Source organism: Etheostoma spectabile, chromosome 18 (genome assembly GCF_008692095.1).
Source record: "Etheostoma spectabile isolate EspeVRDwgs_2016 chromosome 18, UIUC_Espe_1.0, whole genome shotgun sequence".
NCBI lineage: Eukaryota > Metazoa > Chordata > Actinopteri > Perciformes > Percidae > Etheostoma > Etheostoma spectabile.
Window position 1 is genome coordinate 18,931,546 of NC_045750.1, and position 144,179 is coordinate 19,075,724.

Here is a 144,179-nt window from a genome sequence, read left to right on the forward strand (position 1 = left end):
GAAAGGAGCTCTGGAGTTAAAACAGACTCTGATCAAAAGTCCCATTGGACACATGAACATTTAACCAAGTCTCAAAGGTTACAGCACTTTGGAGGTGCTCCTTGTTTTTCAGAGGAGTTATTTCCACCACCGGGAATCCTCCTGGCACAGGCTTCTGTGTGTGCGTGTGTGTGTGTGTGTGTGTGTGTGTGTGTGTGTGTGTGGTGTGTGTGTGTGTGTGTGTGCGTGCGTGCGTGTGTGTGCGTGCTTGCGTGTCTGTGTGTGTACGTTTGCTTGTGTGTGCCAGAGCATCCCTTTGCCCTTTTCCTGAAGAAAACCAAAAATATCTGAACCAAGTTGTGACATTTCCTCCTCCGCTCATTCCCTCAAAACCAACAGCCATCTACCACCGTGCGCCTATTGGCTGTCAGTCTCCATGACGTTCCCTACCCCGCGCTCCGATTGGACAATCCCTCCGCCTGTCCCGCTGACTGACACCCCTGGAGCACCAGTCTCCTCCCCGCGGCAGCAGACGCTATTTGAGTGGGGAGCAGCGGATTGTTGAACATAGAGCCGCTTTCGTGTCGTCAATGGGAAGCACGCGCGACGCTGGCAAAGCGAGTTACGGGTCGAGATTGCAATCCGCGGCTGCACCATGCTCTCCAGGTCCATCCCGTGTCTGTGGATTACATTTTGCCTTCACTTATGCTGTCATGTAGATAGCGGAGAAGCACAGAATGCGAAGGAAGGTAAGTTCGTAAAGTTTGGACTCTCTTCTATGCCATCGTATTTGGAACAACATCCTCCACAATTAATAGAGAGCTTTCCAAATACAGCAGACAGTTTCTCGTTTTCTCTTCTGTTTTGTCTTTGAATCCAAAGCGCTGTTTGAATGACTGATCGCTGGGAGATGTGTGCGTGCAGCGCAGCGAGATGCGGCCGGTGTGCGGGGATGACAGCGCTGTCTGCCGGGCTTTTAGCGAGAGATCTATCGCTGTTTTTACGCACGGCTGTTAAACGCCGTAGAACACGGATTACAGGCAGGAGCTAATGTTTTTATGTTCCTCCGGCTCCAGTGCGTTATCGGCACAACTATCCTGCTTCTTATGGATTAACAATATATCAAACTAACGTTAGGTTGACTAATGTCCGCGGATCGATCTCCCCAGCCGTCTCGGCTCCCTGTAAGTGAGTGAGCCGTCTATGTATGCGCAGTTTCGGAAGGTTATATTTCCTTCCAAAGTGGCCTCGGCTCTCAGTCTGCTCATGTTTATTACGGGAAAATATGTCAGTTTGATGCGGAGCCGTGCTCTGCCTTCAAACGCTCAAATTGGTCAAATTGAGTCCAGGCTATAAAAGACGAAAATAAGAGGGGCTTTAAACATCTCCAACCGAGTCAAAATTGGCACTTTTAATTGATTGGATGTTGGTTAAATTACTGGAATTATGCTGTGCGTAAAAACTGAAAATCACCGGCATGTCTTGATTTTCTCCTTCGTTAAAACTACAGCGTAATAACCCAGCGCGGTCTGGATGTTTAAATTCTTATATGTGCGGGATTCCTCAGACAGTCTCCTGTAAAATATAACCAGAGCATTTTTTTTTACGGCAATGCGTCCTGGCTGCTGCCCGTCTCACGACGGAACTCTCTTTTGGTATTAAATAGTGTTCAATTTAAACAAGTTCACTGTTTTGTTTTTTGTTTTTTTGTTTTTTTTATGAAAACAGCCGTGGTGCCGCTTTACGCTCTCGCACGCTTCCGGAACATAAAACCAAGTTGATTTGGCATATCTCCCTTCATGGATTAAAACGGCAGACAAGGCGCGTGTTAGACGGCTTCACTGTAGTTCAATAAAGAGAAAAAATAATCCTGATTTTGAGCGCATGTAGCCTACTGTACTTGAAACAGCACCCGCTGCAACAACTTCCACTCCGACAATGACTTTTAATAAACGGATGCGCAACATAAACTCACATTTAATAGAATACATGCGTTCAAATCTCATGCGTCATGATTTCCAAGACATTTTAATATGCGTGTCTGTTAAAGGCTGTTTTCTTCTTCATGCACGCTGACAGTGTGTTTATTTGCCCCTTAGAAATTTCCCCCACGAGGACCTGTGTACTGCGGTGTATATATTCTATGATTGAATGTTTTAGCTGCTGCTGCTTGAAATGAGGTCACGGGCATATGTCCTATAGATATCAATGTGTGGCTATTAGTAATGCCCAGGTCTGTGCCCCTGTGAGATTTAACCACTTGCCTCTCGGTTTTCCTGTCCTAGTGGTTCTGCTGGACTCCAAGGCACAGCAGACAGAACTGGAGTGGATCTCCTATCCTCCCAATGGGGTAAGTCTGCAAAATGTCTGCATCGCACGCACGGATGTACTCCATATCTCCCAGCTTTCTCTGATGTCCCACATCTGTGATATGGATAGTAATATTTAGAGGAGGCATGTATTGAAACATACATCCAAAATGAAAGCCGAAGAATGTAAGAAGGCTCTTTGTGCTGCTAAACTCTCCTGGCTTTTGACATTCGGAGCTCAAAAGGCCTGAAACCAACCCGCTTTCAATTTACCAGTCGGATTAAAAGCAGGCCGCCAGAAACTTTTTAAATAAATAATGTGAGCAGAAGCAGATAAACTGAGCACAATCATTCTATAAAGATGTTGCGATAAAAATACAATGCAACTGCTAATCTCCCTTTATTCACTACATATGATTGTGTACAGTAAAGTCTAAAAGGACTGTATTTCATTTATATCTTTGTCTTATTTGTCACATTCTATCTCGGTTTGATGGCTTTGGAATTCCACATGGTGACGTCTCTAATCAGGGTCCCCCCCCCCCAGTGTATTGCAAGGCCTAAATTGACTCCCATCAGGCCTAAGCCACTGGGAATAACTTTTTCATGTCTTTTTTTTTAAACTACAGTTACAGAGTGGGGGAGCTCAGACGTAGTCATATTTCAAATCTCCAGTTAGCATTTAGCATTGACTTAACGTAGGGCCCTATGGAGTCTGTCTTATAGCTTTTTTTAAATTGTCAATTTTGCGATTCCATCCATGATTCTGTTACCCCAGAAACCATTAATGCTGCTGTCAGTCTCTGACTGGCCCCAGATTGGCTCTCGTCAAAAAAAAGACACTTGCCACCAGGCTAAACAACCTTTCTGGGAAAAACCCTGCTAATGTATTTGTCCATGGTCTGTCTTCTTGTTTCAGTGGGAAGAGATCAGCGGCTTGGATGAGAACTACACTCCCATTCGCACATACCAGGTTTGCCAAGTCATGGAGCCCAATCAGAATAACTGGCTTCGGACTAACTGGATAGAGAAGGGCAATGCCCAGAGAATTTTTGTGGAACTGAAGTTCACCTTGAGGGATTGTAACAGCCTACCCGGAGTGGTGGGCACGTGCAAGGAGACATTCAACCTTTATTACCAGGAAACCGATTCGGAGGTTGGCAGGAGTCTGCGGGAGAACCAGTATGTGAAAATTGACACGATCGCCGCGGACGAAAGCTTCACCCAGGGCGACCTGGGCGAGAGGAAGATGAAGCTGAATACAGAAGTGCGCATCATCGGCCCCCTGTCTCGACGGGGCTTCTACCTGGCCTTCCAGGACGTTGGGGCGTGCATCGCCCTGGTCTCTGTCAAAGTCTATTACAAGAAGTGTTGGTCTATCATCGAGAACCTGGCCACGTTCCCGGACACGGTGACGGGATCAGAGTTCTCCTCGCTGGTGGAGGTCGAGGGCATGTGCGTGAGCGACGCCGAGGAGGAGGCCGACAACTCTCCCAAGATGCACTGCAGCGCCGAAGGGGAATGGCTCGTGCCCATTGGGAAATGTATATGCAAAGCTGGATTTCATCAGAAAGGAGACGCATGTGAACGTGAGTACTTTTTTACTGCCACAAAACTCATTTTAAGGAGCGATTTCATTTAGTAATTAGAATTCACAGTTTTTATTCTTAAATTATTTTTTAGCGATCCGTCAGGGGCATCCTGCAACGTGAGGTGTGCCAAGAGAAAAACACAATAAACTGGGGAGTATTTGTGATTTGATTATGCAAAGCAGGTAAATGATAATTTTAGCCTAGGCATCGCTGGCTGAATACTTCTGTTGGCAAATGGGATAAAAGCAGCTGATTTGACAGCAGTAAAGATGGATAAAGTGTTGAGGCCAAACATGCTCAGTGTAATAATTGAAATCTGTGGCTCTTTATAGCCATGATTCTGTTGACACGGGGATTAAATAATAACTCCGCTGATTCTGTCTTTCTTACTGGCAACGAGCCAAGACAATCACTAGCAGAATACCCAGGTCTAGAGGCAGTCCAACCAGTCTCTCAGTATCGTTCTTGCCAGGCCTAATGACCCTGACAGAGGGGGGAAACAAATAGCCGTCGTACCAGGGCATTTAGGCCTCAGGATATTTATGAAGGAGCCTAACAGGAAGGGCAAATAGCCTCGCCGTGGCTCGTTTTTTGTTTTTGTTTTTTCTTAGATTATTTTTTGGGGACTTTTTTCCCTTTTATTATAGTGCATAGACACCAAAGAGGGAGAGAGACGGGGAGATGATACCCAGCAAAGGGCCACAAGTCGAACTTGCAGGACTCATCCAGCATGGGGCGCACGCTCTTACTGGGTGAGCCAGATGCCTCACCCAGTAAGAGCCTTGTTGTGGTGCCGGATCGTGCTGCTACAATTAACAATAACAGGCATTCTGTATCTCTGAATGCTCTGAGGATTATTTTCATTGGGCACCTGACTCTGACTAACGATGGATTGAAAGGGGGCGACTTAGGTCATACAACTGAAGTGGCCTGACTTGTGAGCTAAGGTTTTTTTTTTTTTAGGGTAACCTCAATCTAAGCAGCTTATGAGGAGCAGCAGCCAGTAATAATTAAATGGAATGTGTCTAAGAACAAATTAGTGTCCCTGGCAGACAAGCTTTTATGCCACGCTGTCATCCATTAGGGAACCCACTGAGGGAGGTGTGTTAATGAAATGTATTAGCCCATGTAATTTAGAGCAGCGCAGCCCGCCTCAAGTTGTGCTATGTCTCTAATGTTAGCGGGCTATCGCTGATTCAAGCCCACAGAGCTTCTCTTTATTGTTCCTGTTGTTTTAATATGCATAAGTGTAAGATCCAGTTGTGCTCTTAGGTGAAAAAAAAAGCCCAGAATTTATTTCCTCAGGGAGAGTGATTGCAGGATTATAACCAACAGCTCCGACTTGTCAAAGTCATTTCAGCTACCTTTTCTTATTATGTCTTGGTGCAAAGCCCTCGGAACGGAGGACTGTTGCATCTCTCTATTAATGAATGTGTTCACATTTCAACTGAAACAAATAACTAGATGTAGACAGCCGTGTGGTGAACCCACCCTCAAGTTGTTTAAAGTTGGAGGAAGAAGGCTGCTTCGAGTGTATGTGGATCAAATTCCAGTCTTGACACTGCACCTTTATGAGCTTTATCTCCACTGAGGCATGCAAAGCCTTTGTATTAAGGGGTAGTTAATCTAAATAAAATGAGAATCACAGTGCACCATCAGCACTTCTTTCAGCAGCTCCACTGACATTAAATTGTCCATTCAGTAGTTTCCCCGAGCACAATCTAAACGCTGTTCACAGTGTTTTCTATCAGCTGAACAGCAGAGCAATAAGTCCAAGTGGCTGTGACCGTTAAAAATGTGAAACCCTGGCATTTGGACCTCAGACTAGCTTGTGTTAGTAGTTTGAAAGTACATCTTTATAATGGTGCCTCGGAGTGATGCTGCACCTGTAGTGTATAGGTTCGGGATTCTTCAAACTAACTCGTTCGTGGGAACCTGTGTCCGAACATATCTAAGGGCAAAAGCGTTTGGAATGGGCAAACTGGAGGACGGAGTGAAAAACCTGCTGTCATCCAAAGTGGGGAGATGAATTGCCACAAATTGGGGTAACAGCGCACACTTTTATTCTTGGTGTTTCTACATAAAATGTTATAAGCCAACTTGAGACATTGGTTCAAACCCATCCTACTTTCACATATCCGCCAATTGCTGCATACAATGGGTGGAATTGTGTGACTGTCGGTTTGAGAAAGTTCCAAAGGTTATGGCAAACCCCCTGAGTACGTCATTGGAGAGCAGGTTTCAGATGCTGCTGGCACATTTAAGCACTTTTGCATTGAGCTGTTCAAACAAATTTGCTGTCGACTTGATCTACATGCTCTCATGGAACTATTTTGGAAATCAAATGGACTTGTCAGACTCAGCCTCCCAAATTCCAACACTAGAGAGGTGTGGCGCCAGGGAGTTTCAGATGCCGTTGAATCTTTTGAAGCATGCTGATGCCTTGAGACAGTCCTTCACTGTTTTTTTCCAGTATCTGTAGTGTGGTATGATTACAACATGGCCGCCGAGTAAAATATTCAGCCGGAGGGCGGGTGCAGGTGGAGAGAGCAAGTTGAGCTGTCAGTCATGTCACTTAAGGAGCCTCCTCTGTGGCTGCAAAGGCCTCCCCCGAAACGTGTTGTGATCCACTCATTCATCACCGTCAGCGAAGAGGGACCCCTTGTCTTTCAGCCCTACGCCCCCCCCCCCGGTCTCTGTCTCTCTTTAACTCTTTGTGTGGCAATCTTTGGCAGTAAATGTCACTCTTCTTCTCCGCCTGCTGCGTTCACTGCTCTCAGTGTAATGGGTGTTGAAAAAGGCCAGTTGAAGTGTCCCCGCAGCCTGCGCAGGGCTTCATTTTGCGAAGAAGTGCGTGTTGGGAAAATAGCCTCCCATTCATCCTCTGGTCTTGTTTAGCGCTGGCTACTGGTGGCAGTGGAGCCACCGAGTCGTTTAGACAGAGAGAGGGCCCTTGTGGGAGGACATTGGCGTCTTTGTTTTGCTCAATCCCGGGAATGTATGTTGTCCGATTTTGACACATCACATCATTGTGGTACTAAGTAACCAGTGGCTGAGAAATGATTAACTGTTGACCCTCGTCCAGAAAAGGGAGAGGCTTCTATCTGGCTGGAAAACAGATAAAACGGGCTCTATCTCACTGCTATCGCTGCATGCTAACAAGAGAATTAAAGAGAGGATACGGCATCCTGTAGACGCTGGCACCATCCATCTTGACTGTCAGGGAGTTGGACAGAAGTTAGTTGGAGACTGATTGATGATTGAGCCCCCCCCCCTGAGGGAAGGGACTGAGCAGTTGGGGGCTGACCATGACAGCTAACGTGTATGGAAGCCAGCAGGCAGCCAGGGCAGCAAGGCCCAGCTCCAGGCCCTGCAGAAAAAGCTGCATTTAGCATTTCAAATGAAGCCAGGAAGCCAGGAGTCAGCAGGTCCTCATACATCTTGATGCTCCCCTGATTGATAAGGTGTGAATTTAATTCACCAAATGGATGTCTTTTTACAAACTGCTCCAGAGCTTAATTATGCAAATGACAGGTGTGCTCCGAATCCACAAGAGACCCAAATGGGCCTAAATTACTCAGGATTGAAATAAATTGGTGATGGATGGGACTCATCCTGTCACTGCCAGTGTCTGCTTCCTGTGAATAGTAGCATTCTTCCACAGCCCAGGGCTTTTCCCCTGCGTTGTCTCAGGCCTGGCAGGTAGCAGGAAGATGCACAGATGTGCTATTCTCTGCTTAGGATGCTAATACCAATACAGATGTCAGTGCCCTAGAACTGATCACTTAGAGGAGGACTCTGAGATGTGAGATTTGGAGAATTGTTTAGATCAATCCTTTAAGTCATACAGTATATCAAGTAAAATGCAAACACCCTATGGTTACTTTTTCTGTTATGTTGGATTTGCTGTTTTTCTCTGTTGTATACCATCATGAATTGAATATGTTTTTTTTAGACTGTTCAGAAAAAAAACTAGTCATCTACTTGGGTTCTGGTGATGGGTATTTATTATTATTATTTTCTGACATTTCACAGACTTAACAGTTAAAAAAACACAATAATCGTGCAGCTTCAGTTTGACACCGATGTCATTATTGATCAATACATCAATACTGTTGTCTTGATGAATCAACAAATCTGTCCCAAAAGTAGCTTGAACTGTCTTTATCTTAGTGATTTCCTACATTGTCCCTGTGCTCTATATGCTGTATGAGTGGACAAAACAAAGTACTCGTGATTGTAATTGCAAGTTTCTGCAGCAGAGAGAACAATAGTTTTTCAATTACAATAAAGGGAGATGTCGATATGATCAGAAGATATCACAGTGCACTACTTCTGGTCTGATGTAATCTTTTCTCATTACTAAAATCTAAACCACAGTAACTTCCTCAGAACGTTACGGGAAGAGCCGAGTGTTTCAAATCATGATTTGGGCGAGCTGTAATGAAAATGATTTATTTTACTTTCCCATCATAGTGCCCTCTTTTAAATATACACTTCCAAATTAGAAGTAAAGGAAAGAACAAGGCACTTGCGGTGCTTTCTGTAGGATCCGGCTCCCCTGTCAACGTGTCAGATGAAATACAAATGGCTCATTTTACATGCGAAACAGAAAAACTAATTTCCATTCACAAAGTCATTTGCCTTGGTAAACACTCGTCTCACAGTTCCATTCTTATCAACCGCACCAAGGCATATGCTGAAACAAAAGCCCAGTCCCAACTTATTATGGACTTCAACTGGTTTCCAGGTTTATAGATATCTCACTGAGGTAAAGATGGATCTAAAAACACAGGATCTAGGCAGCGAGAAGTGACGTTGCTGGTATCTGGTCACTGCTAATTGGATTGTCTCTCACCTCTGCTGATAAGCTACTGACTCATGCATACATGAATATCAAACAGCCGATGGAACACCTCGGCCCACTCGACTTTGTCGGTGTACAAACCCTGTTGAGGAAACACTATTAGAGCATCCAAAACAAATCTCATGCGAGTATTTCCCAAGTACTAGTAACCTTTTGGTTTGTTTAATTTCAATTAATTGGACCTTTTTATTTGCCAGGGACAGTACATATTAACCCTCTTGTTGTCCTTGGGTCAAATTTGACCCCTTTTTAAAAATGTCTACATCAGAAATATGGCATTCGTTTTAACCATTTTGCCACAAAAAAGGATGGATTCCATGCAATGCTCTTTGCAAATACAACTGATCACTTTCATTGAATTTTGGGTGAGAATTCAAATGGTTTCAAATCAGTATCCTGACCAAAGTCATCCACTCAACATACGTTCCTCTGATCTTAATTATAAGTCAAAATCATTCATAACCTCTGCTTTATTAACTCCAATATTAGGTGTAATTCTATACAAATGAGGGTTAATGACCGTTGTTTCCAAAAAGTAGTGTAAAACGAGTAGTAGTAAGGTGGTGTTAGTGAAATAAAAAAAAATAATGCATTGAAAATGTCAATTGTCGAAAAAAGGGTAACAAAAAAAAAGTGTTAATTATTTTGGACCCTGGAGGACAACACAAGGGTTAATAAACATTTCCGTGAATATGCCAGAATTAGCCGAAAGGTTAGATGTCGTCTGCAGTCCCTGGCCATATCATACAATAGGCTCCCTTAAAAGCAACGATTGGCATCCTAACATGAGTATAACAGTAAATACAAATATGAATACATATGCATTGTGCACTAGATCAAATCACAATACATTATTGTCTTGTATACAACAACTAAAATCAAATTTCATTGTAGTTTAAAAAAAGAAAAAAACACCATCAACAACATAATAAATAAATCTTTAGCCTATCAACCAGACATACAGCATTAATAAACAAATTAAAAATAGAGCAACATTGACATCTTTGGCTTGTGACTAGTTTTTTTTTTTGCATGAGACTTAAATGAGTGATATGATGGGGATTCTCTTATTGATTGTGGATCTGTATTCCACTGATGTGCTGCCCTGAAGGAAAAGACAGCCTGGCTGAATGCAGTATTTCTCAGTGGGAGAGTGCAGTCCCCCCCTAGTTGTACCTCTAGTCAAGTCTAATCAAAAAATTGCTGCAAGATAAAAATCAATATGGATTACTTTTGGTACTGAAAAAAATTTGGAATTTCTTTTGTGCAAGATTTGTAATATGGAGCAAATGTTTTTGAGGATTTCTAAGCATATTTATTGACGTTTACTGACAATTACAGAGTTGTTTGTGCTGATGTCAGAAGTATATATGTGCGTGTTCTTCTTGGACATAGTTATTTCTCTAAAAAGAAAGGGTGTTATTTTAGATGCAAATTGTCCCAACCACTAAATGCTATTTATGTCAGCATGACAAAAACAGGGGAGTGATGACTAATCAGTATCCAGGACTTGGAATCTGACCTGCTCCTGTCCAAAATAAGGCCCCTACGCTGCGTCACATGAATAGGCCGAGTCCGAGTAAACAGTCCTCATTCTCACACAAACAAAGGCACATGGCCGGCTATACTGGTATAAGACTTTGTTGACCCCTGTGCAACTTTGCCTCAGATAGTGTTATTTCCAAGGTGATGCAGGGGTCTGCATGTGACCATGCATAAGGTCAGGGAATATTAACTTCATTTACACATGGCTGCAGACCAGCACAGCACCACAATGGAGGCCTGCCTGTTGTGTTTAGTAACATGAGCGCCCCGGCTGACAGGACACTGTCAAGAAGGAAGATGGATGATTGCAGCAGTTGACCCTTGATCGCCAGAAGAGTCACCTCTCCGGCCCCCTCTCCCTGCATGACAAAAGATCCCCCCCACCGGTGCAGCGGCCCTCATCTCCACTTGCACTAACAGGTTCAGACATCTCCATCGATCCTCGCTTCCATACCTCTCGTAATTCTAAGCTGTTGCCCTTTTTAGCTATCCAAACTGTGGCAAAGATGTCTTTTTTGTAATTGCTTGCCTGCTGACTGCTTGAGAGGGATGTGATCAGACAAGCGAACTCCATGTCAGAAGACAATGTCTCTGGTGTTCTGTGTTGGGTCTCCGTGGCATTAAGGTGAAAGTGATATGTGGCTGGGCTCGGGGTCTGGCAGCAGGGATGGCCCTGTTGTCAGTGGAGCTGCTCCTCTGGGATGCTTCAGACCACTGGCTCTTTACTTCAATCTTCCTTTAAGAGGAGAATCAATAACTTGTTACATAACTTCACATTTTTTTTCTCAAAGCAGAGGAAGCAGAACTTAAAATGTGCAGAGGAGGATGCTGGAAATTCTGCTGTTTCTTCCAGAGATGTCTGTGTTCAAATGAAGACAACTTGGCAAAACAGGAGGTATCCAATGTTTGCGTAACCAGAGTGGGCTAATACTTACTTTAGGGCTCATCTAATTATGATTTTAATCATGTAATCATCTGCCAGTGATTTTTCTACACCATTTGGTCTATAAAATGTCAGATTATAGAAACAAATGCCTATTACAAGTTCCCAGATCATAATGGAAATTACTCATTGTCCAGCCACTCATGTAGAATATCTGCATAGCTTGACACTACTAAAGGTTAATTACTTTTTAACATTTGGATGAATAGACCCTTTAAGAGCAGTCCAGATCTCATGGGCATCTGAGTCCAAGCTGGTGTCTTTGTGTGTCCACACAGCACAGGCCAAAGCAGAGAACAGCAGACAGTTTGGCATTGTTCCATTCCTTTCTGTTGCAGATCTAGGGATAGAGGGGGGGGGATTGCGATGGACGGGGGCTGGGTCAGTAGGGTTGGTAGGCTTTGGCAAAATTCAGAGCTAATGCTCAGTTGCTGACTGGGGACATTTCCAGTGGCGATTTGGCCGGGGCTGCAGGGGGCTCTGGATGGGCCAGACCTTTGGACCCGCTGCTTTCATCCCCTGAATGCAGAGTCCTCCCCTCATCGGCGTTGTCTTTTTAGCACAGCTGACCACTTCACCCATTAAAGGTAGCCGCCTGGATGGCCCTAAGGGCCCTCTCGGCTGTTTTCATGTGAGTTAAATGAACTAAACAAAAGGAGATTAGAAAGGGACATTTTCCATGTCACCGAGAATCCATTTCAAAAAGCTCACTGCGCATGATAGCTTAGAGAAGCAGAGAGCGCTTAGGAGGACTCGGCTTACAGCTCATGCTCAGGCCCAGTGAGAGGTTAAACATCCACTGATGTAATGGCTTTAATCTTAAAAAATGTCCTCTATTTCCCACCTCCGAATCCATGTAGTAAATCAGCAGGAGAGCTGAAAGAGAAAACAGGTGTCCCTGTTTGTTGTTTGCATTTTGAATTTCTGTCAGCAGCAACTCTCATGCACATGAAGCAGTTGTCTTTTGTAAGATCATGTGACTTCCTCCTTTATATTTCACTCAAAACCTTTTGTAGCTGCCTTTCTTTGATAGTCCAAGTCCAAGATGTATCCTCAAAATTAAACTGTAAATAAGATTGACATTATTTGATTATCACAAGAAAAAGACCAAAACCAACTATGGCATGTCTCTCAATACTTTCTGACAGTGAGAAAATACCAAAAGTGGAAGAAGTATTCAGATCCTTTACTTCAGTAAAACTACTAATACCACACTGGAAAGATACTCAGTTACAACTAAAAGTCCTGCATTGAAAATGTTCAGTAAAAGTGTGTAAGTATGTAAAGTGCTTTACATAAAAAAACGATTAAAATAAAATAGTAAAAGTTACAGTACAGGACAAGAAAATAAAAATCAAAGAGCAGTTAAAAACAGTCAAAATAAAATACAAAAATAAAAGTTACATTGCAGTATGAGAAAGTACACATTAAAGAACAGTTAAAACAGTTACACATATAAAAGCAGATAAAATAGCAGCTTTTAGGTTGCTAGTATGGGACAGTGCACAAGCTTGTGTATCTAGTTAAAGTAACATTGTAGAAAGTGTAAAGGATCCAACCAGTTGTGTGTTTAATGGTCTCATCATCTCAGCTGGACTAGTAGGCCGTTATATTGTTGCTAGGTTACTTTAGAATAAACATCAGACGTCATAAAAAACTACATGTGTTGTGTGTGCAGATATCTTAATGTGTAAAGTAACTAGTAACTAAAGCTGTCAGATGAATGTAGTGGAGTAACTAAAGTAACTAGTAATTAAAGCTGTCAGATGAATGTAGCGGAGTATCTAAAGTAACTAGTAACTAAGCTGTCAGATGAATATATTGGAGTACTAAAGTAACTAGTAACCTAAAATGGTCAGATGAATGTATGGTGGAGTACTAAAGTAACTAGTAACTAAGCTGTCAGATGAATATATTGGAGTACTAAAGTAACTAGTAACTAAAGCTGTCAGATGAATTTGGAGTAACTAAAGTAACTAGTAACTAAGCTGTCAGATGAAGTTATGGAGTAACTAAAGTAACTAGTAACTAAAGCTGTCAGATGAATATATTGGAGTAACTAAAGTAACTAGTAACTAATACTGTCAGATAAATGTGGTGGAGTAACTATAGTAACTAGTAACTAAAGCTGTCAGATGAATATATTGGAGTAACTAAAGTAACTAGTAACTAAAGCTGTAACAGATGAATGTAGTGGAGTAAAAAGTATAATATTTCTCACTGAAATGTAGCAGAGTAGAAGTAAAAAGTGGCATGAAAAGAAAAGATTCAAGTAAAATAAAAGTACCTTAACATCTGGACTGAAGTACAGTACTGGAGTAATTGTACTTATTTACATTCTAGCATTGGAAAACCCTTTGTTTTGACTGACTCCTTGAATATATATACTGTATATAACGGCAAGTGGCTGTATTCTTGACTTGGACCTGAGGAAGTGTTAGTTTGCATTTTCATTCCAAACTGTCCCACTTTAAAGTTAAACTTTGGAGTGGCTGTAGCATGACTTAGCACCATAGCAGGAGCATTAGCTTATATTTGAGTATAACTTAATCAGTGTGTGGCTTTGATCTGTGCTTTGAACGACCGAGCAGCACCCTTCCTTCAGCGTTCCCCGCTCAGAGGGCAAAGCTGCACGCCCTCCAACACGCTGTAAGGGAATGCTAATCTTCTCTTTGTTTCCCATGGAAAGCTACTTATCTCAGCTAAGCACAGGTACCTCGGATGAATGGGTTGCTTGTCTGTATGTGTGTAGTGTAGCAGCCAGCCAGATACAGCCATTCCAAGTATTTGTGGGTTGAAGGGAGGAGCCGGCACAATATGATATTAGATACTTTATCTGTTTAAATTAATGTCCTTTTTTATCCGACTTATTTTTTGGCTTTAATGTGGCAATGTCCGAGGTTCCCTTATTCCTTCGAAGTGGGACGCGCTGGTGTTCGAAATGAACTTGTTTGGAAAGAAGGTTGACATTGAAACTCTATCTCTGTCCCGTGAAGAGGTTTTCAGCACAGCTTCAGTTCTTTTTCTTTGTGTGATCTGCCACTGTTTCCCAGAGCTGGATAGGCGCCTCGCCTCTCACAGGTGGGAGATTAACATGTCTGCCGGCGACAAACCCAGCTGCCGAGCATCTCTTTCTTTATAGAGCAGCAACGGGGCCCGCAGGAAACACTTGCTGCTTCCTTTGTTGCACCTGTGATCAGACTAATACCAATGTTTGAGTATGAAAAATTCAAAAGTGTAAACCACAAGAATGCTGAAGCATATTATAATACTCTGAACACAGTTAATACGATGCAAAGGTACAAACAAAATGTCAGCCAGCACTGCAGCATCTTAATAAATAACTTGTCTTCCTGCAAGGTGCATTTGATTTCTACAAAAACCTTTTCTAGCAACAAAAGGTCCACACATCACCCACAAGATAAGATCAATTGAGCTGTCCTTTGGCTTTTCAAGTGGAAGAAATACACTCTGCTCTGATTTTTTTTCTCCCCAGGTCTGCCTGCCTGTGTTGCTCTGACATTACTCACAAGATGTACTGCCTGTTACATTGTAGGGGAAAACACTACCGAGTTTAGTCCATAAAAGAGATGCAGTCATAGTCTAGCATGCATAAAATGCCAGTAAACAGAGCCTGATGAATGTCCACTTCAAAGCCTACTATTTATTGAGGCAAAGAACATAAGTCACATCTAATCAGAGCAACTCACATTGGCCTCAGGCTACATTAATGCATAAGAAATAAGCTCTGTGTGAGCTATTGACATCCTTCTCTATAGTTGTAATGCACGGTCATGGTCCTAATCGCATGCCCTGAAAGTAAAACCGAAAAACATGAAGCAAGGAGTTGGGTTTTTAGAATAGCATTTCATGGCTGTCTGAACATCCAGTTTGGCACGGGGCATTTTGAAATTGCTGAGAGAGAATGTTTATGACAGTATTAACAATGGATTGCAGTGTAATATAAGCAATCCCATACGTTTTAGGTAGAAAAAGGCTCGTTGACGCAGTGGGCGTGGCCTCAAGTATATTACAATGAAAAGTAACAAAAACACGTCAAAGTCAAATCTCGAAACTAAAGTGTATAATGTCTGTTTACCCTCTGTTGGAGCCACCAAAGTATTTCTTGCAGACTTCTCGTGAGGCAGCAATAATCCACAGGTATTTTCCCCCCGTCGTCTCTCGGTACCTGCAGTAACAGTTTGGTTTTTTGGCTGTATATCCCGGGACACCGGGCTCCATGTCAGTGATGGATGGTTCAATTTCCCTCCACAAGTTTTAACTCAACAAGCTATGCGGCACCGCTATGCGTAGTTGTAGTTCCATTAGCGGCACTAATGTACACGGCTAAAAAAAAAATTACAACAGCCATAATTCCAGTCGACTACAGACACAACAGTGCAGTCCGTGGGCAACATTAAAAAACAATTCCGGGTCGACTTCGCCCTGTGTAGGTTGAGTCCTCCAGGGGCCCGGGTTTGAATCTGGACTGCGGCCCTTTGCTCCATGTCATCCCCCATCTCCATCCCACCTTTCCTGTCCATCCACTGTCACTCTGAAATAAAAAAATAAAAAAATGGTTTTAAAACGATCAGTATTTAATGTTTTATTATGCTATAACTAATCAAAACTCAGGTTTAATCTAACTTTCGAACAACTTCGAGATGTCTGGTCATCCTAATTTGGCTTCAGTGTGCATATCACATATCATATAGAGTGTGGTCTAGACCTACTCTACATTTAATGTAAGTTGTCTCAGGACAGTTTACAGATAATTTTAGCTCACGCTTTTATCCAAAGGGACAATTGCTATATACAGAGGTTGCACGCCTCTGGAGCAGATAGGGGTTAAGTGTCTTGCTCAGGGACACATTTGTTGATGTATTGCAGTGGGAATCGAACCCAGGTCTCCCACAGCAAAGGCATGTGTTGTATCGCCACTATGAATTACATTCAATTTAACTGAATTCCCAAATTAGCACAAACTAGTTGACACAGTGACTTTCGGCTCCACTGGAGGTCTGAGTGCCCGGGGAAGTTGGTGGTCGGTAATTCAGCCCTGCGTCTGAGAAGCTTGCCAAATTTTGTTAATCTGCATGTTGTCCTTGGGCCAATTTTGACCCATTTCCAATGTTTTTTTATATAAGAAATATGGGACTTTAAAATAAGCAGCGAAAATGTGTGGGAAAAAAAAGTGACAAATCGTCAAACAATGATGGGAAAAAAAGACAAATAAGTGACATTTTTGGGGGGGAATAAGCAACCAAAAACGTCTTGATAAAGCTATAAAAACTCTGTGAAGAGACAACAAAAGTGTGTTTGTTTTTTGCTGTTGACGGGAAGACGAGACGGGTTAAATGAAAAAAAATAATACATTTTGTCAATTTAAATAGGCTAAAGTAAAGGCTCACCGACAGCTTTATCTCACCAAGTGGAAATTGCTCAGCTAGAAAGAATTGTCATAAGGTATCTCCAAATCAGTGCTAAAACTCTCTGTAGTCAGCACCAGAATATTGTTAAAACAGATATGGAAACACAGTTCTGTTCAGAGGTATGCAGAAAGGCCGGCTCAGTATTAGATGTCAGAATCATGGATACAAAGGAAAAGACAGTGGGAGGAAACCTACTGGTATTAACCACAGGCGACAGGCTCCCATCGTACTGGGCCTTTGTTTACAGTTGATATTTAGAAAGACGTTTCCCTATCGGAGCGGCAGCAGCCATGGCGAGCACTTTATGGAAAGCAATGGCTTTTTTTTCAAATAAGAAAATAAACTATTTTCTTTATCACGCTTGACCCGTTCCACCTGGCATTCATCAGCGGCGGGGGCTGGCATGTTGGTCCTGTCGGCTGCTCTCCTCCCTCTGCCTCTTTTATCACTCTAATGGGGTGCTATCTCCAGGCTGCTCTCTCCGGGTCTCCGCCACCCCGCTTGGCTCCCTTCCGCACGCGTTCTTTCCACATCCATCCTGACACACGGGCGGATTTAACACATAATCAGGTCTGGACGGGAGGACAGCTGGAGGGGGGCCGGGGGGGGGGACACACGGAGACAAACTGACTGACTGACAGGACTCATCATGCTGGGTCTATGGAGACAGAAGGGCCCACACTAGTCACTCACACCCTGGCTCTTCTGGTCTGCACAAAAAAAAGTGAAGGAATCTCCCACAATCCCAAAGTGCAGCTCACTCTGAGCCAGCAATATTGAGACACATGGGGAGAAACTCAATATCCCAGCTGCCCTGTTTGAACCAGCTGACCAGCTCTTTGCTCAGTAATAATAAGGGTTGTGACCGTGATTGGATTTGTGGGTTGTAAGCATACAAGGAAGATCAGTTTCCAAGTTTCTCAAGACAGGATGCCGGCACCAATGCAGTACTGATTTGATACTTTACTTTTCCACATTCACACAGCCACAAGTCCAAAAATGTACATTTTTCATCTGCTCATGAGGGTCCGCTTCAATATCTTTGCAGCCCAAAATATATACGACCACATAGTTCATATGCGTCAGCTCTACCCATGCAGCCTGTTCTCATGAACCATGTGTTTTGAAAAGCTACGAAAAATACTATAATTTGTCTGATTTTCACATTCTTTTTTGCTGTGTGCACTATGTGGAAGGCTGCTGTTAGGTCGGGGTAGATGGATGGGCGGTAACACACAGGACTTTCAAGCCAGAAAGCGGAGAGCTCTTCCCGAGGAAAACAAAACACTATCACCCAGGAAATGTGTGTTCCTCGGGAGTGTTTTAATCCAAACCTCGACCAATTTTCCTAAACTGCCTAGTCTAAGTGCCTAATCTTAACTGTTGTAGCGGCATAACGCTCACTTTTTGATGACTAAACATAACCGGAAGCTCACGGTGCTCTGTATCCGGCTCACAGTCACCTATTTTCGGGTAACTGAGCCACCAACTACCTCTGGCCTGACACCACCAGGCAGAGCACCATGTCCAGAGTCACAAAGAGCTGTAGAGCTTCTTACTTCTCGTACAATAGCCTACGTTTTAGAGAGAATAAGTCTTCATACATAATCCTACAAGTGCGTTATGCAGACACTCTAAGTGTATTAACTGCTTGGTCAGAATCTGATTCTTTATCGGATTTGATCAGGTTCGATACTTGACTGTTTTTGGATTATTGATGCCAACGACGTAGTTCTGTTTGCATTGACTTTACTAACCAGTCCCAGCAAGTACATACAAAAGCCAGAAGTCGACACACAGAAAATGAAAAAGGGCAAATGTGGAATCCGATCTGTCTGTCGGCAAAAGGCACAAGATTAAGTGCCATGGCGTCCCCCCCCCCCCCTCCCCGCAACCCACACACACACACACGCCGACAAGAGAAATAATTATTTTCTATTTTGGCCAGGAAGAGATATGTCAGGCTGTCGCATACGGAGTCCCTCTCTGTCCGTCACCCAGAGTGTCATGACACTGCCAAAGCGTGAGACAAATTGGATGAAATTCAAGAATGTTAAGAAGCTCAGCTCAGAAGGGAAAAGAAATAAACCCAGAACTTAGAAAAATAGAGAAATCTGTTTCCCCCCACTTTTTTTGTGTGTATGCGTGTCTGTATAAGATAAGGAGAGTTTGTTTTATTCTCCGGGACAGTGTGTACTGTGATTGAGACACTATAGTCACAGGAGCGTTTGATTATCTCGATCCCACTACTCTGAGGATCTATCCTTTTCTCCGGCTTCTCTTCCTCTCTCTTTTTAAAACTGCTGACTGCAGCCCCCCCCCCCCCCCCCCCCCCCAAACAACCTCCCCCCCACACAACACTGAATGAAAGTGCTTGACCATTGGAAGAGAAATTACAGATGCTGGGTCTGTAGCCTGCCGAGGAGCTGGGTGGAATGTAGGACTTGCACTTTTTCCCCCCGTCTGGCTAACCTCAACCCTCTTCTCTGAGGACTGACTCATTTCTCAGCGTTGTCAATAAGCCGGCTTGTGTTGTGTCTGCCGTGGAGCTTATTTAATGCGCTTGTTTCAACAAGCACAAACCATTAGCCTTCCTTTGTCTACGCCACAAAGGGACCAGACTTACAGAAATTGGCTTAGGTGTAATTTATGGAGGGATGTGGGGGTGTTTTTGCCACCTTTTTTCACATTTCTTTTTGAACAACTTTTTCAGTTTTTGGGTTACACATAACATTTCTTTTAGTAAGTGTCATTCGGTTTTGTCATGACAAGTTACAATTAGGTCAGGGTTCATGTGTCATGACTGTGTCATGTCACTCTTACGTAGATACCTTCAAGTAAAGTCTTACCAGAATTTGTCTCTTTTTATTGAGTTTTAGTCCGACAATCTTTCCAATGATTTTGTCGCTTTTCTCAATACATGCAGAGTTCAATGTTCAATGTTGAATGAAGTTACACCCTTGGAAATGGGGCCTTTTTTTTTTTACTTACGAGTCACTCACATCCATCCTTACAGATGTAATTACACATCCAGTGAAGTAGGGAAGAGTCCGGGGTTTTGTACAGTGTTTTAACATGTTTGTGAGTCAGTGTTCTGCCAGTAAGGTGTCAATCATGTTGTCAGTTTAGAATGAAACTTGTTGTAATTGCTTTTGTAGATATTTTCCACTCAGAAGGAAAGTGTTGCTAAGGGGAAAGTTGACAAAGAGCCTCTCACTCACTATCATCCCAGCTTGGTGTCTCAGACTCAGGGTGTCTCTTTGGCCTCTGGTGATGGGGAGGGAAAGTGGCCAGCAGCGAGTCAGTCTGCGCTGTGGGACAGGAATGCTGGGCCGGGACGGCTGTGTTTGTACTTGTCACTCAATGCACTGCCAGTGGTGGGGAGAGCTGCAGAAGCACTTAGTTGCCTGTGTCATACAGGCATTGGATTTTTGAGGCCTCATTTGCCGCCTTGTTGCTTCTGTAAACATTTCCGGGTGCCAAACCCAGTCGGACGCACTGATAATCACATATGTTTTCGCTGGCAAAAGAATGGAAAATGAACTAAGTTCCTCTGGTGAGCTTAACTTAAAGGGCAAGTCCAGTTTATTAAAAAAAGGGCTTTTTTTTGCAGTTTGGAAAATTCAGTGTTACCATAATGGTAAGATATGGAAGTCGTTTCTTAGGTTGGGAAACATGGCAACAAGTCTCACGGGGCGAGAAACAGGCCCTGAACAAATATTACAAAATTATATAAATATCACAATTTTTTTTACATAAGTGTTGTTTATTTAAATGCTAACGTTAGCTAAGGTCTTAAGAGGTATGGTAATTGTTGATTTTGTTTAGGTATGCCAAATTGTAATTATATAAGATGCCTACGATTTGAGACAAAAATTAAGTGGCACTGAAACCATGCAGGAACTTCTAGTGCACCTTTTAATTTGTAGCTAAATCTGGTAAAAAGCATATCTTGGTGTGGAGAGTAAGGTTTTGGTACATGTTCCCTGACAAAAAAACTGCAAATATTTACTCAATAATGGTTTTCTAGAACTTAATTTAGATGTTTTCAGGAGGTGGTTTTTAAAACATTGAATGGAGAATATTGCTGTTTTACACATAGCCATCAGAGCTTGATACAGGAAACTGGCTCAGTGAACAAAGACCTACAGTACATAATGTCTTCTTAACAAAAGCCTTTACCAGCTGGAGTTTAAACACACTGTGGAGAGCTTTGCTGTTTAGTGGGTGATGAATGATCTGTATCCGTGTTTTACAGCTTTTAAATTTAGGGGAAAGAGCACTGGTACACGGTACCAGCCGGTCCCCCGAGCCTGGCTACTGGAACTGGTATAAAGACAGAAAAAAATCTGTCTTTGAGAGATGTTCCGATATCTTTCGTTCTCTCCTGATACCGATTCAGATACCTGATCTAGCGTATCGGCCCATACAAATACTGATCCGATACCAGTGTGTTCAAAAATACATATCTTTCATCATGTTTAAACAGCTGTATACTACTATCCCTGTATGGATGTGATAGGATGTTACATTGTTTTTAAACTCTTTGTGGAACACGAACAACGTACATGTTGTTACATATGTGCCTGCACATTGTGTCAATGACAACAACATTGAATTAAACAGAAAATGCTCTGTATTTTGACTGGAGCTCCACGCAACATTTCTGTTTTTAATTTCGGGACAAAGTTTAGGTAATGAGCTCCCAGAACAGATTTTACAGATTTATTTCTTTGAATGTATCTATCTCTAGCTATGGAAATAGGAGATAAGTAAATGATCCAGTAAAGCCTTATCCCTCCTGTCCATGTCGTCTTAATATGGCCTGTGTATGCTGTATGTCAGAGAGGTAGACGTGATGGGAGATGGCCTCCACCCCTGCAGGTTTCCCCCGTCCCCCCTGCCCTCCGCACACGGGCCACCCAGCAGATGAGCTCTCAGAAAACCCAAAGGCAAACAGACGCGCTGCCTTATCAGAGTGTTTAAACAGCGCAGCGTGGTGGAAGAAAAGCATGGTCTTAAGCAGGATGGAGACACCCTTCAACCTTCGGGAGAAGCCCTTCAGTGTCATTATCCACGTCCATGGGGGGGGAGTGTTTACACGGCGTATCAGATACTCGGCTTTTCTTTGCTCTTTGTCGAGTGTTACCGCTCATCAAAAGTGAACGTACAGTAAAAAGCAGCCAAATGTGACGAGTCAGCGCTTGTGGACTCGGTGTACATGTTTTAGCCTGGTCAGCATTGGAGACCCGCCGCTCACTCGCAGCCTCCTCGCGCCTCTGTTTTCAATTACCGGCTCGGAAAAGGTAAAGAAAGATTAGAGATTAAATCGTGTCTCAGGTCTATTTTTTCACGAGGTTGTGGCAGCTCGATAAATGGAGAATGACAGGGCTTTCATGTAGCTGAAATAGGGATACCCTGAGCCCCAGCCTCCTCTTAATGCCTCTATCCTTCCCATTCCGGACCTGTCACAGGAGGTGGTGGCCAATACAAGGAAAAGGAAATAAAGAAATAGCAGAACCCACATCTGTAATGGGGGAGACCTCGTATGACAGCCATTGCTCATTTCCCCCGGTGGCTCATGAAAAATGCATTTTTTTGGTATAATATGATAGTTTGTATGCAGAGCTATTCACAGCAGTATAGATTTCTTGCAGATTTAAGACATCATGCGGCCTGGATTGCAGTTTTCACCAGGCTTAGTTCTGCTTTGCTCTCTCAGCCGGTCACTGTGGATTAGCCCACTCCGAGGCCCACACCTCCATTTGACTCTTTACTGGAGTTTAAATATTAACATGACACATGCATGGGATTCACAGTGAGGTATTTGCATTGGTGTCTTTGCCATTACTGGGAATCATTTCAGGGTTTTTCTAGACTCAGAGGACCCTATCGTGCACCCAGCGCAGCGCAAAACACAAGTGTCTTTGCTAGTTTAAGACTAATGCAGTCGTTTAAATAGCAAATGCACCGGTGCCCAACTGTGCGCCCATGGGCGTGCTGGTCTTACAGGGAGGTGTGTTCAGGTGCATTCTGGGCGTGGTGGTCTTACAGGAAGGTGTGTTCAGGGGCATCCTTGGCATATTGCAATCTTGAGGCAGTGGGAAGTGATCGCGCCATTGACCAACAAAACGGGGGGGGGGGGGGGGGGGGGGATTGGTTTGGTTCAATGAGTCTGTGTTGCCTCATTTGGCAGAAAGCTATGCATACTCCTCTAATTTCCAACAATTTGATACACAAAAAACTGCTGGAGTAAAAAAAAAAAAATTAACAAAAGTGGTTAAAACAAGTAGAATTGATATTTAATTGTTAATACTTTTTATTGATTTAATTACAATTCACACTCTCACAACACACAGGCCCACACACGTGCTCAGGGCCTATATATGCACAAAGTTGAGAGATGTCCGAGTGAGTGGGCTACCAGTGCTGGACCAGTGTCCTGAGCTGTTGGGGGGGGGTACAGTGCCTTGCTTAAGAGCATCTTGGCAGTGGACCAGGAGGTGGCCTGCTCTTCAGCTACCGATCCACACTCCGTAATTTAGTCCGTACGGGGACTTGAACCGGGGACTTGAACCGGCGTCCCTCCGCTTCCCCACTGTCACTGCCAACCTATTGACTACTACCTCGAAAAAATCACTGAGAGCGTCTGGTACACCCTGACTGCTGCTTGTTCAATGGTTGTTTGGTAAAAATAAACACATTCAGAGAGGATTTGAATTTTTATTCTTAATTTCATTTTGGCACTGGTGATTTTTCTTTGGCTCTGGCTTAAACCTCTTGGCGATCTGGGGGCTGGCAAAAATTCCTCAATGCAGGAAAACCCCTTCATTTGTAAATTTAGAAAAATGTTGTCTGGCTGAGTAGTTTGGGCGTAAGAGTTATTTGTTAAAACTCAGCACACAGACAGCGATGAGCCGTCTTTCCCATGGGTCTAATCAGGCGTGTTTACCGCATTCGGTCAAAGGTAAAATGTTGAAATGATCCGTGTGCTTGTGCTCGATACGTCTGCTTATCTCTTTGCTCCACTGGAGAATGTTTCCTCTCAGAGATAAGACTGGTTATAAACACGTCGGACCTCTTTACGGCCCCGAAGATTCATCAGAATAAAAATAGCCTGGTTATTTACCTCCAGGAGTGACAGGCTGCAGTTTGGCCCGGGCAAATGCCTCGACGTGAGATTTGTAGTGCTGTCAAACAATTCAAATATTCAATCGCATTAATGTCATAGTTAACTCGCAATTAATCACAATTAATGGCACAATTTTTATCTATTCTAAATGTCCCTTGATTTCTTTTTGTCCCATTATTTTTTTTTTTTTTCATTTTAATGCTCTTATCAACATGGAACAGTGGATTGGATCGCTTTGTGCAAATGTTTTTTTATTGAAAACAACATTAGCATATAGTCTACTGTAGTGTTCAATTTCACACTAACCGGGAGTGTTTCACCGGGGGTGAACAATCTCTCACACGATGTAACACTGTCCATCAATAAAATGGTGAAAATAATACTTTGATGAGGGGGGATTGGCATCAGCTGTGTGCTTGGCCATCAAGTGGTATTTCAGACTAGACGTGCTGCGATGATTGCTCAGTTCACAACAACAACACACACAAATCACTTTGGTCTTGTTAATGGAACATTTGGCAACTTCAAAAAGGAAACTTTCCATTCAGAATCTTATTGGCGTCCATTTCGGAGCGGGCCTGTTGTCTAGTTTCCTGTGTAGCTAGATACGGTGTGGTGTTGTAGTTTTTCGAACGTTACTAGTTGTTGCAACAGCATGGGGAAAAAACTACAAAGTTTGCTAGGCTAAAAAGAACATTAATGTTGCAATAAAAACATTGACGCTGTAAAAATGGGTTTGCTTTAACATCGTTAATAACTCATTTAACTGACAGCATTAGAGATTTGTGATGCATTTTCAGGGGTTCCGCAGGGTCTTAAAAAATCCTAGGTGTCCTAGGTCTTCTACTATTTGAGATTGTCCTACGTCCATGCAACGCCACCTCTAATACTCTCTTTCTTGTTTTTCCGTGGTGTGACTGATATTTCGATTGCGTCAAATGCACAACTCTTTGTTCTGTCATGCCCTCTAGATGATGGGAATCCAGGCTTGAACTGATGACTGTCATATCACCTGGAGGGCTTTTTGAGATTTGTAATGACTGCTGAGATCATCAGAGAATATAATGCTGTGTGAACCTGGCTTATGTCATTTCAATCAGGAGAGACAGGTTTGCAGATATGCAAATAAGATTTATTGTACAGTTCAAAAACACGTAAAAGTCTTTGGTGATTAGACTCTTTTGCTATATGAAAATTGTGTATACATGTAGTATATGGGGTAGAAAACCATCAGGCCCCCCGATGAAATCTAGACATCGATGGTGGCGATGAAGGAGCCCAAAGACCAGACCGAAGGAGGCTCCGGACCGGTCAGCTGGAGTAGATGACTGGAGGTGGAAGGGGAGCACTATTTGCCTCCAAATATAGCACCGGGAGAAACAATTATTTAAAGCAGGGTTGTGACTCTGTGATTGGCCCTTGCCATTTGTGTAACCATCCTGATTGGTTTAGCAGGAAGGTGAATTCCTCCAACAGCTGATTGGAGTTAAGTAGAGCATTGATTAAGAGTGAGGCCTTCCTGAAAGGATTTACGCTGAGATACATTTCAATCAGGAGAGACTAGTTGCAGATATGCAAGTTATACACAGTACGATGAAATATACATTTATTAGGATAACAGCTGAATTAATTTAGGAGTGCATCCATTAATAGTTAGGTCTTACTGAAAGAATTTACTCTGAGCTACATGTATACTACTGTGAGAATATCAGGTATATCGCTTGACTTTCTGGTGAAAAGTAGGGTGAAATGTTTTGATACCAGCATGACTGTATTAACACATTACTGACAGCTTAGGTACTGCATAGTACATGTCTTGTAACAATTTATGGGATGTTTATCAAAAACTGTAAGGAGCCTATGTTGAAATGAATATTGGCAGATTCATTGTTTTCTGTCCTTGCCACCAGACAGCCCTGGTTTATGAAAACTGTGGTGAACATTTTACTTTTTATGATGATTAATGAGGTAGCTAAATCGTAGCTTTATTTTTGGTAAAGACTTGAATATTTTTACCTAATGTAATGTAATAATACATAACAATAACGGATCAATCATCCGAGTCATCAGGAAAGGGAAAATCACTTTGTCAATTAATTATTTAAATACTCTCAAATCTAAATCTTTCTTTATTTTTCAAAAACATTATGACAAATTTTAAAACTGATCACATCACTTATTTAGGCAAATGTCAATATGCTGATTTGTGGGGGTAACTGATAAATGATATAAGATCCCCACATAGTGCTGTATGTGCAAACAGGGTTTATGATTTAGTTTGTGTCTTTGTCCTCCTCTCTTTGTTCAATTCAACAACTTTATTAATTCTACAAGGGGTAAAAGCTACAGACAACACACACACATACCATACATACATAACAGCACACAGGTCTACATATAGGCCTACACCCTAGAGAGTAGATACATAATAATCAAAAAACTGATTTTATCCATTTAAAAGTTGAATTGCAGAATGGATAAAAGCGTTAGAGTGGTGTTTAGTGTTAAAAGCAGGTCAAACCTAACAATGTCTTGATGGAAATTTCCTCTGAAGAAGACAAAATGCTTGTGGCTTTGTTTTTACTATATTCATATGTCCTGGCCTTATTCTGTTGTTTTCTTGTCGTCCCTCTGCAGCGTGCGGTCGAGGTTTCTACAAGTCTTCCTCCCAGGACCTCCAGTGCTCTCGCTGCCCGGCGCACAGCTTGAACGACCGCGAGGGCTCCTGGCGCTGTGACTGCGAGGACGGCTACTACCGAGCCCTTTCCGACCCTCCGTCTGTGGCCTGCACAAGTAAGTCTGCCATGCCGTTGCTAGGTAAACACTGCGCACAGAACTCAATGGGATCTGAAATTAAACCGCCACACGTGAGAGGGGAAGAAGCCCATTGCAAAGCCTCGGCAGACCTGTTCAGTCAGTGGTCTCATGAAAGCCCCAGATGTGTTCCATAGCGGTTCCTCTCTGCCTCGCAGCGTGTCATTATAATTATGTTTGCAGGCTTGCATGTCTGTTTTCTGTCTTAGCTGCTTGCTAATGATGAGAGGAGCAATTTGCCATTTCCCGTCTGAAAGATTGCAATTGCAGTCGGCAGGGGCAGCCCAGGCAGCACCCTGCGTCTTCATTTGTCCTGGCCAGTGTAACCATTATGTGACAGCCATTGATGGCTTATTTATCCAATCGTGGGGGGGGGGGGGGGGGGTATCAGTCTGAAGGGCGGGGCTGTTTTAGCTCCTAATCCATTCCCAAACAAGTTTATTTCAAGGTGCTCCTGGATGTTTTTTTTCCTTTTTTTTTTTTTTTTTTTTTTACCCGTTGCTTCCAGCTACTGTGCACGGGAAGTGTCCCACCCCAGCAGGGCCATGTTAGCACGCTGCTTTTTATCACTGGAGGTAAACAGCAGCCCTTAACATAATCTCTTCACCTTATCTGTGTGGCTTCATTCTACTGATAATGTATCACAAGACTCTCGGATAGGACCGCAGACTTCTGGCTGCTGACCACCCTCGGCATGCTTTTTTTAACATATCTATTTAGATAGAGTATAAAGAAAAATCTACATTTAATATTATGGTAATTCATTTTGTACCATTTCCTGTTAAAAACAAGAACAATTATGGTATGGCGTGCCTGGTTCACATCCTGAACAGTGCCGCTTTTTCCTTTTCCCTGAACACCCAAAGTAGGCCAAGATAGAATCTGTATTGTGTGTGTGTGTGTCTGTGTGTGTGTGTGTGTGTGTGTGTGTGTGTGTGTGTGTGTGGTGTGTGTGTGTGTGGAACGCTGCGGTGGCTTGTCTATGCATTAAATCAGAGAAACAAAGAGAGAACTAGATAGGAGTTTGGATTTAATGTTGTAAATATCCTATAAAAATGAGTCTTTGTCATGCCAAGGCGTCTGTAAAGCAGCTCTGCCTCTGCCAGCCCCAAAACAACAACAACACATTGCTGTTGTACACTGCACAAGTGTGGTGATGTCACCAAAAGTGTTCTCCAATCATTCATTATTTGACACAAGCCTCGGAAGGTTTTCTCAGAGCCTTTCATTCCACTTTTGTGGGAAAATAATGTTTCTGCCACGTGTACAGTAGGTGTATTATATAAGTAAAAATATTTCATCAGTATAAACATATTTTATTTAAAACAGTGGGTTAGATTGTGGGTTGCAAGAAAAGAAAATCATAACTTGGAAAAGAAAGTTTTACCTCTTTGATTGTTAACGAGCTATTGTTTCCCACAAGCATTATTTATCATTACAATAGCAACCATCTATTCTGCATTTTAGCTGGTTGTTTTCCTCTCCTTGCTTTGAACATTTGGAAGTAATGGGCTCAGTATTTACAGTATGTCCGTCTCAGACTGCTCCCTCTGTCCATGAGCTAGTGGACTGGCCAGAGAGTCAGCCATTTCCTTTTTTCCTTTAGCTGCCGTTGGCTGGATTTACACCCCTCCATAAAGCTGCACAATTCACTTTCTGAGCTTTATCACATACTGTGTACTTGTTGTAATCATGTTTTGAGCATATAGCGTGTCCACTCAGGAAAACAGATGTTCTTTAAATGCTGGTATTCCGACCAAAATCACATTTTAGTAGAGTTCATGCACACAAATGTGCCACAATATAGTGTGCAGCGGAAATAAAGAGTGGGCTGTGGTGTGACAGCTCAGGCTACAGCACCAACAACACATAAATGAAGTAATGAATCCTTTACTGCTGGTTGGGGATCAATAGTTTTTTGCCCTGGGCCCCCTTAGTCTGAGAATCCGGTCACGGCCATTTCCTGTTTGCACAAACCAGCTGAACTCTGGGTAGACATGTTGTTAATATGGTACCACTCAACCTTATTTGCTCTGGTATGACCAGTAGCTAATGGTGGCCATTGGTTGCTAATGTTAGCCAACTTTCCACGGATGCATTGTATATCTGTATTGCTATGTAACTTAGCATAGGGGTTTATCTCAAAGAAGAAAGAAGAAGTAAACATTACTGGACCTCTGTAGTGAACATGTTTGTTTGCTTCTTGTGGTGAGATTCCTTGTGCTCTGAGTCATGCCTCCTAATGATGGTGCCTTTTAACAACTGACTCTCCAAGTGTCATTATCGCATAACTGTTACTTGTGGCTGCAGCGGCTGCTGTTGAGAAGAGAGTTACATATGGCCCTTTCACACATGAACTGCAATGTGCACTGTAGGTGAGAATTCAAATGTCCTAATCAGTTGGAGTGGACAACCAGTCTTTACCCTGCTAGCTCTCGTGTACAAAGTCTGTGCAATGTCTGAATGACTGAATAGAGTAGGTCATTGGAGAATTCTTAGCTAGCAGTGGCGTGTAGATGATGTTTCTGAAACAAACACAAGAAAGTATGAAAATGTCTAACTGTAGAAGCCATGACATTTGCAAACGTCTGTTGTTAAAGCAACACTAGATAACTTTTTGTAACTTAAAATAATGTTGGTTTCAGTGGTTCATCAACTGGTAACTGGGTGAACAGCACTCTTGTATTCCCTTTGCATCTCTCTACCGGCTATGACAGCACTATGCAAGTTTGCCAGACTTGGTAGCAGGTCTGTAGCTGCAATGAGACATAATGGGACCATTCCACTTCCATCCTGTGGGGGGACCGAAGTGGGAAAAGTTCTCTAGTGTTGCTTTATAGGCCAAAGCTGAAATCAAAGAACGGCAAAAAAACCTCATTTTTAAGCAAATCACAAACTGGCTACGTGATCACGGTATACTTTTTGCGTCATGTCCGGCCTCCTGCACGCTCTACCCAGGCGCCATCCCTCGCCTAAACCAAACAGAGGATTCCCAGTACGTGAGAATGCGTCTGACATGTTTGCTGCCTCATGAAGAGGTAAGAACCGGAGAAAGTTCCCACTTCTTTGCAGTGTCCTCTGGCTGTTCCCCTCTGGGTAATCACCTTGGCCAAGTAGTGTAGTAATTACTGAAGTTGCCTAATGCAGACTTTCCATTATTCATTTTCATTAACTTGGGGTCTACACTTGATGACCCCATACCATTATATGTAAATATATATTTTTTTAACTTGTATGAATAGCTTTGCCCTCCTCCTCCTTCACCCGGCACAATTTCTGCACGGCTTTCTGTACGTGCATTTCCTCATTCATCGCTGGATTAAGTCACTGTGACCAATAGTAACTGTGATTTCCTTTTTCAAGCCTTATCCTGACCAGGAGTGAATAGTAATTGAAAATGAATTTGCACTGCCTGAACAAATAGCTTGATTGACAGATTTTTTTAAATAGGGGTTTGTAAAGCTACCATATCTTAGGCCTTAGCAAAACAGTGAGATGGATCTCTGGCACACAGAGATTAAGAATGTGTCTATGAGGATTTGAGAGGAAATGAGATGACGATGTAATGTGGGGACATGAAAAGCCAAATCCACTCTGAATAAAGATGAGGGAAGAAGTTCCAAAAACATAACTCCAGATACATTGTGTCCCATGTGGTATGTGTTAAGAGGGGGCAAAAGGCAAAAAAAAAGCTTTTGTTTTTTTAATGTTTGTCCATGCCATTCATATGCAAAGTTGTGAGAAAATGAGATGTATGGGGACAGCAATGGGGAGGCATTTCCTCCTGAGGCAAGACACAGACAGGAGTTGTTGACGGGTTGGGGAGTGGGCTTCAATCATGCAACAGCTGTGAGGGGTGCTGGTGCAAGCTAGGGGCTGAAAAGAGCAGTTGTGAGCAGTCGTCTACTCCTCCCAGCCCCCGCTGCGACCCTTTAAAATGTGCCACCTCAACAAGTTGACGTCCGTCAGAGGGTCCAATCAGCCTGGGGTTGCTAGGGGACTGTAGAATGTTGGGGCTAGTGTTGCAATGATCTATGCTCCCAGATTTTAGCAGTTACTTTGGTCAGGGCTAGATGAACCAACAAGGAGGCACTGGGCTAAAAATCACCCTCCCCGTCCCACTTTCTTTGGTAATATTTTGACTGGAAGCATCTTAATTTAGGAATATGTAGATTAAAAGCCTTTCATCAACTTCAGTTTTTAAGATGCAAAATCTCAATTTTGACATAAGTCCCTTTTACAAGACAGGACTAGGTAAAAGTGTAGAAGGAATGGTTAAGTAATAGTAACAGGTATGGGTATAATGCAGAACAAATGCCCTAACCATTTCAGTTAATGTTCTACTTTAATGAAGCAAAGAAATGAGGAAATGTATCAAATAACCAAAAATTACTTGGCAAACCGCACCAACTATACATACTCCTCCAGTGTGAACTAATGTCTCCTGTAGTCAGGACAGGTAGCTTAGCAGTCTGAGCTAATGTCTCCTGTAGTCAGGACAGGTAGCTTAGCAGTCTGAACTAATGTCTCCTGTAGTAAGGACAGGTAGCTTAGCAGTCTGACCTAATGTCTCCTGAAGTCAGGTAACTTAGCAGTCTGAGGTAATGTCTCCTGTAGTCAGGACAGGTAGCTTAGCAGTCTGAGCTAATGTCTCCTGTAGTCAGGACAGGTAGCTTAGCACTCGGAACTAATGTCTCCTGTAGTCAGGACAGGTAGCTTAGCAGTCTGAGCTAATGTCTCCTGTAGTCAGGCCAGGTAGCTTAGCAGTCTGAGCTAATTTCTCCTGTAGTCAGGACAGGTTAGCAGTGTGAACTAATGTCTCCTGTAGTCAGGACAGGTAGCTTAGCAGTCTGAACTAATGTCTCCTGTAGTGTCTGCGATGCTGAAGAGCAGCAAACTGTAGAAGCGTGCAGTGTTTCTATCACAGAAATAGACGGCGGTCAAGCTCGCCGTCCATCACTTATATCTCTGTAGTCAACAACAAGTAGCTAAAATTAGAGACAGATGCCGGAAGAGCGAAGTCTTGGTGACCAGAGCAGAGCAAAGTCTCGGGGACCAAAGAAGACGTAGTAACGTCTCTGCGAAACAGTGTCTGATAATTTTAATGAAATGAGCTGGTTTGATCACTAGACCAGAACACAGGAACTTCTTCCTCTATTTACTTTCTAGCTACCCAAGTTTACTATCTCCAACTGATTCGGACCAAGGCAAACAGACTATAGGTGTGAAAACGCCCTAAAAGTAACTAGCACCAGGATGATCATTCCATGATGCTTCTTGGCATCAAAACTAAATTGTGTATTTTTATTCTTTGCATACATTCCTCAGTAGTTCAGGATGAGTGAAATCTCCCAGTTCTTACTTCATGCGGCAGAGGTGCACAACAAAAACGTTTGTTGTTTTAACAAAGTCTTCGATGCTTTCCAGTTTTGTATTCCTGTCCATGTGCCATCATGCTCTCACTAGAGGCTGTAACGGCATTCTAGCGTGCGGCACACATTTTGTGCGAGTTGCAAATCTATTATTGAATTCAGTGTGGTACTGAAGAAGTGTAGAAATTTAGTTTATTACAACAGTGGCCGGAGGCTCTTCAGCTTAATGAACTCTTCTTCTCCTCTTCTGCATGGTTTCCCTCAAACTGGGTCTGCTGCAGCCACATCATTAGAGGCTAGGTCATGGGGTCATAACACACATTTGTAGAGTGAGGATTACCTCATAGGCGATTTGAATTGCACTCACCCCTGCCGCCCCTCTCCCCACTACTCCCCAATTAGAGCAGAGCCGGCTAATAGGCTGTGGAGGGTTAAGGCAGTCCCGAGCAACTCTCAAGGCCGATAAGCGCCGGATTCCTCTGTCCTAAGCTTGGATTTACTCAGGTCTGGAGTTGCGATGGGCTTTGAAACCTGACCTAAAAACGATCCACTACTATACTTTGTTTCCTACATTGTAGCTTATTAGATGTAGTGGATACGTATTTACAGCTGAAGACCTTTTTCTCACAATTTTTACAAAAACCAATATAGATTTCAAGCAAGTCCTAAAAATTAAGGAACAATATGTTTTTCTAAGACTCAGCAACGTAGGCAATAGATACAAATATCCTAGCTAGGATAAAATAATAAAATAAGCTAAAACCTATAATTTATAGAGCAGAGTTTTAAAAAAAAAACTGTTAATTCTGCAACATCACCCATTGCTGCTTTAGCTACAACCACACTGTGCATGCACATATTTATGCACAAAAACAAAAAACGATAATAGGTCCACACACGCTCACCAATGCTTGGTCACAGTGGCAGCCTTAGAGGGAAGCCAGCAAGTGATTGAGACATTTCAGGCTGTGGGGGCACTGGCAGGCTAATCCGTGAAATGAAACTTGACTGGAAGGAGGGGTGAGAGGAGAGAACACGAAAAGATAAGACAGAGTGGGGCACTGAGAGACAGGGAAAGGAGTTAAAAGAAGAGGGAGAGCGACAAGCCCTTGAGCTGTAAGGATGAGCAGCAAACAGACAGCGGAGGGCTCAGACTGCATCGCAAATCCGTGCTGTCGGTGATGTGGGACAGAGAAGAGGGGTCCAGTATGCTTTAAAAAAACCTGGGTAGTATGATGTATGTCTCTCCACGTCTAAAGGGAAAAGTTTTCCCATAACTTCTCACGCACACACTACTTTTGCTTTTCCAAGCCCCCAAAACAGACACCGCCGCCCCCGTTTTGCTTTGAATACTCCTTGCTTTGTAGTTTGGATGGCATTGTTGTTGTCGCCAGTATTCTCTGAATTGTGAATTTATACATAATATCAGACAATCCGCTTCCTGTTTACATCCATGCGCATGCCCAGTGTCCGCAAATGGTCAAGAAGATTAGTTGTGCTGCTGGTGCTCAAACGCTTGTGCGGACGGAGATCGGTTTTGTCTCAAAATGCCCCCTAAAAATGAAAATGCCTTTATTTCTTCCCTAGCACTCTCTTTGTAATCTAAAAAAATAAATTCTTTCAGACAGTCTCTCCTCGAAAGCTTTTATGATGCCGCACATGTGGCTTTGCACATACAAAACATGACAAATGATAAAGAGTGCTTGAGAGAGAAGTTTAAACCCGCCAACTGACATCTCTGCACACATTGGATTGTCTCTTCCAAAAAGTTCCAACACTTGTGGAAAGGGAGTTTCAGATGTTGCATGATGTTTGAAGAGGCCTTTAAGGGGGAAAAGGGAAAAGCTTGGAGGCTATTGTGCATCTAGTGTGTCTGAAATACAACACATAATACACAGGTCACACAGATCCAGGGTCAGTCCTAATCTAATTTCCTCTCACTTATTGTTGCCAAGAAATCAGAGCTTTGATTATAGTGTAGATGTTGCCTCCAAGGCTTGTCTCTGTCTTTGTAGTCTTGACGTGACAAAAATACACTTTCAGACAGTCTGTCCTTGAAAGCTTTCGTGGCGCTGCACATGTGGCGTTGCACGTACAGAACATGACAAATGATGAAGAGAGCTTGAGAGAGAAGTTAAAACCGTGCCGACTTTCTGCACACATTGGATAGCCTCTTACAAAACGTTACAACAAAACCAAGCCTCTAAAGGGAGTTTCAGATGTTACATGATGTTTGAAGAGGCCTTTAGGAGGAAAGTGTGCAGCTAGTGTGTCTGAAATACAATACAAAATACAAAGATCACACAGATCCAGGGTCAGCCTAATCTAATTTCCTCTCACCTCTTGTTGCCAAGAAATCCACATTTTGATCTGTGGCACCTGAGAGCCAAATGAGTGTAGCAGGGGCAAAATAAGATGTTATCATCGCTTAGCGTGGCCATGGAAATGCTAGAATAAAAGACCCCTCAGATTTGGACTGGGAGTTTGGAGGTGTGTGTGTGTGTGTGCACGTGTGTCGTGGCACCTTGTCTTTGTCTGCAAAGCAGATGGAGTGCGCGGGTCGAGTGTCAGTGCCAAGGCTGAAGTCGAGTGGCGCTATCAGCAGTCACTCCTCTCCACTTCACCTGCCACAGGTGGCTCTTTCATCTTCCCAGTCCACAGTCTCTTATCTTACCCGATAATCATGAATATGGATGTCTCCGTTGAGCCGTTGGTTCCAATGGCTGGAACAGGAAAAAAAAACAAAGTGCTGTAATTAATGAGCCTGAATATTGCAATAGCAGTTTTTGCTTTATGCCTATGCATGACCTATTTTGTTAGTTAATGTGACAAATGTAATGAGTGGAGAGGTCCCTCCCAAACATTCCCTCTGAAGAATATTTCCTGAGAAAATAGAACGGTTGAAATTTCCCAGAGAAGTAAATGAAGATGTTCAGAAAACATTCATAAACAAATAATATGAGCCATATAATCTTTACTGCGTTAGTAGGATGGGGGCGGGGGGACTTTATTTATATCAACATCTGGGCCATAAAAGCCACCAGCATGGAATTTGAAAGATGAAAGCAGCAATTTGTTATTCATTGTTTTTACGAGATGAGTTAATCTCATCGCCATTACGTGAACATTTACAGTCAAATGCTCTGTGGTCCTTTTGATGCACGGAGGTGGCTGTTATTGTATGTCAAGTGAAACTGTATACGGCAGTTACAGAGCGGTGATAATCCAGGTTTAAATCGTGTTCATAAATTCTGTGGCGAGTCAGTCTTTGAGTCTTTTTTTGGAGGACATTAACTTTAAGTGTCCTGCTGTCTATATGATTTACCTCTTTAAGGCAGCCCAGTAAAGCCATCATGTTCAGCTGGGATAGATTTTTGGAGAACAGGAGGACTTAGAGAGGGACTGTCTGTGGCGTCTGATTTCTCCATGTAACCATGTCTCAATCATTTTCCATAACAGCTGCAGATTTGATGCTGTTAACAATCGGCATGTAAACAAAGCCCTCTGTCCATCTGGAGGAATCAGCAGTGATGATTGGATGCATGAGTACATTGTAAAAAAAGGTCAGAGTTTTTCACAAGTAATATATGAGGCACCAGGCTGCACCTCTCAGCTCTATGGAGCTTTTTAACATTGCTTTGCTCTAATCGTCAACCTCCAGCAGCATCAGGCAGCTTTTAAACTCACTCTCCACTGACGGCCCAGCTCCAAACAGACAGTCAACGTTACTGACTGACTGGTGAACTTTGTGGAACATTTAGCAGCTGAAGAGACAGAGATTTTTCAGAAGTGGGTGGAGACCAAAAGAGATCTTCAGGAGAGTGAATACTGGACACAGAACATGCAACAAGTTAAAGAGTGCATATCACACTTCTTTTCAGTGTCATATTTGAACTCTTGGGGTCACATAGAATAAGTTTACATGTTTGATGTTCAAAAAACATATTATGTTTCTCATACTGCCCATTGCTGCAGCTCGTCTGTCTGAATAACTCTGTTTGAGCTTTTAGCCCGCCTTCCTTAAAAGCCCAGTCTGCTCTGATTGGTCAGCAGGCTCACTCTGTTGTGATTGGTCAACCTAATTCAAACAATTCACTGGGCGGGCTGTCCTTGCTCAGGCAGCACCTATGGGCAGCGCATATGCAAAACTGGGCTTGCTTTCTCAATTAGTGACATCACTGATGGATGAATTTCAATGCTCATAAATTCTAGAATGTTTCAAAATGTGGTAACTAGAGAATTTAACTGGACCTGACTGAAATGGAAAGCCCCTTACACTGTCAATCTCATAATCTATTTAATTATATAGACTAAGTGTAATGTTAACTAGGGTTACGTGCAGCGCTGCTTTTGTTGTTGTTACGTCCATTTTGAACCATCAGAGCGGCAGTGCAGGTATTTAAAGGAGAATTCAACTTGTAGCTCTGTTTTTTTTTAATTTATACTGCTGTCAGTAGCGAGACAAATGAAAACAATCGGTGCTGCCTACACCATGTTATAACCTGCTAGATTTTGCACCCAACCAGTGCCTGTGAATTTGACTGCAGTAGATGTGACAGAAAGGCATAAAAGTTGTGTTGATCGACTAATGTGGACTTCACCAGAAAACAGGAAATAAACAGAGGTACAGTATGTGCAGTAGCTGAATTAACACACTTGTATGCCTTTCTGTCACATCTACTGCAGTCACATTCACTGTGTTCTCTTGGAAGGAATAACTGCACATGGCTAAGCACTGGTAATGACAATTTGAACATGTTTAGAGGCTAAAAAGAAGTTTAAAACTTGCCCTGTTTAAGCCTGTTGGGTGCTAACTCTAGAAGAAGGATAACTCAGTGTAGACTGCACCGATTGTTTTCATTTGTCTCGCTACTGACAGCACTCCACATCATGAACTCAACTGCAATTCCCCTTTAAGTGGCTCTGAAATGCACTACAACCTGCGTTGCTATTCGGTCCGGCAGATACCAGTTGTCTAGGCACCGGTGACATATTAGCACTCAACCCTAGTAAAGAATGGCGATGGAGCGATGACGGGAAACAGAATATTGTGTGTGTGTGTGTGTGTGTGTGTGTGTGTGTGTGAGTGTGCAAGAACTCTACTATGAAATGATTCCCCCTTTGAAACTCTGGGCTTGACTCCTTCATTTCACAGCCTTTTAACACTGACCTTGGTGCCTGCCAGAGCTGACTTCTTCTTTTCACTGTACCTGTACTATACTATTTTTTTTCCTTCTTGATCTGAGTCTTATTATAATTGCATGTCAGTATTTGGCTCTGGGGCTGGAGCTGGCATGTCCTGTAGTGTGCTTTCTCTCTCTCTCTCTCTCTTTGTCCCAGAGAACAGTGAAAGCACCGATTCAGTCGATGCACACTGTTGGCTGTCACTTTCTTTGGCACTCAAGTTATTTAATTCTGGCTTCCTCCCTGTCCACCTCTGACAGGACCTCCCTCTGCGCCACAGAACCTGGTCTACAACATCAACCAGACCAGCGTTAGCTTGGAGTGGGGCCCGCCGGCGGACACAGGCGGCCGCAACGACGTCACCTACAGGGTCATATGCCGGCGCTGCAGCTGGGATCCCGAGGAGTGTGTTCCCTGTGGGCCCAATGTGGGATACTCCCCCGCACAGTCAGGATTAGTGGACACGTATGTGACCGTCATGGACCTGCTCGCTCACGCCAACTACACTTTTGAGGTGGAGGCTGTCAACGGGGTGTCGGACCTGAGCCGCACGCAAAGGCTGTTTGCGGCGGTTAGCATCGCTACTGGCCAAGCTGGTAAGAACTCTTCCATCAAACCAATCAGCACATTGTGTCTTTGTTTGTTTAAAGCTTTCGCAGGTTTTTATATGAATGAACATCGGTTACATTCAAGCCATCGCCAATTGAGTTGTTACAAAGCTGGTTAAGACTATCAGCTCCACACAACTCTCTCTGGATTTCTCAGTATGGCTATGTTCAGAAGGGCGTCTGGCAACTTTAGATAGATAATCACCTCTTCTGAAGGGTCCATGAGGTTTTTTTAATCCTCCTTGTCCTCCTTGGTTACTAACAACTGTGTGGAGGGGGTGGGAGGAGGCTTGTGTCACGTGGATGCCCCAACATGGTTCAGTTGCCATAACGTAGGATTCCTCATGGGGGAGACATAAACAACGCACTATAGCTTTAATCCAGTGGTACCCAAATGGGGGGGGGTGGATCCTGGGGACCCCCAGCGGTCCTTGAGGGAAACACTGGTCCCCAATAAAAAGAGGAATCATTTACTTTCACTATTACTTTATCCATAAGTAACAAATTGACAGAATCTATGGCCATTTTCGGCCTATGTTTTATTGGTTTCTGTCAGAAAACATCTAAAAGCAAGAAATCCTACACTCTAAGAAATATCTGTGTATTTACAGTAGTATGTCTATATATGTTAACAGAAACTGTATATAGAACGTGGTTGACAGTTTTTTTGAAATGCCTAATTTGTGCTCCGACAACTTTTGTTGGCCAAGGAGGTTGGTTTTCACGATGTGGAAGTCACTTCCTACGACATTTTTGTTGTTTTCTCAAATTTGAGTCGCTTTTTCCAACATTTTTGGCGTTTTTTCAACTTTTTGTGGTTTTTGTTAATCTTTGTGTCACTTTTCCCGATGTTTATGTTGCTTTTTTTGACAGTTTCTTTTCAAACGCTCTGTATTTAAACTGTAGGTGCACATCATTTTCCGTTTTTAAATGATGTTACAAAAGCCTGGGTAATGAAGATTTATTTCTGATCTGTTTTGTCAGTTTCTAGGGCTTTGATGTGGAAACCACTGGTTAAATCCATACACAAACAGAAGTGTAAACGCTTACCAGTGATACAGCCAAAGACACTAAAATGTTGTTCTTCACCAAATTTTTAAACCCCATTAAAGTCTTATTCAAATTTTGTTTTGCTAATGGATCAAACATACAATCCGCCAAGCTAGGCTAACCATGTCCTGACTTACAAAGTATTTTACACAGCCATTAGATTGATTTGGATCTTTTTCTCAGAAAGAAAAGTGAAAAACAACTATTGATTGTTAGGGTGAAGTTGTCTGGCTAACACAAGTCTATGCACACTCCACCCTTTGCTCCAGCTGAGAGATCATTATAGCGATTGACAATTTCATTTTTGAAAACCACTGATATGCTAAGTACGATGATGGTTCCACATTAGCATTAATGACCACAGCCTGCTATGATCCATAACATATCCAGTATGCATATTACCCAGATTAATTTAATGTGTATATCAGCACTGCAGTGGCCAACATTATCAGCTTAGCGATGGTGCAGACTCCCACTGGTGACTAAAGAGCCAGCGCTGTATTTGCATCTCAGTCCCAAGGGAATCTACCGTAATTAAAATGCTGTATTTTGCGGTGACAAACTCTAAAGCCTTTTTTTAATTCACTATTTCTATGGATCCACCCAACAAGATTCCTCTTTCATGCTTAAGCATCCATGAAACACAGTTGGCCCAGAAGAGTGTTGTGACTATGGTGATTAAAAGAATGCAGCACAGAGAGCACTGGAGCTTCAGCTGGATATACAACCTCCACCTCTCTGCCACTTACATTCATGTCATTACCACCTGCCACTCTTCTCTTTTTTTTCTTCTTTCATTTACCAATTATCAGCCTGTTTGGATTTTTACAATTCCGGTTGCAGATATTTGGCAATTTGCAGATTATCTATTCAATTTCAATTCAATTTTATTTATAGTATCAATTCATAACAAGAGTTATCTCAAGACACTATACAGATAGACCACACTCCAGAATTTACAAGGACCCAACAGTTCTAGTAGTCTCCTCCAGAGCAAGCAACAGTGCGACAGTAGCGAGGAAAAACTTCCTTTTAGGCAGAAACCTCGGTCAGACCCAGGCTCTTGGTTTATCTGTACGTGCATTTTATTTGCCTGATGATAAAGGATAAAGTTAATGAATTAAAAAATAAAAGTGGTCTTTGGCTCGGCTACAGCTCTTTGTTTCAGTCAAAACTTCAGTAGTTACAGTATATAGTGATTTGAATTAGACGTTTACTGTAGTTAAATTTGTATTTTGTGTTTTTTTTTAAATATTTTATGCGGGGCAAACTTTTATCAGTTTTTTTTTCACGGTGGCTTTGTAAGTGTTGAGTTTGTAACATACCAAATCTTAATTTTGACTAAAAGATTTTCCCTGTTTACTGTAAATGTATATCCGTTTCAAATATTGGTTATCGGTTTTATTACCTACTAATTACTGGTATCGGCCCTGAAATACCAGTATCGGTCGACACCTACCAAAAACACTTTTATTACACAGTAAATATCTCAGTTTAATAGATGTTTGTATATGGGCGAAATAGAAAGAAAGAGGCATTTAGTTGAATGGATGTGTGTGGGATGTAATGTTGGGGGATGATGTATTTGGCGGCGCTCGGTTCGTGATAGAGACACGCGCTGGAATGTGGCGAGGGGTTGTCCGGCCAAGGACAACGAGGACGGTGGGAGGAGGACAACCTGCGGGAAAGAGCCAGAAAAAAACAATTAACACATGCTCTTTTACAGTCACTCATAATTACACGTGGCATACTGACAACAGACAATTACTCAGGTAACCTGGCGGAATATTTATCCGTTGGCTATGGTGAAAGAGAGTGGCGTGCTTGGCCAAGCCGGTGTCATGTTTATGATTTTGAGTAAGTGGCGCCATTTAAAGCGCTGTAACACTATAATCAGTGTAATTGGGAAGCATGGAGCAGGTCGCTAATCATTTTATTCATCAATTCCCAGTGTGATCAATTTCTTTTAAAAAATAATTCAAAATGCCTTAAGTATGTTATGGTATTAGTGTGGACTAGACTCTGACACACTTTTTCAGCCATGATACAATACTAAAACTCCTCTTTGAAACCCAGACTAATCATATTCCTTCTGGGTTAGCAGCTCTTTAAGACAAGGCAGTCCACTCCATCTGTTCAGCGGCAGGACACCCAGGCCCAACCCGAACCCTAACCCTGTGGGACAGAATAATACCTCTATTAATAAAGGCTAAAATCACAGAAGATGGCACTCAAAAGAATTAGCCGGTTCAGCTGCTGGAACTGCAGTCAAAAGTCTGCAGGTTTTGGCTGAACTGTGAGGCAATAGTCAGCATTAGGGTGATATTGATGGCCGTGTGATGGCTCTCTCTTGTTTCCCGTCTTGAGCAGACATTAGTTGCACACTGCAGGGCTCCCTGTCCTGCTCTCTGGACCCTCACTGCGTCCAGTGCTCTCTGGGCTGTAATCGAATGCTTCAGCGCTTTTGAATTGGAACTTCGGAGCGTCCTAAAAACAATCTGTCCTTCCCGAGTGAGCATGCAGGACCACTCATTAGAGAGTGACTGCATTGTTAAAGCTTTTATGGCTCATCATTCAGAATTGATTAACCTTTGCGTGGCGAGGCGCTGGAGCCCCACCGCACTGAAAGAACCATAAAAAAAGACGAGCCCTTTCCTCCATCCCTACCCATCGCTACCTCCTGCATGGTAATCAGCACAAACGTAAGCTTGTAGCATGGGACTGGGGGAACGAATACGCATTATGTGAATGCAGATACTGATCCATCTGATAAGGAATTCACACCTCACGTAATTGCAACAAAAGACATGTCTGGAGCCAGGCCGGTGCTACGCAAAGTGCTGCGAGCTTATTGTTCACCCAAAACCTAATTACCTCTCGGCTCCGTCTTAAACAAGTTTAAGTAGAGGCTGCGAGCTCACAAGCTTGATTTCTCCAGCTCCGGTCTTGTAGCTGCAAAGAAATTCGTCATGTTGAGCTTCGCCGCCGCCTTCGCCACCACTGCATGCCGCAAGTTAAGAGTATATTTCAATCAGCACGCCATTGTGAGTCCACAGTGCCACAGAGCCGCCCTCGGAGGCCCTTCATGCCTTAGCTTTCCTCAAGCGCACTTGTGAACAAGGCCTTTTGTTCTTCTGACACACTTGTGAGTGGGTACTGCTTATAGAATAACCATTAACATTTATTCAAGCGAATGTTTACATCCTTAAGCCAGAAAAATCCAATATGAAATTATGTGAAAGGCTACAGGATTGTGTGTGTGTGTGTGTGTGGTGTGTGTGTGTGTGTGTGTGTGTGTGTGTGTGTGTGTGTGTTATAACTATCTTGTTAAACTATATTCGTGCGGTCCAACAACCGGGAATACAGTATACTTGGGGGGGCCGGACAGCTTTGTCTGGACAAGACAACCCACTGGACCCCACAACTTTAAAGGGCTGTTTTTCGGGTTTAGACGTGGTTTTAGGATTAAGTTTAGAATTAGGTTAGGGTGAGGGTAATGGTTAAGGTTAGGCATTTAGTTGTAATGGTTAAGGTCAGGGTAAGGGGCTAGGGAAGGCATTATGTCAATGAAGGGTCCCCACAAAGATAGTGAGACGCACTGTGTGTGTGGTGTGTGTGTGTGTGGTGTGTGTGTGTGGGGTGTGTTGTGTGCACGTTCAGCCAGTTAAAAGGGGATTAGGTGCAAGAGGTAGAGACTCTACAATGAGTTAGCCTGTGGAAATTGATTTTAACGTTGACTGCTTGTGCTAGTCAGCAGCAAAGAGCCTGTTACTCTCAGACAGCAACTTTTAACTCAACAATACTTGAGCTTTGTTGATCCACAGGCTCCATGAATGAGTCACAGACTATGGGTGTTGCTTAACCAGTGCATTATTTAGACTGTGGCGAGTTGGACTAGACATGCCTCAGAATGCCATGGCCGTCATTACAAAAACACTAGATGAGAGAAAGACATAATTTCAAAAGGTAGACCTATTTTTGTGTAAAGCCCTTTTCAGACATGGAATATGAAACATTGCTTACTAGATCTATACAGTATGTTTAGCCCTCTAAGGTTTAAGGGCATTTTTTACATTTCTTTTAAAATTCACATTCTAAGGATGCTTGCATTTAACTGATCCCTGTGTCTTCATATATTAAATGTTCACAACAAACTGAGCTTTCTGTAAAGTGAGGCCCAGACAAGTTCCAGAGCAGAGTGTAAAGAGATCATTTGACGCAAAATGTTAATCTTTGTTTTTTGAAATTCCTGACATCTCTTGAGAAAACATACCTACACTCAATTATGTTTGTGCTTGTATATAATATAATAATAAAATAGCAAATAAATGTCTAAGGATAATAAAGGATATTTGAGTGTGGTCACACATCGCTTGGACTGGTGCGCCTTTTGTCCTCAGAGGACAAAAGGCTCCTTTTTGTCTTTCAGATAAAGCCATGCGTCCATTACGTAGATTAAGACAGGACATGTAGGAAAAAAAGTTAATGCTGGCACAATTAATATTTGGCACTTACTACACAAGAGGGAGCATTGAAGAGTGGGTCATGATCTCTCACAGGCTACTGGATTTTAAAATGCATGAGAGCAACTTAACACCCTTTTTTGACTTGAACCAGCCCTCTTGTGTGCAATGCACCCACCACTGGAGCGACCACCCACCCCCACCCCCCGTGGCACCTCGCATATGGTTAGGTCGCTTCCGTGTTAACTGTAAAAGTTAATGTTATTCAGGCATAAAACCAGCATGTAATATATCCATTTGCATACCGAGTGAAAGGTTTGGGACCAGATTGTCTCTGAATGCAAAGAGTGCCATAGCTGTCATTCCAAAAACCATACATGATAAGATTCAATTCCAAATTTGAAATCCGGCTCTGGGTCAGATAGTTTCACACTTCTTTTTAACTTCAAATATTACAAAACCAGCACACAGAGTTATGGTTTGTGTTCTTTTCGGGCCATTCTTTGCATCATTTGTTGTGCAACGCTGTGTGAATGTGAGATGATGTTCTAGTCCCCCCCCCTCAAGTTCAAACCTAATTAAACATTCAAAGAGTCAACAGGCCATTCCCTTTAGTGCAATCTCTCAGTGCAAAAGGGTAATAAAAAACTCGCATTGAGGCACACAAGAATATGCTAAGCATTTCACTTTGATCTGCAAAGCCTCTGTGCCCCTGCATTGCGTGAGAAGCAAATATTCCCGTTTTGTTTGGCTGCTTCAGTCAAAGTCTGTCCTCCAGCAGTTTAGAGTCTGGAGTCCGAAAGATAGATCGCAGGTTGTTTTTTTGTTCCATGATATGATCATTATTTACCTCTAAAAGTAGAGCAATGATCGTTCAAATAATACATGTTGATGGGTGTGAATTGACACCTCAGCTCCTCAGCAGTAATGTATTTGGCCACTTTATTAACTCTTGAAAAATGTCTGTGTAATAACAGTTGTTTGACTGTATATTTAAACAGAAATTGTCAATAGAACGTGAGTCCCAGTTGTACTTCTGTTTTTTTTCTGAATTTCATAATTTGTTCTCCGACAACGTTTGTCCGCCATGAAGAGGTTTGGGAGATTAAAGAAGTTTTTGTCCTTTTTTTTTGTTCAACCTTTGTGACATTTCTTTTGACCTTTTTGTCATGTCCTTTTTTAAATTTTCTTCTTTTTAACCGAAGTTATACACAATTCAGGTTTTTAAATTAATTTAAAAAATGTAATTAAGGGGCAAAGCCAGGGTAATGAGCTGCCTAAACCTTTTCTGTTATTTTACAGATGTAGTCCTTAGAATAAACTTTATCATCTCTGTGTGGATACTGTTGCGTGCATTTGTGAACGTAACACTTTGGGAACAATAAGGCCATTGATTTATCTCTCTCTGTGTTCTGATCTGCCACGGTGGCCTTAAACAGAAGGATTGATTGATTCGGAGCAGTCCCCAGTGACCAGTGCCAGCCAGTGTCATTTTCTAGTTAAGCGGATCCTCTTTTGTAGCATTTGTACCCGGTTTTACGTTACCTGGGAGCCCATTCTTCTCCTCTGCAGCCCCCCCAGCCCCCCCGCTCCACATGCTCTCAGTAATTTGATGAGAGCTGGGCAGAGCAGTGAGATTCAACAGCTGCAATAAAACGGTGGTGGTCTCAGAGCAGCAGCACGGAGCACTTAACCTGTAGCTTTTCTGTAAATGCCTCCTGATTTGTCTGTCACCCAATCCGTCAGCAATGAATAATTTTCATGGAAGGTGCACTTTAATTACTTTCCCATTTAAATGGCATTATCGTGGCCTATCTAGGTAATTAATCTCACCAAGTATCCTGTTTCAGCCCTTTATTGCTGGCAGACGAGCTCCCTAAATCCCCCCCGAATCTGCCGTGCTTGAAGGAGCCCTCCCTCGTAGAAGCTGGCGTTGCCTCTTTCCCCTTCACTTGGTCCCCGTCGCAGCCATTGGACTGTCCTTTCTCTCTGTGCAGGAAGCCTGTGAGAGCAACGGGCTGCGTCACTGCCTCGGAAAAGAACACGGGCAGACCCATGCATGCAGGGCTGCATTCACGCCCGGTGCGGCTTTAGAGGACTGATAACTGCGGGTAGATCATACTTTATGTTGACATTCAGCATGAATTCTTCTTCTTGTCAACAAATGGGAGGAAGAGACTCAATGAGTGTCTCCCACTAATAAGTGTATCAAAGCCTGACACAGCGTATTCCTCTGTGCCAAAGAGCTCAGTTAATCACAACTATTAAAACACATCAATTGCTTTTGGTGTCCTGTTCCTTCATTACCTTGAACACACACACACACACACACACACACACACACACACACACCACACACACACTCACAGACACACACACAGGCACACACACAGACACACACACAGGCACTCACACAGGCACTCACACACGAGCAAACACACACATAGAAACACACATGCGCATGCACACACAAGCACATATACATGCCACACACCACACATATATGCACGCACACACATACACACACCACACCCACGCGTACATGCACACACGCACACACATGCCATACACAGGCACATACACACACACACACACACACACACACACACACACTGCTGTAATCAGTCAAAATCAACACTTTTATTTTACTTATGGTGTACCTCGATAAATATACTTCTAATATACTAAAATATAATGTTGTTATTGTAATTTAAGTAACTCTTAATTAATGTTCTGTTTTGACTCCTTATATTCTGGGGATTATTTTAATTTATTTCCTCTCCAACCCCATTTGTCTGGCTTTGGATGCCGTGTTATTCATTTGGAACATTTGCAGAGAGCCACATTATTTCCCTCTGAAAGCTGTCTGAGAAGTTGCAACATTCTGATGCGTCGGCCTTTTTTCAACTTTGGAAGTTGAAAAGGGAGCGCTGATTCCCGTTTAGCTCCATCCTATGGACTGTGTTCCCCCAGAGCACACACGGACACGTTGTTTTTTTTTGGCAGTCAATCCGCTGTTTACCTTCCACACAGCAGACCCTCCGCTTTATGGAATCACTTCTTTCTCTCACACAGACGTCAGCCGCTCCCATTCATCAGCCCAGACATTTGACAACTCTTTTGGTTGTTGTTGCAGAAGGTCATCACTAAACAAGTTTCCCAGAGCATTGTTGCACTTATCAACATTTTGGGGGACATCAAGTGTGTGTGTGTGTGTGTGTGTGTGTGTGTGTGTGTGTGTGTGTGTGTGTGTGTGTGTGTGGTGTGTGTGTGTGTGTGTGTGTGTGTGTGTGCGCGTGTGTGCGCGTGTGTGCGTGTGTACAATACATTTTGGTATGCCTAGTTAAACCTAACCAAAAAAACTAAATGTTTGTGTTGGAGTGTGTAACATTCCAAAATCTTAATTTGGATTTAAAGATTTTCATTTTCTCTGTATATGCATATCAGTTCCAAATATTGGTTATCAACTTCATTAACTATTTTTTTTTTGTGATCAAATTTGTATTATACAATTAAATAATACACTGCGACATAGGAGCGCATCCCAGGACCAAATAGAATAAATGAATAAAAACACAGAGGGGGAGACCCAACAAAAACACAACAGCAGGAACGGAGCTCGCAGCTAACCCTAACCCCAACAAGGTTGACCCCTAATTTTTATATAATTTTAATTATTTTTAACATAATCGCCGTTTCTTTCTTTCACCACAAATAATTGCTAGCATTAGTATCACTGATGATGTAATTGTTAATTTTGTTTAGATGTGCCAAATTGTAATAATGTAAGTGATTGTTGGTCGGACTATGTATTTTTATTATTATTTCAATAATTAGTTGGTGGCACTTGACCATATACACGTTCACAGCAACAAAAAGAGGGGTGGTTTACTTCATAGGCTGTGTACCTGTGTTATTATATTATCTGGGTCACATGACAGTGATAGAACCAAAATATGACACTTTAAATTGTTTAAAAAAGTAAAAAATAAATCCTTTTTTTTTTTACATTCATTGAAAGAGACAATTCTATTGTTCATCCCATTTTTGTCTGAGACAATTAACTGTACAGCAACATTGAATTATTACAGCTCTACACGTATAGGTAACAGTACATGAGCAGATGGAGGCTGCCTCCAGGGCGCCACCGCAGGGTGACGCATCACAACCACGGAGCGTCCGCTCAGTGAAGTGACAGACCCGAGGGGTAGTTGATGAGAATTGTCACTGTCAACAGAAATGGAACTCTAATATACATTCCATCTCAGGTTTTTTGGACATGTATTAATGTCTCTCAGTGAGTGCCTCTAATGAAGGTAGTCAGTGCGGTGCGGCAGATGAAGCGTGGAACAAATAACAGAGCATGTGACCTGAGAACAAAAGAGATGAAGAGATACATATTTAGCGGCGTTATGAAGAACTCGGAGCACAAAGCAACGCGCCCCATTATTCATCATCTCTCTGTACGTGTTGAGGTTTTTTTTTCAGTGTGAGCGTGTGAAAATCCATTTCTAGAAACAGATAAAAAATATCAAAGGAGTTTGGAAGCCAGTTGATGAAAATATTTTATTGAGAATCAGACAAACGCCTCGGGAGCAAAGGCAAACACAAAAAAAAACTAGTGGCAACTATTGTCTATATAACCTTATAGCAACACTATGTAACTTTAGAAAGGAAAAAAAAAACAAGAAAAAAGTTTTCTTTTTAGGCATAAGAGCTCCTGCACGCTGCCTGCGTGGCGTCAGCGTGGCGTTTATGTCGGTTGCGTGGTTGCTGCGTGGTGTTTTCTTTGTCTTTGCACACCACAAAGGTGACAACGACAAGCCTTGTCTGTACACATGTATCTTTTCTTTGGAGAGAGTTGTGGAAATGCACTGCACTCCAGCAGTAGTATACTTCATGTTAAACATAAATAAACACTGATTTGATAACAGCAACAGCAACGTCGGCAGTATTGAGGCTACAGAAGATCAGAAATAGTACAATATGCATGAATAGACAGTCTCTAAAATGCTGACATGTTTTAAAGAGTCAATATAAAGTTGGTGCAAAGTGTGGTCTAGATGATGATGTAGGTCGGTAATATTGCAATATACGCGAATTGACAGAATATATCTATAAATGCTGAGATGTAGTAAAGCGAGTCAATATACAGTTAATGCAGATTGTTGTGTGCAAAAATTCAGTGACAGCAAATTTTTGGAGGAATGACAGTAGAGCATACCAGGGCGGATGTATAGTGCAAAGAGTGTGCAAACAGACTATATCAGCAATACAGGAGAAGAGGTGCAATGTGCTAATTCTGGTATCCCGTGGCGGCAGACATTTTGTCATGGGAGGCCACCACTACAAAATCAACATAGTTATCAGTATTCTGATAAAACGCAACAAATTCCTTGTTTAATTAAAACATGAAACAATATTTTATTGAATGGAACAAAAAAGGCACCAATGCAAAAGGGAACGATAGCTTCTTTTTAACCTTCATGTTGTCCTTGGGTTAAATTAAGCCGTTTTCATATCAATATTCTTTTTAACTGCCCAAATGTAATTACCCAAAATAACATGATTGATTCCACACAACACTCTTTGGCAAGTAAAAATCTGTATTTTCATTAATTTTGGGGTGTCTTTTTCAATTTTATAGCATTTGAAAAAAAAAAAAAATGAAGTGGTTTTTAAATACTATTAAGTAAAAGTTGACATATTCCAGTCTGTAATTATCCATCACCATACTTTCCTATAATTTTAGTCTAAATAATTTCTAATTTCTGCTTTTCTAACTCAAATATTAGGTATACTTTCCCATAAATGAGGTTTAGTGACCATAAATTCCAAAAATAACAGTAAACTAAAGTTAATATGTTAGTATTTTGTAGTCTTGAAAACGTCATAAAAATGACAAACTTTGAAAAAAAGAAAACAATTAAAAAAACATTGATAAAAAGCATCAATAAAAGTGTTAATTTTCCATTTTGACAGGAAGACAACACAGTTTTATAATGATACACTCTTTAAACAAAAAAAAAAAAAAAAAAAAAAAAAAAACTGACTGGAACACTGCAGTCTTTTATGCAGGTTGACATTGCCATGACGATAAAAACATTTATTGTGCAGCGCTAAATGTTACGCAGTGTTTTAGCATGGCACAGGTTAGCATTTCAGTGGTTTCATTACAAGAAAAAAGTCAAACCAGAAATACAGACACCACAACTGAACTTCAGCAGTCAAATAACTGAAAAGTTGTTACTGAAACGTGAATGTCAGCATCCGTATTTAAAGTCGCCCTGTGTGTTTTCGAGCATTGAGCAGTCAGAGGAGGCTGCTGCTTGTGGCCGTGGAATGCAGCAGCTCTCCGTTGGCAGCCCACGGCTGACTGTAAGGCCCCAGTTAACACCCAAATACTTTCTTTCCTTCTCCCTCTTTATCTACTCACTCGCTTGCTCTCCCTCTCCGCTCTCATATACATTCAAACACACACGCACATATACCACACACGCTGTGTCAGCATGCACCTGTGACTCCCAGAGCCTCTCTTTATATGGAACACATGCTCGGGAATGTCACGGCCCTGGCAGCGAATGGCTCCGGCACTTTGCAATAGAGCCATTCGAGTGTTTCATTTCCTGCCCAAGGAGTTAAAAGAACTTCCAAGGGTAATAAAAAAGCAGGGTTGTATGCCGTGGATGCCCAATAGCATTGAATTCCCCCTACTGGACAAAACACACTCGCACACACTCACACACACACAAACACACAAAAAAGTAATCCCCAGTCAATAGCTAAACTTTGATTGTTGTTTCCTGTGGGTGATGGTATTTGGTGAGGCGGTGCAGGGGGATTGTTTGTAGCCCAGAGAGTGTTAGCATGTCAGCTAGAGAGAGAACATTTCATCCATCAAACACACACACAGGAAAACTGCAACATCTGCCGGAGTATGCATCTATCATCAAAAGAAATTATGTAGGGAAAGAACATGTGCAAATCCTTGATCCTATTCATCATATGTTGTTATGTGAAGGATGGATAAAACCGTAAAGCCACAGCACACTACCTGGGCAGCAGCAACCATCACACACACACACACACACACAACACACACACACACACACACACACACACACACACACACACACACACACACACACACACACACACACACTAATACACCTACACCGTTAGCAACTAGCTGCTGAAGAAAGTGGAACACCTAGCAGTTGAAAAACCAGGTACATCTGTTGTTTGTTGGGTTTGTTGCATGTTGTCGGGCCTTGTGCCTGTCTGTTTGTTAGTCTGTGTATGTTGCTTTTATGTGCTGTCTGTATTTAGTCATGCTATCGTATTTTACTTTTTTTAGGTTGCCATTTTAAAATTTGCTCGGGACATTAGAAGAAAATTAGCTGGCTGAGCTAACTCTAGCTCATTTGTAGTTGTCTGCTGTCAAATTAAAGAAAATGAAAAGAATTGGTGGAGACCCTGTAACAACACATTATGTAATAAAAACATCAGAATGCAATGCATTTATACTTCATCGTGTAATAACACCCTCATTATGTAATAATCTGCCACATTTTGCAATACAAATCCTCAAAACAATATGTAATAAATTTAGTGGCGTGTATTGAGCATGAAAGGTTACTAATCTACTGAAGAAATATATTTTTAAAAGAATTTTGAGTCCCTGTTGTTCACGCAACAATCCATTAAATGTGCATGAAAATGTTATAAAAGATAAATGAAGACATCCATTTTGGTTGGTTATAACATAATGCATGATATTACATTTTTCGTAAAAAAAAAAAAAGTGCAAGGCCTGCATTTTTTATTTTTCATTTTTGATTACAAAATGCGGGTGGTTTAACATAATGAGGTGAATATTTATGACATTTTGACCTTTTATTACATAATGCGTTGTTGTTACATGATATGTAGAATTCAGAAAAGGACGATTTTAGCCAACCATGTGTTATTCATTCCTGAAGATAGTAAAGAGTGCACACAAATAAGCGTGTCATTGAAATGATATTGGCTTTTTAAAGAATATGATATCACTGAGAACATGTAAGAATGAGCAAAAAGCAGATGCAGGTTACGTTCCTGCGTCTGATTGGCTCCTCCCCCTCTTAAAGAGCATTCCGTTAAGTGCTGTAAGTAGGAGTAGGCTTGCTGCTTGATTAATGTCTTATCCTTCATATTTTGTGTACTTTGTACTCAGGAGTTAGCTTTCAAAGCACTCTTGAAGGTCAGAGTTATCACAGCTTTGGGGGGATGGACCCATTTTTAATGTTGGACGATTTGTGTTCATTTCCAGCACTTTGACTGAACGTGACCTGGATTATGTCTGCTTCAAGAATCCAAGAGTATTTTTCTCTTCCTTTCCGAGTCTATAGAATGGTTCGTAGTTGTAGAATTGGTAGAGGTTGTTTTTTTTGCGTTGTATAACACAGCTGTGCATTGCGGTTGCACGGTGTGTGGGGGATTTTCTTTGGGTCTGTGAGCATTACTCACTGGTGCTTTGTGAGACGAAATCCAGGGAGATTGACAGCTTGGCTCTTTTTTTTCCGTCTTTCATTGTCTCATCAGCATACTGTCTCCTGCAGTGTGAAAAACTAATTATGTCTTCAACCCCCTGCTTCACCCCCCCCCCTCCTCTTTTATTCCGATCATCACACTTGGAAATCATAATGAGTTTGTGGCAGACCATTTTGGCTTTGGTGAAAGGAAATGGGGGAAAGAATCCAGAATGTCCATTTGCCTCCACTTAAACAGGCCGCTGGCAATTATGGACAACCTTAAGGGCCTGACCAATACTTACTTAAGTCTTGCCAACCTGCTAGCTTCCTTGGCTGTACATCTACTGATTTAGTCTATATCCACGACGTTTCATTTTGAGGATTGTTCAGGTACCGCGTGAAATTCCGCCAGATGTTCCCGAATTTTCGGCCGGATGTCTTCCTCTGTCTCTGTGTTGGCGTTATAACTTCCGGTGGATTTCTGAGGACTATGGTTATCTCTGCAGGGTAAATCCAGACAGCTAGCTAGACTATCTGTCCAATCTGAGTTTTCTGTTGACGACTAAAACAACTTTTGAACGTACGCATGTTCCACCAAAACAAGTTCTTTGCTGAGACTATTTTGCAGAGGCACCGTGGCTCTGTCCGGCACTCAACACCACCCAAGAAGATTGTGATTGGTTTAAAGAAATGCCAATAAACCGGAGTTTGAGACTATTACTGCTTTAAACCAGCGCTTACACAAACCTAATTGTTATCTAACAACAATTAGCAACAGCCAACAGCCATCTGGTATGCATGCTTTTAATTATTTGGTATATAACAATAGTGAAAAGATTGTGTCAGCAAAGGATCAGAAAGGGCGTTGGTATTGGCTGTGGAGCAGATGGGCTTCACATCTGGGCTGGAGGAAGTTAGTGAGGGCATGAGGGATGCTGTGACAAGGGAACACAGCCGAGAGCTTCTGCACAGTCACCGGGCCCCTTTGTATCAGACGGTCACCATCCCCCCCGTCTGTCCTCTCTGCTCGTTTTGCTGCATCCCTGGGCAGCTGGGACAAAGATCCAGGGAGGTGTTTGGCTCTGACTGATGCCCGGCGAGTCCTGCTGGGAGAAAATGATTGGCCATTTAACCTTGTGATTTCAAAGACTGTTGATGAAATGCAAGAGTACAGCACATGTCAGATCAATTACCTTAAGAGAAACAGTACATATTGGGAAAAATACGTGTTTTTAGAAAACATGATATTTGTTTGTATTGCTTAGAGAAGAAACATGTAACCTTGGCTACTTTTCCAATTTGACATCTGTGCAGTTTGTGATGTTATGGGTTGCTTTGTGAGTTAATATTAATATTAATATTAAGAGCACACGATTTCCCCTTACCTGCCTTAGTCTACTTTCACCTTACTCTAGCAAACAACTACATTTCCCAGAATATCATTGAAATCTATCATCTTTTATGTACACAGTCTTGTTCCTTGACTCATTTTTTGTTGTTGTTGCCGTTTTCGCAATCTTTTCTTTGCGCCGAGTCACGATACAGCTCGTTTCAGGCTTAAAAACATTTTCTGAAACATCAACGGAGAAAATGAATAGGGAAAATCACTTATGAGGCCAAAATTGAAAACGAAAACATGGGAGGTAACTGTTGAACTCCATACCATTGTGTTGCATTGTTATCTATTAAGGTCATTAGTAAAAATATATATACAAAGGGGACGATATCTGTATTGTTGTATTTTGTTATTGGCAGAGGCTTCTTGTCTTACCTTCAGGCCATGGCATCATCCAAATGTGTCCATGGGATCGAGCAGTGGTAGAGTGTAACCAAGTACATTTCCTCCAGTACAGTACTTAAGGGTGGATTCTTTAGTATTGAGTTCTTTTACTTTTAATACTTTAAGTAGATTTTCTTGTTGATACTTGCAGACTTTTACTTGAGTAACATTTTCAATGCAGGACTTTTACTTGGATTAAATTTGCAGTGTGGTATTAGTACTTAAGTAAAGGATCTGAATACTTCCGTCATAAAGGAGCTGCAGGGGCACAGGTCGGTGCTCTGTTCAAGAGTGGATGGAAGGGAAACACATTCTCAGCTGTTCCAAAAAATGCACAAAATTATATTATAAAATATGCTGACTTTACATTAATGCTGGCTTTTATTTTCACCAATTTTCTTTGTGGAAGCGAGCAACCAGTGACTAGTGCATGTTGTCGACGGTTGAGACTGAGGGGAGCCGTTTGTCTCTGAGAGCTGTGTGCGGAAACGTATCCTCCAAAGAAAGATTACATCGAAATGAATCTTGGAAGAGCTCGCATCCTTAGAGACCCAGCTAATTAAATTTGTAAATTCCTCCCAAATCATCCCCCTATCACACTGGTGACTCGCCATCCAATGCCAAAAAGTATGTCACAATGTATTAAGACTGGTTTACTTTGGCAAGTAGACGTTAAGAAGAGAGATGCAGTCAAAGGCCTGCAGTGGAGCCCTGTGTTTTCAGCAGGTTTGGATGTTTGTAAAAATAAACTCCTCTAGTGCTCAGAAAGAGAGATAATCACTTATTAATGTTATGACATTACTTGATTTTGTCTACTATGCAAAATTCAATTACGTGTAGCTTGCGAGATTCTGTGACTTAATGCATTGATTGGCTGTATTTCAGCTGAATGGGCTTGTTAATCTGACATATTACAGATAACATCCCCAGGCTTTCTGGCTGGAATTAAATCGCAGTTGATATCACAAGATGGATTTACTCTGGAAGGCCGAGTGTGTAGCGTCCGACATCCACTGGAGGCGAGTGCATACTGTAAAGTCCCTGCCCCACCCCACCACACACACACACACACACACACACACACACACACACACACACTGAAAGAAGCATATGCATGGCTTGCTGCACGAAGGGAAGACTTCGCTGCCAGCTTGGTTTTTTGTTATTTTGTCACCTCAGGATAAGTGAAGATAGCTTGCTTTAAATTGTGTGAACATGTTTGACATTTGCATTAGAATAACTCACTGCCTTCCAATTAACTGATGACAAAGTGGATTGGAGATACGCTAAGTAAACACACCGGACGTCTGACACAAAGAGGCAAAAGCCAGTGTCTGTCATTGTTCCCGGGGTAATTGGGATGGGGTTTGGAGAGAAGCTCAGCACCCTGAAAACCTCTTGCCCAGGCCCTCCCACCGAGTCTTAAGCCTTGTCTCCCTAGCCGCCTATCAGACAGAAATCACCAATTACAGTAGTGGCAAATCCTGCAACAAATACACAAAAGCTGGCAATGATGTGAGACCTTGCCGGCCTTAATCAGGATGTCGGGCTTCATCTCTCAATTTGTGAGCCCTTTGTTACTCGCTTTGGTACGCAACTTTAAGCTGCTTTGGCCCAATTTCACATGGGGCTGTTATCCTATTTGGACTTTGTTAGGAGAGAAACCGTCTGCGTATTCTCACCGCCATTAACTCGTAAGAATCATGTGAAACTTTGACAAATTTGTGTCTTGTCCTTTCAAAACTCATTTTTCCACAAATTGCAAGTTTTGTCAGATGACAGTAAAAAAGCTGTCAACGTATTAAGATGAAATTATTTTGGAAAAGTAAGGTCAGGGTGGTTTAGTGAGGTCAGGGTCAATAAGATACACTGTGGTTTGTTCTACATTCCATATAACACAAGTCTGTGTTTGTTTTTCTGTGTGTGTGTGTGTGTGTGTGTGTGTGTGTGTTGTGTTGTGTGTGTGTATTTTGATTGGGGTATTTTGTTTACTCATTCCAATACACATGCTTTTAGGTAACGTTGCCTATATTTTTGCTTTGTGTAGTGACTAAAAGTTTTTTTTTTGAAGGATTGTTCAAAAGTAGTTTTAGTTGTACAACAGAAACCTCAGATTGGACAGATAGTCTAGCTAGCTGTCTGGATTTACCCTGCAGAGATCTGAGGAGCAGGTAACCATAGTCCTCAGAAATCCACCAGAGGTTAGAACGTCAACACAGAGACAGAGGAAGGGGACGGACATCCGGCCGAAAAGAGGGACATCCGGCTAAAGATATAGTATTTATGGCGGCACCTGACCAATGACGGAAATGAAACATCATTGATATGGACTATAGGTGCACAACGTAACATATTCACAGATAGAAAGATAGAAGTGCTAAAATTGTATGTTACTACAGCATCCACTACTGTTGATGCACAGGGCAGCCATGTTTGATTTTGAGCTCGGGGTACTGTGAGGTTGTCAGAGTTCCCACCTCGGAAATCCGAGTTCAAGGGGGGGTTTCTGACTTTGACCTTGTAAATTCCGACTCAGAGTACAAATGGAACGCACTATCAGCCTGATGTACTGACAGACCAACATACAGTGTGAGTGTGTTTGTGCCTGTTTGTGCTCCACACTACTGGTGGTCCTCTTCTAGTAGAGAATCTGCATCACAAACAGCCAGCAAACCCCCCCCCCCCCCCCCCCCCCCCCCCCCCCCCACACACACACACACCATCGCCCCCCTGCTGCTTTCTGAGCCTGAATCCACACAGCTCTGTAGGTTAAAGCACAGAGCAGCCTGGTTGTGTAGATATGAATGGTCCCACCAACTATTCTTAAGTTTAATAATGAAGGATTAGGGCAATTCAGACGGATTTACAAAAGGACAGGCTGGGGCGGGTTTTTTAATTGTCCCTGTGTGACAAATGGCAGTTGCGTTAGGCCAAGAATTTTAAGGAGACAACACAATATGTTAGAGACTTTGACTGCTGGTTATTTCCATGCGGAGGCTGAGAATTTATGTGACCAGAGCATTGGTATCTACAGCGGGGGAAAAATAGCTTTTCATGTCTTCTCCATAAAGCACCACTTTGACAGCTGAACCTGAGTCTTTTCCCCTCTTGAAGAAATAGAAATATGATTCCCAGCTACAGAAAAAAACACGGTTAAGTACAGATTGAGTTTTTTTTTCTTCTTCTGTCAGGCCAATCTGCAAACTTTAATCAGTCTGCCGACTTCAAGAAGGTGCAGTTCTTTCCACAGGCTTCTTTCTTACCCAGCAGGGAGAGTGATTCATCTGCTCAGCGGGCTGTTTTTATGTGACTGTTCCCGGCTTCTGTCGTTTAAAGCAGCTCTCCATACGCTCACCACAAAGCCATGAAACAGGCAAAATGAGAAAACATTATACAGCTAATAGAGCTCTTACAAAAACTACCTTTCTGGATTGCTTAATGCCACAAAGTGCCACCTTGAGCGCTGGGTGTATTATGTTGCTAAGCCCATAGTAGTGTTTTTGAAATCCTTCTCAATATCACTGTTATTTTCTTCCCAGCTTCACTGATGATCTCTGACATCTCATTAGACTGTCTGTTATTCCTATTACCCGCACCAAGGCAAAGTGATCACGGTGGATATTGTGAAGTACATTTTCTGTAAGCAGCCAAAGAAGAAAAGAGTCATTATCAAGTCCAATATATAGTTGGCAGCGAAACAGAGACACTTTGCCGGGTGGAGAAAGGAGAAGCTATGAGATTGTTTCCCAAGATACATTTTCAAGGCTAATTATCTCGCAATAATGACATCATTATGAGGAAAGTGAGCCAGGGCTCAGACTATTGGAGAGGGAAGCTTTGTTCACACATACTGCCATGAACTTTGCAGGTTTTTCATACAGTGACCAACCAACCACCCAATAACAGAACATACTAAAATATTCAAAGAAGCTGTGTTCCCTAAAGACATGAATTTAATCATAAGCTTTAAAAGGAAATGCTCACATACTCACACTGTAAAGTTCAATAGTGTACATCAATGAATATATTCTACCATATGACATTGGAATTCATTTTTTGGTTGTCAGTTTTTCCTCAGCCTGCCTTGAGTAATGATCTCCTGCATTTTCCAGACCTTTGGACAGCTCACGGTGAGGTTTGCTCTCCTTGATCCGCTAGCTGCCTGCTCCCTGAATACACTGTGAAAAAGCCCGGTCTTGGGAGACAACACACGGGACATTAACGTCAAACAAACACTAGAGGCACAGGCTGTGCACCAAAATACAATAAAATGTTCCAGCCAATCCCAGACAGGATATTTAGGGGAGGGGGTGGGGCAGTAAACAGAGTTGATTGAGTAGTGTGAGTTGTATCTGAGAGTGATTGGCTGTGGAGGAGCCAGACCTTCCTTTTGCAACGCTCTGGAGGTAGAGCTGGCAATGCGAGACTAGGGCTGCTTGTGTGGCTGGAGAATCTGCTACCTCTGATTGGATATCTACCTCTGTGACAGGCACAGTGGCACTCTGGTCATTCCTGAAGCCTGGCATCATTATTATCCTCTTTCCCCAGAAAAGAATGGGAAAGAAGAGTTTTGCCTCCCCTCTCTGTGGGAGCCCTGTTGTTTATCTGGCAGGTGTTACAGCATTGCTGGGCATCTCTCCACGCATTGAATCTGACTCTGTGGGTGGTGGTGGTGGTGGGGGGCCGTAGGTGGGACAAAGGACAGTGGACATGCCTTTGTAGGGGAGAGGGAGCCGGGGGGTTGATTTGTGCCGAGTTACAGCCGGGGAACCTGAGAGCTGGCTTTGTTTCTACGAGCCGCCGATCACTCAGCGCAGTTTCAGTTGAAAACTGTTGGGAGGCTTAGAGGGCAAGCTGTGTTGTCCAGAGTGGGAATAATCAGCTCTTGTTAGACCCTGCTGCTCTTTAGCACCGCAAACAGCTTTTATGTGACACATGATATCAAATAATAGTTTTTGATCTGAACAGATTGTTAAAAGCAGTGAGTTGTGGCAAACCAACTCTGAAATTGTTTGAAAGCATGATAATATATATATATATATATATATATATATATATATATATATATATATATATATATATATATATATATTATTTAATCACACAATAGCCATCATCATCTGTTAGCTGCTTCCATAAATTAAAAGAACATAAAGAGGGAAGTCAATACCTGACAGGATCAGTGCTTTCTACACAGTTATACACTCAAGCAATTGCCACTGTAGAGTGCTCCTCCAGGACAAATGTGCATGCCATGTGTCTTTGTCGAGTGCAAAGCGACACGCCCAGTCGTAAGCGTGCGTGCGCTGCCGTCTGGTTCTCTTCACGTCCTGTCATTTAGCTTTTTGTCTGCACATAAAGAAGACATCAAGTGAGCTCATTGCAGACAGATGAGTGATAGAAAAGCTCACTGCTGATGACAGACACAAAAAAGCCAATCCCCAAAACTACAGTCAGCCACTAAGCAGGCTTTTGTGCAATCTTTTTTTTTTTTCTTCTTCTCTCGCATGCTGTCTGGCTGGAGGCCTGTCTGCAGTGTCTGGCCAGGAGGGTGGGGTGGGGGGGGGTGTTACTCATCACGAGTGTGGCTGCCAGCATCAGGTCGTCCCCTTGATTACAGGCTGCTGCTGAGTCAAATGGGCGTTCCAGTCTTATCCCTTATGACCAGGTGCATTTACTCTGGCTATGCAGCGGTTCATTTCCTGCAGATGAACTCGGTTGACTCAAGCTAAGTGTGCAGAGTTCTGTTCTTCCCGGTCATCATCACCCTCAACTTTCTGTCTTCTCGGACAGAATTAGGTGTTTGAAGCAGGCATTTATTGGATATGTGTGGCATTTGTAAAAAAAAAAAAAAAAAAGTTTTCTGTTGCACGACTAAAACTACTTTTGAACGTATACACGTTCCACCAAAACAAGTTCCTTCCTGAGACTATTTGGCAGAGGCACCGTGGCTCTGTCCGGCACTTAGCACCGCCAAAGACAATTCTGATTGGTTTAAAGAAAAGCCGATAAACCAGAGCACGTTGTTCTCCAGTCCCAGAATGCTCTGTGGACTAGTCAGACCTTCCTCTGCAGCGCCATGGAGGAAGGTCTACAAGACAATAAAAAAATGTGTGAATGTGACCTAAACATTATTACCTTTTATTATAGAGACACCTAAATGACAGCAGTACTCACTGCGTTATTAAGAAGTTCCTTTGATGATCAACTAATGGATTGCATTACTGGTTGTTCCATGTATGGCATCTTGTTTGCAGGTTTCATTTTGAAATGAATTTGCACTAGGATTGTGCACTATTTTAACACACAATCACCTAAATATTAGGCGCCTGGGCTAGTTGCCCACTTTGGTTGGTAATCCAGCCTTGGCTTCACCATTTGATGAACTGGAACTATTCCCAATGTCGTGATATCATTTTATACACTTTTTTCCCAATATTTAGCCCAACATATTTGATATCTTTAGAAAATTTGGGATCTGCACTAGAATTGAAAGCAATTTTTTGTAGGTTTGAACAAAGCTTGACCGCATAGTGTGAGTCTGTACTGAGGGGTCAGTGGGGTTAAGAGGTCTGTGTTTGTGGTTGTTCTCCAAGGGGTTTACTTCCCCCCCTAGAGTCAGATATGTTTGCAATCTTGCTGATTTGTCCCATTTTCTGTGCGGCGGGTTTGTTTTCTGCCCTCCTGTAAAATGAAATATGAAAACACCAGCCCAGTGGTGAAAGAACCAAATCTTGAAATGTGTGGCTGTCACTTCATGTGGCAGACACTTGTTGACAGAGTCAAGGTGCTCAGCATGACAGTACATTGGGAACACACAACTGCCCTGAGCGTGCTCATTCTCAGTTCTTGTCTGACTTGTCTCAGTCTCAGATCAGATTTAACCTCATGGCAGAGCTGCGGTCCTGGCCTGGATCTGTTGGCAATCAGCAGTGTGTTGGACTAGAGTCCAGAGGCGGCTGGAGGGGCCGTGGATATGATTTCCCCAGGATGGAGCCTGTCCAGGACTGTGATTAAAGAGCATATGAGCACTGATTAATTTGATCATCATCCTGATGACAGAGGTATTTCTATAATAAATGGATGTTTATGAGGCCAGCCGTCAGCGATCATATGTCCCCCACATTCTGCAAAATGGCGGCATTTAATTCAATGTGAAATTTGAATAGTTCCAATGCCGGATGCCAAACATTAGATGTATCCGCCGATAACGAGGGGAAGGAGAGCAGTGTTAGGAGCAGCTGCCTCTGTGTGACGCCAGGGATAAGTGTGACTATAGGGGTTGAAACCTCCAAACAATAGCAGGGCCTCAGGATTCTGACCCTGCACAATGCATTTTGTGAATTATCTCACTTATCAATCCCGTAGAGCTCAGATGTCCAATCAGGCTTTCAGATTGCAGCGCAGGGCCCTCAGGCTATGCTTTGACATTTAAGGGAAGCAAAGAGGTGGAAGGCCATTTGGCTGCTTAGCAGCTGCTGTAAATATCCACAGTCGCCGCGCTGGGCTCTCGCCGTAATCGCCGCTGTGCCTTCTTCACTCCACAGTCTTTGTTTTATTAAGATAAATGATAAAGCCACTGTGTATGCAAATGCATATCTCTGCTTTGCCGGGTCATGTATTTGAAAAGACAAAGCCAAGCGTGTACATTATAACAAGTACCGGTGCTTTCATTTCTCATCTGTCCCGAGTCTGTTTGTTCCGCGGTGTGTTTTCTGTTCCAGTCCATGTGCTGAGCCAGAGTTACATAGCATCATTATAACACAGCTCAGCATCAAAAGGGATATGGGCAAGAATGGTGTGTTTTTATGACTTCATCAGACGGTCTTGGCAATGCATTGGGCAGATCTCTGGAGATTCAGCAATTAAGGATGAGGATATCAGGCTGTGCATCATGCAGCCAGGCAGTTCTCGGGGATTTACTCAGATTAAGCGGGTTCAGATGGGAAACGGCCTGTGAACAAAACCCAAAGTTTATTTACAAACTCGAAGGGCTCTTCCTCTGATTTTGAGCCTGTCATTTGTTTCCAGCAACCTCCCTGAAACATGCATCTCAAAGCGTTCAGCTCCGTCTCACTGTGCCGCCTCACCTCGCCGTACATCCAGCACACACATGCTAGCCTGCTGTGTATCCTCCCTATAATTATGATTGCCAGAATAGGTCAACAAACAAAAGTTCTTATTTGGCAGCCATGGGTCGTTTATTCCAAACAACTGGAGCCTGTGTTTCTCTTATGTCAACGCTTAAGCATTTTAAATCCAGAGGCTCAGATTGATGTCTGTGGTAAATAAAAGCTGCAGTATATTTCATTTATGTTCCATATCATTGTCCTTTGAGTCATATTGCTGTTTACCATCTGTCCAGCTAACCACCATACCTTTCTCAAACAATTCAATTCAATTCAATTCAATTTTATTTATAGTATCAATTCATAACAAGAATTATCTCAAGACACTTTACAGATAGACCACACTCCGGAATTTACAAGGACCCAACAGTTCTAGTTTCCTCCAGAGCAAGCACAGTGCGACAGTGGCGAGGAAAACCTTCCTTTTAGGCAGAAACCTCGGTCAGACCCAGGCTCTTGGTAGGCGGTGTCTGACGGGCCGGTTGGGGTTAGAATGAAGAGTGGCAATAACAAAATAGAAAAAATTAGTAGTTTGTAGCAGTTCTTTGTGGTAGTTCATGGCATAGCAGGACGCTGTGCAGCATTACAAGCACAGCAGGACGTAGCAGGACGTAGCAGGACGTAGCAGGACGTAGCAGGGCACCACAGTGTAGCAGTTGAACATGGCATCACAGAACGTGTAGCGGAACCATGGCAATAGCTGCTACCCTGATTTCGGAGCCTCTCTGATCCAAGGGAACATGCGGGGAAAAAAGAACATAAGGACTCCGGGAATGACTCCCCAGAAAAAGGTTAGTAACAAGCATTTCTGGGACATGGATGCACATAAATGAAAAGATGGAAAGATAAGAGAGAGAGGAGCTCAGTGTATCAAAATAAGTCCCCAGCTGTCTAAAACTATTACAACAAAACCAGAGAGACGAGGTAAAGAGAGCTCCAGCCCGCCGGGCCAGAACTCTCCCCAACCGGATCGGGCTGTATGCCAAGTCTCCCTTTGGTTCTATTATATCTATTATATAACATGATCCAGTTGCTGCGTGACAGAGGAGAAAATTACAATTCACACCTAGCGTTATTGAAATACATCTCAGCTGATTGCTTTTGATCATATTTGCTTCGCTGCTCATATTTTATGTTATCATTGGGAAACTGGGAAAAGGAGAAAACCTATATTTGAAATTGGCAATAAAGCTGGAGAAGAGTTTGGCCGTGGCTTTGCTATATGAGTCCCTGTGCAACTCCGAATTTGAATCGGAATTATCTCCTCCCATTCTATTGCTGGAAATACACTTTGAACGGTCCTCACCACTAGAGGACCCCATTGTCAAAGTTGTCCTTTTGGGGCAAATTGAGGGTATTTATCATTTGATGAAATCTTCCGACTGTCAGATAATTTGCTGTACTGTCTTTAGAAGGGCTGGGCATCGTTTGGATTTTAACAATTCTGATTCCAACTCTGATTCTTCCTTTTGATTCAATGGCGATTTACAGTTTTACCGGGCTTTTTCAACATAAAATACAGCCAAACTCAACAGCGCTGTGCTACTGCAACACAAGAAGCACCAGGAACTTTGCTACGGAAACTAAAACTTGTGCATGTTAAATTAAAATTAACAATTACATTTGATTATAAACTTCTTCTTAAAACAATTCTACTGATAAAAAAAAAACTAATTCAGGTTGAAACAGGTTCTCGATGCCCAATCCTAGTTTTTAAGACATTCACAGAGATGGAGATTTTCTGGCTGCTTCCTGCACTGGCATCGTTGGCATCTTTGAAAAATGACTTCGTGTCCTTGAAATTGGTATTTCTAGTTTTTGCAATAATCGCCCACCCCCAAAAGCCCAGAACTATAGCTACATCTTGTCAGTGTTATTGTACTTTATCAACCTTCTTAAACATTCTATCTGTAAAAACAAATGCAATTCAGTGTTGAAACAGGTCTCCGATCCCATCCTATTGTTTTTTTCCTTGGTACAATCGGTACAACTCTATTCTTGCCCTACATGTGGGAAACTAAATATGGCGATTGCAGACTCCATTCTAGCTGTAGAAATCAGGGCGTGTGCTCCGAGTGGCTGATGATAGGCTGCCAGCCTTGCTCCCTAATTTGGACATTGACACAGGAAAGCTGAGTGCTTCTTCAAAAAGCGGGGTCCCTGCTGGCTTATACAATTATGTAACAGCGATCAACGGCCAATGATTTCTGCATCTGTTACACTACTGAATGGCATTTTGATATAATACGAGAGCGAGTGGCGTGGAACACCACTGCGTCTTGGAATGAACTCCTTGTCAGGAAGCATTGGAGGTGCAATCATGCACAGTGTGCCTTGTGTGTGCATGTCAGTTTAGCATGAATGCAATTTCCCCCACTGACCTTCTGCTGTGATTCTGACTCCTGGCTTCACAGTAACACCCAGGCCTATACTTAAGTTGTTAGGTGTGGGTGATTCACTCAGCAAATCACACACCAAAAAAAACATTTACTTTTTTGAGCGCAGGGAGAATTCACGGAGGGATTCTATTAACTAAAGAAAAAACTCTCATTGACATCTAATGCATTTCCTCTATGGCCAAACACATCCCTCCATCATTTGATCAACATGTGACGATTACACTTAAGGAAAAAAAAAGCTAGAGGCTAAAAGAATTGGATTAGTTACCTCTCTGTTGATCCAGAGAATTGATGTGAATATATGATAGTAGGGTCCTTGAACTGGGAAATAATGAGGGTAAAAGTGATGGCTGTGTTGAGCTGTCAGTGGTAAAAACAGAAATGTATTAATAATCATCCCATCACCTCTGGAGCTGTCAGCACTATAGAACATGAAAGACCCAGCCTGGGTCTCCTTCAAATCAAACCCAGCTAATTGCTTTCAAACAGAGCCGCCTTTGACCCCCCCCGCATGGCCACTAAAGGTGTCCCTGCCTCGTCCGGCATTGTTATGCAGCGAGCACTCCACTCTGTCCTCTGCCAGGCTCTTTAAAACTCTATTTTCAAACACACTTTTTTCAAGGGTAGTTCATGCCGCTCTACTTGAAGTGTTGGCGGTGAATAGGAATCGTCAGGATATCAACATGGTCCAGAGAGGAGAACCTTAGCCTGTGATGGTAAAACCTCCACGCTGCATTGCCAGACCTTCCTCCACAGCGCTGCAGAGGAAGGTCATCCAGCGGAAAATTAGGGATATCGGCGTAATTTCTTGTGGCACCGGCGCAATCCTGTAAATAAAACGTTGTGGATGTTGCCTAGCCGTGAAGAGTCTCAATGCCAACAGCGAGACACTGGCTCTGACGCCCAACAGCCAGAAACTTGTCACACCAATTTTGATCATTCAGCCTACATTCATCAGAGCCGGGCTCTTATTATTGTCCTCCGCCCTTTACTACATGAGTCTCAGAGAGGGCACAGAGTGCGCACGGGGAGAAAAGTCAGTGACTGGTTTTATGGCCTTCAGAACTGAGCTGGGAGCTAGTTTCAATCTGGCAAAGATCAACAGCCAGGTGGAGAATAGCTAGGGGCAGATCCCACACACACACACACACATACACACACACACACACACACACACACACACACACACAATACATCAAACTATCCCCACCAGTAGAGTAGAGCTGCAAAGATTATTGTAAGAAGATAACTGTAAATGTGAATATTTCTAGTTTCTGCTCTGCTCATTTTTCACCATTTTCTGACATATTAAAGACCAAAACAGGTAATTCATTCATCCAGAAAATAGTAAGACATATTACATTTGCTTTCAAATCCAGTGACCCACCTACAGCTCTCAACGCATGCAAGCAGTTACTCTCAGGCTGAGTGAAGACTTTATTTTCAGCTGTGTGGTTTTTTGATTTGGCCGTGAACACACCTTAACAATACACCTTAACTGCCTAGCATTGATCTTAAAGGGGAATCCCTTTAAAGTCATGTCTGTCTGTGGCGCAGCTTTGTCGAGTCTTTTCAAGTCTGAGAAAATAACCCCTGATGAGGTCATCAGGATTACCTCGACTCAGGCTACAATTTACAGAAAGCCGGGGTTACAAACGTTTCATTTAGCAGGAAATCAAACAAACAATTCTGTTGGTTGCATAAAAGCAAATGGAGGAACCACAAGTTTTGGAAGTGGCCCCACACTCTGTGAAACATTTGTGTATTTGTATAACATTTGTATGACAGAAATTGTTTGGTGGAACGTGATTCACAGTTGTATATTTATTTTTTTTACATTTCGAAATGTAGAAATTGTGCTCTGGCAACTTGTTGTTGGAGGTTATTTTTGGGAGATTATAAGTTCACATTGGCGTTTTTTTCCAACGATTGGCATTTTTTCTCCCCACATTTTGGACTTTTTTACATTTTGTTTTGCTTTTTACTAATTGAGCAGCTTTTTAAGAGAGCATTTTATACAGGCCTTGTAAGCTTTGTATTTTAACTGTAGCTACACACAAACTTGCTGTTTTGTAATCACAGGGCAAAATATGGTTACAAGCTGCTAGTACTTTTTCTGTTCTTTTATGGATATCCTGATATTTGGCAGAGAGTATACTTTTCTCTGCTCCCTAGCATATCAGTCTGAGACTCTACCAATTTTCATCATGGGAAATGTAGGTTCCAGTTTTTTTTGGAGCTTGCCCTTTCTGCGGACTAAAAGCGAGTATTTCTCTGCCTCTCACCACTCTCATCACTTTTGAACATTGATTTTTTGAATTGGTCTCTTCTGAGTTAACTTTATGGAAGTGTAATATGAAATTGCTTGAGTGCAACTTTAACCCTTGTATTGTCTTCCTATCAACCAAAATTGACCTAGTTTATGAAGTATGAAGTAGCCTGTAAATGATCCCCGTTACCGTCTTACGACTTCTTAGCCAACTTGATTCCAACTTATTACCATTTCTCATTTTTCCCTTCTGTCTGAAAGGTATGGTCACTCCAACTCATTTACATGAAATTATGCCAAATTGTTGAGTAAAATTTTCATAAATTCTATATTTGGTTGACTAATAGTAAAGATCAAAGTAAGATATTGTGTATTATGACAGATTTTGACCCTGGTAAACCATTAAAGTAGTGATCATTAATATTTATTTTAGTGTTATGTGTTATTTTTGGGGAAATTTGGTTTGAAAAAAAACCCATATAATGATCAATCAAAACGTAACTCCACATCTCATACTCCCCTCAATGGGAACTATTTGGGACGGGTATTTGGAATGTATATTTCTAAGCATCTGTCCCTATAACTGTATCCATAACAATTATCATTTGTAGACTTCTATGCAGAGAATTATCCTTTAATGTCCATTTCTCCCTAGATACCCACATTTAAGCGCAGCCTCTTTCTGCTGTGTTATGGGAGTCACAACATCAAGTGGAAGTAGTCTTGACGATGTCATACCTCGTTAGTGTCAACCCAGCCAAGCCAAACTGTCGCCCGGCTTTTGTTTCACAGGCTGCTGGAGATGATGTGTTAAAAAGGCTTCAGTCCGACCGCCAGACTCCCCTGAACCATAAATACTCCGCTCTGCAGTGATGAAAGAAGAAACTAAATAGTACTGTACTGTACAGTGTTAAATGCATCAATCACTGTCAACGTGTGAAATACTTCATATGAAGGAGAGCAGCGCAAAGCAGGGTTTAAGTGCATTAACATAGAATCTTGAAATTAAAACTATACAGCCATATAGTTTCCGTTCCCATATTGGGCCCAAGAGATTCTTTTTTAGTTTTATTATTTTCTCAGGGAGACATTGTAATCTCAAATTAAAACCTTGTTAAAAACCTCCTAAAACTCTATTGAAGCGCCAGTGATCTTGTGCACCTCAACAATGATGGTGCTGTTGGTCTTAAGATACACAATGGCATCTTGAAAACGCCAGTAACTAATATACGAGTTTATAGCACTGCTACGCTCTATGAGGCAAGCACGCAGGCAGAGAAAGACGCTTATGTAATGAAGTACCTCCGCTCTGCTTATCGCCTCGCAGTTGAAATCAGACGGCTGAGCGAGAGAAGAGGATATTAAAAAACTGTCTAATGTATTCATAAGATATTCAAATGCAGAGCACGCCAGCGACTGGCTTCTGGATCAGTTAGCTTACAGGAGAATATGTTCGGGGTCACTAACACATTTTCTAATATTGCAAAATGAATGCACAAATGCTTTCCCCAAACAGTCCCTTTCAGACTGGCATAACAATTACACAATTTCCTGCCGTTCTCAGCCCACAAGTATGTTAAAAGTCTGAGAGTGGATGACTGGTGGTGGTCTCCATGATATCAAGTCAGTCATTAATGGCCGTCACACAGCGCGGCCTGGGTGACCCGCGTGGGAGAAGGCCAGGGAGGCGGGTTTTTCTCAGAATGAATGCTCAAATCTAGTCTTCATTCACAGCCCCAAGAAATTGAGAATTGCTGCTTTTTCCGTTCTGATAATCACCTTCCTGGAATGATCACATTTTAGCCTGTAGAACTAACACTGCTCACAGATCTCATGATCTCTGTGGAAACACAGGGCCTGGCTCTTTGCCCCCCGTGGCGGGGTAAGGGAGTGACAGGTGGGGTGGGGCTGAGCTGAGTCATTGCTACTACAGCCGCGGGGCCAAAGGGGGGTAAATGGGGCAGATCTGCACTCTGAGCCCGCGTAACACTGGAGGGGGAAGAAGCTGTGTGGGAAAGTAGCTCCTCATGCTGTGCGCTGGCTCTGAGGCTCAGGAAATATCTCCGCTGCCACTTGAAACCCATGGATCTCTGACAATTATGTGGTTTTTAGAAATGAAGATTTACTTCCTCTGTCAGCAAGAGCCATCCTAAACTTCTGTACTCCTCTACTTAATTAGTAGAACGGCACAAAACACTCATATACACATGTACATGTATGACATTTCAAACTTTTATTTGAGGAAGTAAAAGGCTCAGGCAACATAGACCAGTCTTGAGTGTTTTCTATGGCAGAAAGCAATCCGTTTTTTTTTTAAGTATGCTCTGAGCCGGAGGTTTGGAGTCCTGGTCTGACCAAAGACACGGCCGAGTTGCATCATGGGAAGCGTAGGATCCAGCATGTTCAGGGCTTATCCTGTAACTAAAAGTTAGGATATCTCCGTATATGTAAAAATAAGCAAACTATGGTCCTGGGGTTGGATTTGATTTGACAGAAAGTTGCATCATGGGAAGTGTGGAATCTAGCCTTAAATCTAGTCAGTATCTGGTGTTAGGGTTAGGTTTAATATTAATCAGACATATTTGACATTTCAAACACTTTTTGAATAGTTAAATACAGTGATAAAGACAGACAAAACCAAGGATAAATGATACTTGGCCACAGGAACAAGATAACAACATGTTTTGTCTATGGTTGGAAGTAGACAGTTGGTTACATCATCAGGAGGGTTGGGGTGAATCAATTTGTTTGTTTTACTACTTTAATTTTTTGTCCTTGTCTTTTTTACTTTCTTATTGATTGATTTTCAAAGCAGAAGTAAAAGTTAAAGCATGCCACCTAGACACCAAAACCTCATGGTTTTGAAGGAAGATTCTCTGTGATGCTGCATGTTGTATCATCTCTAGCCATGAGCACCTGAATCCCTGTTTAATCCGTCATTTAATTCCTGTGTTTTTAAACATCACTCACATAAAAATAACATGTTATGTTTTCAATTCATGTTGCAGTGCATTCAGTCCCAAATGAAGACATATAAAAAGATAAAATCACTCCGTCAGTTCAGGTCATAAGCATAGAAACAGACAACCGGGCTGGTATCAAACTAAATGTATCCATTTGTTCAAGTGTTCCTCACAGTGTAGCTATCTTTCCTGCAGTAGTGTTCCTCTATGCACACATGCAGGGTAGAAAAAGACATCTGCAGGGGATGAAAGCACATATCAGATTAAAGCAGTAAACACAGACAAGAAGCATCATTTAGTGCCCATAAAGCCAAACCAGATATAGGAATGGGGAGAAGAAAAGTCCATATTTCAGGGCCGCTGCCACCGCCTAGATGGTGGCCGAGAAAACAGCCAAATTGGATGTTAAGTTAAGCTGCACTAACTGCTTGTTGTGACTCGGTAGAGAAAACTCAATCGTCCCTTTGACCGGCTGAGTGTGCTGAGAAAGGAAACATTGTTCCTGTGTTTTGGGTGGATTATGAGGGAACATGTCACAACAGCGGGTTTTTGACAAGGTCTTGGGTGTCCGCTGTCGTGCACATTGCTGTCGGGAATGCCGATGAGGCCTAATGAGGTTTTAATCCAGCCGCAGTCATTAGCGGCGGGTCATCCTAAAACAATCACGGGTCAGGCTGCATTAAGGCTACAGAGGTCTGCTCCCACCGGGTCACTGAGCATGGCTCAGACACGTCAGCAGCTTCTGCCGGGCCAGGGAAACACACTTTGGTGCTTGTTGGGTGTTGTTCAGAACCAAAAAACTCTGTCACATGTAAGGCTGTCTGACCTTACACGCAGAGACACGCAGGAAAAACTCTACGTTACACAGACGGATCACATAGTCAAAGCTGGAAAATATATAAATATATTTGTGCTGTAATGTGTGATGTTGTCATGTGTTGTTTAGGAACCTGTATCCATACAAAAAATGACCCATTCCTATGGTTGAGACTGTACAATTTGCAGCATTTGGCACACTGCAATACCAAATGTGTGTGTCAGTAGAGAAATGGATTTGTAAGTTGCTCACAATGACATGCTCAACCACATTCATATCATCATACTGTCATTTAAGAATTCACATCTCTGGTGTAAATGTACAAGCTTTTTCCTTTTTTTCGCCCATGAAATAGAAACCAAAGAACAGCTTCTGACAAGTGGCTTGTACTTTGGAGTTCACGTCTTCCCCAGGACGCCTTTCTAAACTCGCTAAGACGTCTTAATTAATATGATTTGCCCCAAGAGCAGCATAAGTCATCAAGATTTCACAGCGTGTTTACAGAAAGGATTTTGGGCTGTTTAGAGTGCAGATAGGCAGTTTTTTTTTGTTTTGTTTTAAAGCACCATCTCCTTGGGGTGAGATAAAGTAACGTGAAAAGCTTTCCTTCTTTTTTTCTCACTGGGGTCTTTAAGGAAAGTGCAGTGAAAATGACGGTGGTTATAATCAAGGGGGATGAGGATGTAAAGTAATGGACGTTGAACCAGAAACGGACGCCTCAGCTGCAGAAGCCGTGGCCGCAGTGACACACTGCAGAAAAACTCCAACTTCTCAAGTCAAAGAAGGGAGAAGTATGCCAGGGCGAGAGCAATGTTTGACCCTGTTTCTAATCACAATCAACCTGTTTCAAGAACATTCTAGGAAAATGGAGTGAATATGATAAAACAAGAAAAAATAAGTCAATCTCTGCACTAAAATAAAGAAGTATAAACCTTTATCTTAGATAATGATTTTAAAAAACAGAGTATCTCCTCACACAGCATAAGAAATACCTTTGCAAAGGTGTGCCATATTTTTCCCAGTACAGACGGGCTTTTAGCCTTAAAAAAACGTTACAGACAGAGGGTGGAACCAGGAAAAAAATAACAATTTTGAACCTAGATGAAACCTAAAATACATAGTACAAACCCAAAGGAGCATGACATGTCTCCTTTAAAAAAACATGACTTTAATGCCGCACAGATTTAACTGCTCTAAAAATAATATCTAGGAATGCAGTTTCAACTGTCGACGTGAGAACCTTTGTCTTTCCCTTAAATTACATTTAATACAAACCTTTTTTTTTTGACTTGCCTTTGCATGTAACTGTAGATGCAGTAGCAAGGTCTACAGGAGTAGTTGTATGAAGTATATAGTATTATATAGTAATGTTACAGTAGTCTGCTTTAGCATTGTAGGGTTACAGTCAATGCTGGAGCTTGATGCTGAGACATTACAGGGCATCAGTGTAGGCTTGAGTTCCAACTACATGTTGGCATACATTACCTATGGGTATTGACAACTAACAAAATAGAACTGTGTGTATGTGTTTAGCTAATCCGAATGCGGCAGCAGTACATCCAGACAGCCAGACACTTAAAATGAGTCATGCAAAGAGAAAGAGCCAGAGATAATTGCTGTGTATAAGCCTGGTGTCGGAAGGTTACAGGTACAGCCCTCTCCATCTCAGTAGTTCTGTCATCAGGGAGAGTAAGTGCCTGCTTGTTCCGCTGGAAAAAACGGGAATGAATTGAAGAGAATTGTCATTCATAATTGAGATGTTGCAATTTCCCTCTGGCGGGGTAACGCTAACTTCCGCTGTTTGCGCTGCAAATTGGAATTTCGATCTTGAGGTGTAAACATTTGGTATATTAGTCGGCTGGCAAGGGCCGCTGAGTGTTGGTGGATTGTAAAATATGGACGCTTGGTAAGTGTCTCTCAGTGTTGGACTAAGGACTCACCTTTTAGCTTCTGTACGGGACGCACCGAGCAGAGCAGCAGCTTGCTGTAAGATGATGTACTATATGAAAGACCCAGAATCTTCGGAAGGAGGTTGTTGGGGGGGGGGGGGGGGGGTAGATGGGTCAAACAACACAGGACTGTCACCCTGGAGACCCGGTTCATGTCCCGTTTTTGTCCCTGAAACGTGCATGTTGTAACCCCACCCACCATCTTTTCCTAACTGTCCCGTTCTTGTGCCACATGTCAGTTAAACGTCCGGACCCAGAGCGCCAAACAGCGACACCAAGACTCCAGACAAAGCACGTCTTAATATGGATGTCAAAATGTGACGCCAAGAATCCCGGCACCACACTCCCGTTCAACAACTTCACTCCAGATAGGGTGAACCCAGTGGCAACAACGGGGCTTCTTAGAGCAGAGCAGCTACAATGATGCTTTTTGATTGAAGGCTGAATGACTACTCAACGAAATCCATATTTATACCCAACACTTGTTCCTCCAAATTTTAAAATTCGAGAGGGAAGAAGTTGGTTTTGAGCAAATGTTTTAAGAACACAGCGTTCCCCGCTGGCTTGAACCCACGGCAATAACGGTAAACCTGTGAATGTATGCGTTTCTGTGCCGTGAGGCTTTGCCCTGCGCTTATTGACGTGCTCTTGTCTCAACAGCTCCGTCCCAGGTCAGCGAGGTCATCAAGGAGAAAGTGCAGCAGCGCAGCATCCAGCTGTCCTGGCAGGAGCCCCAGCAACCCAACGGCGTCATCACAGAATATGAAATCAAATACTACGAAAAGGTAGGTTTGTTTGTGTCCTTGTCTCTTTCAGAAACCCCCATCCCCTCGATCTCTTACTTCACATTCACTTTTGCCGACTCTTGGTTTTGTATTCTATCTGCATGCTGCTGTGAGTGGAATTCACAAGATTCTGCAAGTACCTTCTTTGTCTCATAATTGCAATAATGAATGAGATGCTCATAAGATTTTAATCAGGCTGCAGTCCTTCACAGCCGCTCCCATGCACATGTTAGCACACACACACACACACACACACACATACACACACACACACACACACACACACACACATACAGTCCGCGGCTGCTGCACTCCCAGAATTAGTCATTTGTTACTGTTATCTGCTTTCCCCCTCTACATAGATTATACCTCTGCTGCTTTCCCCCTGTGTTTCAAGTCTGAACACATCAGCTTTTTACAGCAAGGTTTAATGGAGCGAATTCAAGCCAGCAAATCAAAGGCAGGGTAGCAGAGCTCTGATGCCAGGCCTGCTGGCCACAGCCTCTCGCAAACACGGACGAATCAGTCTCCTATGTCACGTACTGTGGCTGTGGTCTGCCCAGCTGTAAAAGTGGAAAATTGGAAACAACAACTACAGCCCTAACAGACCCTGGCATTCCATTTGGGCTGTCGCTGAGCAAAACATTTACAGATCAACACCAAAGTACACAATGCATACAGCCTGTGCATTCAGATAGATCCTTTGATGAAGAAGATATTTCGGTAACATTTTACTTGAAAGTAACTACACAAGCTTGACATGACACATTAACCCTAACCATTACTTGTCATGGCAAAACCGAAGGACACTTACTACAAGAAGCGTTATGTCATGACCGTTTAGGACTTGTTTCTAATGTTTGTGCACGTTCACAACAGTGTCCTGTCCCTCTTACTGTATGTAGATACTTGCAAGTAAAGTTTAACCGATATTTCATATGTGTTTATATTGTCTATATGGCAGGCTGCCTAATGGTTAGATCATAATCTCAATTAAAATGAGAGATGTCTGGTTCTGTACAATTTGTATGAGATCAGCATAAAGCCTCATAAGAAAAATGTTTAGCAGCGTTTTAATTATTCTTCGATTTTGTATATTCCCAAATGAAAGCCGGTATTAAAAAGGGAGAGGGATATGCTGCACTATAGCTTCATTATGTGATATGGTACTTTCAGCATGAGGCCTATTTTCACAACAGTGAGTTTATTTTGTATCGAGTTGGTATTTTGAACAGAAATATTGAAATCCTACCTTACAGTTCCATTCGCTTCAACTTTGCCGTCCTGCAATCACTGTAAGCCCCTGTGAAACTTTTCAACTGACCTGTCACCTTTAAAGTCTGCCATGGAAGGTGGGTATCTGCCCTTTAAATCACTGCAAGACCTTTACTAGGAAACATATGTGCAGGAGCATTCATTTACAGTAGCTTACCTTTGAGCATGGTGAATATGACATGTTCGTCATACTGATGGAATTTGTGCTGTGGAAATGCACATGACTCTGAATTGATCAAGACAACAGGCGGTCAAGTGTTGAGGGAAACAGCAAACTCACACAGCAGCCGATCAAAAAACAGGGTGGATTATACTGAATAGATGAAACAGGGGGAACGGTCAATGAAGGCTAATGTCAGAAAAGCTGAGCTAAATCAAGTATTAATCCGCTATGTAACTCTATCTTACAACGGATGATACTGGATTTGAAAATGACTACAATATTTGAATGATTTTGTCTGAAATTGCTACACTAGTGTATCTAGTTGGATTGTTAATCACTCTTACAAAGTGCAGGTCTTAGACCCTCTGTAAGTATATCTGCAGTGTTGTCCAAGATAAGACATTAAGATAACATCACCTTGATGGGATCAGCAGTGGAAGAAGTATTCAGATCCTTTACTGCAGTAAAAGTACTAATACCACTCTAAAAACACTCGGTAAAAGGTAAAATTCCTGTGCTGAGATTGTAGAAAATGTAAAGGATCCTACCAGTTGTGTGTTTTAATGGTCTCATCTCAGCTGGACTTGTAAGGCATTATATTCTTGCTAGGTTACTGTATGTGCTGTATGTGCAGAAATCTTAATGTGTAAAGTAACAAAAGCTGTCAGATGAATATATTGGAGTAAAAAGTACAATATTTATATCTGAAATGTAGCGGAGTAGAACACAAAGTGGCATGAAAGGAAAAGACTCAAGTAAAGTGCAAGTACCTCAACATTTGTACTAAGGTAAAGTACTTGAGTATATGTACTCGGCTACATTTCACCTCTGAAAGGGACTGATGGAAACTTTCACACAGTTCTTTTATTTCGCCCCAAAGTGTGCGGTGACAGTTTCATTTATGACTGAAATGTGATGACTTCCTGTACAGGATCAGAAGGACCGAGTATACTCCACGGTGAGGTCCAGGTCCACATCGGCCACAGTGAACAACCTAAAGCCCAGCACGGCCTATGTGTTCCAGATCCGGGCCTTCACTGAGGCCGGCTACGGAACCTACGGCCCCAGACTAGAAATCACCACCAAGGAGGAGACCACAGGTAGGATTTAGAAGAATGACCACTGCAAGAACACACACATTTCAAATACTGCTCTTTTCCACGTGCACCATATGGTTTATGTGTAGTAGTTAATGTGTAGTAGGGAGGGAAACAAATTACTGTACAATATATAGTTGTTTTTTTTTAAATCGTCATCTCGATATCAACTGGCGCAATAAACACGTCACGTAAAGCTGCATCAAATTGCGAACAAGAGAAAGACAAAAAATAGCAGAAAACTGCACTTTAAAATGTCATTCGGTTGTTAGTACTACCTTTTATCAAATATGATTAGATTAGCCTGGATTAGAAATGTCAGACACACAGCAAACATACAGAATAAGTTGTGAGATGGTGTTAACATGGGAACACAGGCAACAGTTTCTGTCCAATGATTAAAATAATTAAGGGGCAGTGGTGGCCTAAAGATTAGAGACGCGAGCTTGTGTCGTTGGTTCAATCCCCAGACCAACGGGATCAAATCTGGCTGGGGAAAGTGAAAGAATCCCTCATTACCACCACTGAGGTACCCTTGAGCAAGGAACTTAACCCCAACCGCTCTAGTGGAGCTGCTCGGTGGCCAGCAGATCAGACTCTGGTCGTGCTGGGCAGCTTCCTGTGTGAATGTGATCAGGGCGGGCCTGCAAAAGAGAGGATGCCTCTCAGTGAACCTTCCCTGAATAAATAAAGGTTAACAAAAAAAAATACAAATAAAAAAAATCTCATACTAAAAATGTTGTTCACCAGGGTTCAATCTTAGCAGCATTTACCAGCAAAATGCTGTTACAATATGCAAGTGGCTGGTAGATCAGATATTTAGCTATCAGGAAAAGAAGTTAATTTACGGACCTTGTTGTTCATAAATGGCATGTGGTATATTAAAGGAATTTAGATTTGCTTCCAGAGGAAGATGAGTAAGTCATTATCAATCTCACACAATCTCAATCTTTCAGGACGCGTTAAGCCGTCTTCTAATTTGTAAGAACCCTTCATTATTCACTGTATCCCTGTTCTTTTTTGTTTTAAGCCCCAACATCCAATCTGTCCACCCAAACATGCTCATACCCACCTTACATTCAACATTTCTGCATAAAAGGACACATTAATTACTCATACCACATGCAGAGTGTTTGCTGTTTAAAAGTTAGAAGTTGCAGTCCGGTCACAGTGTCCTTGCCCAGCACAGCTTCCTCTGTGACAGCCGGCATGTGTGTGATATGACAGCTGAGTGCATCAATTCCTCCCAAAATAGACAATTGGTGAGATATCGAAGCTTGTCTGAGGAACAGATGATCGAATGTTGCCCCCCCCCCCCTCCAGACAGGCCACACAAAAATCATTCTCTTTCCAAGTATGTACACGCCGCAGATCCACTTGATTTAAAATGCATGACTTTTTCCCTCTCAGACGGCACTCGCGTTGAATTTATACTTTGCTACGGCAAGCCATTCTCCGGGGCAATCGGCAGTTTGTCAACGAAAAACAGTTTGAGCAGTGCGGGAGCTCTGAATGGGAAACAATCCAACCTGAATGTGTCTTTGTTTGAGATGAAGGGCATCGCTGTCGCCGTCTGGGACTATTAAGCCCACTTTCTGAAACAGTAGAGCCGTGTGTATAAGGACGGCTCAAAAATAGAAGCGTCCCTCCTCCATTCTCTCAGAGGGAGGGGGGTGGGTGGGGGGTGGTATCCATCTCCAGCCTCTCATTGGGCTCAGTTATGTCCTGAAGATTGTAGAGATGGTTTGATCCCATTTTTTCTCCTTCCTGATACCATTTCTGATGCCTGCACTTACATATCGACCATACAGAGAACCAATCTGATACCAGTCTGTTGTATATTTTATCATTTTTAAACAGCTGTATCCTATTATCCCTGTATGGATGCGATATGATTTCTACCATTGTTGGCCCGGCTCCAGTTATGAACAAACTCAAACAATGAACGCCACGGAACTTTATATTATCATCCAGTTTGACAGTTAGTAAAAACTGAAAAATAACATAAATAAAACTACTTCAAATTGGATTTTCCTCTGGCTACATTGCGTGGTATCACATCCGTGCACAGACTCTTTAGGGATGCCTGCCCCCCTTTTAACATAGCATTTTAAAACACCATTCTACTGGGCTAACTGTGCATTTAAACATCATTTTTGGACCATCAGGGCAGGGGAAAATCTGCATTATGCAAGTAGAAAGACACCAACAATTGTGAAATAACTTCCCCAAAAGCTGAGCCACAGGGCTATTACTACATAGGTCAGGTGGTAATACACATTAAATCAGATATGTAGCTATGGAAAAGCAGACATAACATAATAATGCAGTATAAAATAGAGATATATGTGATTTTAATTTAATTTAATTTAAAGGCTGACATTCTGAAAAGGCTTAACATGTTCCTGTGTAATCTAGGTATCTAGATTCTGGGTTTAGTTACGGGCTAAAATCCCCCATGCATTCAGAATTTTAAGCAGTATAAGAGGCTTTTTATACTGGTATTGGTATGAGAACATCTCTAGCAGATTGTAGTCTTTGATGTGCTGAAGTTGACACCAAGCGTTTCTGTCTTTCCTGTGTGTCTGTGTGTGTCTGTGTGTGTGTGCCTTCAGCGGCGATCGTCTCCAGCGAGCAGAACCCCGTCATCATCATCGCGGTGGTGGCCGTGGCGGGGACCATCATCCTGGTGTTCATGGTGTTCGGCTTCATCATCGGGAGAAGGTACGCTCTCGCGGGCCCCATTGACTCTCCGCTCCTGTGAGTCTGCGCTTGTCAATTAGCCTTTCTGTCACTCACAGGCCTCCACGCCTGCGGAGCCGTCACACGCACACACTCACACGTGCACCCATCATCTCGTGGCATGCTGTGCTAATGGGTTGTGTGATGCATCTTTTTATTTCCCCCCCTCCCTCCTGCCCCAACACGATTTTGAAGCTATTTTTTGCAGAGCCTTTATGAGCAAAGTAGTCCAGAGCGAGACAGCTTTGGCTGTGCGTGACTGTGTGAGATCCTGAGGGCTACATCAAGTCTCACGCAGATTTCTTCCACTGCCACATAGCATCCAGCCCCTCATCATGATCAGCCTCCCCTTACATACATACACCTGTGTTTTCATCTACATCTGCATGAATGGCATTTCTCCACAACTTACTTTGAATTGTGGATTCACCCGCACTTCTTCTCTGAGCCATATGTTAGTCAAGCCAACGTCACACACATTGCTCTGGTATCAGTCTACGCTGATAGCAGTTGGAAATAAAGATCCATAAATCTGAGGAAAGATAATGTAAAAATACATCAAATAATAACTGCTTGCAGCCAATGCAGACCATGCAAAACACAATACCTCTCAAGTAGCTATTAATTTAATTGGTTTGCCTTTAAACCATGACTTTTAAAGCTTTTATTATATTTCTATTATTAATTTATATATATATATATATATATATAATATATATATATATATATATATATAGCTTTACTAAAACCCTCCAAGATATGCCTCAGTCTTTTCCCCATGTGAGGTTCAAGGTATAAGGTTTAAGGTATCCTGTCCCCCATTTTCTGTCGAAGATAGAAGTATTGGTCAAATGGTTTCCAGATTTCCTAATACAAATTGTTTTTAACATATAGGTTAATCTCTCTATTGACAAACTGTACATTGTGCCACATTCTTGATCAAAGCACCAATTGTAGGGGCCTCCAATTTCTTCCAGATGAGAACTGATGGGGCCCTGTTTTAACAATCTGAGCGCACGGCGTGAAGCGCCTGGCGCAGCTGCGTTGTCCAGCATGTGTCCAAATCCACTTTTGCTAGTTTGAAAAAAGGGTCTGGGCGCCAGGTACAAGGGTTGTACTTAGTGTCTTCATTAATCATATCTGTGTTCTTGGCGTAACCTGCAATCAACCAATCAGAGGTCCTCTCCCATTCCCTTTAAAAGCCAGCAAGACCTTGGAGCATTGCTGTTATGATGATGGATTTGCACCCTAATATTTTTATTTGTTATCTTTTGCATGTGTGTGTCCTGCTACATGTCCCACAGGCATAGTGTGCACGCGCTGTGCACGAACCTAGGAGCATTTTAGTAATGTGCTGTTAAAATAACAATGAAATGCTGTGTTATTGACTGTAGACCAGGTTTTACCTCAAGATAGCAATACGCCCAGAATGCACCTGAAAACACCTCCCTTGTAAGACCAGAACGCCATGGGCAAAAAGATGGGCATTTGCTATTTAAACGACGTGGGCACAGGACGGGAAATGAACAACTGCGTCGGCCTTAAAAAAGCAAGGACTCTTACGTCGGACTTTGCGCTGTGCTGCACCGTGTGCAAAATAGAGCCCAAAGTCCTTTTTGGCTGCAGTATAGCAAAATCAATACAAGTTCCTTCTTAAACTTCAAAACAGTAATTTTGCATAAACCCAATAACTCTAGGTCCACTTACTAGCTTTTTTCCTGAGCCCAACATAGTCCGAACTAGCTATGGAGGTAGTGTAGTGACAGTAGTGGGTCTGCAGATAAAGACAGTATTCTCCGAGTTCTGGTCTACAGACTACATAGTGGAGACATGCTAAACATGTTCAATACCATACGACGTGATACTACCTTACTGTCAGTTTACACGGAAATTCCTTTTGCTTTCCCTTGCAGCTCCGCTCAAAAAGAAGAAATATGACAAAAAACACACAGAGTTAGACAACAATTATACAAAGATGAAGGCACATCAACAGCCATGGCAAAGAAACATCTTTTATGATATCCTCGGTCCAGGTCCAGATCTTAATCGGCAGCACACTGGTTTTGGTTTATCAACAGGACAGACTGAAAAAGAGTTCTAAAGCCTGTTGTATTCCAAACCAAGGGACTCTTAATCGCCTGTTAGATCATAGAAGTAGATAGTCATAATAATACATAATCTGTATCACCTCTGCATGTCAATCAGCTCTTCAGCCTTACCACGTCATCCTTTTTGGTATTTTTTTGGTCTGTGCTCAAAGACAAACCCTGTGCTTGAGGGAACATTCAACATGTTAATTTTACCAGACATGTTGAGCAGACCTTTTACAGTGCATGTTTCATTTGATGTGTTACATGATTAGACGCTCGAGGCTGTAGGTTTGGGTTCACAGCTCCTGCTGCTCTGCTGCGTTTCTTTGCCCATTTGTCATGCACGGCATTAGTTGCCTCTTTAAAATTCTTGTAATTTAGGGTGTTTATTTCCTCTGCACAATCAGTTGATTCTGCCACTCTCTTCCTCTCCCTCTTCAACCCCTGTTTCCCCCCAACCCCCACCCCGTGCAGGCACTGCGGGTACAGCAAAGCTGATCAGGAGGGAGACGAGGAGCTCTACTTCCAGTGTGAGTGTCTCCATTCATTCGCATAAACACACACAAACACATTTAAAGTACATGTGTATGTTTACACACACACACACACACACTCACACACAAAGGCATATGCACCTCAATCACTGCAAACTGAACAGGAAGGGTGCCTTTAAAACCCATTAGCACCCACAGGCATGAGTGTTTGATCCCAGTTCATTTGATTTGAGTCAAAGCCGGGAACAATCAGGCCAACATCTGCTGCTGATTGGCCAGACTCCGTCTGCGGGGATGAAGAAGTTAGGCAACTACAAACGCATGAATGTGACAGCTGTCAGGGAGGGAGCAGAGGTTGACAAGTAAGGCAAGAGTGTTCTCCAAAAAACGTGAAAAGACAGACATCAGGTGGTTTAAGTGAGTGGCGGAGTTTCTGTTGTGCACACAGTTTGCTCTGTGGAAGAGGCTGCTTCTGGGCGCCTTCTATCAGTAAGAGTTGTTTTTTTTAACACTGATACACCACCCCTAATGATGCCCCTGGAGATACAGCTGCAGACAGCTTCCCCAAGTGCAGCCGTAATGATCTGCGCTGTAGGCAAACTGCTGATTTGGAAACAAAGGGTCAGGGTGTCACAGGGTGTACGGCTGAAGCAGAGGCAGTGCCGCTGAGCCCGGGTTGGCTGCTGCTAAGTGTCTGACAGATCCACCACAGCAGCTTACAGGTCCCTCCTCCCGAAGAAGAAAAACAAAACGGGGAAAGGGGGGGGGGGGGGGGGGGAGAAAACACAAACAAGGCTAGTGCAGGGCTTAATGGAGCGATCCTCCGTGCAATATCAAATGACGAGAGGCTGCCAGGGCGACAGAAGCTAGATAGCACAAATTCAAACATGTAGGCCCAATTTGTCTGCCATGTAGCAGCGAGGAAATGGTGATAAGACATCTCCTATCAGATCCACTGACATCTCGGATGGACGAAGCAATTATGGGAGCAAGTGGAGGGAAATCTGGGCTGCCGGCGTCCCCTCGCAGGAGCACAATGCTCTTGTTGTATTTACGCTGTTGGATTGGCTTCCTTCCATGCTGGGAATAAGTGTCTCTCCAGCTAGATCAGCTTGCAGTTGTGTTCTCTTGTTTTCCGTCCAGCATTTTATCCAGTGTGTTACGGCTGTAGTAGCTCAGTGCACTTGAAAGTTATATTGTTATCAGTGGAATTTAAATTCACGAGTGGTGTGTTCTCTTTAAAGTGCAGGATCCTGTAATTGCTGGGGGGGGGGGGGGGGGGGGGGTTTCTGCAAAATGTAATCCTCTAACCCGATCTCTGGCCTTGTTTGGTTTAACAATTAGGATTTCAGCTGCTTGTAAAGTTCTGAGTATTACAGCGTATCTTTGCCTCCAACTACAAAGGTGTGCTTGCTTTTGGATTTTCAAAATGTATCCCTACATATATTATGTTTCATTAAATCACCAAGCATGATAAGTGTATGAACCAACACAGATGGTTATTCTTCCCCGTCAGTCTCATGAAGGCACCGTGCACGGGTCACTCAGATCCAGTGGAGGAATGTAACTAAGTACATTTACTCCAGTAATGTACTTAAGTGCAAATGTACTTGTACTTTACTTGAGTATTTTCTTTTCATGTCACTTTCTACTTCTACTCCGCTACATTTTATAGAGAAAATGTGTACTTTTTACTCAGCTACATTTATCTGACAGTTTTAGTTACTAGTTGCTTTACATATTAAGATTTCTGCACACAAAACACATCTGGTTTATAAAATCGGATGTTTTTTTGTAAAGTAACCTAGCAACAATATACCAGCTGACAGGATTGAGAGGATTGTTCTTTTATTATTTTAATTTCCTTGATGATTCTTACATACGTTAACTTCAGTTTTTTTTTTTTTTTTTTACGGCATAACTGCAACGGAGGGTTTTTACAGTGTGATACATTTGCTTAAGTAAAGGATCTGAATACTTCTTCCACCACTGCTTAAATCTTTTGATATTGACTGTTCAGCAGTCTTAGTAATCGTTTGACCTGTCAAGTGTCCGCCGGTGCGTAGCGTGCATATTTAATCATAACAGTAATCCTCTTACCTTTCTACAGTTAAATTTCCAGGCACCAAAACCTACATTGACCCTGAAACCTACGAGGACCCAAACAGGGCTGTCCATCAATTTGCCAAGGAGCTGGACGCCTCCTGCATTAAAATCGAGCGGGTTATTGGAGCAGGTAAGCCCTCTCTCTCTCGGCTCTTGTTGTTTAGTGACTCCGTGCTCTCATATATCACACTGACAGCCAAATATTTACACCCTGACACAGCTCCATGCATTGTATATTGATAGTGCAATTGCAAAGAGGGGGACGAAGTTCATTGCCATGAATGTGCGGTCTGCGTCTGGTAGAGGTAGTCACAGATTCCCCACAGCTGAGAAATTGCTGCCACATGGCTTTTACAGAGGCGGTCATTGGCAGTATCTCTGCATCTCTAGCATGTCTTATTATAGGTCTTGGTTACACTCCCCTGAGTATAACAAGATGTCGCACACCAATTTGTATTCCACCACGGCACAGCTGCTTTGTCTCAAAATACACTAATAAATTTGTCATTGTGAAGGTTTTTTTTTTAACCCACCCACACCTCACTCTACTGCTAAACTCTTTTAAAGTGGACACGACTCTGATGGTTTCATTTTACATTTAATTTTGCAGCTCTTACAGGGTTTCATTTTTGTTGTTTTTTGTATCAAATTTCCCCTCGAGGGACAACAAAGAATCTCTGAATTTATGAATGGTCTCATCCCAGGAGAGTTCGGGGAGGTGTGCAGCGGGCGGCTCAAGCTGCCCGGAAAGCGGGACGTGGCGGTCGCCATCAAGACGTTAAAGGTCGGCTACACTGAGAAGCAGAGGCGGGACTTCCTGTGCGAGGCCAGCATCATGGGACAGTTTGACCATCCCAACGTCGTTCACCTGGAGGGAGTCGTGACCCGAGGTAATCCCACTGGAATGTGAAATTCAATTCAATTCAATTTTATTTATATAGCGCCAAAACACAACAGTTATCTCATTGCACTTTTCATAAAAGAGCAGGTCTTGACCGTACTCTGTGATGTTATTTACAGAAACCCAATAAATAATAATAGAAAATGTAAAGTGTGAACTTGATGTTAAACATCCCGTGAGAGCGGTTTCACCAGAGTTATATTTATCATTGGGAGGTAAAGGAGTGCCGTTGTTAGAGTGGCATTATATCTGATTAAATTAGGTACAGTCTTTGTTTAACATTTTCTCATTTAGACGCTGTAATAAAATGAGCAGATGGTAACTTTTAATTAAAAGGCAAAGCAACACAAATCTTAAAATAACTTGGAAGCAGTTTCGGCACAGTTGTTTATTGGGAAGCATTTTGTAAGCGAACACGTTCAGGTATAAATTAATCATCTCTTTATTGTCCTTTTTTTTTTTTTCTCTAGGAAAACCGGTGATGATCGTCATTGAGTACATGGAGAACGGCTCATTAGACGGTTTCCTCAGGGTGAGTTTCACCTTGGAAGCGCAGGAGGCTCAAAGCAGCGTCTTTTTGCCACTTTTTCTTTGCATTTGCTCAAACGTGTCCCAGAGAGCAGGCGGTCTGCAGCAGGATCAGTGCGTCCCATACATATCATAAATCTTGTGCTAGAGCTGCTGCAGTGGCTGTGACCTACATTTCCCTCATGGTCAGTGAAGATGGCTGACCCTGCCTGTGTTTCTCTGCAGAAACACGATGGTCAGTTCACAGTCATCCAGTTGGTGGGGATGCTGCGGGGCATAGCAGCGGGGATGAGATATCTCTCCGATATGGGATACGTCCATCGGGATCTGGCTGCGCGGAACATCCTCGTCAACAGCAATCTTGTATGTAAAGTGTCTGACTTCGGCCTGTCAAGGGTGATAGACGACGATCCCGAGGCTGTCTACACAACAACTGTGAGTCAATTAAAGTGCTTCTATCTCTAGCCAGAGCCCTGTCTGAATCCTCTAATCAAGTCACAGCCGGTGCATGAGAATAGAGCACGCCCAGGCAGTCTGCACAGGCAATTTCAGTTTTATTTTAGCACAGCAGTGTAGATTACAAGACTTACATCAGAACAATATCTATTTCATTTTCTCTGCAGTCCAATACTTTTTTTTTTCAAACACAAAGTCAACAGGAACTTAATACAGTTTGGGAGAGGGAAGTTGTAGAGTGCTTGCCGGGAAGGACTTTAACCCTTGTGTTGTCTTCCCGTCAAAATTGAAAATCAACACTTTTGTTGACGCTTTTAATCAATGTTTTTAACTTTTTCTTACATTTTTGTCCATGTTTGTCACTTTTTTTGACGTTTAACACTACGTAACAATAAATTATTAATTTTAGTTTACAGCTATTTTTGGAATCTGTAGTCAATAAACCTCATTTATAGGAATTTATACCTAATGTTTGAGTTAGAAAAGCAAGGATTTTAGGGGATTATTTAGACTAAAATTAAAAGAATGTATGTTGATGGATAATCACAGACTGGAATATGTCAATTTTTACTCAATACTATTTCAAAACCACTTCAATTTTTTTACAAATGCTATGAAATGGAATAAGAAGCCCCAAAAATGATGAAAGTAGAGATTTGTACTTGCCAAAGAGCGTTTTGCCGAATCAATCATAATATTTTGGGTGGTTAAAAAGAACATTGATATAGGAAAACAGCACAACATGAGGGTTAAAGAAACTTAGAGAAAAGCATTAAAAATAATATTTTAAAAAATGTCACTTTGGCCTGCGGGGGCATTGTTTACAAAACACTAGCGTTACACATCGTTTCAATGTACTGCTTATAAAAATAAATGTAAAAATGCTCATTCATGATAGTTCTTTTAATTTCCAATAATCAATTATAAAAAGCTGTTACTAACTAAATGTTAGCGTAGATAATTTGCAGTGGGACATTGTTGTACTTAACAATGAGTAATAATACTAGTAAAGTCATTGGTTGCCGTATTAAGTTGGGAAAGTTATTTCTTGAGCGTAATTGTAAAACTGTCTCTAATTGATGTTTTAGGGGAAGATGCAGGATGTAATGAATTTGATCTTTACTCCAGCCACTGACCTGCATTTTCCCAAATAGGGTGGCAAAATCCCCGTCCGATGGACCGCGCCGGAAGCCATACAGTACCGCAAATTCACGTCTGCAAGTGACGTATGGAGTTATGGCATTGTCATGTGGGAGGTCATGTCCTATGGGGAACGGCCCTACTGGGATATGTCCAATCAAGACGTAAGTTTACTTCCTGCTATAAAGTCATTATCTCACTAAATCAATACGTGTCTCATTCTGCTGATGGACTGTACCTCATAACCAAGGATAGGGCTGGGTATTGTTCGAAAATCTTAACGGTACCTAATCCTGAAAGATATTTTTCGATACCAATTTAATAAACAAAAAGAAATTACAACATTATACATTTCAGCACAAATCTTTGTATTCATGTTCCAGCTCTGACTACGTGAGCCGTCTCTGTGTAACGTAGAGTCTTTCCTGCGTGAGTCACTCCTTAGGGACTGCAAGTGGGTATTGAATGGCGAGGCATTTTGCAGTATTCAATACTTTAGAGACAATTCGATCAGTGCCTAAAAAGCATCAAATTCGGTATCCAGCCCTAACCACAGATCAAAAAAGACATTGCTTTGTAAATTATGTAAATACACAGACATGCTCTGATTTAAAAGTGGCACTTTGAACACGTAAATATGAGTTCCCTCGCCGAACTAAATCAGTAAAACACAAAAGTCATTTGAAGACATTGCCTTGAGCTCAGAACTTGTAATGGTAGTTATTTTACTATTTTCTAAAGTGATGAGTTTCTGAACCATAAATCCTAACAAGCTAGTATAAAAGAGCATTCGTTAGAGATGGTGCAATAACATTTTTTGCTCCCTGATACCGTTTCTGATACCTGAACTTGCATATCAGCCAATAGCGAGTACTGATCCGATACCAGTGTGTCAAAGCATTTTATTTTTTAAGTTTTAACAACTGTATACTACTAGCCCTGTATGGATGTGATTTGATTTCTGGCTCAGGTTAAACTTTGTGGTTCTTCTTTGAGTCGGTTCTTGCGAGAGCGTGGTGAGAACAGCTCGGTGGGCACGGTAACCTTGGGCTTAATTAGTTCAAGAAGTTCTAATCATGCAGTCTGAATCCATTTCAAGGAGAAGCAGTGTGAAATGGCAAGCGTAATAAAAAAGAAGTCCTGAGAGATTTGATTCTGGTTATTATTATAAATAACAGGGGTGGAAAACACTTGTCATGGAGAATGCTTTTGATTCAAATGTCTTTAAAAAGTTTATAATTACTTATGGTAATGTTGAGCCAGTGTGAGTAGCAGTGTTGAACCAATTACACAGCAAGCAATTTATGCATACATAGCAGTTTGCATTTGTTTGAGACACACAAGTCAGGGATGTAGAGACAGATGCGCTCGGATTGTAAAGGGCCACTACACAAATTTTACACATTATGAATAGTTCACTCTTCGTGGTCATCACTACTCAACCTGGGGAAAATATGCCACAATATCTTCTGTGGCTTTGGCTGAGATGATGTCAAAGTGATGTCATCAAGGTTACCTGAGCTTATACTTGAGACCACACATTTTTTTAAATCAAGGCCATGGAGGCCTCTGTGTTTACAGGCTTGTGGTCACGTGCAGGCCTACATATGACTGTCGATGTTCTCACATGAAACTCTAGAGCTGGAAGGGGAGTTTTGAAATTTGGGGGTTCTATTAGGTGTTGGAATGAAAATCATAGAATGTATATTTAAGGTACTTAACCATCAAGTGAATTCTAAGAGCTAATGCCTGACATTGCTCAGATTTTTCTTCGTCAAAGTACACACTTCTTTTAACAAATGTCACAAATTGCTATGATGGCTGACTCACCCGCAGTTCTCTGAGAGCTGTTGCCTTCTTTGCTGCCAACTCCTACTGAGGGAGTCCAACTGGGCCAGACCACTCAGAGCTGTTCTTATTGTTGGACACTTGGCACATTTTGATTGATGGTAGATGGCGAGTTAGTTCAGCCCTCAAGATTCCTATATGTGTTTAGTACCCATAACATCAGGCCTAAACATTGTTAAGATTCTCCGGCGCGCCAAAGCAGAGGGATTGCTGATTGAACCATCAGATGTTAGAAATGCTAAACAAGCTGGCCGGGCATTAAAGTGGTGCGTGTGGTGTTTAGACGCTCGGCTACTTGACAGACATCAATGTCAGAAATGTTTTCACTTTGTCAAGATGTCAGCAAATCTCTGAGGGTATAGGAAGAATGTTATTTGCATTTTCTCCCAAAGTTTCAGTGTTTTGACACCTTTTCCCTTCCATGACTCAATGTCTGAGCGGTCCTGACAGAAGTAGTTGATGAATATGTGCAGAAACATACACAGCTCCGTATCCACACAATAAAGGAAGGGGAGCTAGGGGCTCGAATCAAAGTGCACGCCACACCTACCGTTCTCACAGCATTGACTTTTAATGAACCCTGTGCTAAAATGCATGCATGATGCAGAGTGACAAGAGACTAGGTTAAAAGGCTCTTTGCAAAGATCTTTTCAATTATTGATCACAGCTGTATAAATATAGCCTTTTGTTTACACGCATGAACAATGTGGGAAATTCAACTCACAACTTAGTCAGCACTGTGGCATACAATGTACCAAATATCTAGCAATGTAAACTTACATTGTAGAGCCTTAATCAGTAAAGTGTTGAGCTCAATTGTAAAAATGTTGTCCGCCAGTAAAGACGGACAAGGACATATATAATATGATCCATCTGCCAAAGAGATGGTTGAAAGCCAAACTGCAGCGTTTAGCACTGACTGAAGGCAGGAGCTTGTTTTCCGACTGAGCCCTGCAATGATCAAGCCGGGGGAAAATAAAAGCATGTATAACCTTTTCAGGATCAGTGAATGGTAGAAAAGATCTAATTTTGATAATGTGCCCAATCTGAATATATCACACAACCTTTTTTAACATGATCATCAAATGAAAGTTAATGTATGTATTCCATTCTGGATCTCATATCCTTTTGTTATGGCCATTATCAACTGTGACTTACTGTAACATTTTCCTCACTAACTTTACTGCTGAGACAAAAACAAAAAAACCTCCTTAGCAAGCCTCCCCCACTGACAAAAACTTGTCATCCTACATCCTGTCCTCTGCACATTCTATATATCCTGAACTGATCCTTGTTGCACCAACAGCCAAGGCAAATTCATTGTAAGTGTTACTTATCTGGCAATTCATTCTAAAAGATATATGTTGTGTGGGGTGGCAGATGTGTCAAACAATACAGGACTTCCTTGCGTGTCACTGAAACGGACATTTGTAGGGGTGGCAGTAGCTCTGTCAGTAGGGAGTTGGGTTCGGCACCAGAGGGTCGCTGGTCCCAGTCCCCATACAGACCAAAGTATGCCGGTGAACTGGTAGCTGGAGAGGTGCCAGGGCATGGGTAGATGTGCTGGGCACTGCCAATGTGCTCTTGAGCAAGGCACTAAACCCCCAACTGCTTGGGGCGCGTTTCCACGGGCATTCCCCTCACTCTGACATCTCTCCATTTAGTGGAGATTAAGGGGGATTAATAAAGTACACATTATTATTATTTTGTAACCCCGCCCATGCTCTTTTCCTAAACCTGACTTTCATTTTCTTGTGCCGCACATCAGTTAAATGTATGTCCTGACCCAGAGAAAAAGTCAAAAAGTGATGCCAAGAGCCGTGACCAAGCGCATTTAAATATAATGCCAAAGTAGACTTTTTGCATTTAATTAACAAACACCAAAGGCACCTGACCAAGCGTGGCTTTGTCACGCGATGGGAGTGAGAATGTGTTGCCATAAAAGGAAGAAATGAGAACACTCAGGTCAGGGATTCGGGGGTTAGGGTTGATGTTGAGGATGGGGTAATATTAAAAGCTCAAACTAAACAGTTTACAGTGAGGGTAACACTAAAGGCTGATTGTGAAGGGTTTGGGTTTAGGATGATACTGAAAGCTTATATTAATGACTCCATCTGTTTTGCATTTTGCAGGTCATAAAGGCGATAGAGGAGGGCTACCGTCTTCCCGCCCCAATGGACTGTCCGCCAGGCCTGCATCAGCTAATGCTGGACTGCTGGCAGAAAGACAGAGCTGAACGTCCCAAATTCGATCAGATAGTTGGCATCCTTGATAAGATGATCCGCAACCCTAACACCTTGAAAACTCCAGTGGGAACATGTACAAGGTGAGGCAATAAAAAGCCTGAATGAATCATTTTAAAATGTGGCTTCACACAATAAAATAATTTGAACTTTTATTTTAGTGCATTAGTGGATGATCCAAAGTGTCCAGTGGATGATTTAGCCTCTGTAGTTCACAGATGACAGATAAATCCCAGGAGATCGATACCCCAAAGCAGCTCCCATGGCTTTATGGTCAATAGTAGGGCTTTTAAATCAATCTCTGTAATGAGTTCCTGGTACTTTAAAGTGCAGTGGGAACTCCAGACCTCAGTCTGACATTTGTCAGATTCATTCTATTTGCAGTCCGAACATACTTTCCAGAGGTGAGATCGAGAAGTTAAAGCTGGATAAAAAGCTCTTCATTACACAGAGACTGTATGCGGTGTATGCATTCAGATTGAAAAGATACTGACACAAATATTTTTCAGAAGCAACAAAGACATGCTGCATCTCTTTGTGAGTTCTTTATTGATTGAAGCCTCCAATCAGCTAGTTGTTTCCCCCTTCTCGCAATTTACTGCACCGCTGGATGCCGTTGGTAGTCACTTTGTCTCGTCTCCTGCGTGATTGTGTTTTTAGCGGAACGTTTCCTTTTTAACATAAGACATAAACATCACTCTGTGCTCATCCCGCAGACCAATTAGTCCACTGTTGGATCAGAGCACACCAGACTTCACCGCTTTCTGCTCAGTGGGAGAGTGGCTGGAAGCCATCAAGATGGAGCGATACAGAGACAACTTCACAGCGGCTGGCTACAGTTCCCTGGAATCTGTGGCCAGGATGTCAATCGAGTAAGTAGATATCAAGCCAGCGGTTAAGCCTCAGTAGAGAACATTAATACCAGCCACAGTTAGACTGTGATCTCTCCTACACTTCCTTTTATCCCAAACACATTGTTTACACTGTTGCATTTTGTATTCAGGCACTTTAGGTAGACTGACATCCCATGACGTTTATTAGTTTACTTACCGTACATTTTCACTGGTCTGGTCCGTTATTCACCCAAACGGCAGAGATAACCAAGCCTTTATTTCTTCCCTGATTTATTACTCTATATGTGTTTTTAAGACGCCTCCCTTGTCATTGATTTGCTGCTGTTTCAATTGGCTTTAATTGCAAACTCAGGACTTCCTCCATGTATTTGTGTTGTCTTCTTTAATTCAGTATAATGTGCATTTACATATCCCAGTTTCCGAGTTTGTCACGATGTCAGAAAAACATTTTTCATACTCAATATTTTGAAACGTTTCCAGTTTTTAGTTACCCTCAGTAACATATGTTTCACATTAAAAGCCTTCTAGGGGCTCAAGGGGCATAGTGCTTTTCCATAATATGAACACAATTCATTGGCTTTAGTTCACTAACACAAATAGAAAAAAACAGAAGTTTGGAACTGATAAGGGAGAGTTTCTGTTGCTGCCCTATCATTTTCTTTTCACATAACACCCACAATTACAGTACGTTGCCGGCTACAGTGCATGTGTGCATGTTGGTTTAGCTTTTATGAATGATCCAAAATATCACCGGATAAAGTAATGTGATGCTGTGTGGTCAAATAGACCAGCTATTATTGACGCCATGTGTGAGATTTTTAATAAACTTCACACACAAGATCTGTCTCACAATTGCATATCAGTTGTGGGTCCTCATCATCTTCCAGAGCCTCATGAACTTCTTTACTGCACTGAGAGCGGACTAAGCGGACTGCACTTTTTTCTTATTTATTCACACGTCATCATCGTATCATTAAAACACAATTTCAGACGGTACAATGATTGTATGAATGCTGCGTGAAATGGGGAACCACAAATAAGCTACTAAAAGCTTTTTGGAAGAGGCCTGATAACATTAAACATATAACAGAGAATATACTGGCACTTTAAACTCAATACCCTGCACACAAAACAGACTAATACCACAAATTACAGACAGTAAAAAAAGAATTGGGGAAAAAAATGAATAAAAATAACAAAAACAGCTCCAGTCACAATAGACTCAGCACAGACAATATCACCAAATACAGTCAATCCTAGTTGAAATACAACACTTTGAATATTCAACAAATTCCTTCCGACTTTTCATGGAGAAGGAGACAGGATGCGACACCTTCGAGTTTTCATCAAGCTCGTTCCAGATCTGCGGTCCCCTACAAACTACACTCAGACTCCTGCACCTTAGCCTTGGTTTTTTTACCAGTGATTAGATGTCTTTCCCTTGTGTCATAGGTGTGCTGGGGACGACAGATTGGAACAAGCTCACACACTCGATAATATAACCCGGGAATGACCTGGAATATCATGCAGGCTTATGAAAGACATTATATTGGGTAAGACTTAGCAAACCAAGGCGACAGAACAAAGGAAAGGAAAGAAATGTGGCTCTTACTACCAACTTCCAATAGCCGTGAGATGTCAGAATATGTTTCCACATCCCCTATAAAAAAGCTCAAGGGTTCAAATATACTTTCCAAGCACACTTTATCATTGATGTGATTCTAGAAAAAAAAAAGTTTGACTAATACACTTCTAGAGACAATATATCATGAGACATTTTTAAAAACATAGATAGTTTTCTAAGAAGAATTCACGTCACATATAACTCAGTTAGTCTGACATGTATTTATTATTTTGTAGAGAAGAACATAACATGGACTTTGTGCTCTTTCTGTTTTCACTCTGTTTTGCTGGAAACAGATATGATGTAGTTGCTGTCAGCGGTACCGTATAAACAGAAAATATTTAGGTCAATCAATCAAATGAAAAAAGAAAGCGTTGACTCTATGGAGGAAGAATTGATTTTTTAAACCGTTGCAAAAACACTCACGATTCATAGCGTCGCTGATTTTTTTTTTTTTTTCCACCCCCCTACTTAAGATCATACTTTTTTACTTCATTAAGCTTGATATATTAAAATGCACTATTGAGATTGATAATAACCCATGTTGTGTTCAGCTGGCTTCTTTGTACCCTAAGTCACATTGATGAAAAAGCCGAGGCTGGGGTGCGGTGCACTGATTGATGAGTGTTGTCTTGTCTTGCAGGGACGTGATGAGTTTGGGGATCACGCTGGTGGGCCATCAGAAAAAGATCATGAGCAGCATACAGACTATGAGAGCCCAAATGCTGCACCTCCACGGCACGGGTGTCCAGGTGTGACCGTCTGTGACGGGCCGAAGCGAAAACAGAACTTATCTGGAGCAGTGCCTGGGACCGAAGCGGGATAATGGTCAAAGTAAACGGACATGTGTTATGTCTGACTCGTCCGGCTGTGTCTGGAGTGGAATCATTCCTTTGTTCCTCAGTGAAGGATTGTGGTCCGCCTCTTTAAAGGGCACTAAAGAGAGGAGAAGGGCAAAAAACAGCAACAAAAAAAAGAAACTACCTGGACGAAATGACTTTTTTTTTTTCTTTATGCTTTTTTTTCTATTTGTTTTTTAGAAGCGCTTATGAACTCAATCACATATCAAAAGGCGCATTGGAAAGGAGTTTGATGCTTCTGTTTTCTTTCACTTAGTGAATGGTTTAAGTGCACACCGAGGCTATGGATTTCCTTTAAAAAGAACAAAAACAAACAACTTCTCTACTTGCGGTGGTTTCACTTATTCCTTTTTTCTAATTAGTTCATTTTCTTGCTCTCTGCCACAGTGACATGTTGTGGCTCGTGTGGCAGGTTTTTTTGGACTTGACAACAGGGTAAACTCTCTTTTATCCAAACACAGAGGGAACTTTTTAGATGCAGATTCAAAGGTACTTTTTGTGCTGACACATGCTGGACTGTTTGAACTGTTTGCAGTGACTTGTGTTTTTCGTGAAAAAGGTGTCCTCACATGCGTGTTTGCAGCCTACAGGAGTGGGTTTTTGACGTGATTTCAACCTTTTCATTATTTTTATTGCGGAACTTTCTGAAGAGTGCAACACTGAACAGACTTTTATATCAGAGTAGCAATATCCTTTGTCTTAGTGTTCACTACAGGAAACGCAGAACATTTACTTGGTTATTGAGTAGAATGTTGCAGCACTGTTGAAAGATTTTATTGAAATTGAAGCCACCGCAAATTGTTTTGCTGTCATTTTGCCTACAAATGTTACACACACAGTGTTTGTTTTGGTGCTTGTTTCAGCTGCAAATACAACTTTTTAAGGGTGTATCTAAGAACGGTGTAGATGTAATACTGCCTTAAAATGTGTTCGATGAAGTATTGCCACTATTTTAGGCACTTCAATGGCAATGCTTTCGGCATTCATTGAAAGGGTGGACAAGCTCCTTATTTTTATGTTTTCCTTGTAGCGTGATGTCTTTTTATCTGGAACTTGAGCTGGCGAAACTGAGTGCACGGACACGGTTTAATGCCACAAGTGACACAGTCAGCAGAAGGAGAGGCGGACTAAACAGAGCAATAATTACCAGGTAGAAATGGTCCTCACCTGAGATTTTAAGGTGCTAGGGATTATCGGATCTGAGTTCTGTGCTGAGACAGACCCTTTGGAAAGATTCCGTCATCGCCAGAATGGAAAGGAAAGGAAAGTTACTCTTTGACATAAACACGGTTTGAAAGGTGCTCGGAAAACAGCCGTGCCAAGTCATCAAATGAAATCATCATGTTGTGTTTTGCCACTCTGATATGCAAAGCGTTTGATGGGAGTCTAATTCGGCATGGAAATGTTGACTCAAGTGGCTACAGAGATGAAAGAGGCACCATTAGAAACCCCAGGAAGTTGCCAATTAGCCATGCTGACATCATCTTCCGACACCAACGAATCAAATAGCCCCTTCAGGGTACGGGTCTGAAACATGTCGGACCAACTGATGGAGCTGGAGTCAGACGCAGACCGTGCTGTTACATCCCACCATCCCAGTTCTGTAGGCCGCCAAGCAGCTCCCCTGTTTATTCATGCGTCTCCGCCGCTCATCCCTCACAGGCGTAGATATGACAGAACATGCATTATAGTGTCTCTTAAGATTGCTCCACTTTTCTTCCATAAGGCGTTGTATGGGGAACAGAGACGAGGGGAGGCTTTGCAGAAGATGTGCTAAAAGCCAATCAACCTATATGGTGCCATCTGTCTCCACTTCACGTACAAAAAAGGAGAACGTTTCCATGTTGGGGATGTCTTAGTGCAGTATTCTTTGATAAGAGAATGCAGTTATTCAGTTGTCATGTAAAGAGGAGTGTTGTTTTTAGAAGGGAAACCATTTGGACCATATTTTGTACTGCAGCTGCAACCTGAGATAAATATATTTTTTTCAAAAATACGGTAATTTCTTTCAACAGTTTTAAATCTCAAATGCTAAGAAAAAGCATATCCACATCAGGAATTATCAACCTCGACCTCACAGACAAACAGTAAAACAATGGATAGCTTTCTCCATTCTGCTGTAAATGGCTGCCCACTGCTCCCTTGAGGGATGGGTCAAATGCAGCAAAGGAATTTTGCTAAATGTATGTTTATGGGACAATAAAGTACATTTACCTTCATCTCAAAAACTGCATCCAGAATAAGCCAGCTACTTTTAAAAACACAGGCCCAATGTCCTGACTAATCTGGTTCAGAGCCCTTAGAAAAAGGTGGATGCATGTGAAAGGTGAGGAAAAGATGTAGCCTGCCAAGACACTATTGAGTAAAGTCTGTCACCTATAACGGTGTAGCTATAATCTTGAAACGGATAAAGAAAAACAGCAAACTTGCACGGCTGCAAATACAGATATCTTCAGATACGTTTGTCTGCACAGTTATTCTTTTTGGGCTCTGTGCAGACCTCATGAACCCCCGGAATGGAGACAGTTTAATTTGGCCGTAACCCTCTCTGTGATCTCTGATTTAAAATGTTAATGGAGCTCATCACACAACACAGGTGTTCTCATTAACCCTGTTTATCTTGATAACGTTGCAATCATAAAATGATGATTGGGATTAAACTAACGAGTGTTTTCATTATACATTACTCTGCCAATTATCTTCTAAGTAGATCCATTGGTCTATAAAATAGGGAGGACTGCCCATCACATTTTGTCAAAGCCCAGTGTACAACTTAATTGTGCGAAATCGGGAGATAACTAATTAATTAGCACAGAGGACTAAAACATTCAGCAATTTTCACATTCAAATCATAACCTGTGTGTTTTTGACACTATTGTCTGACAACAAAAGAAAAGGAATTACTACTACTAGTGATTACAACGTGCTGAGTTTGGCTGTATGAATAATGCCCAGTAGATTTGACCAGTTGAGACTCGCCCGGCCCTGTCTCAGCCCCTGTTTACCACATGTTGGCTGAGGTGTGCCATCTTGTTGTCCACCGGCAAAAAAAAGACTACATTTCGTGTTTCCCTGGGAACACATCTTAAAGCTATAGTGCGTAGTTTCATTTTCCCCCATGAGGAATTCTAAGTAATGACAACAACACTGTCGGCGTGTCCACATGACGCAAGCCTTCCGTGATCACACCCCTCACCTCTCCTCCACGCAGCTGCTAGTAGCCAAGGAGGATACGGTGGATTAAAAAAACATGATGGACTCTTCAGAAGAGGTCATTATCTTCACTCGAGGGTCTGTGCGGGTAATTCGCCAGACGCCACAATCTTCTGAACAAAGTCATACTAAGAAACACAGAGAGAGTTGTGTGGAGCTGATAGTCCTAATTAGCTTTGTAGCACCTCATTTGGCAATGGCTTGAATGTAACAGACGCTTATTAATATTAGAAAGTTACGCACAAAAGCTTTAACGCAAAGTGTGTTGTGCTTGGATCAATTTTCCCTGTGGGACTCACCTTTGCGAGGAGACACCAGGAATTAGACCTGACCTGCTCCGAGCTTCTGAACCCCCCCTCCCTTTATCCATACAGCAGAGCTCAGCAATTGGGCCTTGGCCAGACCTTTGAATTGAAAACAGGCATAAAGTCATTCAGTCAGCACAAACTCCCCCAGTTCACAGGCAGCACTCTCTCTCACCCCGCGCCCCCAACCCCCCCTCCACAATCCCTGCTCTGATTATCAGAACCGGGTCCCTCACAACCCAGGGTAGAATGCTTCTGTCCCCTTGTTTTCTGTGCTTGGGGAAACAGCAGTTTGAGCCAATTTGAGATTAAAGCCAGGATACAATTGATTTAACGTCCAAGTCACCTCTAACTCTCCACCAAGAGAAGTCACGTCACGTTCTCGTTCAGCTTGTTTCATCCGCAGTTTATACTTCAGGTTGCTCAGCTCTGGACAGGAAATGTTTTGTTGTTGTTTTATTTCAGCATAAAAACTCCAAAAGAATACAAAACTTAAAAAGAACCAGACACGTGCAGGAATCAGGACCAGCAGATAGAGTATGAAGTTATTTTTCAAAACTTGTGTCTCAGCAGTTGGAAATGAGTTCCACCGCTCTGGCGAGGCAGTGGATGGATTCCAAAGAGTACAGCACTGTTGATTGTGTCGGAGCGAGATGAGATTTGAGGGACTCTTTGTATATGTTCTAATTGTAAAACTTGTACATTTTATTTATATTGTTTTTTACACATATTACTCAGTAGAGAGCTCTGAATACATTGAAAATGCACTATATTTTTCTATCTCGCAGATGAATTATTGTCACCCGCAAGATTTCAGTTGTACATAATGTTTCATTTAGGACCAAAGACGGCTGATAGGATTTTCATCTTTACTCTGACTTTGTTTTTAATTTAGAATTTTAGTTTGTTGTACAGTAATACAAATTGTCAATTTATTATTTATTTTTCTGTGATGAAAGTATTGAGAACATTTACTGGTCAAAGTATTTTCCCCAAACGCCGAACTGTAAGATCATTTAATTAGACAATTTCTTGTTACATAGACAAATCTTTTTGCTTTGTAACCTTTGTAATAGACTGTACATATATTTTTGGAAATATAATACAATCTCTATAGAAGTTTTGGTGTCCTTTGCAGTGTTTTTTTTTTAACATTACCCTTATTCATTTTCATTTTATCACCTTTTTTTATATTTTTAATCTTGGGGTCAGACGTCCATGTGAGTTTTGGTCATATTTGGTCAACTACATCTTTCTTCTTTAATAAATGTTGGCAAAAAAACATTGTGACTATTTGAGTCTAGTTTTAGTTTATTAACATTAGAGTCAGACCTCCAGGTTAAAGACCACCTGACTGATTTCATTCTAAAGAATGATAATGATTTAAGAGCTTCCGACACCACACAATTTAATGGTAGCATTTTCTAATTTATTAGATGTAATCCATGACTTTATAAACTGTTCTAAGCCATTAATAAGAACACATTTTCTACACAGAGAACTAAGGCTACATTTGAATTGCTACGTCTGGTTTTAAGCCTTGCGTGATCGTGGTGCACCAAGTGATTTTGTCTCCAGTAGAAGAACTAATGCACCCAACCCTCACATATGAGATCATCAACATTCTGGTATACCGGGCATAAACAGGAGGATGCGTGGAGACTTCGCCCATTGCTGGTTGTTGCCATGGTAATGTTAGTAGCTTAGTCTCAGAGAACAAGACGTTGTGATTGATAAGACCCAATCAGGAGGAGAAACGTTGGCCTCAGTGTCGATGTTGCCAAAGGTTTCCGTTTGCTGCCATTGAGACTGAAACACAACGCCGCGGGTTCCAAACCAAAACCTGTTTCCTAACGTCTCTGGTTTAGGGGCTCGGAAATGCTAGAGCAGGGGGAATAAGAAGTGGAAAGGCCAGAGCAGGGGAATGAGAAGGGGACACACTAGAGCAGGGGGAATGAGAGGGGGAAAGGCCAGAGCAGGGGGAATGAGAAGGGGACACACTAGAGCAGGGGGAATGAGAGGGGGAAAGGCCAGAGCAGGGGGAATGAGAGGGAGAAAGGCCAGAGCAGGGGAATGAGAGGGGGACACACTAGAGCAGGGGGAATGAGAGGGGGAAACACTAGAGCAGGGGAATGAGAGGGAGAAAGGCCAGAGCAGGGGGAATGAGAAGGAGAAAGGCCAGAGCAGGGGGAATGAGAAGGAGAAAGGCCAGAGCAGGGGGAATGAGAGGGGAGCAGGAGGTTAGAATCATGTAATGGCAATAACCAATCCGCTAAGTAAAGAGAAAAAACTGGCCATCATTACTCTAACCTCTTTAAACATGGTTTTCTTGCCTAAATGTTTTACCAAAAAAAGTGGTACAGCTCCAACATACTTTGGCCCTCTGGGATGTGCCTGAGGTCACTGGGAAGTTAACACTCTCCATTTTTTGTTCCAAGTGTCAGTGTGATTCTAGGCCTTACTGACACAGAGCCACAGTGGTTAGAATAGAGCATTTCTATTTCCATCCAAGTAAAGCATCTGTAAAATGGTTTAAAAATACACTACTGTAAACACATTAGATGGGCTAGACACAAAACTAGTATCATACATGTCTCAACTTAATACAGAAAAAAATCTAGAAGAAAATGGATATTTTATGAAGTTATTTCTAGAGATATGTCTGTGCGTTTTTCGTATTTCCTTTTGTAAAGTGCAAAGAAAAAAGACAAAAACATGCAAAATACAAAACTTCTCAAATACAAAAACACATCCACATTAATCTTACACACACTTGTGATAGCTATATACACTACCGGTCAAAAGTTTGGGTTCACATACTAATTTTTATTCCTCTCCATTATAGACAGAATACCAGCTGATCTGAGTGGGTGGCTGATCTTTAATGCAATATCTACATTGCCCATTATCAGCAACCATTCATCCAATGTTCCAAAGGCCCATTCTGTTCACTAATCTGATATCATTTTAAAAAAACTAACTGAGAAAACATTGGAGAACCCTTTTGCAATTATGTCAGCACATAATGTAATCTGAAAACTGCTGCCCTGGTTAAAAAAACAATGCAACTGATCTCAGCTGGTATCCTGTCTACAATGGAGTGCAATGGAAATTTGTGAGTGACCCCAAACTTTTGACCGGTAGTGTATATAAATCTATACAAATAAGTAATTTTAAAGTGATGAAATGGGGAAATGCAATAATTAAGTCCCTATTTTTGTTTTGACACAGCTGATTTTTGACACAAAAATGTATGGATGCACTTTAGACACTAGCGGCGCAGTATCTTTCTGTATCTTTACTTTATAACAGGATTATAACCGCTATAAGTCATCTTATGCTTTGTGTGTGGGCTTAATCAAATCATGAGACTTTAAGCTTTCTAATGATGTGCTGCATGAGCGTGTTTATGAAGATTTAATGCTTGCAATTTGTGAGTGGAGAAAATATTTTCTCTTCTGTGGAAAAAAACAGTCCAATCAGCAGGACAGTGTCGCTAATGAAGGTCAGTCAGTCCGGAAAATTGTAATTATATATACACATATACACACACATATATATATACCCACACACAATATATATATATATAATATATATATATATATATATATATATATATATATATACACTTGAGTACAATTCACAGGTACATAAACTTTGGAGATTAGACTTCATCATAAAAAGGTATATACACTCACCTAAAGGATTATTAGGAACAGCTGTCCAATTTCCGTTTATGCAATTATCAATCAACCAATCACATGGCAGTTGCTTCAATGCATTTAGGGTGTGGCCTGGTCAAGACAATCCCTGAACTCCAGACTAATGTCAGAATGGGAAAAAAAAAGGGAGATTTAAGCAATCTGGAGCGTGGCATGGTTTTTTGGTGCCAGACGGGCCGGTCTGAGTATTCACAATCTGCTCAGTTACTGGGGATTTTCACGCACAACCATTTCTAGGGTTTACAAAGAATGGTGTGAAAAAGGAAAAACACCAGTATGCGGCTGGTCCTGTGGGCGAAAATGCCTTGTCGATGCTAGAATCAGGGAGAATGGGCCGACTGATTTTAGCTGATAGAAGAGCAACTTTTACTGAAAAAAACCACTCGTTACAACCGGGTATGCAGCAAAGCATTTGTGAAGCCAAACACGCACAACCTTGAGGCGGATGGCCTACAACAGCAGAAGACCCACCGGGTACCACTCATCTCCACTACAAATAAGAAAGAAAGGCTACAATTGCAAGAGCTCACCAAAATTGGACAGTTGAAGACAGGAAAAAAGTTGCTGGTCGGATGAGTCTTGATTACTTTTGAGACATTCAGATGGTAGAGTCAGAATTTGGTGTAAACAGATTGAGAACATGGAACCATCATGCCTTGTTACCACTGTGCAGGCTGGTGGTGGTGGTGTAATGGTGTGGGGGATGTTTTCTTGGCACAGTTTAGGCCCCTTAGTGCCAATTGGGCATGGTTTAAGTGCCGCGGGTACCTGAGCATTGTTTCTGACCATGTCCATCCCTTTCTGGCCACCATGTACCCATCCTCTGATGGCTACTTCCAGCAGGATAATGCACCATGCCACAAAGCTCGAATCATTTCAAATTGGTTTCTTGAACATGACAATGAGTTCACTGTACTAAAATGGCCCCCACAGTCTCCAGATCTCAACCCAATAGAGCATCTTTGGGATGTGGTGGAACGGGAGCTTCGTGCCCTGGATGTGCATCCCACAAATATCTCCATCAACTGCAACTATCAATACGGGCCAACATTTCTAAAGAATGCTTTCAGCACCTCGTTGAATCAATGCCACGGGTGAAAGGGGGTCAAACACAGTATTAGTGTGGTGTTCCTAATAATCCTATAGGTGAGTGTATATATATATATATATATATTATATATATATATATACATATGTGTATATATCCATCCCATTATTGGATTAGAAAAACCCAAATACATCCCCCAATGGCGTCCAGACACTGGTGGTGGCGACTAAAGAAGGGAGCTGTCAGCCGGAGGAAGACTGAGGACAGCGTGGCCGATGATGCCTGGACGTGGAGGGGAGGAGGCGGGTTGCACTCTCGTCTAAAAAGACAACTGAGAGAAGCAGGGGAGAGAATAGATTTAAAACAACGTTGTTATGCTGTGATTGGCTTGAACATTCATGCTTGACTCTGATTGGTTAACCCTAACGTGATTCCCCCAAAACAGCTGATCAGTTTAAGAGAAGCGTGTTAACGTTATTTAAGTTTCCCTTACAGAATGTACACTGAGCTACATAAAAAACAAAAATACAATAAAAAAAAAACACAACTATTTGCCGGCATAATTGGAAAGAAAATTATAAAATAAGTTATAAGAATGAAATAATAAAAAATAAACCATTCATAAAAAAATCTGTAGAAAGTGAGAAGTGCACCCTAAAATAACACTGATGCAAATACAAAAATGTGTGACAATACTATATAAAGAACACTTGAAATGAACGAGGTTGCTATTCAACATGTTGAATCAACCCATGACATATATTATATGAAGTATTAGGGCATCCAATTTTAGATTGCTCTGTAAATCATTCTAGAGAAATGGGGCTAAATATCTGAAGTCTATCTTTCCAAGATGACTTTTCAAGATGAGTTGTTGGGGCTTATTTAGGCCTTTATTTTCACAGGACAGATGAAGACATGAAAGGAGAGAGACAGGGGGAATGACATGCAGCAAAGGGTCGCAGGTCAGAGTCAAACCCACAGCTGTAAACCTTTACACGTGCACCTGCTCTACCAACTGAGCTCAGCCTGACACTTCCAAGATGACTTTTAACTGGAGGGACAGAAAGTGTAAGCCAATCCTGAGAATGAGTCTTTTGAGTACGGTGTCTTTGGCACAGGAATAAAGATAGGTAGGAGGGCAGTTTTAGAAACAATAGATAAATAGATGAAAGAGAGGTCTAACAGAGAGGGAGGGCCATTCTACCTTTCTGATATAAAACACATGGGTTAGATGAGTGCCATATGGGTCCCCAGTTATAAATCTAAGACCTGAAAGTTAGAACAGAATCTAGAAATTTAAGGTGTGTGCAATTATATGATAGGTCTAATCTCTACTCATATTGCCTTCAATAAGAGCGCAAACTTCACCCATCATGAACAAATCAACCCACTAAATGTGAGTGGAATAGCAAATTAGCTGGATGAGACATAACAAGATCACGTTAGCCTGACAACAGCGTGGCAGCCTGGTTATCTAAGCCACATCTGAAGACCAGGTTGTCATACGTCACGTCATAAAGTGGAAGAGAATATCCTCACTCACTTTACTTAAGTAGAAGTACAGATACTTGTGTTAAAAAATAGAAATACTGATTTAACTTCTTTACTCAAGTAAAAGTAACAAAAAACAGGCTTGAAAATTTACTTAAAGTATAAAATTAAAAGTAGCCTTGTGAATGACAACCATTTTTTATGAAAACCTACCTGGACTACACACGTTATAAAGCGCAAACTGAGGAACTTTAGTGGATTTAGAAAACACGCTCTTTATATACCATTGCTTACATATTAACTGGATGTTGGCCAATAAGCCTGAAACATATGTGATTATTGTGACAGAGACTGGGACTTCAGGTTAATAAGATTCGGAGTGAGCAGCAAGATATGAATTCAGTTCATAAATCCAGTTTCTTCTTTTTAATCTTCCCCTTAACATTTAAAGGATGGCTTATGGAAAGAAAATAAAGGACAATATGAATGACTAAACAGACATTTATGAAGAAGTTCCCCAGCACATTGGCCAGCAGTCATCCTTGATGCCTACTATCTCAAACATCTCTCTCAGATAAGGCCGAAGATTGTTGGGAATGTCTTGCTGCTTGTCTGTCCAATCTCTGGGATCTCTATTTCTTCTTTTTCAATCATGGCACCGTCCATACTATGTGCTAACGTTAACGCCATCAAGCTGCACTGATTTTCTGCAAATGAATGCAGAATGCCAACGCACCTGTCGAGTCGTCTTAGTGGTGCGACAAAGTGCCACGTAAAGTATATTCCCATCCAATTAGATTAAATTCGGTATTTGGATGACCCACACAATAATAACGGTAACTCCAGTGAAGTTTTTGGAACTTGTTAGTGAGGACTAGATTAGGACTTGATTTAAAGCTGATTCTGGTTTCCAACTTGGCCTCATGTGTGTCTGTTAAAACACAGACGGGGACTACTTCTCTCTGTTGATGCAACGTGTAACCTAGCTAACAGGTGAAGAACACAAACAACAGACTCAAAAAGCTGACTAACTTTAAATGTATGGCACGGCAGACAGCACCGCTTGGACAGCGACTGGTGTAACGGTCGTGCACCATCTTTCAGAAAAGATAAAGAAACATGAGCTGTCAAAGACCCACATGGATACCTGTTTGAGATTGTCTGCCTTGGGGATAGTGAACATTGCCACTCAACTGGATGAGGGAAACAGGCTAGGCCAGCCCAACGGGAGAGATTCATCTGGCTGCGTGAGGATGCTACATGATGAAGAATTCATTTTTTTCCTCTGGCTTTACTTTAGCTTTAGCATGGGCTCATAAACTTATGAGCACCACTGTGTCCTGTGCTGAACATCCAGGCTAGGTGAGACACAGGCTAACTTAAACACTAAAGACTTTATGCATCCCTTCCCATTTTATTTGGAACTGAAATATTTGCATTATACATGGATACATTGCATTTACCTGTATATCAAATATAAACTACAGTACTGTACATAGCCTAACAAACACATTGGTCTGTTTGCCTTCAGGTACTCAGCTGCAACAAGCAACAGGAGCCAAAAGACCCAGAACGGCTTTGAGAGAAGAGGAGAAGCAGAGGCTATCTGAAGATGTCTGCGACACCATCCTCGATCACACCAAAGCAAGTTTCTCATTCACTGGCCACCTTGTGAGTGCTACCTTACTGCAAGCAGATATGTTTGAAAGGTATTGCCATTCATGTCCTGATGAGGCTCTGAATGCCACTGTGAACGCATACCCCATGCTGAACAAGGCCAAGCTCAAGACAAAACTCTCGTTGATCTATTTTCACAAATCTATACAAGTGGGCAGAATATGGAAGTCTATGCAAATTGTTTATTACTTATAACATACATCAATGTTTTCAGTAGCCTATGTCAAAAGCTCCTCCTTGCTTGTTGTGATTTATGCCATGATGTACATAATTCCAATTCATCCATGAGGCCTTTTTGAAGTAAGTAATTTCAGAATTCCTTAGTTAAACGCAGCAGCACCTCATCATCATTCTGGTTTGGTCTTCAATGTGTAAAGCCGAGATGAAGACCATCTCAAGCCTCACTTGCTCATTCACTTATTTGGAACAGCGTTACTTTGCTTTTATTAAGTAGCACTTTAGTGATATCCTACACTCCAGAAAATGCATCTTTAAAGATCCCTTCTCTCAACAATTTGTCTTCTTGTTGTTGCAATGTTGTTACTGTTTAATGTTTAAAGTGTGCATTTCCCTTTTACTCTAAAAGATAATTAGGCTCCACTACCTTTGAAATGTTGTAAATATGGTAAAATCTCTGATCCTGCAATCTGAACAAATACCAAGATGTTGTATTTTCAGCTGATATTTCATTTGTTTATGGATATGCATATTGTTTATGCAGTGTTCAGGAATGTGAAAGAAAACCATTGAACTTATTTTGCTTTTGTGAGCGAATACTTTTGAGTTCAGTCAATAAATGCTTCTGGTATTGACTTAAATGTTCCCCTCGTCTTTATGTTGTTGCTGGACATATCTTTTTAAAAATATGTCCTGTTTAGCTATTTTACATCACACAACATTTGATTAATGTAAGTAATGAACAAGTGGAATTATTAATTGAGGAGCCATGTCATTTTTTCTTATGAAGGCTGAATGCAAATTTCTTACAAAGCTTTCCACCTGTAAGTTATGTAGATAGAGGGGAAATGTTCTTGTTTTTTGATGTACCCATTGGATCAGTCACTTTTATCATCAGAATAATTCTCCCCCCCTCTGAGAATTTTTTTCAGGAGCCGCTACTGGGAGAAAGTACAAGTAATTGTGTTAAAATGTAAGGAGTAAAAGTAAAAAGACGCCACAAAAAAATAGTAAAGTAAAAATATCAGAAAAATCTACTTGAGTACAGTAACTTTGTAACTTCCCATCTCTGCCCTTTCAAGCCCTGTGTTTGTACTGTGTAGTATTATGCTATTGTATTCCGTGTGTGTGTTAAAGAAGGACAGTTGACTGGCCCTGACTTTGTTACCAGTAGGCTTTGCCGGAGGGAGGAAGCAATGCTTCTGGAAGAGGCCAGGCTGAATTTAAGAACTAGGATTTGTTTGATCCCATTTCAATCTTGGTTCATTTTAGAGCCTCACGAACAAAACGGTGGCATTTCATACCCCCCTCCTCGTTTTAAATATTAACATTTATATCAACATTTGTTTCAATTTTTATTTTCTCTCATCAATGTCTTGTCTATACGATATAAAAATGCACTTCAGATATTGTTATCCCAGTTGTTATTGAGGAAATGAACATGACACAGTGTATTTTGTATCATTTATCTAATCATGGAGAACACTTACAACTGCCATGTGTGTATGTGCTTGTAAGACTGTGTGGACATGCTTGCAAGCTAGTTTGTACATGCATCCATGTCCAAACAGTTCTTTCAAACTTTCCGTTTTTGTACTTTAATCTTCCAGTTCTTTCAGCAGTTTTAGTATTTATTTTGTTAAGACCAGGAGTGGCGCAACACGCTGTCTCCAATTCTGCGCGACTCTCTCTGGGAGTCTGGTTCAAACATGAATTTGGCTTCCTTCCATGTATTTCTCTGCGGCTACTCCTCACTTCCCATTAACCTAAGCTGTACAGTCTGATCCTAATTCAATGGCTAGATCATTTAGATCATTTACAGAAGTATTGCAGAGTCTGAAAAGTGCAGGAGGAAACCATGCTCTGGTGCTTTGTCTTAGGACCTGGCTTTAAAATCTCAAGATAGATACTTCTACTAAAAATTCTATTAAAAAATTCATAGTAGTCCGTTTTTCACAGCAACATTTCACACCAAAAATATACTTTTGAAGTGAATATAAAAGCAGCCTCAAAAAATAAAGACTACAAGAATAAAAGTTGCAGTGCAAGAAATGAAAATTTACTATTAAAAAAAAAGAGTCAGCATCAAAAAGAGTTTTTAGCCTTGATTTGAAAGAACTGAGAACTGTAGCCAACCAGCAGGTGCATAAAAAACTGAACTGTTTAGTTCTGGGGACAGAAAGCATGTCGTACACGACCTGAGAGGTCTGAACTGTTCCAAAAGTAGTAGCAGATCAGAAATATATTTCAGACTCAAACCGTTTTGGATCCAAAAACTATTAACTGTTTGTTTTTGTTTTTATCTTAGAGCCCTGGTGATATGCGGTTTATAAAGTTGTAAATGTAAATGGTGTAAATGTATATAGTTTATATAGTTGTAAATGGTGTAAATGTGTGTGTGGTCACAGTAACTTATTCGGTTTTCTTCCATAAACTGAGCCAATGGAAGCATGTAGCTGTTTAACAGAAGAGGCCCCAGAATGGAGCCTTGGGCACGTCACATTTGTTTGCTTAGATGTGAAATCACTTTAAACACAAAGAAGTCACTGTTGCATGAGTAGGATTCAGTTTAGTACTGTACCAGAAAGTCCGACCCAGATTGTCAATTGGTCTAGTTATATGTTGTGGTCGACCATGGCAAATTCAACATTAAGAACAAGTAATAATAAGACAAGGACTCAGTCTCTTTGATATTTAAACTTTAAACACTAAAATCTTTTTATGCACAAATTAAATAAGCACATAAAAACAACTCTTTGCTAAATTCACATAATAATGCATTCCACATGAGACTGCTGACTAAATTGTGTTAACTCATTTTAGGAAAACTTGTTCAAACCCATCATCAGAGACAACAGCCTTTATTCATCCAAGGCCATCTGCTTTAAATGTTATCTCTAAAGTATGAACACCTGCACATCTTGGCGTACAGTTGGGAAAAAGCTACACAAAGTCTTGTTGATCATACATTTTTTAGCAATATTCCGAGTGAGTTCAAAACAAAGAGGGTTTTGTTCTGTATTGTTTTTATGGCTCTGGCTCTTCTGCTTTCCCATTGTCAGAATTTGATCAATGATATGAATGTGCCCTCTCTAAACTGTACACAGTGCTGGGCATTCCCTTATTGCTTCAGGTTGAACATGTCACAACAGGCAACTTGTAAAATTCACACTACCTTAGTGTGATAACATTTGGATTTGTTTTTTGGGACAATCCATCAGTATACAATTTATATTGATATGAAATAAAGAAAAGAAAATGAACATCTTTTAATAATCTATTACCCATACATGTTAGTTAGTATCAATCCAACAATTAGTATCAATCACTATTGATTGACTAATCTAATCTTTGTTTCAACCATTGTTTTTTATGTAAAAGTGACTATGAGAAACTTACAGTTTGTGTTCATTAAAGCGATCCCTTTGGAAAAAAGTGATAGTGTTTTTATCACATGCAGTCATGAAGTAGCCTGGAAAGCCAGACCCACATCCAGATGTTGGGTCTGGGAACTCACCATGGGTAGGGCTCAATTCGAGGGGCGGGATAAACGGTTGTCTTTCAAATTCCCTCTTCACACAATAGGATAGCACTACAACCACCAGAGCAAAGCGAGTTGATAGAATAAACTTTTGCGGTATTTGGTCGGCAAACCTCTGAACACAGAACTCTGTCCTTTTTTAAGAATAACTTCAGTGCCGTCCTTTTCTCAAAGAAAAGGTTAACTCCAAGTCTTCATGAGTTGCGACCAAAGCCAATTCCAAAGACAGCTGTTTGCCAGCAGCAGCAGACATCTTCTTTGTTTTCAAGTAGCAGCGAATTCACCCGGAACCGTCGCAACAATGGCATCTTAATGTCAAGCCCGCGCACTGACTCTATACACGATGTTATTGGCCTGACTAGGGTTTGCTTTTTCCAGCTCCCAAGCCAACGGAGAGTTGCTAGACTGACCCTGGCTGAAAATTACATTAGGTGCCACTAGATTTCTAGGCTAGTTGTAAAGATCTTTGGGCTGGTGCTGTATTAATCATTGTGTATAAGTTGAGTTACCGGGAGATCATAGTTGTAAAGAATGTTCTGCTCTGACAGAAAAAAGTAGTAGGAGAATATGTTTCCGATGCATCGTTAAGTGTTGCATATGTGATAGGAAAAATCGGACCAGGGCAAAAGCATTGATAAAAACTATATAAAAAAGTATTCTTTTCACTGTTAGTCACATGTCATTAAAAGTTACACAGAGTTACTTTAAATATTACAGCATGTAGTGTGTCCTTTTTTTTAGGTTGTCATACATTTGGTATTGAGTGATAACCAGAGATGCACCGTGCCTGAAAATGCATCATTCTTCAAAAGGAAATTTTAACAACTCACACATACAATTGATAGAGCCTGACCGATAAATTAGCCATAGTGACATTTTGGCTGATATTTAGCTAGATGTATAGTTGGTGCAGATCTACGGTGTAGGGTTTGATCTGTAGTCCATCGTTGGATTTTATCCCTTCATAGCACCACCGCAACTAAGAAGATGCATCATACATGATTGGGTTCTGTCATGTTTTAATTGGTCAATCGATTAAAATGTTTAATCATGATTAATGTCTTAAGTGTTTTGAGTAGTTTAAGATTAGAAAAGCGCTATATAAATACAGCCCATTTAATACCTGTTTTCTTATTTGTCTTTAGCCAGTTAGCCATTGTATCCACAGTATTGGTGATTATTTATTAAAACTCATTTTTGTGAAAGCCCCATTTCAATCAGGAGAGACATGTTTGTAGATATGCAAATGTTGGTTTATTGTACAGCTCAATAAAATTAATAATTAGACTCCATAGCTATAGAGATATTTTGTATATCTATATGATGATAGAGAACCATCAGAACCCCCCGATGGAATCTAGACACCGGTGGTGCGCCAAAGAAGGCTAAAGACCAGACCGAAGGAGGCTGTGGACCGGTCAGCTGGAGTAGATGACTGAAGGTGTAAGGGGGGTTGGAGGTTTTCACGATTCTGATTGATTAAGCAAGAAGGTGAATGCCTCCACCAGCTGATTCTATTTAGGAAGAGAGCATTGATTAAATTTGATCTTCCTTAAAGAATTACGCTGAGCTACATTTTAATCAGGAGATACTAGTTGCATACAGTACATGCGACAGTTATACACATCAAAAAGTACATGTACAGTCGTGTGAAAAAGTGTTTGCCCCCTTCCTCATTTCCTGTTCCTTTGCATGTTTGTCACACTTAAGTGTTTCGGAACATCAAACCAATTTAAACCATAGTCAAGGACAACACAAGTAAACACAAAATGCAATTTGTAAATGAAGGTGTTTATTATTAAAGGTGAAAAAAAATCCAAACCATCATGGCCCTGTGTGAAAAAGTGATTGCCCCCTAAACCTAATAACTGGTTGGGCCACCCTTAGCAGCAACAACTGCAACCAAGCGTTTGCGATAACGTGCAATGAGGCTTTTACAGCGTCCTGGAGGAATTTGACCCACTCATCTTTGCAGAATTGTCCTAATTCAGTTACATTAGAGGGTTTTCGAGAAGGAATGGCCTTTTTAAGGTCATACCACAACATCTCAATAGGATTCAGGTCAGGACTTTGGCTAGGCCACTCCAAAGTCTTCATTTGTTTTTCTTCAGCCATTCGGTGGTGGACTTGCTGGTGTGTTTAGGATCATTGTCCTGCTGCAGAACCCAAGTTCGTTTCAGCTTGAGTACACAAACAGATGGTCGGACATTCTCCTTCAGGATCTCTTGGTAGACAGCAGAATTCATAGTTCCTTTTATCACGGCAAGTCTTCCAGGTCCTGAAGCAGCAAAACACCCCAGACCATCACACTACCACCACCATATTTTACTGTTGGTATAATGTTCTTTTTATGAATGCAGTGTTCCTTCTACGCCAGATATACTTGGACACACACCTTCCAAAGAGTTCCACTTTTGTCTCATCGCTCCACAGAATGTTGTCCCAAAAGTCTTGGGGATCATCAAGATGTGTTGTGGAGAAATTGAGATTAGCTTTGATGTTCTTTTTGCTCAGCAGTGGTTTTCTCCTTGGAACTCTGCCATGCAGGCCATTTTTGCCCAGTCTTTTCCTGATGGTGGAGGCATGAACGCTGACCTTAACTGAGGCAAGTGAGGCCTGCAGTTCTTTGGACATTGTTGTGGGGTCTTTTGTGACCGCTTGGATGAGCCGTCGCTGCGCTCTTGGGGTAATTTTGGGCGGCCGGCCACTCCTGGGAAGGTTCACCACTGTTCCATGTCTTCGCCATTTGTGGATAATGGCTCTCACTGTGGTTCGCTGGATTCTCAAAGCTTTGGAAATGGCTTTATAACCCTTTCCAGACTGATAGATCTCAATTACTTTCTTTCTCAATTGTTCCTGAATTTCTTTGGGTCTCGGCATGATGTGTAGCTTTTAAGAATCTTCTGGTGGACCTTACTGAGTCAAGCAGCTCCTATTTAAGTGATGCCTTAATTGTGAACAGGTGTGGCAATAATCAGGCCTGGGTGTGGCTAGAGAAATTGAACTCAGGTGTGGACAACCACAATTATAGTATGTTTTAACAAGGGGGGCAATCACTTTTTCACACAGGGCCATGATGGTTTGGATTTTTTTTCACCTTTAATAATAAACACCTTCATTTACAAATTGCATTTTGTGTTTACTTGTGTTGTCCTTGACTATTGTTTAAATTGGTTTGATGTTCCGAAACACTTAAGTGTGACAAACATGCAAAGGAACAGGAAATGAGGAAGGGGGCAAACACTTTTTCACACCACTGTATTAGGGTAACAGCTAAATTAAAAGTTAGGTCTTCCTGAAAGACTTTACACTGAGCTACATTTTTCAAACCTACAAAATCGCTGCAATATTTACATTGACGATTTAATCAAAAATATTATATTTGATTTTTTCCATATCACCCAGCTCTGTTGGAGATGTCTTCCTTAGATTTTTTGTTTTTGAAAGAAAAAAAATTCCTCAACTTTGTTCATGTTGACGTCACTATCAACTATGTCTTCAGGTATCCAAAACTAGTTGGAGATAACACAATCCGCCCAAGCTGACCCGTAACAGCTCTTGTTCTAAAATAAGTGCACATCCAACCCGGCCTTAGGGCAGCTCATGAAATGGTCATGTTATTCTATTCTATATCTATTGATTCATCACCAGGGACACGATTTTCTCGTTTATTCCGTGGTGGACCACAACAAAATGGGAACGTGACTATTTCATGAACTGCCATGCCTGCTCCGTAGGACAACAAGGGCCACGGAGACACGATCTACGGTCTCTGGAGGACGCAACATCAGGGAAATGAAACGCCACACGCCGGCGACAGCAACAGGACGGACTGCCACACATGGGACGCGCTACAACAATGGGACGGTTGTGGTTAGAAAAAGAACAACGGGGAAAGGAACTGTCACACGCAGGACGCGATCCCCGGTCTCCGGGATGAAAGTCCTGTGTTGTTTGACCATCCCCCACCCCAGCCAACCGGCTTTTCAATACTACTCGCAACTGTAATCGTGCTGTTATCCCAAAAGATGGTTCCCATTGAAATATATTATTTTAAAATTTGTGCTCACCACCACGAAATTTTTTTTTTCATGAATCACATGAATCAATAGATTAAATAACGTGACTGTGAGACTAGACTGTGCCAGCCCAGTGAGACTGTGCTGGCACATCAGTAGATGCAGAGCCATTGTAACCATTGCAGGAGTTGCATACCCCTTAATAAAGAAGTCAAAATAAAGCTTTAGTCATTGCAGATAAATTATTACAATTGTATATTTTTTATAATTAATAGTTTGTTAATGTTTAGAATCAGATACATTTGGATACACAGTTTTCAAAGACTGTGCACAAAAATATGATACATACATATTCAAGTTTTACTAAAAGATTCAAAACTATCAAAAAAGTATATACAGACAGGAAGTAATCTTTCCAACATAGAATATTCAGTAAAAGAAAGAAATACAATCAGGTCTATTAGATGTGAAATAGGCTGTTATTTGCTCCATCTTATCAATTTCAGCCACAGTATCCATCCATGAGTCTGTCGGGCTATCCTGCAATAACCTATTCCTAGTAAGAGTCTTTTTAATGGCCACCAGCAATATGTTAATTAGATACTTATGTCCTTGAAACCAGTCTTGCGGTAAGTTCCCAAGGTACATAATCTTAAATTCTAGAGGGATTTCCTCTTGAAATAACTCCTGTATGCTACTATGTATCCTGAAAATTGCATTTTACAATTATTTATAATTAAGATGTACCTTATCAACACTCTTTAATGGATCACATATTGGATCTTTATATATCAGAGTAGAAAATATCTTCATCTCCATCTCTCCAAAAGGTTGATGCACCGCCACAGAAAAAGAGTGGGACATGGCCCACTGCCAGAGGAAGATAACGGGGAAAGAAATCATTTGTATTTGGCAATTCTGCAATAATCCTGAGCCCCGCTTCACCATTATTACAGTATCTGACATTTTGCATCTAATATAGAAGTCAAACGGGAATATGGAGATGAATGGTTTTAAACTGTGTAAATTGATTAGGAGGAACGTGCAGGCCTGACTAATGGTTTACCTGTTGGACTCCACAGGGAAAACAGATCATGACCCATTTAGAAAACAAAGGCTTTGCTTTTCACGGTTTAAAGTGATTCCTTTGGGGAAATATAATGTGGTATTTACAGATGCAACAAAGTAGACTTTTCACGCCTAATCTGTTGCTCTTGTCTTAAAGAAAAATGGAGGTGATTTCTGGGGAAAGAGGCCCTGTTTCCTAAAAAGCAGTTGGTGCTTCATCAAAAGTTTTGCTATTGACTTCCCTGTAGGAAAAGAGCATCAATCCATTCTCATTAGGTTGTATTATTGTTGAAAGTTAATTCCAAAGTGTTAATACAATTCTTTGTGTTTTTTATAATTGGAAAAAAAAAACTAATAACCCCTATGTGTGGACACTGCAACCTGCAGAACATTGGTCATACACGTGGAGTAGTATATGTTGGGGTGGAATGTGTCAAGAACCCTCCAAGAGGGGATGATCATGCAAAAAGGCTTCTTCAGAGAGATACATTTTAGAATTATTACCTTAACACAATGTCCCCAAACGGCTTAAATGAAGAATTTGATATAAAGCCTTTTTGGTCATGTCCTCTCTTGTGATATTGTGTGTGTGCTTGATCTAATATTAAAAATAGTGTCAATATGGGATAGTGTAGTACATAAAGATATTTTGAAAGTAATGGTTTTGGCCAAAACAATTTTATTTTGTCATTGTCTGTGTGCATATTAGTTTTTAGCATTAGCATTTTTGTCATTAATTGCTTTATGTGGTAATATACGGTAAAGTTAGGCCCATCAAGCCCTTGGTAATTAGTTTGCATGAGCTCAGCTGACCATGTCTGTGCCCTATGTACTGTATATGCTTGAGCCACTGCTGAATGCCATGTGGCTGAGGAAGATGTGGCTTCCTCGTTCTTTTCAGATGAACAGGAAGAAATAATTTTTTTTGCCTTGTGGCAAGTCACTTTCTGGATGAGGGTCCGGCTGAAGACAGTCACAGACGATGGCAGCATTAAAACCCAACAGGTTCTGTGATAACAGAATCATTGCGAACTTGAGAATTAAAAAAATCTGTAAGAGAGAACTTGTATAAGCCAGTGCCAAAAGATAACTGGAGATAGATTTAAAATATGACTATGTCTAAGTTTCAGTGGTGCACAGGCACATGAAATGGTTTGACTGAGATACAGTAGTACGAATATGAGTACTTTTAAATATTTTTCATATTGGTCATTTATGTTATGAGCTGCTCGTTAAATCAACCCATGCAATCTTCTTCTGGGTGAGAACAGTTGGGGCGATAGATACTGACTTAACAGACACATGAAAATCTTTGAGATTATTATTTTCATTTCATTACATTTTGGTTCCTTAAAATGTGGGAACTGAGTATAAAATGTAAAATGAAAATTACATGTGGATAAAGTGTAGATTTTGCATTTCTACACTGTATAAATTGATTTGGATACCCAGAGAAGCTCCTTAAATGGACTTGAAACTTACTAGTTCATTTTAAACCAAATTCACTGTATTTTTCACTTTATGTTCTGTGTAATCCTGAGCTCTACTCAGGCTCTGTGTCAGATGTCAAGAAAAAATCTGGAAAATCAAACATTGTCTTTATCTTCTCTCTGGCTTCCTCATTAGGAGGGTAAATATCATGTTTTCAGTAAAGTCATCACATATCTCTGAAGCCGCTCTTGATTGACAGATCAGGGTAAACAATTATGGCAGAAGTAATTATGAACCCTGAGTGACAGTTACAAGGGCATCTTAACAGCGACAGTTTTAAGAAAAATGGGTAAATAATAAGCAGCTGTGTCATGTCATCAAAAATAATCATCTGAGAGGAAGTTCACCACATTGATCCAGCTCGTATTTCATATGAAGAAAAATCAACAACAAATATCATCAGTCAAGATTAAGCCATGCTTTTTATTTTTATCCTCTCTAAAACCCGGAACTGGAGAAACCTGCTTATTGAATCTGAAATATTTATGTTTATTTGTAAAGGGACAGGTATTTTGCATAGACCTATGCCACACACCACTGCATTCACAGTGCTTATGCTTATTTTCAACGCATATCCCTAAATGGACCCTTTTTTTTTTTAAATAACAAAACTCAACACTTTCATAATGAATAGTTATTGTCTAGCTTTTCTATCGTAGCTTTTTTGTATGAAGAGCTGCTTGATCATATTTGTCATGTTGCAGCTCCACGCTATCTGCTTAGAAGCTCTGATAAATCTGCTGTAGCTGGTGGAGATGTTTTTCTAAGGATGTGTCAGAGCGAAAACAGAGCTACAAGCAGAGCGTGCTGCCATGTGACGTCCACTTTATTTTCACATGACAGCACAACTCCAAGTAAATGCAAATGTATCAATCAGTTCATTGGAGTTCAGTTCTTGTCAGAGATTCAGTATCATTCATCTAAAGTCTATCTATCTATCTATCTATCTATCTATCTATCTATCTCTATCTATCTATCAGTATCATTCAAGTAACTTTTTAATAGTAAATCTAAAGTGTATCCCTCCATCCATCCATCCATCCATCCATCATAGATAGACGAAAACATTTCCTAAGGTAAAACCTGCCTAAAGTTTATATTGTTAATAGAATAGATAAGTACACCACAAGTTGATTACAATCATTTGTTCCTGGGAAATCAAAGGACAATGTGTTTCTAATGAAAATCTGCCTGAATTACCTTGAAGAACACTAAATTCCCCACTCCGGTTGTCTTCCTGAAACTAAATTTCATCATGATTAAGTGTTGCAGCTATAGTCCGATTCATCACACGTCTGTATTCCGAGTTTCTCAGGATGCTTTGGGCTGATTGAGAGAGGCCTGGCTGCCTTGGATTCATGGGGTCATTTTTATGGCCGGGCCTGTAGCACCTTCCTGCAGTAAGTATTTAAGGAGGCAGTAAAATATGGCTCCTCCCCTCCCCGCCATGGTCTGCAATCCCCAAGGTAGATGATCAGTTTCACAAGCTGGCAAATGCCTCTGTGGGAAAGGTTGATGGATTTGGCAGATGCAACGGTTTCTTCAAAGACACAGTGGGGCAGAATGAGTGATGGTGCTGCTGCCATTACCTCGCTGCTTGCTGAGAGTAGTTCTCCTGAGCTCAGGAGAGGCTCTTTGAAAGAATCTGCCACATGAACGATTGTACTACATGGAAATCTTGTACACTGTATTGATTTAATGATAACAATGACAAAACCCACTGTGTAAATAAGTCAAGTGTTTTTATCCTGTCATGCTTTACGAATAGGGCCTCAACAGTTCAATTGCCTTTAATGCCCATCAATAGGTTAACTTGCCCAGTAAGGTACCAGTGTAATCAGCATGAAATACATACAGTTGTACTTCTGCAGCAAAAACCAAATGACAGAACAAGTTTGATTGGTGTAATTCGTTTTCACACTGTGAGGGTCTTGCCATAGTATTAGTAGGTACAAATACATAGTGGATGTCAGCCACTGCTGCCATCAGAGGAGCCTCTGTTTAGGACCGGACTGAACAACGTTTGTAATGCCACAGAGTGATTTTTGGAAAAGTTCAACAGATTCACTTGGGTGGCAATAATGCAGTGGCATTTAAAAAGAAAGGGAACAGTTGATGTGTTGATATTCACTCTAATTACAAGTGCTGTGTGTGTTAGTTGTGATTCAAACTTAAAGTGGACTGAATGAGATTTGTAGAAAACCTCTTCATCTGCACCGGTACTGTTGGGTGTCTGTGGTACAGGCTCAGCTGCCTGGAACAGACACAGACACAAGGAATTCACCACATAGGAGTAGTTCAGAGGATTTCCTTTAAATACGTTAACAATTCAGAGCTGGTAAAGTAGTTGCTCAGTTATTGTGTGAATGCTGATTTAGCTGCACTAACGTTATCCAATTCTTTTGTACTATTTCCGAGCGCCTACTTCTCCTGCAAAACCATTCAAATACACATTTGTGCTTGTATTCAACTTTTCTCCACCATTTATACTTATTAAAATATTGAGCTTTTTTTTCTTTTTACGTTTGAAGCCAATAGAGCAATCTTTAAATCCTCTTCAGGCTTCTTCCACTACTTTTTTATTTTTTATTTACTTTTTCACACATAGACATTACACTTCAAACAGATGCACATCAAATATTACATATCACAAACATACACAGCATATCAATTTATGTCTATATCCACAACACACAGATGTGTGTATTGTACATCTATTCATCAAAAATGTAAACATTTTTCTTTTTTTTTTGTAAATAATAAAAAAAAAGGAAAAAAGAGATAAAGAACTATATACATATAGGGAGTAGTTTTCCTGTTTACATAGTAGCTAGAGAGGCTTCTTCCACTTCTAATGCTACTCCTCCATTTTTCTCCTCTTCCTCTTCTCCATTCACCGCTTTTTCCTTGTCCTTCTTAAAGTCAGTGGCTCTGCCATCACAGCGAAGCATCTATAATTTGGGACTGAGCATTTCAATGTTGTGAAACTAATAGCTTTACTGTGCTGTGGACAACTGCCCTGCATATTTTAAATGTGTGTCTGCATTCACACACCTATAGATGCATAGATTTATGTTTTCCTCCATGGGTGCTCACGGGCGTCAAATGTTTGTATTTCAGAATCTTAGAAATTGGACAGCGGCCAACACAAACACACACGCCTGTTAACTCGATAATAAAGCGGTAAAGCAGGTTATCTTCCAATGAAGGACAGCACCACTTCTCACAAATACAGACAGGATTGGAGATAAGAAGTTTACCTGACACGTAACCACGATCAGCTTGGTGGGAAATGAAGAATGAATGGCGCAGGGGACTGACGGACATAACCAATCACACTATGACAGACGTTCCACTTAGCACCAACTGCAATGTTTCATTTTAAATGAATGTAGCCTACTGGCGGTCTGGCACACATGGGTGCTCAGTATTTTCCGGTCAGCACCTATGCACACACCTGATTAACAATCACTCTAGTTTCAGTTCAGGAAGTTCAAAGATTCAATGAAAAAACATACTGGTTTTTATATGTTGTCTACACAAAGAACACATTTTAAGAATTTACTGGTGATTCATACATTTTTGACAGCCTTTTCAAATCCTGCATTTGCATTGCGACTCTATTGACCAAGAGTGAATTAATAAAATACATCACAGACCTAACTAGACAAAGTACACCATTTCGGATCAGTAGCATCCCAGCAGTCAGAGTTTCAGCAAAAGTGATTTGAGTGTGTGTGTGTATGACTATCTAAGGTTGGGATGTGCTTCTCTGCAAATCCCCCTCTAACCGGGCAGCAATGTGAGGCATCAAGTGGCGAGGAAATCACAGAATGGCCTTTTGTAATTTGTGCTGAGAGGGAGATGTGAGGCCAGCATTGTGACACTATTATCTTTCCATCTGACATGAGATATGCCACATTATTCATGGCGATTGAATAGATGGAGGATCCCGAAGGCCTGGGTGAGTGGAGACGGGCAAACAAAATAATAGATGGTATTTATGCAGTCGCTGTAGTGGAAGCGCTGCCAGGAGATTACTTACAAACTGATATATAACGGGCGTAATATGCCATCCCTTTAAGAATTATTAGACAGTGCAGATCTGCAAATTTACATAAAACGAACAGCAATTGTTTACATCTGTCCCTTCCTCGCTTTATTTTGGACAAACATAGTTGCAAATCACATGTGAAAGCCTCTAAAATCAACCACAATTCACTGCAACTCTTATACTGAATGTATAATTGTCCGGTCTTACTGGCAAACAGCTGCTTGGCTGTCCCCTCACAGGAAGCCTGATTTCGATAAACACAGCTGATAAACGCGCCTCACACAGTGTCCAGTAATGACTGTCGTAATAACAGTGCTCAGCTAGAATGCATGAGAGATTACAAATGCGCGTGATGATGCACCTTTAGGAGCTGCAGCTCGATGGACGAGTGCCGCAGCAGCAGCCAGCGGGACCTGCAGGGGTGGCCGGGTCGATGCTCAATAGCCAGACCCAATAGGGGGCCCTAATGGGGCCTGTATTGATCCTAGAATGTTGTTCACCCCATGGGTCTAATGGAAAAGACTGCAGGAAAAAATATTCTCCACTCTCAGAATTTGGAGCACACATGAGGGCAGAAGTGTTCACTTTGTCATGCCCTTCAGATACACAAACTGGTTTGAATGAGGTTTATTTCAGCAGTTGTGAGCAGAGTTGTTACTCAGAGATGAGCAAATACAGTAAAAGAGCAACTAAGGAGGATCATAGTGGAAATGCAGGCCCTTGAGTGCTTTGCTCCACTTTTGAATAGGTGCTCACAGCCACCAGCTAGGCTACATGTCCCCTCGTAAAGTGTACATGTTTGCTCGTAAAGTGTGATGTGATGCTAAAGGGTCATCCTCACTCTTATACCAGGTGAACAGGCAGCTTAGCTTTGATTCGACTCAAGCGGCTTGTGTAGCGAAGGTGCTGACAAACATTTCTGCATATCTTACCATAGTTTCTTGGCCAGTACCATACAGTCACTCTAGCCTTACTTTATAGTTGCCATGCTTATATATAAGACATTTTTAGGCAGGTAGGTTACATTGTGGAGCAAAATTAGTATTTATTTTTACGCACATCTACTAATTAGAAGAACATTTGTATGTGTGTAGCAGGGCTGCTGTTTAGCTTGTAACGCTGTCAAGATCATGTTGGTCAGCATGGAGCATTTCTTGACCTTGCCCATGGCGTTGAGAGAGAGACCCTGTTAATTCGGTTTGTCTCGGCAATTGCTGGAAAGTTCTACTGATGCCCTGCAATGAATTACTCAAAGACACTATTAACACAACTCAGAGATAGGCCCACCAAATGTGCATCTGCTGACTGGCGGCACATGCACATAGGGTGCAGATGGAATTATCTGTCTTCTTGAAGGTCAATAAAGTTTAAAGAGATCATACTGTGCACAATGACGTAACTACTGGAAGTATCCCACAGGATTTCTAACAAAGAAGTGAGTTATGTTCCCGGGAAGATAAACGAGGCAAGGAGTCAGGGCTGTGTTGGGGTTGGAGTTTGACAGCAGTGTTACCATTTGTTTGACCTCAAGAATGATGACTCAATGTAGAAAGTGTCTGTAAATTTCTTTCTTTTTTAAAGCATGTTTTATCACTTTTTTTAGGTCAGAGATCCCAAAGTGTTTCACAATTAAAGACACTACATATATTACAAATTTCCTAATGTCTGTAGTATTTTTGTCACTATTTGGTTCCATGTCTCATGCTCAGTTCCAAAGAATTCACTTGTGTGTCCTTTTAACTTTCAGCTGGGACACATCCTTGTCCTATGATTCAGTGATAAATGTCTCCCGTTGTCAAAATTTATTGCAGCTACAATTACTGCAGATTCACTGATTACCAAATTAACCTTCAGATCACTATTCAACTGTAATTGTTAACAAGAAATGGTTGCCTGCAATTGTTAATTCTATTTCAGCCACTAACGCAGCTGTCAGCTGCAGTGCACATCTGCAAAGAACACGCAACAGCCCGCCCAGAGATGCTTTCCTTACAAAGACAAAAAAAGATACTCTGCATTATACCGCAAAAACTTTTCTACATCCTGCAGAGTTCGATCCGATCACTCAGCTGTGAATTATGGAAAAGGTCAACTACATGCATGATAAAATGATTGCCTGAAGATTAAAGTGCTGTTCTGCAGATGTTTAGTAAGTGGACTAGGGAACCAAAATCTTTAGTCTCTTCTCTCCTATATAAAGAATCCGTCAACAGTACTGCAAGACAGGCAATGACTCATATGGAATATCCATGTGGAGTGATTGTAAAGCACAAAATTACTGGACTAGTGGCTGTCTTCCAAGTTCCACCCCAGTTTGATTGTCCAATAACTAGGAATTTTTTTTCCACCTGCTGTCTCTCACAAAATGTGGGTAAGATGGGTGTTAAAATGTTCTTTGAGAATAAGGCTTTAATGCCTGTAAAAACTTCATGATTTCTATTCCTTGGCTTTCACAAGTTAAAAAAGGGAAATTTGTTTCACGGAAAAAAGTGACGACATCGAACTGCAGTCAGAGAAAGGCCAAGCGAGAGAGAGAGAGACCCTAACCCTATCTAGTGCTTGGTTGGGACTATTGGCATCACTTTTGACGCAGTTTGGTTTAGGAAAAGGTCATGCGTGGGCTTATAAAAAGGTATGTTTCCATGACACATTTGGGTTTAAGAAAAGAAGAACGGTACGGTTGGGTTCAGGAGAAGAAGAACGGGACGGTTAGGTTCAGGAGAAGAAGAACGGGACGGTTGGGTTCAGGAAAAGAAGAACGAGACGGTTGGGTTTAGGAAAAGAAGAACGAGACGGTTGGGTTTAGGGGCATTTTCATAAGGGGCAAGATCTCAGTTTGGCCCATCTGAGCTTTCATTTCCTCAAAGGCAGAGCAGGATACACAGGGCTTGATTTAGACCTATCACCATTGCATATTCATATTAATGTTAAAAAATCTCAAAGTGAAACGTTTACACCGTGGGACCTTTAACAGTTATGGGCTTTGGCAGAATAAAATTTACAATAGAAAATAGGTATGTAAAATCCTCTTGTCTGATTTGTTCATTCTATGTTACTAACTTTGATCACTTTGGAGTTGCTCATTCACTCCTACATCTACTGAGTGAGTTTGGCCAGGTTTGGAAGATTTGTTGCTGTTGCTGCTTTATTCGGGATTATGATTCGCTAATGTGGGCTTGAGCTTCTCGTTACACTGCCACCTACAGGTTTGGCAGGCTTTCAACAGCATATGCACATATATGTGTATGGGTATGTGTAAATGAACACTTTTCTAAAAAACTGACAGCTGTGCACACTGTTATTTTTCAAAATAGAGAGGTTGAAATGTCCATTTATAAAATGGCCGCACACGTGTAAACATAGTCTATGTTCAGAAGATTGTGTTGTCCAGGGACCTCATGTGAAGAGGATGACCTCTCCTTAAGAGTCCATCATGCTTTTTTTTAATTATCTGTGTTTTCCTTGACTACTAGCAACTGTGTGGAGGAGGGGTGGGGGGGTGCACATTCACGGAAGGCTTGTATCATGTGGATGCCACAACATTGGTGTTGTCTTTACTTAGATTTCCTTATGGGGGCAACATAAACCATGCATTATAGCTTAAAGTCACTGCTGCCGAATTTTGCCAGACCCTCCTCCAAAGCATGTTGATGGTGGGTCAGGCAACTCCACATAGTATTTTGGGATGAGAGGACATTTCTTCAAACCAATCAGAATGGTCATGGGCGGTGCTAAACTCTGCACGGAGGCGCTGCAAAATAGTCTTGCCACTCATGCGAGAGAAAACTCAGATTGGACAGATAGTCTGGCTAGATATCTGGATTTACCCTGCAGAGATCTGAGGAGCAGTTTACTTAGTTTAGTCCTCAGAAATCCACCAATTTAAAATTCCAAGAAAGTTGAAGGTAACGGAAAATACATGCATCCGGCGGAATTTCCTGCAGCCCTGGAGCAATCCTGGAAGAGGAACGTGAAGGATATAGACTGTTGCAAAGGTAATTGAGCCTTGGGCCCATTGATAAAATCAATGGCAGTAGCAGTATAGCAAACTTGCTGTTTGTGGCCAACAGTCAGTGATGTTTCTTCCATCATCCAGCGGTGGTCTGCCAGAGAGTGTAGGCGGAGCTAACACAACAAACATGTTCTTTACCTGCCATTTGACTGAACGTCACACAGGCACACTGTTGGGTCTCTTGTAAGAGCCATCTATAAACACACCTACTATTACCGCTAACCTATTAAAACCTCATTTGTACCTATCTCAGTTCAAATTTTAAATAATGCTGTTTGAGGCAGCAGTGGTTATGCAATAGCTTCCTGGCGTTCTTACGACTGGTTGCATAATATGAGAAATATGTGTAGTTTGTTGTTGTTCATCTTTTTTACAGTTGCTACTATGGAGGAAGCTACATGCATCATTTGAATTCCTAAACAAAATTCTCTACAGGGAAAATAAAATATGTTGTATTGTAATTGTAAAAGAAAATGAAATGGAGGTCTTAAAGATTGTAACTTCCAATTCTCCGATTTGATAAATACCTCAGAGTTAATGTTGATTTAGTTATTGTCTATTCATGACCACAATCTTGTCAAAGTGCCTCCAGTAGCATAACTTTCCTGTAGCATCAACATGGGTACATGCAAATACATAAAAAATGGAGATTCCAAAGAAAGCCAGCACTGCATACCCCAAAACAGATTTGGGTAATACAAAATACTTAGTTTGAATGCGGCAGTAGCTGTATGCATCTGTTTACCAAACAAAAGTCAAATTATACATGAACAGCTGAACTGGAATGGCAGAGGGGTGAAATAATGCCCCATAAATGTAGCATCCATCACACAAAGGATAAAAGATGATGGATAGAGGGTGAGCAGCCGCGAGAGGGAACTGGCTTTTTCCTGATTGCTGTGGCAGACCATCAGAAGAGGTGAGAAATGGATGCAATTAACGCTTTGTCAATGGTTGCATTATCATAAATATTGCAAGGTGAGGCGCAATTTGTATGATTGATAGGATGAGTCTCTGACCAAAGACTCCAAGTATGAATTCTCTTGTGGTTTTTCATTTGAGGGCCGATGGGAGACAACAAATAATCAGATAAAAACATCTCATTATCTTTTTCATATTTTGACTGGGAAACTGACCTTAATCATTCGTTAAACTAATCTGAACTGACCCTCCCGATCACAGAATCAGAATGAGAGTGGTACATATCTAGAATGGTTGAAGTGTTGTGCTCGTACGCAACGTCTATTTTCTTTTTTCTTACGCTGCCAAAAGAGTGACCTGAATGCATCCTGTGCAGACACAAATGGAGGACTGAAGCTATGCTTCCTGTGCAGACGTGGTGTAAGCCTTGAGCCTCTGAGGGGGCATTTCCTATGGCAGCTGTTGATTGAAAACCAAGAGATGGTTGTGCTAGGAGATGTGCTGTCAATTTGTATGGTGTGCTACTGATTGCAGAACATCATACTGTATATCCTATCAACGTTGATGCAAGATGATTCTTTCCATGGACAGGTCCACCTACCGTAAACAAGCAGCAATTAGCCATGAGGGGGGGGCAGTGTAAGAAGCAGGGCACCCCGAATAAAACAAGAATGACTTCTAATATTGCTGAGTTGTTAACACTTTATGGGCCTCATTCAGTAATATCTCCCTAAATCTTTTCTTAAATTCTGTATTAAGAGCATTCCTAAGAAAAGTCTACGTCTAATTCAAGATGTGTTCTTAAACCGGAGAATTGTTTGCAGGTACAGTATGTTCTCAGAATCATGAATCCCAATGTCTTCGTAACTAGAAAATTTGTGCCTGTTGCTCCAATTTAGCATGGGTAAACGTCCCATTAATTGCCATAAAAGGGCATGAGATGGGAGAGACAGTGTTCACATTTAGAGAAATGTCAAAAAGACGTGGTAAAGAAGGTGGAGCCCTCGACTCCAAAAGAAAGAAAAACTTTAGTATTCTGAAGTGAAAGGTGTGCTGCAAGGAGTTAGCGAAAAACAAGACATTGTAGTTAGTATTCCACAATTCATACACAATGGCAATTCAAAGAGTTTTACAATTGAGCAGAATTGTAAGTCTAGTGTGTCTTTGTACAAAGAAACATAATTATTTGCAAAATAATGAAAATAATTAGTTAAATTATAAACGAGAAATATAAAATCTTAAATTAGAATGGACAAAATATTATTTATTATTTATTATATTATTTTGCACAAACATGTCAGCTCTCAATAGTGCGTAAGAGTACTCTTGAGTGTCAGTATATTCTGTTCTTACCTAAGAACAAATCCCACATGAGAAAACATTGGTGAATGCCCAAATCATCATGAAAAATGTGTAAGTGGTATTTAAAAACAAATTTGTTCTTAATAACGTTTGGTGAATGAGTGTTTCCACCTGACCCCTGCAAGATACAAAGCCCTTTTCTAGTTCGTTCACCTCAAAGATAATTGTGCCTTTCTGTTAGAGCCCCCAGACTCTGAAAGCACTTCACTAGAGATCAATGAACTTTTCTTATTTAAATCTCCTTGAAAAAAACCATTTTTATAAATGTGCTATCCGATGACTGGCATAGTTATTTACCTGGCAGTTTTATTACCTTGTGTTCTGTAGCCTTGTTTTTGAAGAGCACTAAATGAAGTTTATTATTAGAAATATTACTTGATTAATCTGACATACAGCTGAACTGTAAGACAAGCGTGCTGGTTGAAAACATGGCCTTGAGCTCCATCTGTACATGAGATAATCGAGCCATCTCTCACAGCATGCGCTAATGCTGCAATTAATCCTGAGAATTTTATTTTGTACATTTGCATAAGTGATTACGTTATTCTGCAGCACCCATATGTTCCACCTGTGTTAATTGCTTAATGGTTGCGCAGGGGGATTTTGTGACTTTGATGAGAGGAAACACCTGTGGTGAGAGCTGTGTCATCTCCAATCTAACGTGGCATTTGCTTTTTTCTTAACGTCTGGAGCTGAGAGCAGAAAGGCCCATCTCTGGAAGAAGCTGTTGACCCTTTGTCAGACTTGATATACAAGGTCGCTCCAACAGCGGAGGCTGGATCAATTGTATTCTTGTCATTTCCGCTGACGCTGCTGTCCTGTAGCAGGTTCAGTCCACTCACTCTAGCTGTCACCACACTAACTCAGCCATGTGGACATCCCTCTTGATCCCCTACACATTTACCCATGTTGTTTCTCCTGATGGGTTTAACATAAGCAATGTAATGTTCTTCTTCATTCAAGGAAGGGTCATTGAATGTCCTGTTTTAAAGGAATTTTCAAGCTTACTGTATTTGTGTAGGTAGCCTCAATTCTATTAAATTAAATTGTATTTATACTATCAAATCATAACAAGAGTTATTTTAAGACACTTTACAGATAGAGTAGGTCTAGGCCACACTCTATAACATTTGACTCTATATCATTTGCCTGAAACCACAAATTGCAAGGGACTGTGAAAGACATCTGTTCTTGTCATTGGAGCTTTTTGTTCTATGTGATTCCAAAGAGTGAGAATGCAATATAAAATTGATGGGTGCAAGTTCTCTTCTTGCTGTCCTTTTGTGAATCTGAGTGTGCAGCGTGCACTTCAGTCATGGTAGCTACCAGCCTTGTGCATTATGAGTAGCGTGGGATGTATGCATAACTTTAAATACTTTATGATTCATTTTACTGCTAACAGCATCACTTGGCCTGCATTTGACACTCAAATGTGTTCATGATTTGTTTATTTATGTTAAATCAGGTTTTTATCTATCATTAGGCCTTTCATTAGTTATCAGGCAATGCCGTCATAAATCTACTGTGCCCCAGGACAGGCGATGCCATTCTCTAGCCTGGTCCAATGTACCTGTAAGTGGACCTAAAATCCAGGTTTGGCCAGGTTTGCTCAGGGGGTAGGGCAAGCACACATACACCGAGAGGTTTATGTCTCGCTGCAAAGGTCCGGGGTTCAAATCGGACCTGTGATGATTTCCTGCATGTCTTCCCCTTCTCACCTAGCTGTCATGTCAAAATTAAGGGCAATTAAAGCCCCCAAAAAATATCTTAACAAAATCCTACTCTCACCAAAGCAAACAGCACATTATTGTTAGGCTAGTTTCAAAATTGCCAGACCTTCCTCCACAGCACTGCAAAGGAGGGTCTTGCTAACATTTTGGGATGGGAGAAAAACATACTCTACTTTATTGGCATTTCTTTAAACAAATCACAATCATCATGGGTGGTGGACAGAGCCATGGTGCCTCTGCAAAATAGTCTCAGGAAGGAACTTGTTTTGGTGGAATGTGTATGTTCAAACATTTTTTTAGTCGTCAACAGAAAACTCAGATTGGACACAAAGAAATACAAAGATAGAGGAAGGGGACCGACAAGAAGGACATCCCGCGGAATTTCCAAAGTGGAACATCATGGATATAGACTAGTGTTAGGCTTAACTGGCTGGCAATGGCCTCCTCAGGAGTCCAGCAGTCTTTTTCTGTTTATTTAGCTCAACTAGTATTTAAAATAGTACCTACATCAGAAAATGTTTCACACCATGCTTTGACCTAATTTACCTTTTAAAATATCTTAGGAATATACAACAGCAAATACTCACTGGCGTATTACAGTTTTCCTTGATTACTTTGATGCAACAACTAAAACTCAACATATTCCAAACAGTTAAGACATAGGCCGAAACAGTGCAAAAGGCTCTAACATTTAAAATATGCTACAAAAGAAAAATTTGCCTTCAAACGACAGAACTTGCAAACAAGTGTATGAGCTCTTCCAATCAACCAATACACAGCGGACAACCAAATACAGCACTCGATCAGTAAACTATAGCTTGTCATTGTAGCCTATTACTGTACATAGCTTTCATGCCAGTGTCATTTGTTGTCAAATTTGCCTTCTTGCAAAGAACTGGATCTAGAATCAGATTCCAATGATTTTAATTTTCAAACTGTGGCTGATAACTAAAATACTTAAAATATTACACAAAATACATGTAAACCAAATTAAAATCTATTATAAGGAGTATAAGGAATTAAGAAAATAAAAATAAAATCTATCACAGTAAAGGATCTACATCTATAAACATCTATTACTGCAGAGTATAAGAAATAACCACTGTTGATAGGCTTGACGACGGGGCCACATGGCCTCATCCACATCGCATTCAATATCCTCTCTTGCAATGCACCAAGGGAAACATCTTCTGGCATGCCTTATCCAACCTTGACATTTCTCTGCACCTATTTCTTGGGCAGCAGAAGTCATTGCATTCAGCAAGGGTATCTGCCCATAAGGACAGTGATCAGAAACCTTCCACCTCCAAGCACTAAAGAACTCCTCTATGGGATTCAAAAATGGAGTTTTTGTTGGAAGGAACTGCATCAGCAGCATCCGAGGGTGTACTGCAAACCCCTCATTGACAAGGCAAGAGCGGTGGGTCGCCACATTGTCCCAGATAATGATGAAGAGTGGCATGAAAGGCCTCAACAGCCCTCTCTCCTCAGGTGGGATTAGCCTGTCGTAATGTGCATCCAGAATGTTATGAGGCACTCGGTGTTGAATGGGCTTATAGTGGGGATGTGGCCTAGGACACCATCATTTCAGATGGCAGCCCACATGATTATGTTGGCGCCCCTCTGTCCTGGAACTGTGATAGTAGCCCTGTACCCAATGAGGTTCCTTCCACGTCACCTCACTGTACAGAGATTGAAGCCAACTTCATCAACATAAATGAAGACATGATGTGCCCCCTCAGCTTCAAGCTCCATTGTTCTCTATGTAAAACAAAACAAAATTACAATGAAAAGTGACTCCAGTTGACTCTAACTGCATGATTTGACAAGGCATTACAGTATACTGCACTCATGTTTCCTTTCCTCCACATATTGAAATCTCGCCTCCTTCACAACATCTGAGTTCCTTTGAAATGGAAGAACACATTCCACCTGTTTCACCAAAGACAAGAACATGGTTTAAATATGAAGTTGTGTGTGAGTGTGTGAGAGCAGGCAAGTCTACAGTGCCATCAAGATCTAGTGCAAATTTTACTGTTGCTTTTATTATCATGATTCTTACTCTGAGCTATTAGGTAACAATTACATTTAGCTTAGTGCAGCACCACTGAAACCATAGACAATAATGGCTTATCCGCTAACTGAAATGGGGATTAAATGATTTAATTGTGCAGCTCTTCTAGATTTCCCAAATGTTATCAGACCTAATGGATCACATGCTGACTTATTTTGCAGAGGTTGTGACACTAAAAAAAAAAATGTATCCACTGATTTACAGATGTCTGTTTTACCATGTAAGTCTATGGGAAAAAATCTTTTTGGGTCAGAGGGAATCATGTGATGGACCCGGAGGTTGTGATTCCACGGTTTGGCCACTATGTCAAACTCAAAGCTCAGTGTATTTCCTTGCGGACTGGCTGGACCAATCAAATAGTTGGTTGCATTTCACTGTGACTGTTAAATATAGTGCAGTTGCAAATCTGATTTTAATATACTGTATGTTTGAAACATTATGTCATAACAGACTCAAATGCTTGCAAAACAATATTATTTCATCTGACTGTTTAATTTAGTTCAGATTCCAGCAGTGATCATGTTACTAAATAGGAGTTAAACGCAGTTTTAAAAAGGCAATGATCAACTTTCACTTATATTTCACAATGAATCAGAACAAAGTATCTCTGATAAACCCAGACAGTTATTATATTTTGGACCTGCCACTGTGTAAACCATGCTCAGGCTTTAACCACACACAATCAGTGCTCAAATCCAGAGCAAAGGTCATGAGCTGAGACACAACTTTAACCATGACCCATACTGTTATTTTGTATTAGTTGTTTCTTTTGATACGCTTCATTTTTATAAAATGATGTGTTCACCTGATATCGATGTGGCCACATGCTCTCCGCAGTTCAGAGAAACATAACACATCAGTGTAGACATTTGTAACCACACAGTCAGTAAATACAGTAAGCCACACAGACATTGATATCCACTGGTTTCCTACAATTTAGACATGTAGTTTGAATTTGCTGTTTGGTATTTTGTAAGTCATATTTGGAGATATTTAAAAAATCCTCATGCAATCGGAAGTGTCTTTTGGAAACAACAGTTCTTTTTCTTAGAAAGCAGAAGATATTTTACCATGTCAAACTGCAAGCTTGTGTACAGCTGGGCTTTGAGACAGGAGCAACTATATATACGGATAAAAGAAAACCAACTGATCTCAACAGGAGGTTTGCATGTTAGGGTCTCGACTGGGACCCGTAGGGATGAACAGTGTGAGAATGTAAAGACTCAAAGAGAACATGGCTCAAGATGCCCCAACACTGTATAACATATGATTTGGATCCTTCCTCAGAAGAAGCTGTTGTCTTGCTGATTTCTTCACTAAATGGGATTCTAGTGTGCATATTGTTTCTGTTTGGCCATTATTACTCCAATATAGTATACAAAGATAACAACAAAGCTTTGAGATTTTAAGCTGAACTCTTTTGGTTAAAATTCAGCACAAAGACAGAAGGCAACTATTTTATCAACCCAAAGCAAGAACTTGTTCAGTTCAAAAACAAAGTAAAGCAACAATAAAGTACATATTTCTACAGTGATGTAATGTGGGCTGGCATGGCTGAATCACGTTAAAAAGTTATTGTTGGCAGTTATATTCACCAAGATATGCAGGCTGTCTAAAAATGATTTACAGTTTGGCATTAAAGATAGTGGCTTCCAGCAATTTAGGCAGTTGCAACATGTTCTATTTGTTCCCATATCTGATTGTATATTTTTTTAAGTAGGTAACTTCTGAGGTACAACTCATCTTTAATTAAGATAGCAGCCACACATTCAGCCACACAGATGTACCTGCCACTGTCTGATGATCAGAGCTGGCACTGCATGCCCCTTCTGCTGCGTAACGAGCACCATGCTAACAAAACCAGGAAGATACAACAAAGACACAGTCCACCACATCCCACAGTCTCACATTGTGTGGACGAAGGTCTGGCTAGTCCACGCAGCAATCAGAGATGAGACAAAAACGTGTTTTGGTTTATTGGCATTTCTTTAAACCAATCTCAAGCGTGGCCAAGCTCCGGACGGAGCCACGGTGCCTCTGCAAAACAGCCTCTAGAAGGGTTCTTGTTTTGGTGGAACATGTGTACGTTCAAAAGTAGCTTTAGTCATCAACAGAAACCTCTGATTGGACAGACAGTCTAGCTAGCTGTCTGGATTTACCCTGCAGAGATCTAAGGAGCAGGTAACCACAGACCCCATAAATCCACTAAAGGTTAAAACGCCACAATGTTAAAACGCCACAATGTTCCATTGCACCGGAACAATGGAACATTGTGGATTTAGTCTACATCCTGCACCCCTCAGCTTGGGGTTCACCTCTCTCTGCCCGTATTTCTTGTCAACTGTATCATAAAGGCCTACAAATGCCAAAATACAGTATATTTTTTTAATAAGTGAAGCTCTGGAGTGTTAAGGTCCTGTCACACATCTTGGCTCCTCAGGAGTTAAGTTGGCTTAAGTTATGTAACTAGCCCGGATATCAAAGTGCTAGATACAGGCCCATGAAACTGCTCTTCTACCATAGAGGAGGGAGATTATCAAACATAGTCTGTCTGCTGGCCTGTGTAAAGGCAATCCATTTTTCGTGAGAATACAATACTTGCAGCTCAATCAGCATGCGGCACAGCATGCAGTGATGCAAGCTGCTGCTCTCGCTGCTATTTATGCCTTTCGACATGTCTAAAGCTGACTTCCTAAAGCACACCGTCATCGACTGTGCTGTGTAGGTCAGCCACAGTGTTGAATAAGAGTGTTTTCAGGCAAATTATATCCACAGACAGGTCCTGAGATCAGGGCTCGGAAAAGTCCGGTTTTGGATATGGCCGTTTTATTGGGGAAAGTAAAGCATAAGCAAATAAAAGAAATTGAGCAATTTAGTCCAAACTCTTTTTTTTATAGTTTGCAGTCTGTAAGTACTCTCATGAAGAACTTCTCTGCTCCACTGTTTAAGAGTTCAATATATGTGGTTTTAAATGACTAAAGGCAGAGCTTGATCATTTAAAACAAGTGCTAAAATACTGCAAAGCTAGTGTGCCAAAAAGGCTGTTGTAGATGTCGTTTTTTTCTATGAAAGTCCTGCATTGGATGCACACAGTTTGTTCTGGATACAGATGCTAATTGCATTTTAATGTGTCATTAAAAATAAACCCATAAATCAAATGGTAGCACGGTAATTGGGGTTTAGAGACTTAGCGGCCCCTTAGGAGAAATAATCCCACTTTCAGAGGAGAGGAGGTTCTGAACAGTGCTGGATTTCAGAGCAAACACAGATAAATGGCCAGCTTTTCTGTCTGACCACAGCATGTTCAATGGGGAGCTATTCAGTACTGAGGCCCAGCTTATGAAGGCAGGGCATGCTGGAAACAGCATGAAGGGGATCCAGGACCCTCCGGGACTGAATACATACAATAGCAATACTTCCACCAAGGGAGACAAGCCAGGATGCAGCAGCTTGGAATCAAAATATGAATGCAATCAGTTAAACCAACAGGGCACATGCAGGTTGATTTCATTACTAAACACAGGCAAGGTGTGTGTGAATGCGTGTGTGTGTGCGTGCGTGCGTGCGTGCGTGCGTGCGTGTGAGCGTGCGTGTGTGTGTTGAGAAGGCGTTACACAGAGGTCATGCTATTCTGCTGCAATGTCAGATTCACTGTTTGCAGATCAGTGTCAAAGAAGGCTGCAGATGCCACTCAAGTCATTTTACTGTAACAATCTTCAAAAGCTTCTTAAAGAATTCCTGTTATGACACGCAGATTGATAGATTATTACTATACATGCAGATAGTTTAGGTTTCATTTGTCCAGGTAATGAGGTATATATGTCTAAATATGTTTCAGCTAAGTAGACTATCTATCCAATCTTAGTTTTCTGTTGCACAACTAAAACTACTTTTTAACAGAGGCACCGTGGCTCTGTCCGGAAAAGAGCATCGACCAAGACGATTGTGATTTGTTTAAAGAAATGCCAACAAACCAGAGCATGTTTTTCTCCCATCCAGGAATGTTGTGTGGACTAGCTGGACCTTCCTCCACAGCACTGTGCATGAAGGTCTGGCAATGTGAGACTATGCAGTGACTGCTTAAAGACAAAATAAAACAAGAAAATAATGGAGCGCCATTCTTGCAAACTCTATACATGAGTATTGACACACACATACGCAGTACATAATTAAACAATCCAGAATAGAGAAGAATATATTTCATCTATGACTGGAAAGGTGGAAGATAAGCTGTAGAAATCTTGCCGTCAGACGTGGCTGCCCTGATCTGTTGTTTTAACAGAATTAGGAGGATCTGAGGTGGATTATTGTTGGGGCTGAACCAACACAGTGTAGGGCTGCTGGGCTGTGCTTAGATGTTCCATGCATTTTATACTGTTGTCAGAGTGATGTGACGGGGAATGAAAGGCTTTTCTGTGCACACAGGCTGAGACGTCGGGAGGAGGAATGTAGCATGCTATTGAACTCTGCTGGAGACACAATGATTAAGGAAAAGCCATATTACTATTCGCCCTATGAATTGGGGATTAAATGAAATTCCAAACTGATTACATTTTGGCAAGAGAAACTTTTTCGCTGAAAACTCCCATTGCTTTGGTGCCGTGTCAAACTGTCATGCAACCACTGAGTGATTTGTCATACAGGGCTTATTTGGCGGGGCTGAAATGGAATTACAACTAATCTGACATCCAACTTGTGTTTTCCACAGGCACCTGCACACCGCTGAAGGTAAAGAGAAATTCCAACCCCAAACATTGTGTTGCTCTTACAAAACAGCATTAGGTGTATGATTTTTTTCCTATCTCTTTTTTCTGAACACTTCAAGGCATTGCTGTCTCCTCTCTGACTTTGTTAAACTGATGAAACTTACTATGCTTTTGTCTCCACTGGATCAAAGAAAGTGCCTGTGGGTGCAGTCAGAAGTCATTCTGGGAAATGTAGGACTTCATGTCAAAGTAGACAATGCAGGGAAAGGGCAGGTAAACACACCAAAATTAAACTAACCCTAAGCAATTCTTTGTGTAACTCGACGACAAAAACATGTTACTGTTAGTTGCATAATGCATCATAAGGGCTGCTGTTGCTGTCTATGTCACAATCTGGTTACATAATGTTGTGTGCGTTAATAATAATGTTTTATGTTGTGTGCAACATACTGTACTTGTATGTTGAGTTAAAGATAACCAGTGATGCTTTCAGTTATGTTTACATCAGCTGGATTCCCAAAGGTTTTGTTTGTTCTTCTACCTCATTTTTTTGTGAAAACTGAAAAAATAAAGTAAAGAAACCTCTTTGTCTGGCATCAGTACCTCCTGCAACTTGACCAGAAGTCTAATTAGCTAAGAACAACTGAAACATCACAGCCTGTAACAATACCAACTGTTCACATGCTTAATATGGTTCCGCTGTTTGTTGTGTTTTTTTTTGCTTTTTTGTAATCTACAGTATACTTGTGGTTAGGGTTAATGTATCATTATCATAATTAGTGACTTGCAAGTGGTTATGTATGAGACAAATGTCGTACTGTCTGTGTTGGTTAATTCAACATAGGGGCCGAAATTATGCCCTAACTTGTAGAAGACAGCATATTATCCCATCAGGGACCCAATCGTCCGAACAACGCTACATAGCACGGCTCATGGTCACAAAGTGCACAGGCTACCTTTAAGTATTATTTATAGTTTTCATTGCTATGTTACTCGGTTGCTTCAAAAATTTCTAATACGGGAAGTAGTTCCACTCTCTCAATACTTCCGGCTTCTGAACTGGTTGCAGTTCCACCAGAGTTCCACTAGGGGTGATGGCAGGTGAGGGCAGAATGAATGGAGGTCTATGGAGCTGTAACCCTCTAATATCCTTTTCTGAGGTTATCATTTTTTGTCTATTAATTTGAATGTTGCATTCAAAAAGGGAGTCTAACAAATTGCAGACTGCAGGGAATTGGATTTTTTTGGTGGTAAAAAGCCTTTTAAAATGCCACATTATACGGCCAGAGATACTGCTTTATGGCGAGCTCTGAGTCACTTCCTTTGTTCTCTTGAGGCATCAACAACACAGCTGACAGGTTAGACTCTCCCTGTCTATACACATGCTAGAATGAGGTCTGCTAATGTTTGAAAGACCGTATTCTTCACTCTGACATTGTGGCTCCGCTTCGGGTGCCGTCAAGCAGGATCTCTTGTAATCAGTACTTACTTCACTGACCAAACAGCATTCATTAGCAGAATGCTAGCATGTTACGGGCAAGAATGACTCCACCTGTAAGAAACTGAAAAGACAAAAGTACTGGATCATTCAACTTTCGACCTAAAGATATCTGACCAATGTGACGCACACGAAATGTATGGTCACATTTTATGTAATTTTGTCTGTTTTATCTTAGGTTATTATTTAAATGAAAGAGAACCATTTGATATAAGCCATAATGTTTAATCATTTATTTCTGCTAAGAGTACAAGGCTCTTTATAGAACAGCATTCTGGTGCTGCCAGCAGGGGGCAGTGTGGCGCTGTGCTTTGCTCTCACGGACACTCTTTGTGAGCGGACTCTCGTTGCTTCGTCATTCTGCTGAGCGACGCTGTACTGAAAACAAGCACTCGTCTCCTGCTAATTTTTTCTCCTGTTACACAGGTTTGTGAAGCTTCAAAACTTGTATACTTCTACAGATATGGTTAAACAGTTAAATTGTAAACTTAGATCGGTTTGGTGGAGGGAACTTTATTTTTTATATGGTCTGTGTACAAGTAGCTAAAAATAGATGGGCCTTACTATCGCGCTGTCACAAGAGGGCGCCGCCCAGTGAATTTTCCCGGGTTGAGATCAAAGGAGTGAAATAAGTTTTAAATATTTCTTAGTTTTTTGGCTCCAGGCATTGCAGGTTGGTTTTAAATACATATTTGGGGGAAAAACAGCTTGTGTTAATGAATGTTTTTGTAATGTGATGTATAGTTTGACAAAAGTTAAAACTTCATCAGCCTTTCCCCAGCTCAAGCATGGACAGTAAGACAGCCGTTAGTGGCAAGGTAAAAAGTGTGTTTTCCCTTAATTTAACTAACGTTTATTAGTTGATGTTAAAAAAAGTGAACAGCCTATAAATGCTTCTGTCTAAGGTACTTCTGTTAGTGGTAAATGCTAGCTCAGTTATAGGACTGAATGAAGTTAATGTATAGGACATAGTTTGAATTGTAAATTGTAATGGTTTAATTTGAAGCTAAGGAGGAGGCTAACTAGCTAAGGTATTTTGTTTTGTCTGAACTTTAGTTGATGCTGATGTATAAGGAAAATCTGGAGAATTAAAAGTATTTTTGCATGTCTGAAAATAAAGGATTCTGCTGAGCGACGCTGTACTGAAAACAAGCACTCTTCTCCTGCTAATATTTTCTCCTGTTACACAGGACATCATATCTGCCTACAGCGTCTCATCTGAGACCTGTAACAGTTTTTGGGGCTCGTCCGGGATCTACCCAAACCCATGGTTGGAAAACGTTGGGTCCAGTGATATCTGAACCTGCGGACCATCGTGTGGCACGTCATCAAGCGGGGGCTGCTAGAATCCAGGACGTCTGACTGCTGCCAGAGCGAGGGATTTTAAAGGGCCAGGACATCTGATAAACGACAAAATGCAGCGAAAGGAAGAAGTTTGGTTGGGATGTGAAGAAGGGACTGTTCCGCCTTTCTGCTGGGGAGTTGTTCCAGATTACAACAGCTTCCCACGACAACCGACCAAGACCCAGCTAAGTTAAAAAAACCCATGACGAAGAAACCTGTATGGATTTGTTTGTTCATACGTAGAAAGTAATTTTTTACTGGAGTTAAGATGAGGGCAGGGCACAGATATTTTTCCCTAAAAGATATGATTGGTGAAATGTTTTAGCAACCGTAAGCGGGTGAACCCTTCCCGGTGGGTGGGGAGATTTACTGTGCCTGGGGCTGAGTTTTGGGCAATTTTTAAACCATCTGATTTTGGTCATACTAACACACATCCTACAGGTACACACACACTGAAACTAAAACAACAGCTGTAGCTCCTCAAACGGACGCACTCTGAATCACAGCTAAGTAAATTGCTCTGTAGTTATGATGAGTTTGTCAGGCTTAAACCGGGTATGGGCCCCTTAACTCCACACACGGCCAACACTAAACCGCTGCAATGACGTAACCAGTCAGTCAGTACACATGTCAGGCAGTCAACCTATTCAAACGCTGACCAACACTCACTAGCACCACTGAAAGCGTGATTGCTCTCAAAGCCCTTCCCCCTCTTGCAGAGGAAAGAATTCAAGATCCTGGGGACAAATGGGGATAACACACTGGATAAGCTACAGTAGTATCATTAAACCCAGATTGATCAGGATTAAAGGAAAGCACACCAAAGATGAAATCACCAGACAGTTTTTCGTGTCATAAAGCCCGGGCAACTTCAAAGGAAATGCTCGCCAGCAAAGATAAAATGACAAAAACGGAGCTAAAGCTTCCTAAAATCACATTTAGGGGAAAAGAGCAGCACTGAACTTTTTCAAGAACTGATAATGCAAGCAACATGAACATAAAACCCGCCACCCAGTTTCTTTACAGAATGATGGGGCTTAACAAAAGTTATATTCACATAAAGGGCCGACAGATTCCCGACATTAAGTTGAAGCCAAAACAGCACCAGAATGTATTCCTTCGCACCAGTCTATCAGGCTTGGGTGAAAAACTGATGACATCAGACGTGAGTTAAGACCCCTTCTCTCAGACCCCACAGTCACTGAGGAGGCTCTTCTGAGGCAAGTTACAAAGACAACAAGTGGGGGAGTGAAGGAAACGACGTTTGGGGAAACGCAGCAACGCCCAAAATTAGCTCACGCTCAGAGTAGTGAAGTGGGCATCAGTGAGGTTAACAAAGGACAGTGTACCACTGATACCAGTGGCAAAGATAGCTACTCCACCAGCTGGGGCGCTCAAGTACAGGCCCTGACACGGGCAGTAAGCTCCTACATCATGTTACAGCAACAGAAAAAGCCGTCAACATCTGAGCCTCAATCCCGTGTACTTGCCAGTGTCTCAATAAACAGAACAGACAGTTAAGGAAAGAGAGACCACAGGGCCCTGCCCTAACTGCATTGCCATAATCGGACTAACTGCAATCACTGCTTTACATGTGGGAAGAGGGGCACCGTGCTGTGGATGTTTGAAAAAAACCAACCCGTCGGGAAACGCCCCCCGGTTTCATGGCAGGGGGACAACCATGACCGCTGTAGTAATTCTCCCGCCCAAATCAAACAAACCAGTACCAGCACAGGTTAACCACAAGCTCATCGACTCCCTCCATCAACCAGAGGCCATGTCTACGTCACACGAGTAGCTAAGCTAATTGGAAAAAATGTTTATTGAAATGTAACCTGAGTGGTTTAACGTGACCCCCCCCGCTAGATTCCGGCGCCCAGGTTAGCATCATCGACCGAACATGGAAACCAAAAAATCCTGCCTAAAACAGAGTGCACCCACTGTGTGGGCTTATGGGAGATCAACGGCTGGATCTCACGCAGCTAATGGAGAACCCATCCCATACGATGGATGGATGAAGTCCCTTTAACTTCCCTGGCAACTGATCCAAATCTTGCCATCAGAGTACCCTTCCTGGTCAGTTGCGTGAGCCTTGTGAGCCCAAATATTGGGCTTCAACGTGATCGAAGAGCTCATCCTAGGGCAGGAGAGTGAAATTGAAGCCTTGCCATTATGTGAAATTGCTGAGGGAGGCTATGCAAATTGAAATGAAAAAGCTGAGCAATTGTGAACTTTGTACAGACCCAGGAACCAGTCCATGACAAGGCTTGTGAGAGTTTGGTCGGCATGAGGTCGTTATCCACCCAGGTCCAAGTTGTCCACGTCAACTGAAAGGTGCCAGCTGTTTTCACTGTTTTCTGTGGCGTTGTTCGGGTCAACCATCCAGACCTGAGGCTGGACCAGCTAGATATTGGTGATGGTCTGGTTGAAGGGCACCACCCACGCCTTATGTTGAAATCCCCAGTGTGCAACTAAAACCAACACAACATTACCTTGGGCAATTTCACAGTGTTAGGCAGTATCCACCAATCGAAAAGATAGTGGAAACAGACCATTAACTGCTTTGAAGTTCAAAATGTCAACTCATTTTGTGCCTATTGGGGGGACAAGGTCAAACAGAGCAACGGTCCCAGCTTTTTTTGGCTCCCCCCGTTGATGTAAGCCAATTGAAGTGAACGCAAGCAGTATGAAGGAAATGCTCTATGAGGAGTCAAAATGCTTTGCTCGGATGAGAACGACATAGGGTGTGTTCCAAGCCCCCAAAATGAGCAAAACTCTGAAAGACGACATCCCAGTGAAAGGCGGTCCTATGCGGCGGTCCCCAAGCCTCTCTACAAGAAGTCAAGGATCATACAGGACTTACTAGCAAAGAAGTGGATAGTAAAATCTAAGTCCCCATACTCTGCTCCAGGGGTTTGTGTCGCAAAAAGGACGGAAGCTTGAGGCTGTGCATTGATTATAGGGTCCTGAATCAAAAGACAGTCCCAGACAGGCACCCCCTGCCACTTTCAAGATCTAATTGACACGCTCGGGGGATACAGCTGGTTCTCAATTCGGATCAAGGGAAAGCGTACCACAGGCTTCATTGGCAAGAGGGATCCCGTCATATGACGCATTCATCACTCCATGGGGTTTGTATGAGTGGGTGCGCATCCCCTTTGGGCTTTCGAACGCCCCAGCCGCATTTCAGAGGAGCATGGAGGAAATGCTCAACTCCTGCGAGATGAATGCTGCATTCCATATCTAGACGACGTCCCTGCTATGCTAAGACATTTGAAGATCATGTTGAGTACTGAGCGCGTCCGGAGGGCCCCTTCAAAAGCACGGAGGTAAAGCTCAGGCCAAATAAGTGTGAGCTTTCAAAAAAGAAGTGCGTTACGTGGGAAAGGGTGGTCCTGCGATGGAGTGCGGATTGGGCCCCAAGGTCTGAGGCCATTCAGGCCTTGAGATGTAAACCCCTAGCACTGTTTTGGGGAAGTTCGTAAACTATGGGATTCCTCAGCTATATCGGGCGTATGTACAGGACTTCTCTAAAATCTCCAAGCCTATGTATGAGCTCTTGCAAGCCAACACACAGCCAAAGTGATGCCTCAGCTCAAGCAAAAAGGGAAAAGGGGTACAGCTGTCATCCAGGCCCCGATACAGTGGATGGGGGAGCACCAAAAGCCCTAGACCATCTTGTAGATATCCGTCCAACCCACCCTTGCAGTTACCTGACTTCGACCTCCCTTTTATACTACACACAGATTGCATCAGAACAAGGGCTTGGTGCTGTGCTATACCAACGTCAGGGAGGGAAGCTCAGGTAATAGCCTATGGATCCAGAACACTGAAAACCCGCAGAGCGAAATTACAACCTTCACTCAGGCAAACTCGAATCCTGGCGTTAAGTGGGCGATAAGTTGAGAAATTTCGAGATTACCTTTTCTACGCACCCCACTTTTTTGTGTACACTGGGCAACAATCCGTTAACTTAGTGTGAGCACTGCCAAGCTCAATGCTGTCGGCCACCGATGGGTTGGTGGCTTGCCGATTTTCGGTTTGAGGTGAAGTACAGACCGGGGAAAGTAAATGTGGATGCTGACACCCTCCCAGATTGCCATTAGACATTGACAGCTATGTAGAGTCCCTGCACAACCCGCTCCCGAGACACCATTCTGGCAACATGGGACGGCAGTAGAGCACTAAACAAGGAGATGTTGCTTACGTTGCCGCCCTGAACATGTCAAAAGAGAGTTTGTGCCCTTACAGTCCCGGGGTTACTCCCAACCATAAGCTCTGACGAGCTCATCAATCCCAGCGAGAGGATCCGGACCATCAGTTTAAGTCCATCCAGACTAAAAAGACTAGCAACACTCTGACCATTGACATGAGAAGGGGAGTTAATGGTCCTACAAGGAAACTTCTGCTGAATGGGGAAACTTCACCTCAAAGATGGGCTGCTGTACAGAAAAACCCCACAGGAGTCAAATAGTCTTTCCCGCCCAGTCCCGACCCTTGGTCCTGAAGTATCTCCATGATGATATGGGTCATATGGGGACCGAAAGAGTCCTCGGCCCCACTAGAGACAGATTCTATTGGCCATACATGAAAAAGGTGTTGAGGCTTATGTGACAAGAAAGGGTCCCTGCATCAGCAGAAGAAAAACCTGTCTTACCCATCAGGGCGCCAATGGGGCATTTCCACCAGCTCACCCACTTGACTGGTGTCTATTGACTACCTACACTTTGGAATCTAGCAAAGGGGGCTTTGAGTACATTCTGGTAGTTGTAGACCACTTTACCAGGTTTGCACAAGCTTATGCTACCAAAACAAGTCCGGGAAAGCGCTGCAAAAACCCCTTTGATGATTTTTTCCACGATTCGGTTACCCTGGAAACTACATCATGACCAAGGGAGAGAATTTGAGAATGACTTTTCCAAAACCCCGCAAAAGCTCAGTGGAGTGGGTCACTCAAGGACCCACCCCCTATCATCCCAGGGAATCCGGCAGAGAGATTTAACCGGACTTTGCTTTCAAATGCTCAGAACCCTGGAGGAGAAGGAAAAGGAGAGGGAGAGAACATCGCCACAAATCGTCCATGCCTATAACTGTACCAGGCATGAGGCGATTTGGGTTTTCCCCTTTCTACCTAAGTACGGCCGACACCCCCCCTCTCCTGTGGATATGATATTTGGATTGGCTGCTGAGAAGAAGCAACCTCCAAGAGGCTATGCGGAGAAATGGGCCTCTAGAATGAAGGAAGCCCTTTCAAAATCGCCTCTGGAATAGCCAACAGTCAAGTTCTCGGGGAAGAAATACTATGATCGAACCTGAAGGGCTTGTCCTTGCACCAGGGACAGGGTGTTGGTGCGTAACTTGAGTGAAGAGGAGGTCCCGGTAAGCTAAGATCGTACTGGGGAGGCATGATTCATGTTGTGAAGGAGAGGATTTCTGAGGGGCCTGTCTACCAAGTGACACCGGAAACAGGGGGATACAAAGGGACGAACACCTACATCGCAACCTGCTTCACTGGTCAATGACTTACCCTGTAGATTTACCCCCCGCAGTCACAGAAATCTACAACTAAGAAAAGAGAGACCAACAAGACACCTATCCCTCTGTCAGAAGAACCACAATGTCGACAGAGAACCAGAAACCCGGCATCAAATCAAAAGGAACAGAGAGAATGGATTCAAGCAGTGGCTTTCTGAGGATGAGGATGATTTTACCACAATACTGGCTAAAAATACCTGTAAGAAAAGGAACTGAGAGTACACAGAGCGCCTGTATGTGAGCCTCAAAGAAACCCTAATCTTCAACAGCCACTGAAGATCTGGAGAAACCCACCACTCCAGACCTGAAAGAGGGCACCAGAGGGGACGCGTCAGTGTAAGAGCGAAGGAACTAACACAGTCACCTGGAGAAAAATGACTGAAGGGGAGCACTTTCTCTTAACCATGCAGAATGTTGAGCAGGAAATGGATCAGCAAGAGGATAGACCAGTATCCCCCCAGATAATAATGAGCGGCCCTATGATGACAAGCTATCATCCACAAACAAGGAGGGCCACTCGTGACAGAAAACCTACCCGATGTTCCATATGAATCGTTATGGCAACTTCCCTCCCAACCCAGACAGTTTTGCAAAACAGTGGGGGCTGTTAGACCACCTTCAATGCCAATCTGGGAATGCAACATACCCCATAAACTACCACCCCCGTTCAGCATAGTGCCTTCCCCCCACCATATCCAAATCCTATCTTACCTCCAGCCCCTGCCATACACTGCACCACCACAAGTTGTATACTGATTGGCACACATAGGCATACACATACTTCCCCCCACAATACTTACCTGGACTTACCTTTGGGGGATTGAAAGTGTTCATTGAATGTAAATATTTTGAGTTAAAATTTAGAATGTCTGGAGCCATTTTTATTTTTTTTTTTTGTCCGGGGGCGTGTGACGCACACGAAATGTATGGTCACATTTTATGTATTTGGTCTGTTTTATCTTAGGTTATTATTTAAATGAAAGAGAACCATTTGATATAAGCCATAATGTTTAATCATTTATTTCTGCTAAAAGTACAAGGCTCTTTATAAACAGCATTCTGGTGCTGCCCAGCAGGGGGCGTGTGGCGCTGTGCTTTGCTCTCACGGACACTCTTTGGTGAGCGGACTCTCGTGTCTTCGTCATTCTGCTGAGCGACCCCTGTACTGAAAACAGCACTCGTCTCCGCTAAAATTTCTCCTTTACACAGGTTTGGTGAAGCTTCAAAACTGTAACTTCTACGATAGGTTAAACAGTGAAAATTTAAACTTAGATCGGGTTTTGGGGGAGGAACATATTATGTTTTATATGGTCTGTGTCAAGTAGCTAAAAAGTAGTATGGGGCCTTACTATCGCGGCTGTCACAAGATGGCGCCGACAGTGAACTTTCCGTTGAATCAAAGGAGTGAATAAGATTTAAATATTTCTTAGTTTTTGGCTCCAGGGGATTTGCAGGTTTGGTTTTAATACATATTTGTGGTGCGAAACAGCTTGTGTTAAATGAATGTTGTTGTAATGTGATGTAATGTTTGACAAAAGTTAAAACGTCATCAGGGCCCTTTAGCTCAAGCAATGGTTACAGTAATGACAGCCGTAGTGGCAAGGAAAAGTGTGTTTTCCTAATTTAACTAACGTTTTATTAGTTGATGTTAAAAAGGTGAACAGCCTATAAATGCTGTCTGTCTAATGGACTTTCTGTTAGTGGTAAATGCTAGCTCAGGGTTTTAGGACTGAATGAAGTTAATGTATCAGGACATAGTTGAATTGTAAATTTTAATGGTTTAATTTGGAAAACTAAGGGGAGGCTAACTAAGCTAAGGTATTTTTTTTTTGTTCTGACTTTAAAGTTGATGCTGATGTATAAAGGAAATCTG

At 41.7% G+C, this 144,179-nt stretch overlaps 1 protein-coding gene and 2 long non-coding RNA genes across 9 annotated transcripts; 2 read left to right on the top strand and 1 right to left on the bottom strand.

Moving 5' to 3' along the window:
• Nucleotides 1-514: 514 nt before the first annotated feature.
• Nucleotides 515-95,096, top strand: epha7 (eph receptor A7). Of its 6 annotated transcripts, none has more exons than XR_004336179.1 (18): nucleotides 515-728; nucleotides 2,265-2,329; nucleotides 3,208-3,877; nucleotides 26,437-26,592; nucleotides 37,430-37,765; nucleotides 72,770-72,894; nucleotides 75,264-75,432; nucleotides 78,045-78,189; nucleotides 80,736-80,791; nucleotides 82,866-82,991; nucleotides 83,566-83,751; nucleotides 84,233-84,294; nucleotides 84,516-84,725; nucleotides 85,901-86,050; nucleotides 89,867-90,060; nucleotides 90,694-90,849; nucleotides 93,099-93,865; nucleotides 94,520-94,529. XR_004336179.1 is itself a non-coding variant. In XM_032542963.1 (18 exons), exons 1-17 carry the CDS (start codon nucleotides 635-637, stop codon nucleotides 92,342-92,344), a joined length of 2,961 nt encoding a protein of 986 aa, XP_032398854.1. In that variant the 5' UTR covers nucleotides 515-634; the 3' UTR covers nucleotides 92,345-92,384; nucleotides 93,099-95,096. The 6 variants fall into 6 exon arrangements, 5 of the variants coding, with proteins under 5 accessions (XP_032398854.1, XP_032398850.1, XP_032398851.1 ...); XM_032542963.1 differs by adding an exon at nucleotides 92,284-92,384 and having other exon boundaries at nucleotides 93,099-95,096; XM_032542959.1 differs by having other exon boundaries at nucleotides 93,099-95,096.
• Nucleotides 51,135-69,689, top strand: LOC116706246 (uncharacterized). Its single transcript, XR_004336182.1, has 3 exons — nucleotides 51,135-51,206; nucleotides 54,577-54,579; nucleotides 69,679-69,689. It is a non-coding gene; the product is annotated as an uncharacterized LOC116706246 (long non-coding RNA).
• Nucleotides 78,008-79,569, bottom strand: LOC116706245 (uncharacterized). 2 transcript variants are annotated; one of them, XR_004336180.1, is made up of 3 exons: nucleotides 79,474-79,569; nucleotides 79,177-79,179; nucleotides 78,008-78,024 (listed from the first exon to the last, which is right to left on the bottom strand). It is a non-coding gene; the product is annotated as an uncharacterized LOC116706245 (long non-coding RNA). The 2 variants fall into 2 exon arrangements; XR_004336181.1 differs by lacking the exon at nucleotides 78,008-78,024 and adding an exon at nucleotides 78,027-78,038.
• Nucleotides 95,097-144,179: the final 49,083 nt, after the last annotated feature.

What these genes read in the sequence shown, in the direction of transcription:
- epha7 (XM_032542959.1), top strand. Translation starts at nt 635, where the DNA reads ATGCTCTCCAGGTCCATCCCGTGTCTGTGGATTACATTTTGCCTTCAC. An exon ending in GAAAGGAGACGCATGTGAAC is followed by an intron (nt 3,878 to 26,436) that starts GTGAGTACTTTT and finishes GTCCCTCTGCAG; the next exon opens with CGTGCGGTCGAGGTTTCTAC. An exon ending in AAATCAAATACTACGAAAAG is followed by an intron (nt 72,895 to 75,263) that starts GTAGGTTTGTTT and finishes CTTCCTGTACAG; the next exon opens with GATCAGAAGGACCGAGTATA.